General features: G+C 36.6%; 3 protein-coding genes across 3 annotated transcripts; 1 reads left to right on the top strand and 2 right to left on the bottom strand.

The window, feature by feature from the left end:
• Positions 1-5,508: 5,508 nt before the first annotated feature.
• On the bottom strand, positions 5,509-12,971 carry LOC145680207 (protein YIPF3-like). Its single transcript, XM_081750519.1, has one exon. It carries the CDS (start codon positions 12,826-12,828, stop codon positions 12,142-12,144), a length of 687 nt encoding a protein of 228 aa, XP_081606645.1. The 5' UTR covers positions 12,829-12,971; the 3' UTR covers positions 5,509-12,141.
• A 168-nt stretch (positions 12,972-13,139) lies between these two features.
• Positions 13,140-24,413, bottom strand: MED9 (mediator complex subunit 9). The gene is made up of 3 exons (XM_081750520.1): positions 24,132-24,413; positions 19,938-20,043; positions 13,140-13,426 (listed from the first exon to the last, which is right to left on the bottom strand). Exons 1-3 carry the CDS (start codon positions 24,236-24,238, stop codon positions 13,277-13,279), a joined length of 363 nt encoding a protein of 120 aa, XP_081606646.1. The 5' UTR covers positions 24,239-24,413; the 3' UTR covers positions 13,140-13,276.
• Positions 24,414-27,958: 3,545 nt separating this feature from the next.
• Positions 27,959-88,391, top strand: Mrgn1 (Mahogunin ring finger 1). Its single transcript, XM_081750517.1, has 12 exons — positions 27,959-28,363; positions 35,978-36,096; positions 38,687-38,940; positions 40,040-40,227; positions 44,736-44,893; positions 46,186-46,320; positions 54,985-55,098; positions 56,822-56,979; positions 58,887-59,004; positions 61,326-61,496; positions 64,239-64,649; positions 83,070-88,391. The coding sequence occupies exons 1-12, from the start codon at positions 28,276-28,278 to the stop codon at positions 83,298-83,300; spliced, it is 2,145 nt and encodes a 714-aa protein (XP_081606643.1). The 5' UTR covers positions 27,959-28,275; the 3' UTR covers positions 83,301-88,391.
• The last annotated feature ends 33,505 nt before the right edge of the window (positions 88,392-121,896 follow it).

Here is a 121,896-nt window from a genome sequence, read left to right as displayed (position 1 = left end):
ATCAGTAGTTACAGATGGACGTTAAAAGCGTTTGATGTCATTAATATGAGCAGATCAGCAATTGGAATTTCTTTATTTTCTGTTACCTATCGGCTTGTGTTGTACGTATTTTTAGATTGTAGCGACGTGATGTTTCCAGTGAATTCTTGTACGTTGTCTTCACTAGTACTTTTCGAGGAGGTATGCAACCACGTATGGTGATGATTACGTCATCCGCCATCTTTTATCTGCATGTATGAGTATTGACTTGCCACGTAGTATTATTTCCAAACAGTGAGACGTCCTTTACGCGCTCTTGTCCACTCAATTTACGTCATAAAATGTCTGGGAATCCCTAACGTCCTTTAGGGAACCCCTTGCGCCGCCATTGCATAAATCTGAAAACTGCAAATTTGGATCCTTTGACGATATCATGCCGCATCATATCTACGCTCAGTACGTTATGTAATATTTAACTCTGAAGTTCGTTTTCCCACGCTTGCGGCAGCTTTTAACACATTAACGACGCGCTTTTCGCCCTATGTTTCTTCGAACTTTTTGTTTATTTTGCTTTTAGAAATCACCCCTCTGCTTTTGTACAATCCGCGGCAAAAAACCTGCAACATGAGCATATAAGTTTATTGTGAAATGACGAAGTCTTTTGCTCCAAAATAAGTGTGCACGGGAGGAGGACAAGGTTTATCCTGGCGTGATTCGTTCCACTTAGACGTTATGTTCATTCCCTGTGCTGTTAGGCGTAATATCACAATAAACTTACATCCTCATGTTGCAGGTTTTTTGCCGCGGATTGTACAACGAATTTAGCGCCATACTATATATATAGATATATAACATCATGGTAGAGAGAGAACAGAACTTTCGAGTTGAAAAACTCTCCGAAGTGATAGGAAAAAAAAATATAAAAAACGTAACTCACCTTGTACCGCGTTCTTCTTTTAAACTTCGTTTGTTGTCATTTTCAATCTATGCAGACCTAAAAGTCGAACAGTTTAAAAAGTTGATTTTAAGACATCTAACGTGTACATAGTCATAAAAACAATTATAGTAGTGTTCACGCATCCGGAATGTAGTGTATTAATATCCTTATTGGAATGTAGTGTTTATAAGAGTCACAACTGAATTTAAGTGAAAAACAGTTTTATAGTAGAACCAAAATTAAGGGCAAATCGTGGAATTCCACAGATAACTTTTAGTTGGAACACGTATTTCTTTTACATAATAGTGAGTGGACTGGTAAAAAATCGCAGTGACAGTTAATAGGTTATAATGAAAAAAAAAAAAAAAAAAGTTTACGAAATACACTGTTTTTTTATAGGAAAGCTAAAGACCACAATTGGAGATGCAAACCATAGCTGAAGATGATCTCCACGTAGGTCGAAATTACAATTAAACGAAAAACAAGGTTCAAAGTAAGTCACGTTTTGTGTAAGTATGTAATCTGTATCTTCGATTAATAGATAATATAGTTAGATCGAGCTTAGTGCTAAATGATTGTCAGTACATATTACTCGCGATATGCGTCAGTATACATTACTCTCGACACATCAGAATCGCACGTATTCTACGCATTGAATTTATTGTGCATGTATTGTGTTTCATCGTTTAATCATCGAAGATGTGCACTGCAGCACGCTTTATCCTGGACAAAGGCTTTCTCATTACAATTCTAAATCCTGTGTATAAACCTTGGACAGCAATCTATCGCTCCCATCTTCATGTAACGTATCTTATGATATTCGCATCATATTCAGTTTTCTTTTACAAATATAATTTTTCGAAAAACAAAAATGAAAATCTTAATACTAAATTTCCTTCTGAATTTGAAAGTTCGCTTTGCTTTACAACAGCTTAAGACACAATATCAAAACAACTGACTGAATCGAGTATATGAATTCTATGATATTAGACATGTCACGGGAATTTTATCCATGTTATATACCGGGCGTGGAGGAAATACTGAACTCCTACTAGGGGCCGTTCTAAGTAGTGGATCGGGGAACGCCCATCAGATATGGGTACCAGGAATTTCTTGGGACGGACTAAAACCAGCTGCTGCTGCCTTGCAGAATAGTAGTCGCATCTGCAAAGGCTAAAGGAAGAAAGTGAAAGGATATATATCGAAATGAACAAAGTTGACTGTCTACAAAACAATGTACGTACCAACATTAACATAGGATGCGAATCATGGCCACTGACAACCAAACATCACAGTAAAGTACAAGCAAGTTAAATGAAATGTTTAAGAAAAATAGGCGGAAAAAACAAGAAACGGCAAAAAATCAAACCATCAGAAGACCTAAAGAAATGAAGCCTTTTAAAACAATAGGAATGACACAACTAGATGCTTCGGACGTGTTTATTGTATGGGCGAGAAGAAGTTACTGAGAAAAGTGTGTGAGGCCAGAGCAGACTGAAAGAGACCGGAACGAAAACTCAGGCAAACACAAGAAGAAATGGTAGGAAAAACTGGGAAAAGAAGAGAATTTGGAATAAATGAAGCAAAAATCCTGGCCAAGTGGAAAGCTCTATATAAAATCACTACACCTGACGGTAGAAGAGGATCGACTGAGTAAATATGTACCAGGCTGTTCAAAGAAAATGTATACACACTCTAAAAACATGGCGTCGCACTTCTGCGGGTTCAGCTTGTAGTATATTCAGCAACAGATGGCGTTAATTGATGTAATAAAATCAGTTGAAAAAGTGCAACGATGGCTCAAATATTTGTCATTCGAGCAGCAAAAAAGTTCTGAAATGGTATTTACCAGCCCACGTGCCTAACAAGCTTGAAAGGGAAGGACAATTATGGATATGCAAAAGGGCAGATCAGGGTGGTTTCGCACAACCATAAGTGAAGCATCATCTCTTAAGTCTGCATAGAGCAAAGTGGAAAATTTATGTTCCAGCTTGTGACTCCACGTAACGTAGTCGCTAACACACTTACCTTTGGTGGGAGCGGTCCGGGTTCGATTCCCGGTGGGACAGTTGGTCGGCAGGATGTAATAGCTTTTTCAGGCCAGCCTTCCTGAGTGGTTTTTCTTGGTTTTATTCATTCACACTAGGCAAATGCTAGGATGGTACCTAACACAAGTCGCAGGCCGCTTCCTTCCTTTCCACTTCCCGGGACAGTGTGATCAGCAAGGGACGTCATCCTTCATACGTGGCGGAGCTAACATCGCCATACATGCCGAAGAGCCTAATCCAACATTCCACATCTGTTACACGCATTTAGTGAAGACGACTCAGAATTCAGTTTAGTGGAATGTTCCATGCGCATGTGGAAGATGATACTAATTTTGCTCGCTAAAAGGCGTGGTGTGATGAGGTACAGTCCGCAGCAAAAAAAAAACTGCAACATGAGCATGTAAGTTTATTGTGAAACTACGCCTAACAGCGCAGGGAATCAACATAACGACTAAGTGGCACGAATCACGCCAGGAGAAACCTCGCGTACTCCCATGCACACTTTACTTTGGAGCAAAAAACTTCGTCGTTTTACAATAAACTAACATGCTCATGTTGCAGTTTTTTTTACTGCGGACTGTACAAGGTTGACCGGGATTTTAGTATGTAAATAATCGACGAATAGCCGGATCATGATGAAACTTGCGGGTGACGTAATGTATTCCTTCTCGAGTAACTAGCACCCGGCATGACGTATTTGGCGCATGCGTAGAAGTTGCAGCGAACATGGCGGCAAGCAGTGTGTCTGTGGAGCAGCGGTGTGTAATTAAATTTCTTGTTAAGGAGAAAGTTAAACCAGCTGAGATTTTCAGAATATTGCAAGCACAGTATGTCACGGACAAGAGAGTACGAATGGTGTGAACATGGCAAGATCATGGCGTCTTCTGGGGCATGAAGGGTGTTATCCATGTGGATTTTCTGGACAAAGTGAGCACAATTAATGCCCAGTATTACTCCACATTTTTGTACGAAAGTCCATTCGCAAGAAAAGACCTGGGATGTTGTCTGGAAATGTCATTCTTCTCCATGACAATGCCCGCCCTCATACGGCCAATGTGACAACTCTGGCCGAAATGCGCTGGGAACTTCTGTTCCATCCTCCCTACAGTTCAGATTTAGCCCCCAGTGAATATCATTTGTTTGCACCCCTTAAAGACTATTTGGGAGGGAAGAAATTCACGACAGATGAAGCACTGCGGAACGATGTCCTCCAGTGGCTACAACTACCATGTTCTTTCTACGCCAAAGGAATCAGGGAGCTGCCACAACGATGGCAACGGTGCCTCGACGCGCACCGAGAATACTTTGAAAAGCTGACAGTATGGTGCTTCTTGTGCTGTTCCCTCTTAAGAAATAAAAGTCCCGGTTAACCTTGAACGACTCTTGTAGTTTAAATTAATGACATGATTAACCGGCATTACTGTGTGTACGCCTCCTTCCCCTCAGTTTACATATTATCATCGAGCAAGCGGTCAACTCTCCAGGTCTGATGTGTATCAACAAGGAGACTAAGTGAACCGTTCTTTTCAAAGATATGATTACTGCCCAAGCTTACTTGGGGATGCTGGACACATTAATGTTACCAACCGTTAGCGCATGTCCGGTGACGATCCATTTTTTTTTAACAAGATGGCGCATGTCCGCACTTAAATGCAGATGCGAATCTACCTGGATAATACTATCCCGGAACGGAGGAGGCCGATCGAGTTCGCCTAATTTAACTCCCTAGACTTTTATTTACAATAAGAAGCCACAGGCACCATGAAATTGCAAAGCTTGTACTATATATATATTGAACAGCCCAGTATAGACACGTTCTGCCTTCTATAGGTTCAATTGCACGCAATTCGATATTGAAAAGTCATGAGATCGTAACGTTTACCCATTAATCCTTTTAAATTTTAGCTTTTTTAAAGGATAAATTATGGACTTTCAGTCAAGCAGCTACATCATCATCCCTATTTATCCTAAGATCATGGTTTGTATATCATTCTCTTCAGAATAGAACAGCCTTTCAAACGGTACCATTCACATCATGTATTTGAGGTGAGAAATTCGCGAAAAGAGATTTTTTTGTTTAAAAATGTCCCATTATTTTACCTTTTTTCTCCTGTGGACCCCCCTTGTGTCAACACAAAGATCTGAAAAATACTAAGAGGTACACTGAACATGTGTGCAAAATTTCAATCTTCTAGGTACGAAAGCCCGGCAAAAAATAATATCCCCACAATACTCCAGATTCCCGTATAAAACAGGACCTCATGTAAAAATTCCCTGTCACCCTATTTATCCTAGGATCATGGTTCGTACATCATTCTCTTCAGAACAGAACAGCCTTTCAAACGATACCATTGGCATATCTCCTTCATGTATCTGAGGCGGGAAAATTGCGAAAGAAAAAAGGGTACTATAACTTAAAATGGTTAAATATTGAACCCGTCCGACTTGCTTTTAAATTCCGCCTGCTGATTGCCTGAACTTGGAACTATAGATTAGTAAACACCGTAAATTCCGGTATTAGTGAATAAAGTATAATTTAAAAAGTAAATTGAATTCAATTTATTCAACAAAGCTTTTTTTTCCCTTAACATACAAGTTTGTAATTGAAGCATCACAGTATAAATATAAATGTTACAACGATCAACTACGAATTATCAAATTATTAACATTCCATAGTATACAAATAATGCTTGATTGACTAGATTTTTAATGCCTAGCATCCAGTGCATTCCTATACAAGATGAACTGCCAAATATCATGTAAGCTTCCAAAAAAAAAACATTACTTTGAACAATGCGTGAGAACATATTGAAGCTATTTATCTGATTCCACTAAGACAAACAGACAACTTACAGGGGATGGACAAAAATATAGAAACACCTGAAAAATTGCGCATTACTTTATTAATAGCGAGTAGGACCATTTTTGGCAAGCAGAACGGACTACAGTCGACAGGAATAGACAAATACAAGTCGCGTATGGTTGTTATACCATTCTTGCGCCAAAGCAGCTGCAAGTTGTAGAGACGACGGTGGTGGGTAGCCAGCTCACACCTTGGTCTCCAAAACTGACTACAGGGACTCAATGATATTGAGGTCTGGCGATTGTGGAGGTCATGACAGATGTGACACTTCATCTTCGTGCTCATCAAACCAGTCCTGGACGATGTGATCTGCATGAACATGGGCTCTGTCATCTTGAAACACGGCATTACCATGTGCGAACAAAGTTTGCAACATGGGATGCAACTGGTCATTCAAAATGTTTACGTAGTCCTTGGCAGTGGCATGTCCATGCAAGAAGATGATCGGTCCGACAGAATTCTAGAATATGGCTGCTCAAATCATCACTGAAACAACGCCATGATTCATTCTTGGTAACAGACAGTCTGTATCCTACGATTGTGCTGGCGTTCTCTACACGTAATCGGCCAGCAGTTGGAAACAATGTAAAGGAAGACTCATTCGATCAGTGACAGTCTTCCATCGTCCAGTTTTTATGGGCGTTGCACCACTTTTTCCGTATAGCAGCATGGCCAACAGTCACGAATAGTTTGGGAATTGCAGATCCGACATAAATATCCTGCTTGTGGAATTCTCTTCAGACTGTTTTGACGCTAACAGGGTTTGGAAGCATTGTATTCAGCTTAACTTTGACTCGTGGTGATCTCCTGCTTGGTCACAATCCTACGAAATGCGCGTCTGTCTCTGATGCGGTTTTTCCGGAACACCTCTAGGCAGTCATGATCTTCGAGACTCTGCCTCTTGATACACCAAACATTTCCGCTACTTTCGTCACGGAAGCTTCCACTATACGCGCACCCACAATTTGCCTTCTGAAACTCTCCCATCATACACGCATCCACAACTTGCTCTCTTTGAAACTCTGTCAGCTCAGGCATGATTTACGATAACTTGCACGAACTGGCCGCTGATCTGTAATGCCCATCTGATCGATTGGCCAGGTTGTATACCTCACAGGATGTGCCGGTGACTACAGCAACACCTACCATTCAGACGCAAATCGTGTTTGAAATGGTTACCTCTTTTATAACAGGTGTTTCCATCTTTTTGTCCATCCCCTGTATATAATAAAATTTTAGAACGTAATAAAAGATATTCACAACTAAATATTGCATCCTTTCTTCTTGCCACATGTATGTAACATTAGAAATTTAAAATGCTACTCCGGGAATATAACTTGATTACTCATAATACTTGTTCTAGTAGATTTAGTAATTTTCTCTAGTAGATTTTCATCGTCTTTTTCGTATTAATTTTGATCAGCATGTGAAGCCGTCATATACTTTACTGTGATCTGGGCTAGAGGAATAAATATTTTCCTTCAAGATTTCATAAAATATCTTCAAAGACGATCGAAATAAAGTATCAGTCAATTGTATAGTAATAGACATAAAGTAAAATTTTTCGTACATAATCCGTATATAACGCACCTTTTCTTGTTGATTGTACATTCGCTTAAAAAAAAAATACTTCATGAAATCGTATTTGGGTATAATATACAGTAGAACGTAATTCTTTTTCGTACGTACGAGGAGATATCAAGAAGTAATGTTGCATCAGATAATTTTTTGTAATGTGTAGTGCATTGTTGGTGTGTTATTACTATGTTATATATTAGTTTGACTAACACTGTATACTCTATGTCAGATGGACTAAAAGAAGCCATGGATTTCAAGGATAACAAAAAGCCGTGATTGAATTCCTACCTGACAAAAGAAAATTGTACTGTATCCCTGTAGAAATCCATTGGTGGCTAGCAAATGTCCATCGGGACACTGTAGTGGACAACGTAGTGATCAACGTCAGACGCTAGGTGAAGAAATTCAAGGAGATTATATTGTAGATGAACTGCGCAACGGACGTTCATCATCACTGATGAATGACAATGCTAAGCGAATCGATTGATACGTGCGGATCGGTGTATCAAAATCAAGGAGTTGGCAGCCGTACTTAACGTCATCTTATGGATCTGTTCAGGAGTTAATTTGAGACAATGCACGATCATACACGTCATTAGCAACAACAACAGGCAATTGCCAACATAGGTTACCCTGTGGTGCCACATCCACCATACAGCGTGGATTTGGCATCTTTTATCTCTTTAGTCCTCTGAAGGATCACCTCCATGGAACAAGTTTCGATTATGTGGATGGAGTGATATCAGCTGTCAAGACATCATAAAGACAACAAAAGATGGTTAGATGAACTGAAAAGTGATTATGTAGAAGAGTTCACATATGTAAAATGAAAATAAAATCTTCCAGTTTAGCGTCCCATGATTATGCCCGTAAGGCCAAGGGAGACGGATGACTAAGGTAAGTGAATGATGAAAGAATCAGTAGAATGAGAATGTGGGAGGAATACATTGCATATGCATTATTAAGTCGCATTAAATCCGGAAACCCGCCGAACCAGAGAGACAGAAAGGGATCTGTAGAGTTTAGTTTCACTTTTGTCAACTGCTATTATGATTGGCTGAGTCCGTTCTAACCAGTCAATCTGCGTTCAGAACTAGTTTCTAGGATCCTTTTTATATTTATTCGCAACACTCTCTTGTTTGTGTTCAGTTAGTTAGCGAAACTATTACACATTTATTATTTTTAAATAAATGTTTCTTTGTTCAGCGATTTGTATATCTAGTTTAAGTTACTTAAGAAAGCAAAGATAGTATAAACCAGTTAGTTATTGAAAAAATGAAAACGAAAGGAAATCTTTCAGTTTAACCTCCCAGAATTATGTCTTTTAGGCTAAGGGAGACGTGTTATTAAGGCAAGTGAATGATGACGGAAAAATTGGTGGAATGAGAATGTGGAAAAACGGAAGTAAACCGAGAAAACCCATGGACACGATGCTGTCCACTACACACTAACTTGTCCGGGGATCGAACCAGAGACTCTTTAAGCACCAGAGATCAGCGCTCTACCACTGAGCCACCGTGCCCACAAGTTTTTTTAATCGACTTAGCGCTCTAAGAATAGGTTTAATCTTCTCTCTTAACCCTTCCATTCAAACTATAAGTGGCAGAAATCCACCACTTCCGATTTTAACGTTTATCGCTGTAGAAATGAAATGAAATCTTTGAGTTTTACGTCCCACGGTTATGCCGGTTAGGCTAAAGGAGACGGTGATGATGAGTAATGAATGAAATGGTGGAATGAAGAAAGTGGGAGGAAACGGGAGAACCCCGAGAAAACTCACGCACACGGTGTTTGTCCACCACAAAGTACACTTGGCGGGGGCTGGGATCGAACCCGGGACCCCAAGCACCAGAGGTGAACGCTCTACCACTGAGCCACCGCGGCCCCGTTTATCACTGTAGAGGAAAAAATGTAACAGGAAGCGAAACGTAGTTTTCTGAATTAGCTGAGCGTCACGAGAACTATTCCATTTCGTCTACTAAAACCAGAAGAAGTAGAAATTATTACCGCTTCCGGTCTTAATATTATTTGAGAAAATCACAACTCCTTTACTTGGTGTACACATAACACTTCTAGTTATTTCATTCTTTCCTGCTTGCATAAAAGCGTTACTAGTTGCAGTTCAGGGAAAAAACGTGTGATATCTTCTTCCATAGAGCAAGAAATATCAAGTGATGTGCCGCGACATTTTGAGAGGGTAATACGGGAGATCGCGAAAATTCTAACAAGAGTGCATCCAAGATTATAACCACTTTGTAAAAACACGTAATACTATAAAGTTGATGAATCAGTCATGTACGGAAACGACATTTTGTTACACTGTCATTTATAATCTAATATAAGAAACTAGCGGATGAAATTCCAAATGGAGTGTCCTTATACAATTGGTTAACACTACGTGAACTCTCTTCTTGGTGCTCAAAAGGAAGCAACCAAAAGGTCAAATTTAGTAATCATTGTGCCCAGGAATGATAAAAATATTGTAGAAAGTACTAGATATCTCAACCAACCCGTTGGCTTTAAAGAAGAACGCAACTGCTTTGAAATATCGCTACTGTTCACACATCACAGTGCACTCTAACAAAGTAAATCTGAAGATTTGTTTACAATTGTCCGTTCACTGGCTACAATTTCAAATGATTTATTCATTATTTGTTGTACATAATAAAGTCTCCATTAGGCATATTTTTGGAATCGTTGATTTCTTTCATTTGATATTGCACCTAAAATAACAGACAAACATTTGATTTTTGCGATTTAAAACATTTCCGGTATCGAATAAAATGGAATGAGTAGGGGGTTAATGGGGATGTCCGATTTCCCGTACTGAATTTTCAGTGACGTCACATATACTTAGTTATGTGCACTTCTGAAACTGTGATGACTCTATTGACACTTTACTTGTCCAAATTTCATCAAGCTGTCTAGGGTCTACGTACACATAAAATACCCATCTTTTAGCTTCGCCGCAATCGGTTAATAACTGAACCTTACTCAAATTCGAGATAGTTCAGAGTCGCTGTTTTTGCCGTGGCAGGACGTCCGTCCATGTGTTACTTTGTCTATTGTAAAATATAATTGTCATTTTATCCTCGGCAAATTAGGAGACCAAGAAAAGAATGGGGGCATCAGAGCACCTATTATCCTTCTGATAATTAATGTTTTGTAAAGATAATAATTATGATATAAATGGGGTATGATAACATCTGCCATAAAGACCTTACTTCAATCAACATCACGAAAGAAATGCTGCATCATGCCTTCCATGCAAGGCAACGCTATATGGCAGAGCTGAAGAAAATAGGAACTGTTGAAAGAGAAAGCCATTTCAAAGCAAGAGGAAAGAGATGTGAAAATATACAGCAACTGCAGAGAAAGAGAAGGAAATTGATAGAAACAAGTGAAGTTTTGGAGGCCTGAAGCAAACCAGCTTGCACATTGAAGCAGAGCAGAGCTTGTACTTTATTGACAAAGTCAAATGCTATCCGTAGAATAGCTTTGCTAAAGAAGAAAGAGATTATGTCTATAGATGAGGAAATCACACAACGCCATACTCAGTTGAAAAACTTTTAACTAACAGTCTATACTAAAATCGCACAACAATTAATGCGCTGCTCATTTCATCCCAATGAATATGTCGTTTGTTAAGTTACTACTCCTACGAAAGGTAATATATAAAAATTATATTATAGGTGCCTAATTACTTCACTTGAAACGCATTTTAAGGTATGTAAATCTAAAAAGAGGTAGAGCACATTTTATGCCTGATAGAAAAGTATGGAAAAATTACAAAAATACTGAGTTTTAGTACAAAAATATTAACTTTTTTTCTCCGGGGAAGAAAAGAAATAGTTATAAAATTTTAGTAAATTTGAGTTGGAAGTAGAAAAGTTTCAAATTCGCCAATTGATTTTTCTCTTTCTTTTAAAAGTTATTTGAAAGTTCGATGCAAAGTTTAATTTATTCATTGTACGAGGTAAATCTTATTTTCTTTATATTTACTTACAAAATTGTCTTATCGCGTGTTAAAATTAAAATTACATTTTAAATTTTATAAAACTACTGGTTATATTTATTCATGCAACATCCTTTTTTGCCGCCTACAACGAAAATTAGCTATAGAATGTCAACAAAAGTTTATTTATCTACCCTATAATGTACTTGATTGATACGTTAGAAACAAAAGGAGCCAATTCATTAATACGCGAGAGCATTTTAAGAATGAAAACTATTCATCTCACTGCCTTGTTTTCAAACGACAGTACTCCCGGTGCCTCGTCGAATAAGAAGAAAATGATGGTAAGGATAGAGTTAAATTGATTTTAAATTTAACGTCCTTTCAGCATAGGCTATATGAGACGGGATCTACTGATTAACACTGTATCCGAACCACACGAGCTCCCGCATGGAATTGAACTCGGGTCTCTCATGCCAAAGGCGCGTACGCTAACAGTTTAGTCACGAAGGAGCTCCATGGTAAGGACAGATACGAGCAGTACGCTAAAAAAAAAAGTGCTTTGTCTCTAGTCATTTTTTTCTTTTGTCGGGGAAAAAAATCAATTCTTTGTTTCTAAGTTACTGACACAAAGAACGTATGGAACTAGATGTATACTTTCGATGGTAACTGTATCCAAATTTAAACATGAGGCTACTTTATTGTACTGTCATTCTTTTTGAGTTTGACAATTCCCATGCTATACACACGTACAATGTTTGTATTAGCGTAATACTCCAAGTTACTCATTTTGACCAACCCCATACACAAAGGTCTTATGCACATATACGAAATGGACAAAGATCAGAAATAGCAAATTGGATATACCTACAACACTACAAACAATTAATTGAGCTGCAGGTATTGGTATCGAACTCAGAAGTACCAACACCAATCTTCCTGTTCCAAGGCCACTAAAAACGGCCAAAGAACAAAAGAAAACAGCCATGCTATTTTCATTGTAGAAAATAAAGGACACTAACAGGGTTAGAACGTGTCCAAATAAACTGTACCCGAACAGGGAAACCGCTTCCAGAAATTCTAACCGCGAACGACCAACTTTAGCCAGCAAATAAATAATAACCGGCATTACTACAATATACAACATGAGACATGCTAATGGCGAGATAATCCCCGCCTGCAACTCTTTCCCAGACGTAATGTAGCCGTAATATAAGACACAGGTTAGCATAAAAATTGTTATTATTGGACCCACAAGGTCGACGTACACTTGTTGAAATTTTGATCCCAAAAATGGTGGCATCATTGAAACAAACAAATGATTAGGCAAATCCTCAGGCGAGACTATAAAATATCCCTGCATTTTCCGCCACACCGAAACATTTCGCGGTTTTAACATTGGCGTTTCATCTGAATCCTCTTTGATATCCGAGTCCACATGAACATTACATGAACTCCTGCTTGACATGTTCTATATTTTATTTTCTTTCAATTTTAGAGACACTACAAAAAATCAATACAATTGAAAAAAAAAAAAAAAGTCTCAGGACTATCTAATGTTACTGTTGATTTCTCTTCTTCAGTTCTTCTTGCATTTCCCGGTAACCTTTTCGTAACTCCTCGCTAAAACGTGACCGAAACGATTGCAATTTTTCTCCAGAAGCAGAAATATTTTCCCCCAATTTCTGACCAGTTTCCGACTTGATTGCCCTATTAATTCCTTGAGAACTAATAATTTTTCCTTTCGTAAACACAAATACTGCCATCTGAGCTGCTCGTCTGATTGGATAAGAATTTGCTAATCTTTCTATCAAATGTTCATTGTTAGCAAGATAACGAAGTATAAATCGAAGCACCATAGTAGTTCCTTCAGAAACAGATATATCTTTTTAAAAAAAAAAAAAGTTTTACACAAATTAGAATTCCTCAGTTTTTGGAAGCTCGAATGTGCACATATTTCTGTACTTCAAAAGTAGTTCTCTCTTCAACTTCAGTTGTTTTCTCAAAGTATCCAGTCTTCGCAACTGTTCCTCCTTGCTATATTCAATACCAGGCAACTTCTGGATCTAGAAAACAATTTAATAGGTTTATATCACTATATTATGTCCAACACTATAAATTATTATATTACATAAACTACTATGTTATGCGAGGTTGCTCAAAAAGTAATCCTCCATATTTTCCTCCCTCCTTACACGTTCAATGCATTGAAATGTGGTTTTCCCTCAGTCCGACTGGGATTTACTTTAGTTTGTGTGGGGTTTCACAATCGACTGACTAGTGGTAACAGTGAGTAAAACTGAAGAGTCTGTCCTGTGTGATGGTCGTTAGAAAAATTGATAAAGTGAATTTTTGATGGCCGAGAACGAAATTGTGGCGAATAATCACAAGACAGTTGTGTGCTGTTTATGAAACATCTGTTTTGGATAGGAATACCACTGAAAGATAGCTGAAGATGATTAAAATTTTCAAAAAGGGATAAAGTTGAATTATGTCATCCTCGTGTTGGGTGGCCCTCCAGATCAACCAATCAGAACGTACTGATGGAATTATTCATGCTGATTGCACTGGGAGTATAATAGACATCCATAAACTATTTTTCAAAACTAAATGCAAAGTGGATTCCTTGAAGCTTCACACGTAAATATTATCAAAATAGTGATAATAATAATAATATTTTTTTAAAAATAAAAAAAAAAACATATTTATAAATATTTTATTTAATATAAATTTTCATTTGCTTTCGAATGGTGTATTTCAATTTTTTGTTATTATTATTATTACAAAAGATGAAAATAAAAATTTTTAATTTTTTTTTTTACATAAATTTACATTTTTTATTTTAATTATGAAATAAATAAAAATCTTTAAAAAAATAAAAAAGAAAAAAAAAACATTTTTCTAAATTTAATTTCTTTCTTTCTTTCTATTTTAAAGTTTATTTCTTTTTCTTTCTTTTAAAAAACGAAAAAGTATTTTTTCATTTGAAATAAAGAAGAAAATAAAATGTAAAACAAATAATTTTATTTAAAAAATTCAAAAGAAAGATAAATCTTTTTCCAAAAAAAAAAAAATTAAAATAACAGTTGTTAAACAGTTTTGAAAAGGACAGAGTATTTCATTTCTACCCAGACTAGGGATGAAGTAGGTCAATGAAGGAGCAATACATAATAATAAATCTGGGGATACTAAGTGTGGTTATTGCTGTGAAAACATGATTGAAGAAACAGATCGCAAGCTGATATAGGAACGGCATAACACCGTAGCAGTGAAGGGAGATTAAGTACAAAAATACCAAGTGTAGAGGACGTACAATATTCTGTAGCAATATCATTAGGTTCCTTTAAATATTAGCTGAGAAAATGATGTCGGAAATTACTTTTTGAGCATCCTTTGCATTTAACATTATTTATTCAACTAACTTCCAGATACAGTTTGTAAGATAAATTTACACTGGAATCAACCACAATTAACTAATAATAACGTAAATGAATGTCGCCACGACCTATATTTAAGATACCGGTAACCATTCCGTCATTCGTCTGATACTCTAACGAAACGAAAAGCACGCGATGGCTGACCACAGAAGCAAAAACGCTAACAATGAGCCCAAGCCGTTCGGTATAATACAGTGTGTTAAAAATGTTACTCAACTTTATATTTCGAAGCATTTCATTCAGATGAAGATAGAAAAAAAAAGTGCGGAGATTAATTTTACAAACATAATTATTAAATTCTGGCATGTTAGAAAATCGAATTCTGGCATCTTTTTAATAAATCATCATTAAATATGCAGTAACTCATTGAAAAGTGCCAGAATCAACGTGATAGATTTAAGGCTGTATAAGCCAAGAATCAACATGACAGTTTAATGCTGCATAAGCCTAGAATCAACGTAATAACAACAGATAACTATCAAATATATTGTACTTGAAGCGAAGTAGCTCAAGTGGTAGAGCGTTGGCTTCGCATTCGGGAGGTCGTGGGTTCGAATCTCGCTGCCGACCATCCTGACTGAGGTTTTCCAGGGTTTCCCTCAGTCCTACCAGGCAAATGCCGGGATGGTACCTACTAAACAGGCCCTGGCCGATACCTTCCCAAATCCTTTCCATTGTTGTTGTTGGATATCCAGTGTAAAATGGCCTCTGAGCTGTATCTGGTGATTGTTAAATAAATAAATAAATACTTAACCCTCAGTCAATTCTATTGCAACACTCATGTACAATAATAATAATAATTAAAAAAATGAAATGAAATCTTTGAGTTTTACGTCCCACAGTTATGCCGGTTAAGCTAAAGGAGACGGTGATGATGAGTAATGAATGAAATAGTGGAATGAAGAAAGTGGGAGGAAACGGGAGAACCCCGAGAAAACCCACGCACACGGTGTTTGTCCACCACAAAGTTCACTTGGCGGGGGCTGGGATCAAACACGGGACCCCAAGCACCAGAGGTGAACGCTCTACCACTGAGCCACCGCGGCTCAAATAATAATAATAATAATAATAATAATAATAACAACATATAGTGTACAATAAAACGTAGACACTATTGAATTAATACATGCCGTCGACACTTCACTTATTAATCAATTGACATTAACAATATTACTCGTGACAGATATACTTCAATTAGTTGAGAGGATCAAGAAATTACATATTTGTGTACAGCCAATAAACCAGAGACTATGTATCATAAAAAGGATAACCGGATTAAAATCTGGCATCACATAAAATTTGCAATATCTCTACGTCAAAACTAGTTAAAAGCACTTAATTTGCAGCTTTAGTTGGATTTTGTGACAAAATTAATTTCAAATTATCAAGTTTCGGCGTTATGGTTCATTTATACATAAAAGTTGCACATCAGTCTATTATTATTATATTGCTAGTATATCTAAATGAAAAACAACCGGCGAAAGATAATTTAAAACAGTACTTAAGAATCTACAAAAATAAACAGTACTTAAGAATCTACAAAAATAAACAGTACTTAAGAATCTACAAAAATAACAGCATTGATATAAATGAAGAAATGAAATGAAATGAAGTAAGAGTACATGAAAAATGGAGCATGAAATATCAAACTAATAAATTCAGAATACAGCATTCAACAATATAAAAGAAACACTGAAAATGTAAACTAATATGTAAATTAATTGTAAGCTGAAACAAACCAGGATCCAGAAATAAATTATGTTGTGACGTTACGAGAACAGACCGTTATAGGCCTATAATGGTAACGGAACCGAAATAAGCTTCTTTTTTTTTTTTTTTTTTTTTTTTTTTTTTAATTCGGCGTGCTTCGGTAAGAGAACTAAAATACATCTCAACATATCGGTTCTGCTATAAAAACTGAAAACTGTCCACCACTATGCCCTTCCACTGGTCTAGGAGTTAACGCGTTTGCGCTTTTGGTGCACGTGGTCTCGGGTTCGATTCCCTGCAAGAGTAAAAAAAAAAATAATTTCATAATCATTCACTTTCACCAATCAACCGTGACCACTCGCACCAAAAACGAAAGCGTTCGCGACTAAACTATGCGGGGCCACGAAATAACTCGAGGGAACCACCTACAGCGGTTTTGTTACAAAAACTATTTGTCTTTTTTGTTGGAAGATTATGATCAAGTAACTATGGTGCTGGTTAAATGTGATATGTGAATGTGTCACACTCTGATCCAACTATTTGAAATGACGGTCAGATGTTTTGTGTTTAGGATTTAGATTAACTTAGGGATATTTATAGATAAATATTAACGAAAACTTGAATATGAAATAGGAAAGAGAACTGTGCTAGATGTAATAAGTATAATAGTGGTATTTCTAGAGTGAGCTAGAATAAATGACGAAAATAATTTATGTTATGACTGATAGTCTTACTCACTACGGTCAAGTTGATAGCTTCATACTTAATATTTTGGTACAAAAACGTAATTTCCAACCCAGCTTCACGTTTGTTATATTAAGAGTCAGTACTAGCTGTTGGTATTTCTCAAGAGTGCAACAATGTTACAGTCATTTCCTTGTAATTTCGCTTCCATTCCAATATCGGTTCCAGAATCAGGAGCGATTTTCTCATGATATCAATTTCGGTTCTGGGACGGAATCTATTTCCTCTGAAAACTTCTTTATCCCAAAAAAATCTCTTTAGGTTCCGCGTCCAGAACCGAACAACAGTTTCCTCGAAAAGATCGGTTTGGGGAACCGATACACAGAAGAACTAATTAACGAATATGGTTCCATTAAAAAAAAAAAAAAAAAAAAAAAACTTGGCGTAACAGCGCAATTTGTGAGTCTTAAGCCTGCTCCAGCGCCATCTGCCAGCGACCGACTGAACTTCGTCCAGCGAACGGCGAACACGTGGTCAGAGCGCAGCGACGCTCTGTCCTTAACAGGTGCATCAGGAGCTTTCTAGACCTCTAACAGGTACATCAGGAGCTTTCTAGACCTCTAACAGGTACATCAGGAGCTTTCTAGACCTCTAACAGATGCATCAGGAGCTTTCTAGACCTCTAACAGGTGCATCAGGAGCTTTCTAGACCTCTACCAGGTGCATCAGGAGCTTTCTAGACCTCTAACAGGTGCATCAGGAGCTTTCTAGACCTCTTAACAGGTGCATCAGGAGCTTTCTAGACCTCTACCAGGTGCATCAGGAGCTTTCTAGACCTCTAACAGGTGCATCAGGAGCTTTCTAGACCTCTTAACAGGTGCATCAGGAGCTTTCTAGACCTCTAACAGGTGCATCAGGAGCTTTCTAGACCTCTAACAGGTGCATCAGGAGCTTTCTAGACCTCTAACAGGTACATCAGGAGCTTTCTAGACCTCTAACAGATGCATCAGGAGCTTTCTAGACCTCTAACAGATGCATCAGGAGCTTTCTAGACTTCTAACAGGTGCATCAGGAGCTTTCTAGACCTCTAACAGGTGCATCAGGAGCTTTCTAGACCTCTAACAGATGCATCAGGAGCTTTCTAGACCTCTAACAGATGCATCAGGAGCTTTCTAGACCTCTAACAGGTGCATCAGGAGCTTTCTAGACCTCTAACAGGTGCATCAGGAGCTTTCTAGACCTCTAACAGGTGCATCAGGAGCTTTCTAGACCTAGTAGCCGTCACGTCTTGTTTTCACGTGACTCCCCAGTTTGCCTCACGACACTCGGTGAATACCGAAAGTTGGGGAATCGAACCAGGGACCACGCGGACATGAGTCCAACGCTCCAAACCAATAGAATACGGTGTCACCATCCTACGGTTCCATTACCTTTGGCAACTCTGATTACCAGCTACCACCAACTTCTTGTGTACCAATTTAGAGCTAAATCTAAGAATTTTTTATAGTTTATCTTGAGTTCGTCTTTTCCAACATACATATACACATCTACATAATAAGATGAAAATAAAAACCAGGACATAGTACCTTAACGGTATAGACCTCACTTTTGGTTCGATTCCAGGAGGACATCTCTTCTCGAAATTCTAACATTTCCTACCAGGGTCGGCTGGTTAAAACGAAAAATGCTTTAAATCGTGTGAACTTCATGATGGCGTCTCCACATATCAACCCATCTGCATTACGTTTATCTACTTTTCACCTTTTAATCAAGGGGTCCCGTGTTCAATTCTCGGTCGAACCACAACCCATCTTTCAAGTAAACCAAGTAACGATTCGAGGTGTCCCTTTAAGAGAAGTCTTCTCCGTGATAACCTTGGTATTTCATAAGGATGTTAACCCTAAACATACGAAACGAAACCAAATTATATATTTCTACTTGCCTGAATGCCTGTTATTTTATAAAAAAAGCCAAGGTTGCTTAAATATATTGATAGAAATTAGCAAAATTTATCAACTATCTACGTAGCTTCCAACATCAGATTGGATTCGACTTTGTTTTAATTTTATTGAATGATACCTACATACCAAATTTGTAATTTAATACCTCAGTTTTAGCGTAGTGATTATGATACGTTGACCTTAAAATTTTACATACAAATACATTTAAAGTAATAACAGGATTTTCCTAATGGCTAAAGCGGGAGTTTCCCGATTTATATGTAATTCTGTATGTTTTTACTTGTATAACTCTTTATCTTTTTGTCCTTCTGAAATGAGTCTTGACAACGTATTTTTATCAGGAGTCCTTCGTGAGTGAGTCGGCAATCGCATTTGTGACCAATTAGTCCCAGTTTCGTGTCGAAATGGACAATTTCTCTTCGATGTAAGCCGTAAGCGGTTCGGATTCCGCTTTAAGCTTATGTGACCCCTTCCAGCATAACCTTGTTGTTGCATAATAATACCAAGGTGAAACAAATAAATTTCTGTCCATATCTAATATAAATACACAGAGTAAATGATTTAAACCAAAAAAAAAAAAAAAAAAAAATCTGGTTTAAACCAAAAAACCTGTTTTTTTTTTGGTTTTTTCAATAAAAACCATGGTTTTTGCCAACCCTCTTTCCTACTCCTATCTATGTTCGATTAATACTCTCATCACCATTCACCGCATTTATTACTCATCTCTTTTATCTTAGAGGACGTTAAACAAAGATAACACTTGATATATATAAGTAAAGGAATACCTGTTCTCGCGCCTGATCAAGTTTCTTCTGAAGTTCTAACACTTTCTGACTAATGTCTTGAGATTCTCTAGCTTTCTGAGAAGAATCATGGGAGTCTTTCTCAATGCTGGAAAACAAAATAATATGTTTAGAAACTAATTCCAGTAGTCATGTAACAAAATAAAAATAATTAAAAAAAAGTATTCGGAACACAAAAACAAAAATAAACATCATAAAAAAAACATTATTCCAGAAACTATTTGCCCGAATTGAAATTTGATTTGTATTTATTACAATGGGACAACAAACTAGATATTAAGAATTCAACATATTATCAAAATGCGAAGCTGATGAGCCTCTCCTACAGACCCATACGTAAGAGCAGGCGCATAGGTGCTAAACGCAAGAACAGTCAGGTGCTATAGCCACGCTTTCTACAATGCAAGGTACTTTAGCTTTTTAATTGCACCATAATGAACCACATTTTCTAAAGTTTTGTGGTGGACAACATCGTGTCCGTGGGTTTTCTCGGGGTTCTCTTGTTTCTTCCTACTTTCCCATTCCAGCAATTCTTCCATCATCATTCACTTGCATTAATCACCATAATTTCTGTCTTAAAAAAAGCATAAACGAGTGACGTTAAACTCAAAGATTACAAAGATTTACTTTCCCAAGTTGTTAACATATTCAAATATGACATAGCCCTATATTTATCGCCCACTTAAATAAGTTCCTTACACTTTATTCTTTCTTGGTGACTTAAGACTTTTAACGGTATATAGGGGCAGAATCTGGAACCATAAATGAATTTACGTCATATGTATTTCTTTCATCACAAAATCGACTTGCTAGTACCTTGAAGGTATGTTTCTTACATGGCGAGTGGCAATCCTGGGTACAAACTCACTTATGCGTTATGAGGATAGATACAGTGTGCGGACATATTATAAAAATAAGGACGGAAACGCAATCCAACCTGTCCTAGGCGGCTACCACCAGCAAGACGCAAGTATGAGAGCGCAAAGGTGGCGGTTCGCCCAGTAGCAGGCGCGTTAGCGATACTGAGTATATGCGTAATGGAAAATACCGCAGAAAATATCATACAGTTCTATATTATCACCGACCCCAAGCCCATTTATCAAATTTAAAAGAGATTGGAAAAGACAGTGTTAATTTTGAACTTTATTAACCAAGCCTCGTATATGCATGAACAATCTTGAAGCTTCTCTCATCGGTTTGGTATGTTATGCGTCTGTGTTCGCCTAGCTCCGATATTACGGCCATACATGGTTATACGACAGAGGAACTGATCACGTGAGTGCTGCATTTCTGATGACTGTTTCTTTGTGTCTGATTTTCGAGATTCTCACCCGTCACCCACGCAATGTTGTAGTTGAGAGTTAATTGAACGATAATTCTGGTCCCGATGCTACGAGTGAACATCGGGATTTTCCCGGCTGACCACATATGTTAGCACCCTAACATTCGTTTGCATTCTCAGTTTTGTGTGGTAAACTCTGGCTCCAAATCGTTAAACAGGAAGGAATAATTGCACCAGCTTGGACGATCGCTTATTACTACCAGCAGAGGACTATAGGGGACCCTTGGGATTATCCAACATGGAACGTCTGAGATTCTTATAACTGCAACTACCCTGAAGGAGTTGACCGGTCGAAGATTATTGTGAGTAAAGGAAAATTTGTTAACCGCGTTGCCACCTTGATTACGTAAAAGCCACCGAGAATACAGGGAGTAAACGTATACTTGCCTATTTGTAATCTTTTGATGTTATTTTTAATGTAGTATAAATTATACTGTTTCATTATATTCTTTACACATTTTAGTTAGGCTTCGTGATTTGCTCCCCAAGTTAATTTTAATTTATTGTTATTTGTGCCTAGTTCAGTCATTTGCACATATATTCATTTTATACTTTTGTCTGCCGTTCTCCCAGCTTGTAGGTATTGGAAGAAATAGTCCTTCGCCGCGGCAGAGCTGGGATAAATACGCGAGAGCGAGCGAGAGAGAGAGAGAGAGAGAGAGGTGTAAACTCTGTAGTGAAGAAAACAAACGTAAATGATATGGTTACATTAACAGAATTCTAACCACGACGGAAACCACGGTTATAATAATTCTAAAAATGGATGGTGCCCCATTAACATTGTTCTGCATCATGAGTTACACTGCCTTCACATACCACTACAGTTCAACATGGCTTCCATATGCAATATTACATCGTTAGAAGATACACTATGTATTCCACCTTATTACACATGTCTCAAGAAAGATCCTCATGTATATATATATAATTTCCTCCTTTTAAATCACAATAGATATTTCTTCCGTAAATTATACAAATCTACGGTCACTGATACACAACATATACAGAAAATAACAAAAGGTGCAAATTTACTTTACGGATCCACATATTTGTAAAATTTACATTATAAATTTGTAATAATATTTTAACAGATAGTGGGTAAATAATCAAAATGTGTTGCTTCTTACCTGTGAGATGCGTATCTATGTAGAAATACATTAATAAATCTCTAACATTCGCCCATAACGATGCCATTAATCACAGTATGCAAAGTGAAGTAAAGTAAATGAAGTCAGCGTGGTTACCACTCATGATACACAACCATAATAGTGTCCGAGAGTTAATGGATCCACATATTTCAGAAATTTACGTTAGTAATGTGCCATGTTACTTTGAAAAACGAATGCGAAGGCAATGAAAGATATCGGGATCCTACATATAAAGTTCTAAGTAACGTACGAACAAATACCGGTAATTCAATACATAAGGTATATTGTGTTTTGCGCTACCCTCATGTTATGATTACATCCATCGTCGCTGACGCGCCTGCTCCCTATGGGCGCACCCGTGTACTGTCGCTACAGCTCCGCTACTAACTCGGTTATAAAGCATTGCATTTTAGTGCCCACCTAGCACAAGTTGATGAGTGTTTTTGCACAATATATCTTATTATATATATACACTAAAGCCATTCTAAAGTGAATCTACAGAGCGGAATACAAGTCCACAAAAATGATTGTTTAAGGTACAGAGCGTGGATATACTGGAAAAGAAGGGTATAGATTTATCGTACAGATCCATAAAATAATTGCATATATACTTTTTCAGTAAATTGATTCTCTGTATCTAAAAAAATCATTTTTGTGATATACACCTGCATGAGATGGTTCTAGAACACAGGTCCCCCCATATAGATTACTAACTACGTAGGTTCCTTTCTGTACAAAAGTTTAATATACAGTTCACATAATATTGCCGAGCGAGCGTTAGCGAGTGATGTAGGGTTAGAGCCCCACAGGGCACGTTGTTTTCTGTCTTTATTACAGCTGAATGGGAAGGGGGACCTGTGTTCTAGAACCTTGCCCACTTGCATTTCACTATACAGAATTCCTTTAGGACGGCATCAGTGAATGTACACAATAACTACTGTGCACATGACACTAACCAATTTTGCAAGGTGACCACGAAAAACCACGAATGTTTCCTAACCGAGTACAGGAAGATGCGAAGCAGGACATCCCGAGTGACTGCGAGGGGATGCGTCCATAGGGAGAAGGGGAGCCAGCAAAGGTAGGTATATACATCAACAAGGATAGCCCAAATCACCGCACATGGCATAAAAATATTTAATTTTACAACTTGGATTATGTATTTGTAAGTTACTAAGTACGTTATATGTGATATTCCAATATCTGTTTTCATTGCTTGCACATTTGTTCTGAACATAACACATTAATAACAAATTTCACAATTACGTGGATCCTGTAACTCTCGGACACTTCTGTAATCGCGCGTCATGAGTTAGCATACTAACTTTAGATCCTTTATTTTACTTTGTTTACTACGTGAGCGAATCCGTGCTTCGCAGGCTGATTTTCATTAATGTAGCTACTTCTACGTAAATATAAATCTCGCAGGTAAGAACACACTGGTATATTATAAAATATTACAAATTTGTTCTGTAAACTTTACAACCTGTGGACCCGTACAGTAAATCTGAACCAAGAATAAGCAGTAATAAATAAAATATTCTGAAATTCTCTCTCTTTCGACAGAGAACAGCTGCTTTCATTTTTTTCATCACTTCTGTTGATTGATTAAAAGCTACTATATATTAAACTACGTAATTAACATACATTATAACATCTAAGCCATGGAATAAACTATATGAATACCTTCGAATTATTTCGTAAATGATTGGTAAAAATTCAACGTCTACATCGTCTACAGTAATGGGTCCTGATGGTTGCGGAGCGGTCACATGCTGTTCAGCTGTATCCATTCGCTCCGCACCTTCGCTTTGTTTCTCCAGTTTGATGGTTGTAAGTCCCTTTCACGTGAGAATATAATTTCATTACTTTACAACTATTAATTTGTTAACATTATTTTTATTTTTAGCATTGGGACAATGAACTATCGCACAATCAATGCCACTACAGTGTTGCCGCCAATCATATTGAAATTTGTATTCCTTATAAGGAAAAATTAAAATTCCAGTAGGGGCCTCATTGCGAAACAGACTTCGCTAAATTTATTATTATAACATGTGATGAGCTGGTTACAATTATGAGGATCAGATTACTAGTCAAAAACATAGTTAGTCACTAATTATTATTTTCATAATACGGAATTATGGCATTGCCTTATGCTTGTTGTTTGTTCTTTAATATTAAAAGTAACGCAAAATATGCGTTAAGATAATTTTATGAGGAGACTGAAAAACTTTCAAAACATATCATCACCTTAGTAATTTCACCGATATTGGCAGATCATTTGCCATAACTGAAAAAGCTTCTATCCTCGATGCACTTTCGATAACCACTTCCGCTACACGTACGATTTTTCTGTTTGAATATCATTCATCAATTGCATCCTCCTTTCAATCTCGCTATCTTACCTGCGCCATACCAACACCCTCTATAATATATTATAGAGGGTGTTGGCCATACCCTCTAGCCATGGCCGGCGTTAGTTAAAGCAGGCCATGCTCTACAAGGATGTTATAAAATAGGAGGATCTGCCTATACTTAATCGTGAAGCCATACGTCACAGTTTCGCCACACCCAATCTCCCTGCATTTCGCCACTAATTAGAGGTGATTCCAAACATATATATCATCTGAAAGTTCTTGCCAAGAGAAGTACGAGACCGTTTTCAAATCACGGGCAAACCCACAACCTGACCCTATAAGGAGTAAGTTTTTTGGTGGTTGTGACCCTATGGATTGCATATTCGACGGAAGTAAAAATGAATATTACGATGTAGGCCTATCATGCGGAAACGCCTGAGCCTATCATGTTCCTTTTTGGCTCATTGCTAGAACGTAACTGACCAAGGGTTTATAATATCGCTTTGCACCAAGACATACCTATTTAATCAGTCTTGCCAACTAATTGTAAATACAGTGTGGCAAATGGTTTCTCTACCACTGGATATATATCCATGAGACGGCTTGAAACATTAACGGGACACATTAAGATATTGAAAAAAAAAAAAAAATCGTTCTTATAAATTTATTAACGCTATAGTGACACATATCGTAAGGACATACGTTTGAAAGTGCTTTATCCTAATCCGGGAATAGAGCTGTTAGAGAACGACGGCCAACGTGCATTGGATATTATTAAAAGGACACACCTTAAACGTCAAAGGGTTTGAACCAGACTGTAGATAATATTAGTGATGCGATACACATAGTAGAATATTAAGACCGGCGCAAGAATTAAAGAATGCTAATAAGTAAGAATCTAGGAAGAAAAATAACATTATATCGCTTATTCCAACCAGATAGTTATGGTTTGCGTTAACGTTATCATAAATTTGTGATTTTGTTTGCGACAATGGCTTCGCAGTTATAATGCATTTTTTATTTTTGCGTTCCAGAAAGTACGTAGAATTTTGCCCAGACTGGTTGGGAATGGCTTTCAGAAGCCATATATCAATATTAAAAATCCCTTTAACAAAGAGGACGAATGGATGAAACCTTCAAGTTATTCTAGAACTGCACACACTTCATAGACTGTAAATATTAGAGCTTTGAAATTCAATTTGATTCAAATGGAATCAATAATAAAATAACAATTCATTTAAATAACGGAATCAATAATAAAATAACTAATTTGTTTATTTTAAGCAACACATCTCGATTCAGGGATGGGCAGCTCTCGAATCGAGATATCTACTCATAGTGTGGTCCAGTCGATTCTTTTGTGAAAGCTTGCAGACAGCTGATTTGTTAAGCCTGTCTCAGACGGGACTGAAGTAAGGCTGCGATTCACGATCCAAAACTCACGACATTACTTAACGGTCGTGTGAGAAGTAACTTGCCCTTACTTCAGGTTAAAATTTTCTGCTGTCTTTATTTGGATCCTGACTTGGAAGAAATAGAAGCAGTTTCTATTTTCTTCTGGACTTCAATACGACTACCAATCAGAAAAGAGTAGCGCCTGACGACATTCAACTATTTCTCGCTGTAATTTCAAAACAATGCTGCCTGGACAAGAGAAGCATTATAGATATTAAGAGTCATATGAAAAATATGATTTTTTTTTTTTTGTATAACGTGAGGCACGATTTATATTATTTAAAAAAAATGCAAAAAAGACCTTAGAGAAGGTATGCAGTGAAGTAGGTAGTGTCCGCCCGAACATTACAGGTGTGAACAAATGTAATTATACCTTTTAAAAAAATAAAAATAGGTTATTTAAACATATTGTGCAATTTGTATACAAAAAATGTAACATGTTTAAAAAGGCGTGCAGATTTACTTTTGGCGCACCACTCGAAATAATCGTTCAAAAATCAGAATTCCTTCACTAATTTCCTTCTTATTGTTTTCTAAATGATTTGTGCTGAGCGACATGAAAGTATCCACATGGCATAGTTAAAATTTAAGGGGGTATCATAAGCAATAGTTGAAAAATTATAATTCTTTTACTATTTGCATATAAATATAGTGTTCTGATGCATGCATAAAAAGTACAGCCCAAAAAATACAAAACAACCAGCGCTAGGTCGCCACTAAAAAGCATGAATACTATCTAACCGAAGCTGGATGGTCCGAGTGTTAGCGCGCGGGTGCATCAGCGAAGGTGGATATCCACATAAGCGAGGGTAGTGAAAACAAATGGGTTTTAGCAATGATACGAGTTTCAATATCATTTGTCATGGTTTCTTACTAGTAGCGTTGCACTTGTAAACAAAATTCAACTTCTGTAAAGCACTTGTAATAATTTTACACTAGTAATCCTACACTTATAAACATAAAATTCAGATGTGGTGCGCCAAAAGAAAACCAGAAACAGAAACAATAGGAGTTGTCATCAGTATTGTGTGACCTATGTGCAATTTTAGGGAACAGTTCTACAATGCTGGCACAATACCAAAAGACCGGATGTAGTGCATAAGAGGAGCCCCCGGAGCGGTATAAGTTTACTTTATGGGCTATTTGGGTATTTTCTGTGGGTAGTGAGCCGAGCGGATACACACAGTACCTATACTAGTAAATTGCTCTTTCCTCTTTATTTTAGCTTTCAGCGCCTGATAACTGCCCTCATTTACAGATTTGGACAAGTCATTTGATTTTCAGTTGTACAATCTGGTGGATACAAGGATCTACAGACCTTTTTTCAGCTGATACAGACTCCCTCATGTTCGTATCTCGCTGCCGAATTTTCGGAGTTACTAATTTCAATAGCGTATGGAATTAGTCCATTCTCCCTGGTCCATTTACTCTTTCTCCCTGTCTCTCGTTTTTCTTTGGGGGGAGGGGAGGGCGGATTTTGTGTCGACAACAGAGCAGATATCGCTGCTACGGCTATTTCATCCTCTTCGGATGAACTCATATTTTGAAATAGAAAAACAATAATATTTACAATTACGACAGTTGATTGTCCTGCGCGTAATACATTCTTCAAGTGTTTTTCGTCTGTTTAATACAGCGACCACGAGAGGCTCTGTTGGTAAAACCTACCTAGTTTTAAGGATCGTCTGAGACCCCTACATCACCTCAGGATAAAATAAATTGCATGGAAGTTTGAGTTAAGCAACATTGTCAAGTTGTAACCTGGATTGAGGACTTAGTTCAGATTCGTGTGAGACGGGCTTTATGTATATTTATACTGACATTATTTACTGTTTTGGGATCAGATGTACAATGGCATTGTTAACAATTATAAAATAGTGTGAAGTTTATAACAACTGCAATGCAGCAGTAGAGTTTAGGTCTATAGCAGATGCAAGGAAGCATTGATGGACATCACAATGGTGTATTCAACTTAGTAAATACGTCATATTGTTGCAGTAGTAGAACAATCTAAAATGGGTGCGTTGACAAGTAGACAAAATGCAGGTGTTGAAGAAGTTGACATTGGGTCAAATCATGCCTACAAATACCCACCAAGGTGTGGTAAGTACAAGAACAGACCTTTTGAATTACAGTGATTGTTATGGTATGTTATTTATCATTAAAACAGAGCTCCCTCGTGGGTATATGGTTAGTTTATACGCCTTTGGCATGGCAAATTCAGGTTCGAATCTCGATGGGAGCTCATGTGGTTCATATTTCATATAGCCTAGCCTCAGTGCTGAAAGAGACGCTAAACTCGGACCAAATCATGACATTTGGGCATTACTCGGGCAGACAGTTCTATTAAATTTTGACACATTTACATTTTGAGGTTAGAATAGATCTTTGTGTTTCTTTTAGCAAAGCATGGGTAAATGTTTAGCAGACGAGGTCCAGAAGCACGTAAAAAATACAAAAATTACGGGAGAAATGGAAGATGCAAGTACTTAGACCTAACAAAATCTAACCTAAACAAAACTGAACTAACTTAAACCCTACACTAATATAATCTAACATAAAGTAACCTAACCTAACCGAAACTAGCCTAAAGTTAGGCAAGGTTCTAGAACGCAGGCCCTCTTTCCCATTTAGCTGTAATAAGGACAGAAAACAACGTGCTCTGCGGGGCTTTAACCCGCCTTCACTCGCTCACGCTCGCTCGACAATACAATTTGAATTAAATATTAATCGTTGGTATAGAAATGAACCAATCTATCTAGTAACCTATATTGGGGGAATTGTGTTCTAGAACCTTCCCCTAAACTTACCTGAACTAACATAAACTAACCTAATGTAAACAGAATCTACCAAAATTGTAACGGTTTTAAGAAGAAAATTAGCTGGACCCCATCTGCTAAACATCGTCCATAGCATGCACTAAATGAGGAAATCTATTACTACTTGCAGATTCACTTCATGAGGAGTCAGTATAAATACTGTGAGGACGTACGGCATAAAAACATGATAAAATACGAACCAGCTTATGGTGGCTGGCCACTACAAAGCACGAATGCTATCTAAGAGTCAAGCAGGGGGGCCTGAGTGGTAGCAAGGTGGTGCGTCCGTACGGAGCAATCGCGTCAGCGATGGAGGATATACGCATAAACGAGGATAGTGGAAGAACACATTTGGACAATGTTACTGTTACTCAAAATTCATTTTAATATGTTGTGCACTGGCAGTAATTACTTACATTCACACTCGTATTCCTTCACGAAAAATGTTTCACATCGTATTTTACCTTAAATTTTCTGTTTGGTAGAAACATATGCTCGAGTGAACCAGACCGCGGCAGTTCACCCCCAATCCTGCACATATAGGATCTCTGGTGTTACTTCACAAAATACAGCTGGGCGAGCGACAGCGATCGAACGATGTTAGAAGCCCCACAGTGCTCGTTGTTTTCTATATAACAATTTAGACAAAAACAAGGTATGTGGTTCTGGAGCCATGGAACGAGTTGGAGCAGATACTAAATGCCATCCCCGACCTTTGTGCCGCATAGTAACTCCAGCATGTTATGGCATAGGTTAGCCTAGGGTAAGGCAGATTGGGTTAGTGTAATTTAGTATTGATTAAATTCCATATTCCTGTACATGCTCTGTGACACTTACGCCCAGATCATTAAAGATGAATAAGACGAACATGAAAGCAATATGATTTTTTTTTTTTTTTTTGGAAAAGTAGTTTATTTTAGCTTCGTCAATTGGTGTTTTTGTACTACAGAAAGCAACCAACTTGTGCTATTTGGTCGTTACCCGTTAGTTTTGAACCTATTCAGGGCAGGGCGTAGCCGGAAGGAACCACAGTTGGTTTGCGCGTAAATAAATAGGGTAGGAGGGGTAATTGGGTGGAAATTTTTTTAAATATTTATATTTTTTCTTTCAGTACATTTTTGTGGAATGTAATTAGGCAATTGTTTAGCTTTGGGTGGCCAGATTTGTCATCTACTTTTATGCAATATTATATTGCGATTCGGTTGTTTTATGGTTTCATACGTTCAGTTAGGATCCATAATATAAGTACGAGTAGTAGAAGTAGTAGGAACGGGTTAGAAGCCCCGCAAGGGTTCGTTGAGATCTGTTCTCCATATAAAATGGGCAATCACTTCCACCTACATTTACCTACTGCCTTTAAGAAATTGTGTACTATGTTTCCTCAACGCTATCAACTCATTTCTCCTGTTGTAAATCATCCTGTTTTTCACTAATTTTGCCCCCCTCCTTTCTAAACAATTACCTTTAATTACACCAGAATTTTGGACAGGTAGATGTTGATCGTAAAAAATTAAAAAAAAAAAGCTTAGATAACTGCCGCAGATGGCGGCCCCGGATAAAACCCACCTGAATCTGTTTTCAGCCTTGTATTATTATAACTTACTTGTTATTACTTTCATGTATCTTACCTACAGTTACGCCTGTTACATTTCCGGCCTTCACTATTCACTATTAATCACAAATATTTCTTATTATCATTCTTCTCTTGCTTCTTCCTACATCCGTATACATCAGTATGGTATTATTGCGCAAAATTAGTACCTTGGAACTGTTAAGTGTTGAACCACCCGATCGTGACGTAATTAGTGGTATTTAGTACACTTTGCACACACAACTTGATTGTGAAAAAGAGTGATTTACTTACGTTACGTTGTTCGTATCGTAAGTATGACTTTATTAATTTTTTTTTTGTTACTCTCGTACTGACATTTCGTCTGATTTTGTTCGTTTCTCCGTAAATTTTGTATTTCGAGGCTGCCATCAGCAGCAGGTAACCAAGTTTACTTTAATCCAGTGGCATTCGCAGAATTTCATTGTGTTGGTATTAGCATTTCACCATCTAATTTTCTTTATACGTTAATAATCAATCACTTTGTTTATTTTCCACAAATTCGGTTATGTCCACCATACAATATTTTATTCAGTGATAATTGCTTAAATTTGTGTTGATATCCTTGTACACCCTTCGGTTTATTGTACGTGTCAAGTGTGCTATTTATACATTACAGTTGTAAGTGTGGCGAACAGAATTGTTTCTGAGAAAAGTATTGTTGAAGAAAAAGGAATTCGCCGTGAGTGGTCAGAGTGGCTCCGAGAAGTGGCACATTTAACCCTTAAGAACTCGCGCAGGGTGGTCACAGGCCCCCCAAGCAGGTAACTTTTGTGTTGCTAGCCACAAGTTCTGATGAAAAAATGTTTAAAAAATGTCTCAAAACGAGTTCAAAAAATCTAATTGCAGCAAATACTTTTAAAAACATGTCTAGAGCTATGCTACGTTGTCTTAATTATTTTAAAAAAAATTATTGTAAAAAAACTAATGTCAATTTGGGGGGCTATTGGACCCCTGCGCAAGTACTGCTGTCACAAAACGCGAGTACTTACGGGTTAAGCTTAGTTGCGTTTTGTAAAATGAAATTAAATTTTTGAGTTTTACGTCCCACGATTATATTGGCTAGGATACAGGAGAGGTGACGATAATAAATTAATGAAATGGTGAATTAAGAAAGTGGGAGGAAACGGGAGAATCCCGAAGAAACCCACGCACACGGTGTTCACCACGAGTTCACTTGGCGCAAGCTGTGATGAACGACGGACCACATGCACCAAAGGTGAACGCTCTGCCACTGAGTCACCGCGGCCCCCGTTGTGCATTTTCTGTATCCCAAGGTTGCTTTTTAGTAATATGTGGCAAAATAAATTTCCTCACACGAAAACGGAAAGAAAGCATTATTCGTTATGTGATGTAATAATAATAATAATAATAATAATAATAATAATAATAATAATAATAATAATAATAAACGTGTCGATCTCAGCGTATGCATCAACATGTTCGGAAATCAGAAAGAACTTAAATCCAAGAATTCTGTTGCAAGCTCCTTACATACAAATACTGCTTCTCAGAAGACCTTCATAGGAAAATCTTTTCAGAATAATAATAACTATAGAACTATGCGTAAGTTTAAGCGTGGAAATTTTGTAATATTTGCATACAGTTATAAGAAACCAGCAGCCTAGAAACACCAATTATTGCATTACTTGGGTCATATATGATTTAAAATAAAATCGCTGCTGGTATGAAACTTCATATGGAAAAACATGAACATATTGTTAAAATTACCTTGATAAGCAATTTAGCACACTTTCTCACACAACCTTTTATTGTAAAAATCTTGTTATATACTAATATAATACACAGTCACTATAATTGTGTTCCGAAGACCAATACAAATGTTCTCTGTATAGTTTGTCTGGGTAAAGTAGATGTTCCAAGACTCAGACAACCAAAGGACGGATACCACAGAGCTCCAGGCAAGGTAATTGGTTGTGGTTTAGGAACTCTCAGTGCTCTAGACAAGCGAAGAGAGGTTGGAAGTCCCGCAGAACTCCCGACAAGCTAAGCGGGAGGGGAAACCACAGAGCTCCAGGCAAGCTAAGAGAGGGGATGACCAGCTGAAATTAACATTGATGAAAGCCTTACAGTGTGTTTTATGCCCTCTTGTTGATAGTGGTGACGCTAGTGTTCCTCTTCTGTCACAATGACTTAGATGATGTCTGTCGTCTGCTTGTAGTAGTTATAGTAAAAGAGAACGTGGTTTTGTTTACAAATATAGTGCACGATATAAGAATGTATAGTTGCTTTTGGATTAAGACATTTCTTGTATCATTTCAAAAGCAAAGAGAACAAAGAACTGGCTACGGGCTCCCAGGTTAGGCTTCAGCCCTTTCCACCATTCCCACCTGTCCAGTAGATTTCATATGGCTGCACGATGCTCTCTTAGTGCACAGTCTCTAACAACTGCTTGCAGGCCATCGTTGTCCGGAAATCTGACACCAAATAGTCACTGGGTTCGAAGTCTGGTGAGTGCGGAGGCTGTGTGAACAAAGTGAACTCCAGTTACCTCAGTTGGCAGGTATGTGGACGGACATTATCCTGAAGGAACAGGACGTTCTTGACACACTTTTCCCTGCTATACTGCTGTACCCGGCGACACAACTTCCATAAAGAAGCATAGTGAACGTCACTGCTGATGGTGGTGTTCAGCGTGAGCCAATCCACCATCAAGATTCCATTTTTGTCCCAAGAAAGAAAGTTATGATTTGCTTTCCACTGGAACAAGTGGCGCGAAACTTCTTTGGTATAAGACTACATTTGTGCTTCCAGTACTTCAGCTGCTGCTTCATTCCGGCTCGTAATGATGAAACCAATATTCATCATAAGTAACTAACAGCGCGAATAACATTGTCTGTCCGGATAAGCTCACGACTCAATATTATTGTTTGTTTTTGTTCGAATGTGTACAATTTTTTTTTTTTAAATTAATTTCCAGGTCGTTATGGATGATTTGGTGCAACATGTTGCGATTGAGACGGGGTTTAATACTCCACTCATCAAATGTGATGCTCGTTTTTTTTTCTTTTTTTTTTTAGAAATAAGCTCAGATACACGTGCAGTGTTCACTGAAGATCCCCTACTCGATCTTGATAAAGAGAACGTGGATCATAGTTAACTTGACAAAAAGAAAAGGCGTACTTTTGTAACTTTATTTTTTTTAAAATTGTATATAAGATTCTTTGTACATATTAACGTTTCAATTGAGTAATTTTTAATATAATAAAAAAGTATAAGATCCTACATACCTTTGTGTAGTTTTGTTTATTTGGGTTTTAATAATATGCTCACTTTTGCTTCTGTAAGCATCTGAGGATTTCACCTATTGAAACTTAAATCGAGTGGGAATTCGCATGTTGCTTATTTAATATTTTTGTCACAAATACTCCTCTGGAAACAGCTCAACGTCTCTGGAAACACTCCTTAGAACTTCAACACTCACTACAAATGCATTTATAGACTAATCACGAAAAAGAATGATTTTTGTAGGAGAAGTTATTCATTAAAGTTATTATGCCACTTTCTCCATATAAACTTAATAAATAGATCCAAGATGAAAAGGTAAGTTAATAAGTATGTGCAATTTTTATTATGTATTGCCACAGTGTTTTTATTCATATCATTTTTCAACATAATCGCCCTGCTTTTCAATATACATGGTCTAGCGTTGCACAAGCTTTCTTTTTTTAAAAAAAAAAGTTTTGGTTGCGTAGCAAGCCACGACTGCATCGATTCCTTCACCTCCTGTTGATCGGAGGTGAGTCGATCGTCACTGAGATCATTTTTAAGTAGACCAAACAGATTGTAATCCGACGGGGAGATGGGGACTGTATGCAGGATGCTCCACCACCTCGAAACACAGCATCTAAACGGTTTGAAAGGTATGGGTGGCGGTATGTGGACGCACATTGTCATGCAACACTAGGACGCCTTCCGACAATCGAGTTCTGCATTTATTAGGAATTGCAGACTTCAGCTTACTTACCAGCATATTACTGTTTATTGTTGATCCTTTTCCAGGTAATGTTCCAGGATTGGCCCTTGTGAGTCCCACAACACTGTGAGAATCACTTTCCCTGCAGGAAGTTGACTCTTGAATTTCTTTTTGATGGGAGATCCGGGGTGCTTCATTCAATGCTCTGGTGTTCGCTCTCAGGTTTAAAGTGATGAATCCACGTTTCATCTTCAGTGATGATTCGCCTGAGAAACGCTTCACCTTCCTTAGCATAACGGTCCACTGGTGCTGACAAATTCTCACAAGGTTTCGCTTGTGCTCTTCATCGAGTTATTTTGAAACCCATCTCGCACAGACTTTGTGAAAGTTGAGCCTTTGTGCATGATCCCATATGCAGAACCATGACTAATATGCATATGGGTTGCTACTTCATCAATGTCATCAGTTTTTTTCTGTAGCTGGATGCCCATCATCTTTCGCGCTTGTTCGGGCACTTGTGAACTGTTCAATCCACTGGTAAACTCTTCGCTGTGGCAACACCTTGCTCCAGTATTGTTTCTGAAAGTAGTCAATGAATTTCCGCTCCGGGTACGCCTTTAGACTACAAAAAGCGGATGAGAGAACACTGTTCTTCTTTGGTGCACACAGAGACTGACGCGGCCATGTTTACTTTACAACAGTGCAAAGCGGATTCATGTGATAACGCTGCAGCCTAACACAGGCGAAGCTAACTGTGACACCTAGCGGCTGGTGAGCACACAATGCCGTAGAACCAACCTGAAAACAAATAGAAAATTACTGTAGTTACTTATTGACTTACCCTCGTATATATAATGAAAAGTGCACATGGCCCATTTAAATTGAAGCTCAATATGTACTAGGCACATCCACTTCTGATCCCACTTAATAACATCTTGATGTGCGGAGTTCGAATTCGATTTGTAATGAGAATAGAATTTTGTCGTCTCACCATTGTGATGTAATTAGGAAAAAGCCTGCATTAAGGGATTGCGAGTAGGAATCCTTATATAATTATACTGTAATTGATACGCTGAACACGCATCTTCCGGTTGAATTTGCGGCCTTTAACAGACTCCTGTAAAGTTAGGAGATTTAAGAGGGTATGCATTTTTGCTATTATTTGTTATTGAATTTGGTTCCCAGTTTTGTTATTTTCTTGACAAGCTATGTTAGTTTTGAAGATAACAATTAAATTTGGAAGACTTGTCTTATGTAGCATAAATAAATTAATTTTGTTTGTGATTTTTTTCTTAATATTCCTAATTGCGTTACTTCGTTGAGTATATAGTTAATTGCTTTTTCATTTACAGGAAATTATTTTGGAAGCCATTTTATCATGGGGGGAGAGAGATTTGACACACCTCAGCCCGAGGCCTATCTATTTGGAGAAAATGCAGACTTGAATTTCTTAGGGAGTAAACCGACGCCAGTAAGTTCTTTTTCTTTTCTTCGTCTTTTTCACTTTACGTTAGCAGTTAAATTATAAATATATGAAATTATAGATTAAGTTGAAATTTCGTGTACTTAGGTCTTTGGACTGAGATTTCTAATAAGATAAAGCTCTCTTGAGCTCTCTCGAAGGCGAAATGGTGTCTTGAGAAATTGTTTGTACTGTAAGATCCTTCAATTGCACCGGATTTAAGTCCCGTTCGAGGTTTGGAGCCCACGTTGATAATAAAACCCGTCTTTGGTAAATTCGGTGTTGCATATGGACGCAACGCATGGATACTCAGAAAAGTAGGTTTGTTTTGTCCTTATGTAAAATAAATACGAAATCAGCAGACAGTTGAAAGTGTACATATACTTCACATTTGCAAAACTCAAACAGAAAAATGTATTTTTTGAATCATTCTATAATAAAAATAATGAGTTTAGTCCAGGGGAGTGTTAACTGATATTAAGGGAATAACAGGGTTTTCACAAAAGTATATCAGGACAAAATTGGAACTGTTAAACACTACGCTAAAAACGTGTTAGTAAAGAAGTATAGTGCATGAAAGTTTGTTGGTTCGTAGCAAGTGACCTGCCCGTAACGGTAGGATATTTACTAAGTCAGAGAACGCAACTGACACATGCTGTTAATTACGCAAATAACTTTAAAGTACTTACGTTAGAATAGTGACGTATCAAAGTATTACCTTATTGATATTATTGTCATTTCTCTCTCTTATCTGTGAAGTAGGGACCACGTCATCTCAACTGTTTCCTCTGCCCTTTAATATCATTTGGCCAGTAGGCCTTCATTCGTAGTCGGTGTTATTCGTTTCTCCTTTAAGGTTGGTTTAAAGGGACAAGTTTTGCTAATAGATGGCACTACAGTTTTCGTATCTCTCCCATGTATTTTTTATCTTTCACGAAAATTCACGATTTCTCTTACAAATTTCAACCTACAGACTTCAAATTTTTTAGAAAAGGAACTTCATAATCTATCGAAGGCAATAATCCGTGCCGATTTTTATTTAGAATTTTCTTCATTGTTGAAAAGGCTTGATTGTTGAAATGGATATCCAAACCTTTAACAATGGAACTGTTTCAACAATGAAGAAAATTCTAAATAAAAAATCGGCACGGACTGTTCCCTTTAATAGATTATGAAGTTCCTTCTCTAAAAATTTGAAGTCTCTAGGTTGAAATTTATAAAAAAAAATTGTAAATTTTCGTGAAAGGTAAAAAGTACATGGGAGAGATACGAAAGCTGTAGTGACACCCATCGGCAAAACTTGTCTCTTTACATTAACCTTAAGCCTATGCCTTTCTTGTTTTTAGCTTTTGCTTCGATTAGAACCTTTGATGTTCTTGGAGTTTTTTTCTTCAGTAGTTCCCGTTGTGTATTTTCCTACTTCGTTGAGCCAGACTCCTTTAATATTTTTTTCTTGGAAGAAAGAAAAATTCGGAATTGTGATCTTTGTTGGACCTTCGAGACAGTGCCCATTAATAATAATAATAATAATAATAATAATAATAATAATAATAATAATAATAATAATAATAATAATAAAACATCCTTTTCCTCATCACTCAGTTATGTTTTACACATGTATGTGTAACTTCTGATTGTACCGTCTTCCAAGTTCACCGCTGTGGTTGATTAACCCAAAGCTTTTTTACAATTCTCCCCCTTCTCCTTTTTTTTTTCTTTCTTCAGTTACTCGGATCATATAAACTAGGTTTCAGAACAAGAAAGCCTCGAATCCTCGAAATCCACGCTTCTGTCCCTAGTTAACAAGCCATAAATCTAAGAAAACAACAAGAGACCCTCGATTAGAAAGAGGAAAAGAAGTAGCCAAACATCCCCTTTTCCCCAGATTTCTTTTGTTTAATTTATCACAAAAAGTATGTCTTTATTTCTCACTTGTTTTCCTTTCATTTTCCTTTTTTGTTTCATCTTGTACCTTATGACATCAGCTATCTGGGAACATCCTCCAAACACATTCCAACAAGGATTGGGTTGCCTTTTTGGTATTGGTGTGAGACAAGGCTCATGTTTTAAAACGGGTAATATTTCTTGTTCACTGTAAGGCGTTCCGATATGCACAGGATCTCTGACCGGATTGTTATTACTACAATAACGCAACACCACTTTGTTATTCAATACTTGAAAGACTCATACAGTCATTAGTTTGTGATGATTTTTGCAGATACGTTTCTCACGACTTAGAATAACATTGACTATTGAATTATCCAAAATATCCAATCTGTTCAACAATAAAATGATTGTAACACTTCTCATTTTACAATTTCTTTTTCTTTGAAATCTTCCTCAAATTAATTGTGGTTACATAATAACCGTTGTTTGTTCTCTACAAACTCTCTCCGTACCTTTAATACTACCCTGAAATGAAGATGATCGGCACCATTTAAGTGCATTCGAATTTATTCAGATATTTACTTGTAAAGTGCTTGATAATTCTTGATTGTAGAAATGAAACAGTTCTAAACATTGAAATAAAGAATTTAATTTTTAAAAATGTTTTTTTCCCCCCTGTTCTTTGAGTAACTGATTGTGTTTATATTTTCAGTTCCCATATCCACCACCGCAGGCCAATGAACCGACGAAAACTTTAAAAGCGTTGGTGAATATTCGGAAGGAATCACTTCGCTTTGTTCGAACTCCTGATAAGCAACCAGCAGCAGATAGAGAGAACCAATCAGAAGGCATGGAAGAAGAACGATCATCGGAGTTTAACATAGAATTCACCTTCGACTGTGACTGCAGATGTGCTATAACTATTTATTATTTCTGCACGGAAGAAGTTACAGCAAATGGAGTAGTGTAAGTAGCTTAATTGCATTTATTTTACATTCCTTAGCCTATTATTTATTGACTTCTTTTCCCACAGAACGTTAACCATTCGTGGATATGTTTACTAAAGAAACAAGAATTTTAGGAAACTAAAAATGGATCAAAACATTGCGATCTTAGCCAATAATTAGTAATGTGGGCCACAAGATTTTTGAACAGCCCCTAAATCGAGTTTCCATGTTTTCTACGGAATAAGCACATTATACTGAGTTAACTAATAGTTTGGATTTGGCTACATTGTCTAGTTTTCTAGATATAAGGTCTAGAAGAAAATTTTTGAATGAAAGATAGTGCATATTTTGATCCAAAAACTGTTTAAAATACTCAGTACGTAGCTGATGTCTTTTCTGGCTTTCTTGAAATAAATATGAGAAAACTCAAGATGTCCCACTAGACTTTCAGAGCGTTTTGACGTTATGGTTGTCAGAAAATTCTCTGATTTTTAATTTTTATTTATTTATTTATTTTATTTTTTGTCTACATTATTCCTAGATAAACTGTTAAGATCATTCTTGCATTCCTGCTGAGATGAATGTTTCAATAAATAAAAATATCCTGCGTTTAGAAAATGGTTTACATCTTGCATCAAACTAATTATAATGGTTGAGAACTACAGGTTGTTTGTTGACTTGAATGTGCTTAGTTTAATTTTCCTGATTATATTTCGGTTAACCAAAATATAGTTTCGAAAACTTAAACTAGTCACATTTAGGTAAACCATTTATAAATTATTAATCAAAATTCGCACTGTACTTAAACGTCAGGGAAAATAAAATTAATTAGGAATCAGGGAAATGCTTCAAAAATGGCTGATAGTCATGGAAATCTAGTATATTTTATAGATGAGTCAGAGAATTTTGTCATCTGCACACAGAAGATACAAAAAGTCTCAAACATTTAAGACAGATTCAGAAAGATGATGATAAGAATGACGATGTATCTCGTGCGCAAAAAAACTCAATACTTTACGAAGCTCGCGTGCTCGCCATCTTATGATCTGATATATAAATTGTACGAAATCGTAAGATTCATATATTTTTTTCTCTTCTTTCTTTTTTTTTTCCGACAGTTACACTCCTCGTGACTCGTCTATGAATTCGGAGACATACCACTACAAACGAGGTGCGAATCAACAGTTTTCGCAAGTGTCTCATGTATTTGACCCTAGCCAATACTCGGAAGAGGAACTGACATACAATTCAGAACGGGAGGTCATTCCAATCGCCATTCACTGTGTTGCAGAAGATGGTACAGATGGTAAGTAAACAATAACTCTTTTTACGCTCTCCTCACTTAGTAGTCAAATTGGAAATGCAAGTGAAATTTTTTCATGTATAAATCAAATTAGTTAACATTACGTTCACTTAAATTTAGGATGTGTCAAATAGTGACATAAGGATGTTGGAAATCGGTACACTGAATTTGGAGACTGTGCGTTAGATTCTTCACAGGTTGCAGCGCTACAGTTCATTATTATTACGAGGGTGATTCAGAAAGTAATGCCTCTAAGGTGATACCTTTATTTGTATTTGACGGATAGCACCGATACAAATATCATTGGAAAGCGTGTAATGTCAGCTACAAATAGTGGCGTCATTTTTCAGTATAGTCTCCATTACGGGCAACACACTTGCGCCAACGCGAAACAAGCTTTTTCATGCCGTGAGCGAAGAATTGTGCTCGCTGCTGGCAACACAATTGCCGAACTGCTGCTTTCACCTCCGTATCATAACTGTAGCGTTGGTCCTTAAGGTGGGTCATTAAGGTGATACGTAAGTTTGGGGAAGAGCCAAAACTCGCAGGGCGCAAGATCCGGACTATAGGTAGGATGAGGCAGAATGTCAACAACACTTTGCCATCAGATGGGACAAGTTTGAATTTTTTTGACGAAGAGGACATTTGACGGAACTCCATCGACTAACGTTTCGTTTCCGGGTTGTAAAAGGTGTGTCCACGACTCGTAGCCGCCGATAAATGTTTCTGGGTGCACAACCTTCCGCAGTCAGAAATTCAATGACAGCCCGCTTTTGAAACTGGAGGTCACCATTGGATGCCATGGATTGCTCCATTACTCTGGAACGAGAAGAGATAGGGAGGTGAAACAAATGACATTCTGAAGCTTAAACATCAGTGGATGGATGATAAACAGTTCAAAATGTTCGCAGTACTATTGGCTAAGTAGAGGGCTTGAGGGTTGTATTTTCTGAATCACCTTCTTATTACAGTGGACTCTTTTTAATTCGAAGTCTAAGGAGACACGAAAAAACTTCGAATTATCCAACAACATTCATTTTCACATATATAACAACAAACAAACCAAAGTACTGTGCATCAAAAACATATTCATATGGTGTAGACGTTACCTTTAAAGCAGCTTATTATTTGCGTGATCGAATACCGCAAACTAACAAACGACATTGACTCCACATAATTCAAACTACGTGTACAATGGAAAATATATTTACGTACAACACTACAACATACATTGAATAGCCCCAAACATTTAAACACCAGTAACAATTTGAATATTCTGTTCTCACTTTTAAGAAGTCGTAAATCTGATCTTAGTATTAAAAAACTGAACATGCATTATTGCTGGAAAATTCGTTCTGCTATTGCTAATAAGTGAAGCAAAAAGATATAATGTGGAAATCGGTGAAGCCCTTTTAAATCGTGCAAAGAGAAAACGATAATTTCTTGTTAAACATTATACCAGGTAATGAGACTTGGTTCTGTGGTTATGACATTGAAACAAAGGTACGGTTATCCCTGTGAGTGGGAAAATCTTCGCCATGATGCCCTCTCCCCTTAAAAAAAAAAAAAAAAAAAAAAAGTGCTTATTGTTTTCGTTGAGTTTTGTGGTGGAGTTCATAATGAATGCATCCCGCGTGATCAAACCATTAACAGAGATTATTATTTAGAACTGATGAGGCGTTTGAGGTAGTCTGTGAGGAAGAAGAGGCCAAGAGCTAGAAAAAATGCAACATGGATGTTGCGCCATGATAGCCATTCGGCGTTCCTCATTAGGGATGTTTCGGTGAAGAAGAATACAGCTGTTGTACTCCAACCACCATACTCTTCTGATTTCGCACTTGTAGACTTCTGTCTATTACTCAAACTGAAGTCACCCTGACCGATCGCCATTTCCAATTCGTAGAAGAGGTAACAAAAAGTTCGCTACAAAGCCTCCAGGCTATTCCAAACTGCGTTCCAGCAATAGAAGGCGCGTTGAGAACGATGTATTAATAGTGGAGGGATCTATTTTGAAGGAGATAAATCTGAGTAACTTCCATAAACGGTAACTACCATTATGTTGAGAAAGTTCGGTTTCTTTCTAAACAGACCTCGTAAACACTTACGTTAAATGTAACTTCTAACTAGACATTAACATTCATAAGACTAACAACAGCCTTTATTGTTTGCCGTGGACTTACTATTCTAATATTACGAGGGGAAGTCAGAAAGTAAAGGAATTTTTGAGAAAAGGTACATTTATTCTAATGATAGAAAACTGAAACATACATTATTTTCAGTTCCTTTCTGCACTTCAATGCACTTTTCCTAACGTTTCACAAGTTTTATTCCGTTGAAAAAAAAAATGTTTTTCGGTTGTTTCTGTAACCAATTTTGCACCGCATCAATAACTTCTGAATCGTTGCAAAGCTTCTTTCCCTGATCGCTTCCTTCAGTGATTCAAACATATGAAAATCGCTTGGAACCAGATCTGGACTGTATGGCCAGTGTTCCAGCAATTCTTTTGGAACCCACCTTGTACACACTTTCTGAAAATTTAGCCTGTCGTGTAAGATGGAATACGGAGAACCGTGACTGATATGTAAAGTATTGGCGATTTCGCCCACTGTTATTCGTCTGTTTTCCATCACCATACCCTCAGCGACTTTCAAATTTTCCTCAGTCGTTGACCTCGATGGGCTGCCCGATCTTTCCTCGTCACATGAAGTTCTTTCCTGTTTGAAACGCTCTATCCATTCGTAGATCTCTGTTTCGCGATAAACAGCTGTCACTATACTGCGCTTGCATTGGACGAATAATTTCCCCAGGTTTAACACCTTCCGCAAACAAAAACCGAATCACTGCCCTCATTTCCTCCTTGGCGCAGATCAACAATGGTGCTGCCATGCTTAACGGTCTACTACACTCCAACGACTAACGTGGGAATAAGAGTGACACTGCATAGAAGTGTTGCAGACGACACTAATTCAGCGCTGGATACTAATGAGTGTTACCAAACCCTAGTGCGAGAAATTTAAGAAGTCCCTTTAGTTTTTGACTTTCCCTCGTAGTTTCTTGGTATTACTTGAGCAACCAACTTCGTGTTGGTATCATGTAACAGACACTAATTAAAAAACGGTGGGTTTTCAAGATTTTTTTTTTTAACAATTTATTCATGTTAGTCCTTCCAAGAAAACACTAAAATCAAATTCAGTTGCTAATCACCACTCACTAACTCAAAACTTGAAGATGGCATTACGTAAGTGATGCAGTATGAGATGCAACTTGTTACACACGTTCTGTTTTTCAAATCCTCCTTGTATGTATAAAGGGTTTCATCTCATACCCTTTTTCATATCTACTATAGACTCTATTCTCATATAGCCTAAGTGCTGAATAGTGATTATACTGCAAATGAATCAGTCAACTAATTTCTCTCATTTAATCCTCTGAAATGGTATGGTTGGGGCCATAGCTTTCCCCAGTATCACATTTTATCCTCTCTGAAAGTTTCTTTTCTATCATGCATATGGTTTCATGTAAATTATATTGCAAACAATAGAAGAATGTTATTCATGTAGCTGCAGTTTAATGGTGCCGCTCTTCCGGTTCGCACTGGTTCGGTAGAACCGGTTGTTAAAAAATATTTCGAGTTGCAGAACCGTTTGTTATTCCCAGTCATAAACTTATACACACACACACACACGACCGCAGCTGGAAGGAAGAGCTTTTTGAATACAAACTTTTCACAACCAAAAACAATGGACCTATTGAAAGAACCTTACTATATTCTGTACATACCAGAAGATTAATGGAGAGCGGGGGAGGGAACGATAAATTTTATTGTGAATATCTTTGTGTGTAGAAATTCTTATAACTACAGGTTTAAACATATGTCTCAGAACAAGGTATAAGCGTTTATTCCTTAATCTGAAATACTCAGACATCAAGAATGGGAACTGGGATCATATGAGTGAAGTGCTTAGGGTTATTCATATTTGAAACACACAAATACGGTACTTATAAACAATTGTCGATCCAATGCTGGATGAAGATCTTTCGAATACTTTTTGACAACCATCTATCTTGGACAATTCGTTTCCAGTATATTCGCAATTCTACATAATTTCGTCACATGATCTTGTATTAGGATGCTGTGTAGATTTCTGTTTGTCACTTATGGTATCCAGTAAAAAAATTGATTTTGTCTACCTTGTATGATTTGTTTCCTAAGATAATTATATTTATGTATTTACCTATTCTCCCACTATCTTGTATATATATATATATATATATATATATATATATATCAATCTATATACACAGAACCATTTGTTAAAAAATCAGAATAGCACCACTAATTATAAGCCATTAGATTTGCCAAGATGGTTCAAAGCAGCACAACTCCTGGACCTATATCATTCGTTACACATTCAAGACCAAAACTGCGTCTATCCATGTTGAGTGGAAGTTCAAAATAAATTGTTCGTTAATTACAATTAAGATAATTAATTCTTTTCTTCTTGTTGCAGAGCCCCATCAGTCTCACACGACAATTGCTGTAGTGGATTGTCATTCGGACGGGACTTACGTTTTGAAAGCTTTGAAGCAGAAATTGTACGTTGACGGCCTTTGTTATTTGCTGCAAGAAATCTACGGCATAGAGAACAAGAATGCTGAGAATGCAAAGGTAAAGGTCGTTTAGTTCTGAGCAAGCGATGTTTTCAAGTTGCAGAAATTCAGCTAATGTTTCGAAATCATTAGCATTTTTTATTATTTATTTGTTTGTTTATTATTTGGGAACATCAGGTAAAACAGGGTGTCTATCGGTCACGAAAGTCACGAATGTCACGAAATCAGAAAACGGTCATGAAAGTCACGAAAAAGTCATGAAATTTAGCTTTTGGGTCATTATTTTATTTTTTTTTAACTATGCAAATGTAAGTACAGATTGGAAAATTTCGTTCTATAAAACATCAAAATTCAAACACCAAAAATGTCTATGGTCGGCTTTAGACCTACCAAATCGCAAGCAAAGTACGTTTGTATTGCATGGATGAAAATTCGGTCCAATTCGCACCCAAATTCGCTCTTGAAAATGTTAGGAAATTTTATGATTTGGTAAAGAAAAGGTCACGACAAAGTCACGAAATTTCATTGTGGAATTTTAATAGACACCCTGTAAAAGTTCATATAAGTTTTTTTTTTTTTTTTTAATATGTCTTTAGCTATTAAGACATGAAGGAGATAATGTAACAGAAAGCATCGGAAAAGAAATAAAGAAGAATGTTGTAAAGCACTGTAATTCAACCGTCTACAGTAACACTTTGTAAAATAAATCAAGTCGTAGAGATGTAACAAGTTATATATCAATATCAGCTGTTTTTAAACAAGGAATGCAAATGATCACTTTAACCACTGATGAATACGAAAGATCTGGTACATGTCTCTAGAAAGTTCAAAAGAAAGTCAGTAATCTTAGGAACAAATAAAAACAATAATATTAGAGTTCATTGGAAAATGAAAATGCGACAGCTTGATACCCAACATAGGTATGAATTAATATCTTGTAGCTCCTCTAGGATACATATTTAGCTATGGAAAGAACTCACCTTGCATCCGATGTTATTATATTCCTGTTAAAAGCTGGTACGCTTCTATGTTTCGTCTCGCGCTGAGGCCATGGACGCAAACATTCCAATCGCAGACTGGAAGAAATTACGACATTATAGTTTTATAGTTTTTGGTCCTGTAATAAAGGAAACACCTCGAGTATATTCGAAAAGCAGTAAAAATACTTAACGCTATAAGGTTGAGCTCTAAAAGCAGTATAAATATTTAACACTTTAAGGTTGAACTATATCCATTCATTTTAGGTGTGGAAATAATATTTGTAGGAAGATTAGTGTTGTTATGAAATACTTTCACATCTTTATACCGGTAAAATTCTCCACGTAATTTGTATTCACTTTCATTTTATAGGCTACAAGCGATGAAGATACAGAGGACAATGGTTCAGAGTGTGTGATCTGCATGTGTGATGTCCGTGATACTCTAATTCTTCCATGCAGACATTTGTGTTTGTGTAATTCGTGTGCTGATTCTTTGCGCTACCAGGTAAGTTGCTTTTATTTATGTTCAGTTGCTCATAGATTAATCCAACTGTTTATATCAGTGTAAACACTTTATTTAAAGCCCTTCCCGCTGGTCTAGTGGCTAGCGCGCGCGCGCCCTTATTCCCGGTGGGAAAGCATTCGCATTACGGTAGTTTGGGTTCCACTCTAAACTTGGGCTTATGCCCCATATGGTCTCTCTCTGGGGCCGCGGTGGCTCAGTGGTAGAGCGTTCACCTCTGGTGCTTGGTGCCCCGGGTTCGATCCCAGCTCCCGCCAAGTGAACTTTGTGGTGGACGAACACAGTGTGCGTGGGTTTTCTCGGGGTTCTCCCGTATCCTCCCACTTTCTTCATTCCACCATTTCATTCATTACTCATCATCACCGTCTCCTTTAGCCTAACCGGCATAAGCGTGGGGCGTAAAACTCAAAGATTTCATTTCATTTTCCCATATGGTCCCAGTGTTGAAGAAGGCCGCTAAACATTAGCAAACAACAATTTTTGTTTAAAGCAAGTTGAGTGGCGTTAACAAAGGATTACAAACATAGTTGAAGACAGGGGCGGATCCAGGACGGACTTCTGAAGGGGGGGCGGTGGGTTGTAATACTGCTACTTAGAGCTACTTTTAAGAGCTCTAAACTCTGGGATAGGTTTTATTTATCTATATAAAATAAGAAAGTTTCCTCTTTTTTTTTTGGGAGGGGGGGTTGATTGCCCCCCCTGGATTGGCCACTGGTTGAAGAATTTTCCATCGCCAAAACTGTTGCTACCAGGGAAGAAGCTTTCTACTACATATGTTGTGAGTTGGTGGAGGAAGTGTACGGAAACAACTCGTCAGATGTTTTTGGTGGAATGTTGTACTATGCGGGACAGAAATGTGGATATGAGGAAGAGTGTAGAAAATGATCATTGTGGGGTGAAATAGAAGGGTTGTTGCAAAAGTTCAAAGCCTACCTATGAACGGAGCAACAGAGAGTTTATGGATGGTGTTACTTTTCAATAGTGCCGTGACAAGTCAACACATCTTGCCCAGCGATGTTTATCTGCGTAATGCCGCTGGTAAAAAAAATATTTGTTGAGGGCGTGTAAAATTTTATCTGCGGCATGCATGACGTTATCATCAGGGTCAAAATGAGTTTCTTCCAACTTCTCTTTGAGCTTTGGAAAGAGATGAAAGTCAGAAGGTGCCAAATCAGGCGAATAAAGTGGGTGGGGGAACGAATCCGTAGCCGCCTGAGTTGGTGCTTCCACGGGGATTTCTGATCGAATGTCATTTTCAATGGAGGACCGGTGCATTCCCTCTTAAATTCGGCTGCCCATTTCTTCACTGTGGCATATAAAGGAGCACTGTCACCTAAAGTAGCAACCATGTCGGCGTGGATCTCCTAAGGCTTGAACCCTTTCTTGTGGAGATATTCAATAACAACTCCCGCCTTCAATTTCTCCATTTGGTCACACTTTGCTCACTCTTCTGTCTTTCTGAACCTGTAACAACAGAATAAAAGTCCTTATTAAAACTAAATTTGGTGTGACGTCATAGGAAGGTTCAATAAATACGGCTCCTAAAAGTATTACATGTCTAGTTCTAATGTTTTTTAGTTAGGCTTAGAATTTATGTAGCAACCCTCGTATTAATGGGAAAGAAAGGAAATTTTCAATTATGCTGTTTAGTTGAGAGAGCACACGGGTAATTAATCGAAGTGATCGGTGAAATAAGAGAATGGGGGAGAAAACGGGCGAATCTTGAATCTTTAAGTTTTACGTCTCACGGTTATGCCGGTTAAGCTAAAGGAGACGGTGATTATGAGAAATAAATGAAATGGTGGAATGAAGATAGTAAAAGGAACCCCGAGAAAACCCACGAGCACGGTGCTTGTCTACCACAAAGTCCACACGGCGCGAGCTCGGATCGAACCATTAACCCAAAGCACCGGAGGTGAACGCTCTACCACTGAGCCACCGCGCCCTCAAAGGGCGAATCTTGAGAAAATCCATGGACACGATATTGTCCACCACAAACTGAATTAATCGTTCTAGCTTTGGAACTACGTCGCCTCAAATAAAAGTAAAATCTGGCCGAAGAAAATCTCTGTGAACAAATAATAGTTAAGTTAACAGTTTGGACACTGTCGTATCATCCATTAATCGAGGTAGTTTTGTGTATCGAAACTCTAGAAGATTTTACAATTTCGGTTGCAAAATGATTGAGCATACATTTAAACACTGCGCGAAGGGGAAGAAAAAAATTTTAAAAAAAGAAAGTCGTAACGTTTCTCCTCTGTATTCTGTTACAGATTCTCTCTAAAGTCATTAAGTTGTCGATTTTTCACTGACTATGGTGTCAGCATTGTCAAAACATACATAAGAAAAGAAGGGTTTGATAGAGGTAAGACCGATTAGAGTTCACTACATATAGGTAATAACCATAGAGGCTTTCCGCGCAGGTTTTCACACCATCTGACGTGTCGATCATGTTATTCCTATTCCCCCCCCCCCATTCCTCAGAATACCCATGTCAGAGTTTGATACTAAAAATATCTCGTATACCTGTCTTTCTATGAACGATGAATATTTTATTTGATCATTCCTACTTTGTTAATGCTGGATGATGGCATAGTCCAGCAACCCAACTATCTTGGAGGAAAAGTAATGTGGTGGAGAATGACCTTGGTCTGTATACCAACCAACTGCACTGGATTCAACCCCTGTCCTGATATAGAGCCTACGTTAATAATAGGTTCTGCCCTTCATAGGCTGTGTTGCATAAGGATATAAACTCAAGCCCCACTTTATCAAAGTTCTGTTCTGTTTTGAAATCGTGATTTTAGTACAGTATTTGTGTCCACAAAGAACATAGAGAAAAACACAATAGGATACAACGGTTTTTCCACTAATCTTCTGGATTCCACATATGTCTGTTAAGACACATGCACGTGCCGGGATACTAATATATGCATGATAAAAAGAAACATACGCACTAAACAGAAATTATATATTCATGATGCCAAATATAACGATGTTTCAACGTCAATTTCAAAAGTACGAGAGCAGTTTGGAAAGTAACCTCCGATTGGTTAAAAAAGAAACAACAAATTAAATAAGAAGAACTTATTATATACATCTGAAAACTACGTCTTTGCCGTATGTTTCAACATAGTTTTCATAAACATTCAAGCACTTATCATATCCCTGTTCTAGCATAGAAATTCCATCAGCATAAACATCTCCCGCCTGTGCCTTGAGTCAGCCTGTGACTACATCTTTTAGCTCCTCATCATCACCAAAGCGCTGAGATCTAAGCCACTTCTTCATACGTATAAAGAGATGATAATCGCTGGGTGCCAAATCTGGACTGTAAGGTGGATGACTGAAAAACTGATGGTGTGCCACTCCTCTCTTCGTCATGAATGTTTGTCCGTCCATTTTTAAATAAACGAACCCACTCACGAATAACTCCTTCACTCATCACACTCGGTCCATACGTGGCACAAAGTTCCCGATGAATAGCTACTGCCGAATACTGTTTTGCCGTTTAAAAAAAAAAAAAAAAAAAAGCACCTTGCACTTGGCGGGATTTTCTATTACAGCACACATTTTGAGATGCTACAAAGTAGAACTATTTTGATCAGACAACCTTCGCTCTTCAACGGCTGGATGCAGACTGAGCTACCGCACACATCTTCGCAAAGATGGTAGTGTGCCCCCAACTACTTCACGCACAGTGATCAATCAGAGGTTACTTTTCGAATGCACCTTGTACAGAACACAATATTGATGAAGTGGAAGCAATTATAAAATGCTTATCATTCATAGAAACACAAGCATACGAGACTTGTTTGATTCGAACCAAAGAATGAAAGTTAAACTCAGACATGAAAACTCTGGATGAAAATTGGAGTGAATATCCTTTGTGCAAGTTCGATTATATATTTTATTTCGCTCAGTTTAAGGAATCAAAGTTGAAGATTTTTGTCCATACTGTATCAAGGATTCATCCATTCCAGTTGTATAAATTTTTCCATCATCTCTTAGTTGAAAGCAACTATGCATTGCAACAAATTAATTGCGTTAGTTTTTCATGCACACTGAGGAAATTAACAGTGATTCGACGAAACCGTTTGTAGCTATCTTCAAATTTTTAGGGCGTAACGTCGTTGACATATTCACTATCATCACTAACCAGAAGAGTAGAACAAGATTTGTATATTGTGAAAACCCATGTCGGAAGTCTCAAGATATTTGTGTTTTTAAGTATTATTACTGATTTCTTTATTCATCAGGAAATAACAGACATAAATCCAATAACAGTTTCCTGTATAAGAAAAACATTACATTAAAACATTAGTAATAAAATAATAATAATAATAATCATCTTCTTTGTCACCTCAACCATAGGTTGGTGGAGAATATGGAAATTTTAAAACTTTTCTTTCCTTTGGAAGAGCTATTTTATACTTTGATAAGGTCTCTTCTTCGTAACACCATTTAGATATTCTATCCTTGGTATTCTTCTTCCTGGTTTTCCTTCTGCCTTTCCCTCCATCAGCACGGGGATCCAATCGGAGTGCCGAATAAGGTGGCAAAGCATGCTGTTTCTTCTTTTTCCTATTATCTTCGTCATCTTTCGTCCTTCATTAGTTTCCTTTAGTACGTCTTCATTCCTTTTCCTTTCGGTCCATGATATGAGCAGCATTCTGCGCCAACACCACATTTCAAATGCTTCTAGCTTAGATATTTCAGTTTTTTTTAATGTTCACGTCTCTGATCCGTAAAGCGCCTCGCTCCATACCAGATTCTTAATAAATCGTTTTCGAACGCCCAACGACACATTTCTTGATGTTAGCAGTCCTCTTTTCCTATTGAATGCTTGTTTAGCCTGCGCTATTCTGAAACTTACGTCTTTTAAACTTCTTCCATCCGAGGATATTAAACTTCCTAAATAGCGGAACGTCTTAACGTCTTTGGTTTTCTCTCTATCTAGTCAACCATACGTTTGCCCTTTCCTGTCCTGCTCTTGTGCACTTTATCACTTTGGTTTTCTTCTTATTTTTCTTCATGTTGTTTCCAGTTGGTCGTTCAAGTTTGAAGGTGCTTCCTACAAGTCCTTTTAATAATAATAATAATAATAAAAATAGATCAGTCATGCAAATACACAAACAAATAAGTGTGCATAGAGATATAAAAACAATAATCACATTTATTATGGAGAGTGACATCTGATAAATTGTTTTTAATAATACCAATATCTCTAATAAATATATCCATCTGATGAGAGTAGTTATTGGCAGTAGACGAACACTTACAGACTGGTACTACAATGAAATTAGGTACACACTTAAAAGTTTTATAATTCCTAGTGGTTGTGTAAGGAACATGTAAGTTAACAATATTAATTAACTTGTAGTTTATCAGTTAGAATTTTATGCAATAATTTAAGATCTTATAACATTTTTCTTTGTGATAGTTCCAAGAATCCAAGTACGTAAGTGCCTAATTTCATCATTAGTTTTTATGTGTAAAAAGTCTTAGTATATATCTAAGTAATTAATTCTTATCCACTCCTGTTAAACCTTTTTTTTTTGAGACAAAATTGACAACGTATTCTTCCAAAAATTCGACAGATAAATAAATTTTTGAAAGAAACATTAACGAAATATGTAAAGAGCAAGTTGAGTGAGTACGTTTTGTGTTTATTATAATGTAGCACTTCAAGCGGCATATATTATGAGAGTATTAGGGTTCGTTCCTAGCATGTCCCTGTTCGGGAATAGCCATATATGAGAGGATCAGGGTTCGATTCTGTGGGCTAACCGTTTGAGTAAACAGATTTAATGGTATCGGGTTTGATCCCTGAACGTCCTTATACTGATTCATGAAAGAAAACAGACTTTTCGACTACAAAATACTAACCCACAAGTAAACATTAACCAACTGAAAATTGAACTGGTGAAACTTAGGATTCGAACCATGGACATTTAATGTATTCCGTGTTCGTGATTATCCAGTATACGGTCAGTGTTCGGGGAACGTTGGGTGCAATGTATATTTCTTTCCCCTGTATTTTACGAAGGCAATACCAAACTGTTGCACTGCTGAAACTGCAAACATAATAAATAAAATACATGCACAATACTTATGTTGTAGCACAAGATATTATTATATAGCATGCACACTATTATGGCACTAGTATATTAATTAATTCACACAAAATATGATTAATATATGTATTTTAAACTTTTCACATATTGTGGCACTTTACATTTTATTAGCACTAAGATACTTTTTCAAATCGTAATGATTTGGCCCCATGTTACGGGACGATCGAATATTAATATTTCCGCAGGCGTACTCAAGGTTACGAAAGTCGAGAAATTGGTGACGTAGGCAAGAACACTGTTCACTGATGACGAGAGTGTTTAGCACTGTTTAATAGGATGTTTACTCCTTTTACATGATGATTGCCAATTACTTGCATGTAGATTCATGTAAAATATTTTTCTAAAACACTTTTCATTTGGAACAGTGCTGATAAAGCACACATAATGATAACGTTGAAGATTTTGACATTTTTACTGCACACAGATGTTGGAATGGGTTGTTATATGTTCTAATTACTATCGTAGCCATGAATCCACTCACCATCCTCTCTTTGCTGCTTTCTTCGCTTACACAAAGGAGCCTCACTGATGCATTATTAGCCCAAAAAAAAAAAAAATAGTTCGCACAAAATGTCGAGTTTTTATATAATTGCTTTGATAATAAAGAGTAATTAATTAATTATTACTTGATTGGGAACACATTAATTATATTAGCAACAAAATAGTACAAATAACTAGTAATTATTCACAAAAATTCGCATTATGACGCATAATCCAGTGCTGTTGCTTTACAATCAACTCTGCGTGGGTGTGGGTGAGGGAACGAACGAATGCCTTCCTAAATAAGGACCGACAAGAGGTCCTGAAATGTCTTGAAGAATGAGGCACCTTTTGGGCTGAAAAATTCCACTGATTCGCTCTTCTGCGAATTCCGACTGGTTGCACATTGGTTCCAAGAATTGGCATCAAAAATACGAGGGTTGATCAAAGAATACACAACTTTACTGTTACAATATTACTACGAATAATGGAGATGATGAATAAATCATTTTATTAGAGGCATGATAAAAATTATGGAGGAAGGAAAAAAGAAGTGTTTTGAGTTTTTTTGTTGTGCTTCCTTAGAGAAGACTCAAGATTATGAAGGACGGATCCTACTATTAATGTAGGTTATGAACTACGACTAGGGCTGAAATCGGATGTAGTTGCCGGATGTACAGACTGTCATGTAAAATCATCCCAATCAGTATAGGTCTTTCCTCACCGTACTATCTCGCCTCCAAGAGAGCACCATCTCCGGCAGAAAGAGTGAAAAGCTAAACCCTGTTCGGCCTAAGCTCTAAACTGCGATAAACAAAGCCACGTGGAACTAAATCTCGCTGATTTGCTGTTGGCCTACCGAAGCTTGTACTCCTCCGCAAAATAGGCCTAGTTCATATGATTTGATTATTACTTTCACTATGAAGCTCCATATAGAACTGCTACATTATTATAAATGACAAAAATATAATACGGATTATCTAATAATACTGCAATCGAGTGTGGTTAACGAAACAATAGAAATAAACACAAAGCATGCGCGGTAATTATGGCGCCAATTCAACTGTTGACTCGTGTTCTGCTTTCAAGCCCGGCTGGCATGAATCCCGGTTCCGCGAGTGTTGTGGTGAAACACGAACAAGGTAAACCTTTACTCACTAAGCAACAATTGTTTACCAGCGTCATTCAATTTTTTTTTAATCTTTCGAGTTTTTTCCTTGTTTTCTGCTACTGCTGTATCTGGACAACACGAGACAGTATTGTCAAAATGCACTTGTATAACTTGCTCCTCCCCGTGGAGAGTGGGAGTGATACATCACAAGCCAATCGTACTTGAGACAAGCGGAAGGATACAAATATTTTGTTTATCGGAGTTTAGAGCTTACGCTGAACAGGGAATAGTTGATGGGCGATTTTAGAGATGGCAAGTTTTTACGTCAAAACGAAAAGATAGGTAGAGGACCGTGCTGTAAGTAATCTGCCATTGTTGGCAGAATTGGCTGCCAACTCAGTTTGGCTTTACATCTATGGAATTACGTGGATATAGTTATGCGCTATTATCTTGCCGTAAGTATTGCAAACTTAACTCCGTGGATACAAACTCGAATAGCGGTTTGATTCGGATACTACTACAGTCGTAGTTCCATTTTTCCTCACTTGAGTGCGTAGAGCGCTTACCTCTGGTGCGTGGGGTTCGTGATTCGATACCCGGACAAGTAAACTTGTGATGGACAGCATCGTATCCGTGGGTTTTCTCGGGGTTTTTCCCGTTTCCTTCCACATTCTTATTCCATCAATTCTTTCATCATCATTCACTTGCTTTATTCATCGTCTCTCTCATCCTAACGGGCATAATCATGGGACGGTAAACTGAAAGATTTCATTTCATTTTTCATTTCCTAACTTGAGTGCTACATAAATGCTTTAAAGCGCAATACATAAGCAACTCGGGCGGAATTTTACTATATACATGTACTGAATGTAATAACGTAAATTAAATTGTTTATTGTAATTATTATTTATTTTTCAGGCTAATAATTGTCCAATATGTAGAGCTCCATTTCGAGCTTTGCTACAAATCCGCGCTCTTCAGAAGTCTTCCGGTGCCCTGGGGATTCCAAATGCTGCTGTGTTACCATCTGAGGTAAGTTAAATTAATTAGTGTTGTCCTTTCGTTCTGTTTGGAACACAGAAGGGGTAGTTCTTTCTATTAAGTCTAATATGTCTTTTCACGTCCGATGGCGAATTAAAGTTGCTACATCCCCAGTCAAGTAAGTTGGTGGTGGATAACATGGTGTCCGTAGGTTTTCTCCGGATACTCCCGTTTCCTCCCACTTTCTCATTCCACCATTTCTTCCATAATCATTCCCTTGCTTTAATCATTGTCTCCCTTAGCTTAAAGGATATAATCGTAGCACGTTAAACGGAAATATTTCAATTTTTAAAAGTTGATTTTTTTTAAAAATCGTCCTTGAATTGTCTTCCAACATTGATAAAGCACAATGCATGCCATCTTTTGTATTTAGAAATCTTTTAACACAAGCTCCAAAAATATATACGAAACTCACACCATTAACCAAGACGAGTTATGTACACATTAAAATTGAGAGGCACATGCATGATTCTGGACGTGAAAGTAGCACTGGTGTACAAGGGCGCCCATGTTTTGGTTTCCAGGGGGAGGGGCAAGTATAAGAGACGTTTCAAATATAATTTCAAATTTTGTTGTAACTAATGTAAAAATTCTATTGGGTTTTCGATATTCTCAAGTACAATTTCCTCTTAGAGGGGGCGAGCGCCCCACCTTGTCTCCCCTGAGGGGCGCCCTTGCTGGTGTATTGTTCATCCATGGGGTAGTAATGAGTACAAAAGTTTAGAGAACCTTGTAAAACAAATCATTTATTGATTCCACTCGTAAAAATGTGTATATGAAAAGATATATTTGAAAGGAAAATACAGCTGCCTTTCTTGTCTTTTTATTAATATTTCTAATTGAATTTTCTATTACGTCTTTCCATGGCTTATTAAATTATTCTGTTTTGTTTGAATGAGGAATTGAAAAACCCAATATTTCATCTACTTGCGCTGTAGGTGCTATCGAGGAAGAACAAGGAGCATAGGATAGAAAAGAAGACAAGAATCATTTAAAACTTGAACCACTAGCACCGTGCGTAGTAGAAGAGAACAAAACCTGTTGATTTAAACTTTGGTCGATCGAGCTGGAAAATCGTGAAAACCTGAAATAGTCAGAGAATTTAAAGTTCGGATCTTTACTTCTCAGATCCCATTTCTCTCTTTGCCTTACCCAGCTGTTTGTCTTACCCAGCTGTTTGTCTTGTACTATACTATATAAAACCGTATGCATGTATGTGCTTGCCTAGTAGATGAAGAACGCCGCGATTGGGAAAATATAGTTGCTTTTTCACATTATATATAGAGCTATAGACCTGGAAATTTGTAGATTGTGATCTGGAAAACCTGGAGAAGTCAGGGAATTCGTGGTAACCAAGTAAGTGGAAACACTGTAAAAAAATCGTTGGTAAGCCACAAATGTAATTCACCGTATATTATCAAAGTTGCTTGTAATGTTTATGAAAGTTGACGTGGAATACGCAATCTTCCAAATGTATTTTTGTTCTACATGTCTAATGGTGAAATCTTTTGCTTCGTTTGTTTCAGGATTTCAAGTGCAACACATTAACTTATATTTTTTTCCTCTTAGATGTTCATTTCAAATACACTCTCTAACATTAGTTGTAAGTGAAAGGCTTAAAATAAGGATGAGATTTTTATGAATATGACTGTAAGTATTGTTAATTACTACAATTATTCAATTCAGTTTATTTGGTACGTATCTTTATCTTTAGGGTTGCTGTGAGAATATTCCAGCTGGTTACGAGGCAGTTTCGCTGATAGAAGCACTGAACGGACCATATCAGGTGCGAAATATAAATGCGACACCTATGGATTTAATAGACCCACCAGAAACAGATGGCGCTGTAAGAGCAGCAGAAGTACTTAATAGGTAAATAAATATCGTTACGGATATTAAAAGATAATAATTGTATTAATTTAGAATTGGAAAAGAAGTGAAAGTAAATGTGACAGATAATGGTATACGTTGAATCAAGGACCAGATTGTCATTTCGCTGTCCTGTTCCTTGTTTGGGAACCCGTATTATTAAAATGTTGAATTACCATTACTCATTGTCGCACATGCTTGACTAAAAAGCTTAATGTTTTTGAAATGAAGATTGTTATTCAATAACACACAATGAGTGAAAAAGTGAATTACTGGACCGAGAATCGAACCTGGGATCTCCAGCATACCGTGCCGAAGCATTAACCACTACGTCACCCACTGTCACTCCTGAAGTCGGTGTTCTCCACTCAGACCACATGGCTTGTACCACAACCTAGCTGCTGTGCTTGGACAATCCAATGTCCATATATTGAGAACACCTTTTGACGATTGTGATTTCAGATATATTAATGAACGGAGGAAACAGTCGACTTCAGGAGTAAGAGAGAGTGTGTGACTGTTTTGGGAAGCGGACTGGGTGGCGTTGTGGTTAACACATCGACCCGCTATGACGGAGATCCCGAGTTCGAGTCTCGATCCAGCCATTTACTTTTTTACTTTCTGTGTGTTATTGAATTCGCACTTAGAGAGGATCTGTTGTGTAAAAGAAAGTCGGTTGTTTCTTTCTTTCATTAATATATTGGTGTTCAGTTTTTATAAATTGCCTGTTAAATACCATTGGTAACGGCACTTTCCACCAGTAGTGCTGATAGAGCCTCCAGACCTCTTTTGCAGAATTTAAAATGGGCTTCCATTTAACAAAGCAATATTGTTAGTACATTTATATAATATATAGGCTATTCTGTAGGCATCGAATTTGCACCCTTCTGCACCGAGATTCAGTGCACCGCTACTGTTTCTTACCAGACTTGAATCTGTACTTTAACCTGTAGCAGTTACTCTAAATGAGGTATAAACACCGTGTGCGTGGATTTTCTCGGGCTTCTCCCGTTTCCTCCACTTTCTTCATTCTACCATTTCATTCATTACTCATCATCACCCGTCTCCTTTAGCCTAACCGGCATAACCGTCGGACGTAAAACTCAGATTTCATTTCATTTTTCTAAATGAGGTATAATTTTTTAACCTATAATTTAACTTGTAATTAGTTACTCTAAATGGAATATAATTTTAACCTATAATTTAACCTGTAATTGGTAACACTAAATGGAGTATAATTTTTTAATCTTATAATTTAACCTGTAATTGATTACTCTAAATGGGGTATAAGTTTTCAGCCTATATTTTAACCTGTAGTTGGTTACTCTAAATAGAGTATAATTTTTTAACTATAATTTAACCTGTAGTTGGTTACTTTAAATAGGATATAATTTTTTAACTTGTAGTTGTTACTCTAAATGGGGTATAATTTTTTAACTTATAGTTGGTTACTCTAAATGGGGTATAATATTTTAACCTATATTTTAACCTGTAGTTGGTTACTCTAAATGGGGTATAATTTTTTAACCTATAGTTGGTTACTCTAAATGGGGTATAATATTTTACCTATATTTTAACCTGTAGTTGGTTACTCTAAATGGGGTATAATTTTTTAACCTATAGTTGGTTACTCTAAATGGGGTATAATATTTTAACCTATATTTTAACCTGTAGTTGGCTACTCTAAATGGAGTATAATTTTTTAACCTATAGTTGGTTACTCTAAATGGGGTATAATATTTTAACCTATATTTTAACCTGTAGTTGGTTACTCTAAATGGGGTATATTATTTTAACCTATATTTTAACCTGTAATTGGTTACTGTAAATGAGGTATAATTTTGTTGTAGTCTGAAACCGTGTGGGTAGCGTTTGCTTTGAATAACACCGTTTATGTTCTCACTTTATAGATCCACTCTTGAGAGATCCCAGAGTCAGTTGGTGAGAAGTGGGACGAATCCAGAAGAAAATGAACGTCCGATTAGCCCGGAAGACAGGAAGGGAGGAGAGACTTGCACGACACCAGAAGTAAGTAGTGAATCTTTTCAATGAAGGTAGAAATTTTGTATAAGTTTTCATTGTTGATGTTAAATATCCAGTATAAAATGGCTTCTGAGCTGTATCTGGTGATTGTTAAATAAATAAATAAAGTGTTACGTAGAAAAATCCTCTTATTGCCAATTATTTAGTTCGGCTTTTAAAGTAGATTCAACGAATTAACTCTTTTAATGCATAGTCCCAAACTAGCTCTGTCATTGGTTGTTATTCATTAATTTGTATTAAATTATTGCTATGTTTTCGTATGTTTTTGTCGATTTATTTTTATCCTGGAGTTCAGTATTAGTATCCTTCATCGACTAGACTATCTTTGTCTTTCTAACATTTATTTTCATCCCATATTCCTCGCGTGCTTGGGGTCCTGGGTTCGATCCCAGCCCCCGCCAAGTGAACTTTGTGGAGGACAAACACCGTGTGCGTGGGTTTTCTCGGGGTTCTCCCGTTTCCTCCCACTTTCTTCATTCCACCATTTCATTCATTTCTCATAATCACAGTCTCCTTTAGCCTAACCGGCATAATCGTGGGACGTAAAACTCAAAGATTTCATTTTCATTTTCTTCCTGTATAGTATAAATTTAAATAGTACTTTCAGCCCTTTCAATTAATCATTTCCCTACAACAAAAATAAGCCTCTTAAGAAAATTTCAAGTTTTGGAGTGCAGTATTTAGAAAACTTTTAGATATCGTATGAGAGGTTTAGATATATTTTTACCAAAACAGATACTGATGTGCAAACCGAAGTAGATACAACAGATATACATTCCTTAATTGAGAATTATACGGAAAGTCTGAAAGGAGAAGAGGAGGTGGAGGAGGAAGAGAAATAAGACATTGAGTTGGAAAAAGAGTGTAGGCCAAAGACTTACCAAGATTCTGTCAAAAGTTTAAAGAAACTGTAACATTTGCCTTACGTCGAAAGTACGCTAGTATGCTTACCGTGGTTTCTCAGGCTAAAATCTTATATCTAAAGTATCAGGCTAAAATATATATCTTTTGCATCTGAATGCCCACCCCCAAATTTACAGAGAAATCGACACCCTTGTCTTTGACTATTGGAAAAAAGTTAACGTGTGGACAGTATTTTTTCCGTTCATTGTAAGTTTTGCATGTGTTAATTCGTAGTAGAAATGAATATTGTAAATTGACTAAGATGTGTACAGTATCTTATTTTATCTCAGTATGTCCATTATATCCATGGACTATTTTTTTTTTTTTATACGTCTACCTTCGTTAACCAGAAACCTATCTTTAACGAAATTTTTGCGAGTCCCGTTCGTTTCCCCTAAAGATAGGCTTTACTGTATATCATTGGTGTACCTGTATAACCTACCTGTGGTTATTTTTTCCCCGTTAAACTTTAACAACAAGGTGGGGAAAAATCATGATTTTTTTTAAAAAAAAATCATTTTGTTGATTTTTTTTATTTAAATCGATTTTTATTTTATTTAAATCAAACCTTTCTCCTCTTATAATACAAGTCGTGAACTCAAGAAGAAACATTAGGAATTAGTATTAAATATTAATTATGCCATTTAAGTGTAAATATTTTTGGAGTTCAATTTTGAATTAATCCCCAATCGTTAACCTATTTCAATCCCAAACAAACGTTTCTTAAGCATTAAGAAAAAAGTACAGCAACATTTATGAACTTTTTTTTTTTTTTTTAAACAAAAGTTACTGATATTTGACAGGGGCATATTTTTAAAAAATCGGAACTAACTTGCGGCACGAAATACATATAAAATACATAAATTTCGCCTAGAGTTATAAAGTCTAATTTTTTTTTAAGTTTCGGAAATCGGACCTCTCTCTAAATACGACCTTATTATCTGGGAACAAATAGACGCGAACACACAAGAATTTTCGTCCTAAATGTCGATGCTGATTTCCCCAGTGAAATAGTTAATGATTTAAATACTCTGAGCTACGAAAAGAAGAAAGTGGGATTACTCCGTCACCCGTTCAAAACGGGATTTTCCCTAGTCATCGTCTCCATCACACTCGTTTTTATACTGTTCTGTACATACATTTGAGTCTCATTGTATTATGATTATTATCTTCCATAATCGAAATAACAGAACAAAAACGGGATTTGACTTATTTTGACTTTAAATTTATTTATTTCGGAATTCGATTTAAATCAGCGATTTGTATTTAAAAAAATCAAATGATTTAAATCTTGATTAAAATCGTGATTTAAATCAGACTGATTTAAATCAATCCACCCTGGTTAACAATATTGTAGAATTATATCTGTTGATGATTTGTCTTCGTATATCATTTTGTTTTAGTTTCGAATGTCCGTATTGTTGGCACGGGAGGAGGAAAACCAGAAGGAGCAAGCAGAAGTTCCAGTCATTGGAAGACGTCAAATGCGACCTCAGACGAGAGACAAAAGCGCTCTTTTACCCAGGGATACTGTACATGTCATTAACGAAAAGAAAACCTCAAATCCTGACGATGTAAGTATTTATACTTTATTTTTCTGTTCGTGTTATTAGAGGGCAATCCAAGTGAAATCGACCCATTTTCAGGTGAAAGGTTGCTCACAAAATTTATTTATTTTCTTAATTTTTTTTTTAACCTAAGATTGTACCACATTCAGGGACGGGTATTCATTTATGTTTTAGCCGCGCAGGTTTGTTTGTAGTGGTCATTTTGTTTAGGCGCCTGAGCGTATTTTGAACTTCTCAGAGCATTCCGTTAAGCGCTGTAACCTTTTAGCTTTTAAAGATAAGGAGTTCAAATCAAAACCATTTGAAAGAAACTGAAATGGACAACATTCTATGTTCTATGGACATTGAGACGTATTTTAGAACGTTTAAATAAAAAGCTCTGAACATTGAGGTTGGAAACCTAGAAATGGCAATTTTGGAATGTACATTTTGAAACGAAATAAATAAGACTCACCTTCAGTTTTTGTCTACATAGAGACTAGATAATAGACAACGTCCCAAACAAGTTTCAGATCTGAGAACCAATACTTGTTTTTTTGGAAATTTTTAAACAATGCGAATTTTCGAAAATCGAGTATTTTCACCATCAGATATCTCAGGAAGGATGCAAGTGAAAAATCCCAAATTTGCACAAAATAGACGATAGTTATGCAGTAACAAGTGAGTTAAATTGTGTCACTGAGACTTGAGTAGTTTCTGAGTTATAAGTTGTTCCAATGATGTGAAATTAACGATTTTAACTGTTGAACAGAGGTACAGTTTTGTGTTGATAGTATCTCAGTCATACAATTTATCTATGTTTTATCAGAAGAAGTGCAGTCAAACAGCAAGATATTCGAGATTTGCTACTTGTAAAAGAATTATCAATATCAAATCATATCATAGATTCGTACCTCTGACGCAAACACAAATCAGATGTTACGAATACTCACCATTAGATGAATTTACTGATTGTAGTACTTCAGTACTTCCAGAGCATAGCATATTGTCATTTATATCTAATGATGCCGTAGCCTGCATTTACGACGAGAAATGGTGGATTGGGAGAATTGAAGACATCAGTCAGGAAAATATGGACCTTTTTGTTCACTTTTTCCATCTCCATGCCTCAAGAACCTCTTTTAAACTATCTGCGAATGACAAAGTGTGGGTGCCAATCACTAAGGTTCTCCGGAAATACACATCCACAGAGTCCACAACTCCTACAGGTCGTACTTTCAATATCAGTGCCAGACTCTACACAAATTAATCAACTGCTTACCATACTGATGTCTCAACAGCAGTTCTATAGGCAGGAAAGAAATAACAACCGTTTCGTTTTTTGTACAAGATATGATTCATAAGTTATGCACACTTTATCCATTGAACATTACTGTCGTGTTATTTTAACTTTTGCTACAAAGTTTATATCCACACCTCTTGGCGCTTCATGATAGTAAGTCCCAGTGAAGAAAAAACTTATATCTCAGAAACTAGTCAAGTCTCAGTGATTTACACTACAATTTACCCACTTGTTATTGCGTAAGTATCATCTATTTTGTGCAAATATGAGATTTTTCACTTATGTCCTCCTTGAGATATTTGATGGTGAAAATACTTGATTTTCGAAAATTCGTAATATCTAAAAATTTCCAAAAAGTCAAGTATAGGGTTCTCAGATCTGAAACTTGTTTGGGACGTTGTCTATTATCTAGTCTCTACATAGACAAAAAAACTGAAGGTGAGTCTCATTTATTTAGTTTCAAAATGTACATTCCAAAATCGTCATTTCTAGGTTTCCAACCTCAATGTTCAGAGCTTTTTATTTAAACGTTCTAAAATACGTCTCAATGTGCATAGAACATAGAATGTTGTCCATTCCATTTTCTTTCATATTGTTTTGGTTTAAACTCAATTTTTAAAAAACCTAAAAAGTTACAGCGCTTAACGGAATGCTCTGAAAAGTTCAAAATAACGCTCAGGCGCCTATACAAAATAGCCGCTACGACAAAATCTGCGCAACTATAAAGAAATGAATACCCGTTTTGAACTCCCTGAATGTGGTACAAACTTAGGTAAATAATAATAATAATAATAATAATAATAATAATAATAATAATAATAATAATAATAATAATAATAATAATAATAATAATAATAATAATAATAATCTAATAATAATAATAATAATAATAATAATAATAATAATAATAATAATAATAATAATAATAATAATAAACTAAATTTTGTCAGCAACCTTTCACCTGGAAATGGGTCGATTTCACTTGGATTGCCCCATTAGCAAGTTGTTATAATGGTCGTTAAAATCTGTAACATCAAATGATAATAATAGTAATTTTAAAAAAATCAATTGTTAATATGCTGTAACTAGTTTGGAGAGCTCTATTATGAAAAAATAGCGAAATAAATTTCTATTCCTATTCTTTGTACTCAAATACTGGATTTACTAAAATATTCAAATTTTTGCCGACTTCACTACGTAAGGAAGATAAACTTACGTAAGGAAAAATATACAGCAATGTACAACAACGAGTAACAAATTTTAAACAAAAAGATTAAAAAAAAAAAAAAAGTTATTACCGAACATGAACAATTTCTCGGACTTGTTAATCGAGACAGAAACCTTTAAAATATTGTCATCAATTATTGATGTTGTGGTACTTCATGAGATGAGTTGAGTTTTTGATTTAAACCATTTCCTCTCTACGTTCAGATATTAATAGCAATGGATTTGTTTATTTTCTGTAGACTCCAGAACAGTCTGAGCCTGAACAAGACAGCGAGGCTGAGAAAATGTCTCCTTTGTTAGATGCAGCAACCAGCACAGACCCTAGTCCTCTCACAGAGCATATGGCAGGGCTGGTCATTCCAGATCCTTTACTCGCTATTCCTGATATGGATGATGATGATATTGATGAAGATGAAGATGATGACCTTGATCTGAAATGTGATTCTCAGCTGGATGGGAAAGACGGAGCAGGTAGCTGTGAAAGTGGGCGTCGAAGCAGTAACAAATCTCATACAGGGAGCACTCTTCAGAGGAATTGTGAAGGAGACAGTTTGACCAAAGATGTTATATCACCTCCTGGGGACGACTCAGATTACTATACCCCTGAGGATCCAGGAACTACTATATTAAGCCCTTTGAAGGATCAGAAGGTAGGTTCACGTATTTCGCAAAAGATCTTATACTATAACATTTCTTATTTATTATTAGATATGAAAACAAATATGCTTGAGTTGAGAATGAGACTTAATTTCTAGTGTTCTTCAGAATAGTAACTAATAATTCGATTGGGTTGGTTATTCCAATGTGAGAGCGATTTAAGCCAGTGCAATATTAAATTGAATTGAAACTAACTCGCGACCAACAACATTGAAATAATATATAAAAACTCAATAACTGATACTGATACACAGAACTTCACCTGGTAAGTCTGTTGTGCGCGGATCAGCGACATTAAAATAATGTTTAAAAACTCAGGAACTGGTACTTTTACACAGAACTTCACGTAATAAGTCTGCTAAAGATGAAAAGTGATTTTTCACTTGTTAAAAATTGCCTGTTTTCTTCTTTGGTTAGGCATACAACTTGAAAGAATTAGAGATCCAAAAAGTTCAGTTAAGTGGCCGTAATTGTAACAAATTAATTCTCAGATATGTTTATCATGGAGTGCATACCAAATTACAGTTACAGTTACAATAATAATTCTCGAATGATTATCTTTCTCAGTAATATGGAGTGTTGGAAGGTGTTGTGAAATAACAAAAACGTTGATTTGTAATTATTGGGAGGAGCCGCGGTGGCTCAGTGGTAGAGCGTTCACCTCTGGTGCGTGGAGTCCCTGGTTCGATCCCAGCTCGTGCCAAGTGATACAAACACCGTGTGCGTGGTTTTTCTCGTGGTTCTGTTTCCTCCCACCTTTTCATTCCACCATTTCATTCATTTCTCATCATCACCGTCTTCTTTAGCCTAGCCAGAATAGCTGTGGGGCATAAAAGTGAAAGATTTCATTTCATTTGTTTTTTGTATTTATTGGGAGTTTAATATCCCTTTCAGCACTGATTCTATGTGAGATGTAGACATAGAGCAGTAATGTGGAAGCCGAACCACATGAGCTACCACCGAAAATCAAACCCATGTCTTCCGCGCCTAAAGCACGTATGCCAACCATATAGCTACGAGAATATTTTAATGTTAATTGATGAATTGTCGTGGAATGAAACTTCCTACCAGAATAGCGACTCGATTCCAAACCATCCGCTGAATGATCAGTATTCATATGTTTCTTAAACGCTTTGAAAATGTAGTAAACGAAATGTGTAGGTAATTTATTACTTTTCTGTATTATCCACAGGCAAAATAGAAAATGAGTTACTTATCAGGAAATAGTTAAAATATGATCAGAACATTATAAGGGTAGTACACTGTGGGGGAGTACTTCTTGCAGAGCTGCCCATATATTTCTTGGGTCTCCAGACAATTTTTATGTGAGGGCCTGCAAACTTCCTCAGCTGACCTCCCCAAGCATTATGTGAAACTTCTTCCCCAGCTGTTGTCAACACTGTTGCCAGCTCTATTTTTATGAAAATAACCAAGTAACAATGAGTTCTAGGATTAAAATCTCTTCGTGTCTTAGATTTATTTCCCATTGTTTTAAATTTGGAAACTTACAGTTTCTGTGGAAAAGTGTCGTGGGCAAAGTTGACCGTATGCATGATTGCGCACTTCGGCGGGAATTTCAAATTTGAAAATATCACATTTTAAAGAAGAAAACTTAAAAAAAAAAAAAAAAAAAGTTAGTTTACTAGACCGCTTGACATTTGTCGGGGCTGCTCCTCCTCTTTATTGGCTGCCCTGCTTCATGATGTCTACGATTAGAATACGCGTCCTCGGCAGAAAGAACCCGGGCTCGATTCCCGGTTTCAGCTCATATGGTTCGGATCCCACGTTAAGCTGTGTCTCCTATAGCCTGGATGTTGTACGGGATGCTAAGTTTCAAATCAACCAACGAAGTGCACTATGAGGACTTGCGCTAAAACACTTCATCAGGTAGAGCGTGAGAGAGAGGTAGGTGGAAATGAAATGGAAAAAAAAAAATCAGAAAGAGAAAAAACTTACAAGCGTTCTGGTAAAAGCCACTTTGGAATGTGGAGGCACAATTTATTTTTGTTAAATTCTTCATTAATTTTCATGTTCGAATCATTTTCCCCTAAATCCACACAATTGGTAATTATTCTTCAGTTATCATTATTTTGCTATCCTGCACTCCTACTCTCCTCTCCACCCTATTAGTCTTATTATTAAGGAATTTGCTTTACCAAAACATTTTACCCACTTACTTTGTCTGTCCGTGTGTCCGTTGTCCGAGAGACAAAAAATCTGAAGAATTACTTGATGGATCACCATCATTTGTGGCCAGGATGTAATGGATCAAAAGTTAGGAAGGAAGTATCCAAACCGGAAGTGGTAGAAGTAAACCATTTTCGTGTTTTACATTGATCACAGTAGACGGTAATAGGTAACGAGAAGCTGCTTTCTGCAATCGATTTAGCGTTCCAAGAGTACTTTTCATTTCCATCCTTTAAGTTGCTACTAAAACCGGAAGTGATATAAATCTAGTGCAACTTCCGGTTTTAATATTAATCTATACAAAGCAAAAATGATAAGTAATGAGAATCGCTTGCTTGGGAAACGATTTAGCGTTCTAAGAATAGGTACCATCTCTCTCTTAACTCTCTATTCAAACCGGAAGTGGCAGAAATCAATCACTTCCAGTTTTAACGTTTATCGCTGTAGGATAATACGAAGGAGGATCACAAACTAAGGTTACAAAGGCGATATTTCTGAAGTTTCGTCTGTTATAGAGGAACGAGGAGTGTGTGATAATTTTAATACATGGAGTTGGCAACTGTGCAGTTTCAGCCTCCGGCCACCTGTGGCGCTAGTTGTACATAAACACAAATGGCGATTCGTTTGGAAAACTGGTCTCAGCAATAAGTCCGCTCATCGATTTCTGTTGGCGAAACATGTAACCGCTGCTGAAATTCCCCTATACTGTGAGACCTTGACGATTGCAGGAAGCAATCAGGAGGAGACGGCCAGGACTTGTCATCGAGGTCGTCATCTTCCATCACGACAATGCACGGCCACATACAGGCCAGAAGACCACCACGCCGTTGTAGCAGTTTCGCTGGGACATCATCGACCACGTTACCTCGCTCCAAGCGACTTTCACCTGTTTCAGCATTTGAAGAAGCACCTAGGAGGCCGTCACTTCGCTTCAGACAAGGAGGTGAAATACTTCGTGACAACATGGCTGAACACGCAAGGACAGGATTTTTACCAGAAGGGAATCTTCAAACTCATCCCACGATGCAACAGCTGACTCAACTGATATGAAGACTATGTTGAAAAATAACCTAATGTATGTCCTGTCTATTGGCTGTACTGGTTGTATGACATAGTATATACACGTTTCACTGCAGGTTTTGTAACCTTACTTTCTGATCACCCTTCGTAACAAAACTGTGCACTTTACTGATTAATCTTAATCTTATTGCACTTCACAATTACTGTTACTTACAAAATTTTACGTTAATTGTTTATGTGATCTTTTTCAGTAATTAATATTATTCTTCTGGAAAAATATTGCAAGGTGAAAATTTTAAATTGATAAAGAATTTGAAGAACTTATAGCATTTTAACAGTCTGACGAATTAATACCAGTTACAATGTTGTAAACAAAATTTATTAACAAGCGAGTCAGATTATTTTTTTTTAAAAAAAAATCTAGGTATTAAAATATTCTTAAAAGATAATTTTTAATGTACAAGGTGTTTCAAAACAACATCGACATCATTTGGGAGGTGATTCCTGATACCGAGATAAAACAAAAAATATAAACCAACCTGGGTGCCTAAGTGCTTCCTTTCGGAGTTATAGGCTATCGAAAACGTGAAAAAATGAAATTTAAAGCTCCATAGCTCTAAAATTATGGAAGCTACCGTAGTCGCGTAGAGGTAGTTGGTGAGTATTTCAAATTATAAACCCTAGATAAACTTCCTCTATAAAAATTGTTGCATGAATATCTTAGGACTCCGAAACATGTATTTTTGGATAGCGCACATATTAGTTCCTAAGTGAAGTCTTGACCCGACTACGGTAGATCCCATACTATTGAAGTTATGGACCTTTAAAGTTCATTTTTTCATGTTTTCGGGAACCTATAACTCCGAAAGCAAGCATTTGTGTACCCAGGTTGGTCTGTAGTTTTTGTCTTATCTTGGAGTCAGGAATCACCTCCCAAACGTTGTCGGTATTGTTTTAAAACTCCCTGTAGAAGTATGTGTATTTTCTTATAGCTAAGCGTATTTCCTCAATTGTACTGTTTCTAACACTAGTTTAATTTGAGTTTATATTTGTTTTACTTATGCTGCAGATATTGAATTTGTTAGCATATATTCTAATTTTAGAAATAAGAAGCTTTTCTTATTTATTTTGAAATCAGCTTTCATGGATTGAATATTCTTGTTTTCCTTTTATTTTCTTTGCTAAATGTAGGAAGATCCTTGCAGCACTGCATTGTTGTTTTAAAACGGTCAAGAAAGGTAAAAATTATGATTTTCTTTTGTTCAAAAAGAAACTCTTTTCTGCAAGGGTGAAAGGATCTCACATACACACACATACTAGAAGAAAATAGTAAAATTTGCATACATTCTACTCTACTTCTATTTTTTTGTATATCTTGTGTGTCGTTTTTTCAACCATTCTGATTCTAGGCAGACCTCTTGCAAGCAATGCTAGCACAAGTACATACTACCAATAATGATGCCGACGTTTTGCCCAATGTCAGTTGCTGACAACGAGCGGTGAGCAGGCTTTGCAGCTACGTGCAACTTCTTCTTGTGTGTTCAATTGTTCTTTTTTTTCTCTTCTTTTGTCATACACCAGAGATGCTGACTTTTTTCTTTATTATTTCAGTTTTTTTATTTTGCATTGATCACATCAGTATGTTTTTCGGGTCAAATACTTGAGGTTTTTTTTTTTTTCCGGACACATTAAAAGATGTCTAGATTAAGATTCAAAGTTACGGGAATAATTAACTCGAAAGTTGTAATTACGGTTTCATTGTTTTATTTATTTATTTTTTATTATTCGGAATTGAGAAGTGTGTCGGTGAAAGACTTGTAGCATGTTACAAATATTCGAATTCTGATTTGACAATTACTAGATCACTAAGATTTGAGAACTTGTGACTAAGTGTGCATTGATTACATATTTTATATATATATATAATAAATAATACCCATTCCTGGCAGTTTGATATGCTTCTAGCTGTGTGATGCTTTTATACATATTTTATTAATATGAAATTTGGTTTGCGCTAATTGCGGTCGATGCTCGCCTGATATAAAATTCCACCTGCTGTGCTCCATTGCCTGATGTGTAGTTTTGTACCTGAAGATACTTAATTAAGTTCCATAGGACTGCGTATTGACTCCAATTGCATGTTTTACAAAAAGTCTTATGATTTCAGCATTAGAACAACTATAATTTCGCTTTTCATTTTCGAATCATGGAGAATTGAAAATAATTTTAATACAATACGAACGCCAGTTATTACCTGAAAAAATCTTAAAAACACTAGAAAGATATTCTAGGTTCGTTTCCCGCAGAGAGTTCAGAATTTCAACCTCAATGCCTCATCATGATGCAGTTGGGAACGTACTTGATTGAGAGCTAGCGAACTCTGGTCTTGAGAGCTAAAATTAATGTTTTTGAGAATCGATTCGTTGACAGAACATCATCCTGTTGAATGTACGTCATTTGGCTACCTGTAGCTCTTCATGGGCTTTGTAACTGCAGGAAATATGTTTGATGTGTTTTGTGGGTCTTAGTTCTGCTCGGTGAGTTTGATTGCAATCTTAATGAGGGTGTAGTGTGCGGCCGCATACTTTTTTTTCACTGCTTTGGAAGTCCGCTCCCATAACAGCCATACGCTCTGATTAATTGAAGATGTTCAGGCTTAATTACTAGAAAGAATCTATTTGATTTATTATAAACAAATTTAATTAAATGGTTGTCTTACATACGGTCTAGTAATGAATTTTAGAACTGAGGTAATAAAAGTATTTTTTTTTTTCTTTTTTTAAAATTTTTAACACAAGATAGGATTAATTTAATGCAGGAAAAGTCATGTATAGGGATTTTATTCAATTGATTGGTCCGGAATTTTGGATCTTTTAAGACAAACCTGACAAATAGAGGCTGGCGTAATATTGCAAATAAGATCTCTGTACATGACTGTTGCCGCAATTATGTCAGACAAGTCGGAGTATTGAGCAATAGGAAAAGGCCACAAGTAGTTGATTGATTGATTGAAATTTAATGGGGACATCAGTATCGAAACTGTTTGTCCTTTGTTGAGGTTTAATGAGAACATCAGTATCGAGAGTATTTGTCTTGGTTGAGGTTTAATGGGGATATCAGTATCGGGACTTTGTCCTTGGTTGAGGTTTAATGGGGACATCAGTATCGAGACTTTGTCCTTGGTTGAGGTTTAATAAAAACATCAGTATCGAAACTATTTGTCCTTGGTTGAGGTTTAATAGAAACATCAGTATCGAGACTTTTTGTCCTTGGTTGAGGTTTAATGGGGACATCAGTATCGAGACTTTTGTCCTTGGTTGAGGTTTAATGGGGACATCAGTATCGAGACTTTTTGTCCTTGGTTGAGGTTTAATGGGGACATCAATAGCGAGACTGTTTGTCCTTGATTGAGGTTTAATGGGGACATCAGTATCGAGACTTTTTGTTCTTGTTTGAGCTTTAATGGGGACATTAGCATCGAGACTGTTTGTCCTTGATTGAGGTTTAATGGAAACATCAGTATTGAGATTATTTGTCCTTGATTGAGGTTTAATGGGAACATCAGTATCGAGACTATTTGTTCTTGATTGAGATTTAATGGGGACGTCAGTATCAAGATTATTTGTCCCTACATGTGCACAGGTAATAAACAGGGATGAATTGACATATCGAGTGTGTTTGCAAGCGTAATATTTTGTTGCGATACCATGTTATTTTTTCAGACACTCACCTGAAGTATATCAACTCATATTTTGCCGCGAAGTAAGAAATACACACTTGCGAAACCGCCGTGCTTCTTAACGATTGATCTCGTACTAACACTGTTTACGTATTCAAGAGTATCTACTATGTAATTCCACTGCATTTCGGTAAACGGACTAGTAGGAACTTGGCAAACAATTAAGGTGTATACAAACATACACGGGCTGTGTATATATACTAACTACACACCAAGAGTCGCGAAAGTGATGTTCTCTGGAATTTTAAACTTACAACGAAGAAAATTTATTTCCTTTTGCATGGTGAGACGGAAAAATGTTTATCCGTTGTCTCTTGATAGTAGGGATGTAGAAAATAATGTTGTTGCTGTTTTTTTAAAGGAATATTTGTAGAATGGAGAACCCTTCTTGGTGAACAGAAAAGGGTGAAAGTTAAAGCACATTTGTATACACTTAATAGGGCTTTTTCGCCCACGGATATTTCATTAGGGTTTATTTTTTAAATTGACAAATACGTTAATATACTGTCATTTGGGCTTCATTTTGGTTTGTGCTTAATAGGAACTATAAAACAAATTGATCTCGGATTTTGATACTCTGTATCTACCGCGTGTTGTATCTACCAACTTCAAATGATACCAGAAACATGGCGAATGCAAGTAGTAATTTAATACAATTATGAAATACAAGTACATAAACTGGCAATTACTACAGTAATGCAACACATATCGACAGACCTCATTATACGTTGAAAGTAACGTCTTCCAAATGTCCTCATTTGCCAGGATGCACTGCTCAAGGTGATGCCTGAAGGCTTTCATAACACGCCTTAACATATCCTGCAGAATGGCGCTTATTTCACGGCGAATGGCAATCTTTGAGTTCATGAATTGCCTCCAAATGATTGGCAAAGACCCTTTTCTTCGCATAACTCTAAAGAAAGTAATCCGAAGCTGTTATATCTGCGGAACGGGATGGCCATGTCACATCGCCAAAGCGGGATATCACACGGTTTGGAAACATTTGTCGGAGTACTGCCATGCTTGGGCATGCCGCATCACTATCCTATTGCTGAAACCAAATGGTATTCAGCAACCTGCTTGCAATTCTGGAAGAGAACATTCTACATTTTGCAGTAGTGATCGTCATTCGCAGTTCGTACACATTCGGTGCCACCTTAAAAAAAAAAAATACTTTTAGAATTGCATGAGGCTTTTCATGTAAACGTCGTGGATTTTCCTGAAACCAATACCGGAAATTTTGCTAACTAACGTATCTAGTCATGAGAATGTTCTTCATTGGACATCAACAATCGTTGGAGTGGCGAGTCTGTTTTGCCTATCAGTCTCTCTCAACTTTTGAACCACATGCAGTTTATATGGATACAACGTCAAATCATCCAAAAGCTCCCCAATGAACGTCACGACAGTTGTAATATTTGTGCATGTCGCCGTGCTGAACGTCAATTAATACGTGCACTGAATTCAAGTAATAGGTGCACTCGTTCCAGGTTCTCACACGTCCGAACACTTCTTTCCGGGCCTCCTGACTGCCAGTTCAAAACATTGCCAGTGGCCCTCTACTGTCTCATCTGCCTAAGAAAATTGTACCTCTCGGGTACAGCCACATGGCCATCATCACTGTTTGGTCGCTGAGCCTCTGTGAGAGAACCAGTTCGGATAAAACCTTCCACCGCTGCAATTCGCGTCTGAACAGATCATCGCTCCATGCATACTAATCGCCTAATTCCCTGCTTTTCAGCGATGTCTACATGCGCAGCATTCGTACACGCATTTGGTCAGTGTTGCCAACTACAATTTGTAGACATAATACGCGCCATCCTCTAGTAAGGCTAAAACATCCAATATAAACAAATTATGCTGTTTGCGTAAAGTGAGTCGAGTTCTACTTGGAAATCTGATCTTCTTTGGGTAGACTTCAGGAGGTCAGTGAATAATCTAACAGAGAAAACTCTCCGGGAGGTGAGTGACAATAATCGTAACTGAGCTGTCTTAGCACAGGATTGTATCCAATGATGACTGTTGTCTTTGCGGCGATAAAGCTTGTAATTTAAAATAATAATAATAATAATTAAATAAAAGTAGTAGTTACCGGAATGGTATAAATAGACCTTCAAATGAAATTAAAATGAAAAGTATCTTCTGATTCTGGTTATGTTGGCAGCTCTGGTTATTATTTTCAGTATTCATTTTGTTGCATGTTCTTGTTGCAGTTGGTGATGTATGCTTTGTTACTGGAAGCATGATGAAATGAAATAGCAGGCATGCTTGGCTATGAAAAAAATAAATCCTACAATGGTGTTGAACAGACTATTTTGAAGGTGACGGTGATGCACTAAGGCAGTTTTTCTTTTAATTCTTTGCACATAAGTGTGTCACCAGCTACATGGGAAGTCACATATTTACAATAAAATAAAAGCACGTTTTCCAGTATGTGGAATTGAATCACTTAATAAATTAAGCCTTATACATGTATATGTATATATTCAAAGCCCTATTTTTATTGTAAAACATGTACAGTCGATAGCAAAAGTGTGTATCCGCCTATGCAATTTTTGTCAGTGACTTTGAAATGAAGAGAATTCTTTTAAGTTTCTTTGTCACAGTACACTGTGCTCAAATCTTCTCATACGTGTGAAGTTTTTGAGAGAAAAGAAATTAGTTTGGTGGATACGCACTTTATTAGGACTGTACAGCATATTAGTCATGTTAAAATTAAGAAAATCCATGTGTGTACAATGTGAGAATAATTGTAAAGTTATATGACTTACTTTGGAACCTATAGAGGTTACTTTTCATAGGGAAGACTTGCTGTCCTTGGTTCTTGAGAAACGCTGTAACAATGTGAATATCCTGTTCAATTCCCTTTTCTTTTCTAAAAGAAAAGAGAAGCCTTTTTTATATTGGTCCAGACAAGGGTACCGATCCTTGGGGGAAAAGCGAGGGGGCCCGGGGCCCTCAAAGCTCATGTGGGCTCCCATGTATTTTTATAGATATGTATTTTTTTATTTTTATATGTATTGTTACATGTATTTTTTTTATGAATGGGCCCCTCAAAGTTACAGGGAAATCGGCTCCCTTGGGTCCAGACGTCTTTTGTTTTCATTTATATAAATCATTGTATTCATTATTTTATGTTGTTATGGCGGGAGATAAGGTGCTTTTTTAAGCAATTGTTTTATTTTTTATTTTGTAGTGTGAATATACTTCATAATCTATACTAATATATCATAGCTATCATTTGCATGGGGCACGGTAGCTCAATGGTAGAACTCTTATTTCTGGTGTTAGGGTCCCTGATTCGATCCTCGGGCAAGTAAGTTTGTGGTGGACAGTGGCGTATTTACGATTTTGTTTCGGGGAGGGCTTTGCTAACTTTCGGGGGGGGGGGCTTTGCCTGAAAATGTGAAAATTCTGCAAGATATTTCATATACTTTACTATAGTAAGTAAGATTTCGGGGGGGGGAGCTTAAGCCCGGAAGCCCCCCTCTAAATACGCCACTGGTGGTGGACAATATCGTGTCTGTATGTTTTCTCGGGTACTCCCGTTTCCTCCCTTATTATCATTCCACCAATTCTTCCCTCATCATTCATTTGCCTTAATCATCCTTCATTTGCCTTCCTTAGTATCAAGGGCATAATCATGGGACGTTAAACTGAAAAATTTTATTTAATTTTTTTATAGCCACCATTTGCAATTTAATGTGAATATCATGACGGTGAATAATTAATTTCAAATTTCTTGGTAACAGCAGTTGATATTTAATGACCGGAGACAAATAGAATAGTCTGTGTAGTCTAAATTGTTTATAGATGATCCCAGAACTTGAAAGCACGAAAAAAATACTGTGAATTTTAGAAGAGAATTCTCGTTCACATTGTTCTGATTTATATGAGTGAGGTTTTTATGGTAACTAAGTTAGAGGGAAGGATAATAGTTTATACAACCTGAATGCAGCGAGCAATTTGTGCACATTCAACAGGATTGTGACCAGAATTTGTAACTAATATTCAGATATTGACATGTATTAGGAATGTGAATACACTAACTGATGAAGGTAATATCGTCCACCGAAACAGTTAAGAAAAATACAAAAGAAGTAAAGTAAGCACCGAATTTACTTAAGAAACACTATTTACTATTACTTACATGAAATACTACAAGATTGAAAAGTTTTCAGTTTAACTTGGAAAGGGGCGGTAGATTAGTACAATTGTGGTATGTGATGAAAGATAAGTATTTCCTACTTCCTTGTCTTCATGTCTAAGAACACTAGTGTCTCTTCATTTTCCACTTCCAACTCCAGTTCTATGCCTTTTTCTTTATCTTCAGTCTCTTTCACAAATTTCTCCAGCTGTTTTCGTGTCCCAATCCATATTCCTATACAATCGGCAACATATTGACTAAAAATTATTAATTTTTCACCTCCTTTTGACCTTAACTTTCGTCTGCCAACCATTCATGGCAATCTCTGCCAACACTGGACTCAATCTTGATCCTATGTTCAACTCCTTAACTTTAACCAACCTATCACCTATTACTAGAGGCACGAGTTTTTCGCAATGCGCGATAAAACGAAATGCGTCAGAATTAAGTAATTCAATTTCTTGACGTTTTATGATGTTCTATATGTATTTTCATTGGTTTCCGTTGCGCGATAAAACGCGAAATTGGCAGTTTTGCACGAAACTTCTAACGATACGCGAAATAACGCGAAATTTTAAAAATACGTAAACGTCTGTTTTCCGCTGACGGAATGGTAGAATGTGGCATGAACGGTGCATTTTGGGTGCATATATAGTATTTTCGATAAGTGGAATTTACAATGTCAAATGAAATATTCATTTTAGGTAATTAATGGTTTATTTCTGTAGTGATCTATGAATAAAAGGAACAGTTGTAAAAATGTCAGAGAATACCTTTTCCACAAAAGCTACAAGATGCGAAACTTTATTTGGAAAATGCGACAAAACGCGAAATATGAAAAATGAAACGCGAAATGTTTAAATTCTTAGTGCGAAAAACTCGTGCCCCTACCTATTAAAAAGTAACTGTTCGACATGAGGCTTAATGGCTCTTTCAGACCTTCACTCCAGCCATTAATCCTACTATCTTTCATCTGTTCTATAATCACCCTCATTATTTCTTCTTAAACTAGGAAACATGGCTTTCACATCAACGCTAAACATGGTATTTTTACCTCTAATCTGTCCTATTTCTCCAACCTTCTCTTCAGTTCCACCGAGTTCTTCACGCTACTATTTTCTTGTTTCCCCCTTATACCAATCGAAAAAAGAGGTAAAGAAAGTGGAAGAGATAATTGGAGTGAAATGAAAGTATTGGGCCAAGAAGACAGATCGTTAGTCAGGAAATAGAAGGATGCAAGATTTATTGAAATAGAAGGCGATAAAGTCGTAAACGGGAATTCAGGACTTAAAATTGCTGAGCAGTGGGGTAAATTGTTAAGGAGCCTTAAAGATTAAATAAGTTAATTGTACAGATTTATTTTTGTAAATTTAGTATTTATTTATTTACTATTACTTGTAGTATTTTATTTATTTATTTATTTATGACTAACTAATTCTATGGCCTATGGAACCCGGAGGTTCAATGCCGCGTACAAAAAGCTCTCCACTGACTTTTATCCTTAGCCAATTGGATCCAGTTTCCACTTTCTAGTCCTATTTCTGCGAGAGCCATCTTAATGTTGTCCTCCCATCTGCGCCTAAGTTTTCCTAATGGTCGTTTTCCGATTGGTTTTCCAGTTAAGACTATGAAAGCGTTCCTATTTTCTTCCATCCTGGCTACATGGTCTGCCCACCTGAGCCTCCTAGATTTGATGATGATCCTAACAATGTTTGGTAAACTGTATAAATTATATAGTTTCTCGTTATGAAGTTTATATTATTCCCCATTCCCGTTCCTCTTAAGTCCGAATATTCGTCTCAGGATCTTGTTCTCAAATACTTTCAGTCTACGTTCTTCTTTCAGAGTAAGCGACCATGTTTCGCAACCAACAGGCAGTTTATTATTTTATATATTTTAAGTTTCAAATTCCACGACAGAATTCGCGACGACAGGAGATGTTAAACTGAATAATAACACGAATTCCGTGCTTTCAGTCGACATTTAATTTCTTCGTGAATATGGTTTTCGTCTGTTAATATTGATCCTAGATATTTGAAAGTATCCACTTTATCAAAAGTATTATTTGATATTTTAACGCATCCATAATTTGCAGTATTATGATCTCGGTGAACTTCCATATATTTAGTTTTCTCTGCATTTACTTCCAAAGCCATTTCCCTGCAAACATTTAATAAGACCTTTGCATTTTTATTATTCTCCTATCATCTCCTATTAAATTTACGTCATCAGCATACTCCATAACCTGGTGAATACCATTCAACTGTAGGCCGTTTTTGCTGTCTTTGATGTTCTTATAGCGTACTCCAGAACAAAGTTGAATAATAATGGCGACAACGCATTTCCTTGTTTCAGGCTTGAAGGCTCATAGACAAAAATTTTTACTTTACTTTGGGATTCATTTAAACATATCTTAATCTAATTAGCTTTTTCGGTATTCCAAATTCTGTATTATTTATATTATTTATTTATATAGTATTCATATTTAAGAGTTATTTGTAAGATTATTTTGTAAATGAGATTAGACCTAGTTGTAAAATATGAATGCATATAGTATAAACAGGGAGGGGAAAGGGAATTAACGATTTTGGTTTCTATTTTGTATTTTGGTTTCTGGTAAAATAGGATTAGTTGTAACAGCCTGCAGTAGCCAATCAGGAATCAGGGAACGTTTCCACTGTGTCTTACATTAAATCTGTCACTAGCTGTGTGTTCATAGTGTGTGATGAAGCCAACGTGGATAATTGGCGAAACTGTTACACATTGATATTTTTTTTTACAATAAACGTATCGTTTTGCTTAGCGAGTAATTTAATTCAGATTTAAGTTTGTTAAAAGCTAAGTTTGTACTGAAAAATGTCATTGTTCTTTTTGTTAGTCCTCTTCAATGGTCGGTGATCTCTGTCTCGTGAGGTCGTTGTGACAATCCTCTTGAATGCTGGACGATCTCTATAACTGAGGGTTCTCTTCTGTCCTCTATTCCTCTTCGCCGCTGTCGTTTTGCCCTGAGTTGTGTATAGGCTGCCATCATCTTGAAAACTGTTCCTCGCGACACATTCCTCACTTTAGATACCCTCCGGCCAGCTGACTGCGCACTTATAATTTGGCCTCTTTGCAACTCAGACAGGTCTTCGATTTTTCATCACTACTCTTCAACACACACCTCCGTTCTACCCTGTCTGTCATACTACGTTCTACCTAACATATGACTAACAACGGCCACGCGCTGCACTTATATCTTCAGTATTAACATCTTTCGTTTTGCAAACTATAGGTGTTTCCATTATTTTGATAAGAGGTTCGTTCTGCTGTAGTGGAGCACTGTGGCTCAGTGGTAGAACACTTAGCTCTGGTGCATGGGGTCCATTGTTCGATCCCCAGTCAAGTAAGTTTATTTTGGACATCATGACTGGGGTACTCCCGTTTCCTCACACATTATCATTCCACCAATTTTTCCATCATCATTCACTTGCCTTATTCATTGTCTGCCTTAGCTTAAAGGGCATAACGTGGGACGTTAAAGGTTTTGTTCGTTCTGTTGTAGTAATTATGTGGGTTAACACTAAGAGCACGAACAAAGCAAATAATATTGTGAAAAAGAATAAGATTTAAATTTCTTCCTTATAGTTGTTCTAGTACATATAAAATACTGTATTAAGAGTAAAATTATTATTATCAGTATTTAGAAAATGTTTACTGGTGACTGCTTGTTGCTGAAGCATATAAAGTCATCCAGATAATATGAAACATCTCATAACAGCAACTGTATTCCACTAGGTAGCATCAGCGCCGAGACTATATGAGACGTGGGATTACAGCTTAAAACACGGGATCCAAATCACATGAGAGCTTCCATTAGGAGTCGAACCCGGTTCTATCGCGCTGCAGGCTCGTACGCTGACCATAAATAGTATTTTTGTAGGTATCTGAAGTAGAAAAGCTACCCAGAAGAAAATTTGATAACTGAAAAAAAAAATGAAAGGGAAACTAGCTTACCCTTATAAGAGATTTGTTTCTTATATTAATAATATGACCATGAAACAGTGGTTCCGCCTGCAAATTTCCTTATTTCTGTTCGTGTATATGTAGTTGGAATCGAAATTGGTTTCTAAAAAGTCTGATTGTATTTAGTCGAATTCTATGGCCTTCAATTGCAGTATTCTAGGAAGTATAAGGAATATTCAAGAATTAAATTAAATAATTGGTAATATTCCTAAGCGAGTTATCACTATTTGTGTTGAAGAACATTATTTAATACGAATGAAGTACATTCAGTACATTGGGAAAACATACTTGCAAATAAACGTGTAAACTCTTCGCTTTTTTGGAATTGGTCGCAGGTCAAAATAAATACAATTGTAACGCTTGACACCGAACCATTTGTAATTAAGCAATCATTATTTATTTTCTCTGTAAAGAAAAAGTCAGCAGACGGTCATATAGAAGGAGTAGATTCCTGCTTAATGAGCATTTCACGGCTCTGCCTGTGTATGATCTTCACAATGTAGGTGTTCTCTACTTTTTCAAATAAAAAACAGATCAATAGGCTTAAAGAATACACCCACTTAAAAATCATGCTTGATACCTTTCCTACCGTAGTTCTCTTAAACTTTGACTAAGTAACAAGAATCACAAAAGTGCGAAAATCTCTGTTAAATCGACACTGGACAGTAATGCATTGCATGTAGATGCATGATTGAGTAGTTCTGAAGGAAGTTCAGCTTCATAGTAGCACTTAACAAGAGTCAGTTTTTGGAACCATATACAGGGTGTTTCAAAGCAACATCGACAACGTTTGAGAGGTGATTCTTTACACCAAGATAAGACAAAAAGTAAGGCCAACCTGGGTGCACAGATCTTTCCTTTTGGAGTTATAGGCTGCCGAAAACATGAAAAAAAATGAACTTTAAAGGTTCATAGCTCCAAAACTATGGGACCTACCGTAGTCAGGTCAAGACTTCACTTAGGAACTAGTATGTGCCTTATCCAAATATCCAAGTTTCAGAATCCTGCGGTATTTCTGCAACAATTTTTATAGAGGTAGTTGATGAGTACTTCAAATTATATGCCCGTAGCCAAACTCCCTCTATAAAAATTGTTTCGTCAGTACTGCAGGGTTCTGTAACATGTATTTTTGGATAGCGCACGTATTAGTTCCTATGTAAAGTCTTGACCCGACTACGGTAGGTCCCATACTATTGGAGTTATAAACCTTTAAAGTTCATGTTTTCAGCAGCCCATAACTCCGAAAGGATGTGCACCCAGGTTGGTCTATACTTTTTGCCTTATCTTGGTGTCAGAAATCACCTCCCAAACGTTGTCGGTTTGGTTTTGAAACACCCTGTATATTGTAGAGTAATTAATACCAGATTACATCTTAATCAAGACACGGTGGCTCAGTGGTAGGTTAGAGCTCTCACTTTTGGAGCGAAGAAGTCGTGGTACGATTTCGGACTGTAAATCTGTGATAGCTATCTATTTAAAAATGCTGTAGGATACATATTGAATAAATGAAAAGATTTATCTTAAGTATCCAATTGATACCGGAAGTGGTTGAAATAAACGATTTTTGGTTTCATCCTGTATCGCCATAGAACATAAACAATAAGTGACAGCGACTAATGGCTTTTTGATATGAATTCAGCGTCCGAGTAACAGGTTCTATCTTTGATCTTATTACTCTGTTGCAACAAGTACTTATAGATGCACTACTTCATGTTTGAGTATTGAATTCACATAGTTTGGAAGTCTTGGTTTCACACTGTGAAACGATACTCACTTGTTTATAAATTTTCTCGACTCTTTTTTTTTTCATTCCCTCCAATTATTCTTTTTCATCATCGACGTACTGGTTTCCATTATCATAAGGGAGACAATTATAAGACTAGAATGTAGCAAATGTGTGAACAGTCTACCTTAAAGCTATCTGAAAGAAAACATGGCAAGTAGTACAGTTATTTTAACTACAGCGTGTTGAAGGATTTTCCGGCAAGTGATTGTTTTTTTTTTTTTTTTTTTTTTTTTTTTTTTTTTTTTTTAAGTAGCATTATGTATTGTAGTTGAAGGAATAATTGCTTATATGCATGGGCAGCAGAACCACTTCCTAAAATAAGTAGTAACCGTGCTTCCTTCGGATACACCAGATGTGGTGAAAAAGAATTTTTGTTTTTATAGTACAATAAAGTGTTACATTAAAATGAAATATGATGGATTCACTTTTGTTATCACTTGTATTAAGTAAATGCACTAGACTTATATACTTCTGGCATCATTGGAATTACGCTTTAATACAGGGTGTTTCAAAAATTCTTTACCACCCCTTTTAAAATCCGTACGGATGTATTTATATTGAACTTGATGTAGGAAATATGCAATAGGGCTAGAGGCAAACCTTTTGGACATTGGTTCGCGTACGGCCGCCATCTTGAATTTCAGTTTTTTTGTTTTATTTCAAACTATAAGTGAGTCACATGATACATGACTTTAGGCTAGAATTTTCTCAGGATGTCAAATCTGAAATCAGATTTCATGTATCTTTATTTGATAAGAAGTTATGGACAACGACAGTTGATGTTTACTTGTTACACAATGTGCTCCACATGTGACATAGGATGGCGGTGATTGAAATCGGCTGTTACTGCACGGCCACTTCTCCCACCCCACAGTTTGACGATCTGGATACGTTCCTCAGTTGTTAACGGCATGGTTCACCACCTTCAAAAAGAGCGATAATCACCAAATAGCGAGGAATAACTTTGCACCAAATAAAGATACATGAAAACTGATTTCAGATTTGACATCCTGTGCATATTGAGTTGATTTTGAGTTTAACGTCCCGTTGAGCAGCGAGGCTATATGAGACGTGGATCTACTGATTAACGTGGAATCCGAACCACATGAGCTCCCGCCGGGAATCGAACCCGGGTCTCCCACGCCGTAGGCGCGTACGCTAACCGTTTAGCCAAGAAGGAGCTCCCTGTGCATATTCTATCCTACGGTCATGTATCACATGACCCACCTACCGGTTGAAATTTTAAAAAATGAAATTCAAGATGGCAGCCATCTGCGAACCATCATCCAAAACATGTATCCATAGCCCTATTGTATATTTCCTACATCAAGTTCAATATAAATACAACAATCCGTACGGATGTTGAAAGAGGTAGTATGGGACTTTTGAAACACCCTGTATTTTGCAAAAATGAGTCTTATTACTCAGAGGAGATTGATACGAAAATACACATAAATTGCACTGTTGTGTTTGACCTGCTTTTTAAATAAATGAATAAATTTTAATTTATTTTTTGTATTCTGTTTCAGGATGCGACATCGGCAAATGTGTCGGTGGAGAGCACTCCTGGAAAATCCTCAATGCGATGTGTAATGGATGGTATCATGGGCGGAGTTATCTCTTTACCGGGAACTCCTTTAAGCAATGCGAGTCATCTAAGTAATCGTTCTAGCGGTGATAGTTTCAGTTCCAGCAGCTCAACGAGGCAATTGTTGCCTGTGAACCATGAACCGCTGAGTCAGGACAAAGCTGTGCCGTAAAAAATTGGTTAGAAAAAGGAAAGAAAATACACAAATAATGGTTTACGAAGACGTATGTTAATAGACTTGAAGTATGACGTATATACAGCGTGTATCATAATTATCCCGGAGTTTGCGGACTCGATAAGAAACAACCACGGCAGAAGCAGCAGAAAGAATCATATCATTAGATGCAAAACCGCCAAGTTGTGGAATACTAGGCGAACCGGAAATTCATAGGTTACAAATCTGGACAAGAGTGTTTGGTTTGACAGTTAAGACATAAGTTGTCGATTGTTTTAAGATTTTAATTAAAAGTAAATGTGGACATTAGAAATTGAATGTACACTTGAGATTATACAACGTGCTTTTTATAAATCTCTTTCGGGTTTCAGAGTCTATTGACGATATTTACATACTTCTGTACACGCTTCCTTGTAGACGTTGTAGATACAACTAATTATTCTTGGAGCCGCGGTGGCTCAGTGGTAGAGCGTTCACCTCTGGTGCATGGGATCCTTGGTTCGATTCCAGCTCGCACCAAGTTGAGTTTTGTGGTGAACGAACAGCATGTGTGGTTTACGTTTTCTTGGAGTTCTGCCGTTTCCTCCCACTTTCTTCATTCCATCATTTCATTTATTTCTCATCATCACCGTCTCCTTTAGCCTAACCGGCATAATCCTGGGACGTAAAACTTAAAAATCCCATTCCATATAACTAATTCTTATATATATATTTGCGAATAGCAGCAAGTGCAGACGTGATCCTTTCTTGATTCTCTGGTACGTTACGTGATATTGGAGAGTTTGTTCATAAGATCTTTTGTGTAATTAAGGTGAATCATTTCAAGTTCTCAGAGGAAAAATATATATATATATATCTTGCTGGTCAAGGTAGATCACAATAATTTTCACCGAAGCTAATTCATTTGTGTAAATGCGACACTGATATTTCTAATGTTCGTAGTGTAGAAGAGATCTAATTACGCCACGGTGAGTTGCGCTCCTATTCTACAAAAAACTAGATTTAAAAAAAAAATCTAATGATATGCTTTCTTCTGCCGTATCTGTCTGTGCAATTTTTTGATGAGTCAATATTTCCCGAAAGGTATTATAATATTCTCTGTAATAATAATTTGTTTCATAGAGAGGACGTCGCAAAACGGTTGTGTGGACACGTTCTGAAGACAAGCATCCAAATGAATGGTAATTTTTTTTTTATACGGTTTCCTATAAATTAGGAAGAAAATCATTATAACAAGAGGTAGTTTCACTTTCTCATAGGTCAGTGCATTCAGAATTTATTGATAGAAGCAATATCATAAAAGAGCATGTCCTTTTATGAATAATGTAACTTCTTTTCAAAATAATATATTTCGCTTCAGCATCAGGACGTAACCAAAATTTTGGGTGAGAGGATTGGTATTTCTTTTAAGAACTCAATAAGGAGTTTGTGAACTGTTATTTTTAGTAATGTTGCAGTCATATAATAACGAGTTGGGTCTCGGAGATGAGGATCTTCCCTTCCGTGCGCCACTCAGCTTTTCAGTGCTGTGTTGACTTGTCAGAGGCGTCCTAAGAATCATTCTGTGGAAGCATCTTTGCCATATATTATCTTTTGAGACATTTTTCGACTGGAGAGATAGTCAGAAGATGCTAGAGGGACATAGGAGTTGTATTGATTTTATGCTGTAGGATAATAATGATGCATTAGTTGCAAAAACATCAGGAAACATACTTACATTTGACGTTCTATATACTGTCTGACGTCATGGCTCAGAATTCAGTTTATATTTTCTATCTTCAGCACCATTAGTTAATATATAAAATCAAGGATAGTTTTAGGAATTAAAATTGTTTTCGTCTCAATTACATTTATTCCAAGCCGTGCACAAAATTTAATTTTACATGCCAGTTGGTTTCTCAATTCAGAATTTACCATTTCTGTGCAACAGAAGATTATGTATAGTGAAGTGCAAATAGCTTCATATGAACAATACAACACATAAGTAAGCAACTAAACCAGTCATTATGGGCCGCGGTGGCTCAGTGGTAGAGCGTTCACCTCTGGTTCATGGGAGTCCCTGGTTCGATTCCAGCTCGCGCCAAGTGGACTGTGTGGTGGACAAACACAGTGTGCGTGGGTTTTCTCGGGGTTCTCCCGTTTTTCCTCCACTTTATTCATTCCACTATTGCGTTCATTGCTCATCATCACTGTCTCCTTTAGCCTAGAGTGAGACATAAAACTGAAAGATTTCATTTCATTTCATGATTCATTCATTAACTCTGTGGTGTGAAGAAATCCAATGGTTCATCATCACAGAAACAAAAGCTTTTCATTAGATTGTATTCTGTCCAAGGTACAGCTTCCTACCGTACCAAAGATCGTATCGTGGTCAATCTTACTATTAGTCGATTTGTGATGCGGAAAACTGAAAGGGACCATTTGACGGGAATTTGCAAAATGGAGTTATTACGATCATTGAATACACCTTAAAATTCTGAACAAAAAGATACCTCTATAGAAAAAATATCTTAAAAAATAGGATTTTTTATAAAATGACTAATCTTAACTAACGTAAAAGGATTGTTGTGAGAAAAACAAGGTTAGTTTTCCAAAATACAAAATCACTATTTATTGACTTAATCTTTAACTTACCGCGTGACACGATTGTACCAAAAGAGTATATTCGTTGGTCACTTATATTGGTTGGTTGGACAAATATGACACACGCGATGGGATCTTGTGTTTCATGGTACATTGCGTTATAACTCTCCTATTTCAGCTTTTTCGTCTGGGTTTTTTTGTTTTTCAAGTCCAGAGGCATTGTAGAAGACGTTACGTATGGTTTCACATCTTCCTGCGTCGAGACATAGGAGGTGATGACATCATAATTTTAAACAATATATTTTCTTTTATTAAGCCTATGTTCATTATTTTTGGCGGGATTATTTTTGCACGTAGAAGATTGAAATTTTGCACAAACATTCAGTCCACCAAGTAGTATTCAGCAGCTTTTTTTTTTTTTCAGATTTCTACGTTAGCAGAAGGGGGATCCAGGGGGGCAAAAACGTAAAAAAAAAAGCATTTTTTTTATTACCAAAAAATCCCTTTTTCACTACTTTTACGGCTCAGATACATGATGGAGACACGTAAATAACACCGTCTGAAAGGCAGTTCTATTCTGAAGAGAATGATGTGCAAACCATGATCTAGGGTAATTAGGGATGTCTCAGGGAATTTTAACAAAATATCCTTCTGTATACGGGAATATGGGGCATTGTCGGTATATATATATATATATATTGGCGGGCTTACTTTTGCACCTAGAAGATTGAAATTGTGCACAAACATTCAGTCCACCAAGTAGTATTTAACAGATTTTTCTCAGATCTTTTCGTTAAAACAGGGGGGTCCAGAGGGGCAAAAAGTTGTAAAAAGGAATATTTTTACCAAAAAATCCCTTTCTTCGAGATTTTTCCGCCTTAGATACAGGATGGAGACATGTGAATGGTACCGCCTCAGAGGCAGTTCTATTCTGAAGAGAATTATTGGCGGATTATAATCCTAGGGTAAATAGAGATGTCTCAGGAAATTTTTTACTTGATTGTGAGATCAGAGTCTTTTGCGGTAATTTGGGGCATTGTAGGGATTCTTGATAAAATTTCTCCCGGCCTTACTATTCAAGATAGAAACCTGAAATTTGGCACACACATTCAGTCTACCGACTAGTATTTATCAGATTTTTTTTTAGATCTCTATGTTTACACAGGGCCGTTCCAGAGGGGCCCAAAATGTGGAAAAAATGTTTCTTCCCCGAAATTGTCCCTTTGACATCACTTTTTCCCTCTCCTGGTATATGGTAAGGGCATGCAAGTGACACCATTTGAAAGCCTGCTCTATTCTGAAGAGAATGAGGTATGAACTATGATCCTATGGTAAATAGTGACGATGCAGTAGCTGCTTGACTGAAAGTCTAAAAATACCCCAAAAACCCAAGATCCTAAAAGGGTATGACCCGTGGTATAGGGAAGATTACAGCCTGCTGGCCGGCGGTAAGTTAAAGGTTAAACTACTTAAAAGATGAAACTTGTTTCAAAATATTTTTTTAAAATGTCCTCTACAAAATCCATTAACTTTGGAAAAAAAAAAATAGACGCATTGATGTCAAAAATTGACTTCCTTCACGTTATTTGGCTCTCCTGTAAAATTAATTTTTCCGACAAATGGTCCCTTTTAGTTTCCCGCATCACATTTAATAATTCATTCTTAAAATCGGCAAAGGTGGCATTCTCTGTCATAATCAATCTGTGCCATTTCAGTAATTCTTGCTTTAAATGGGTAGTGTTAACACATCCTCTGCCATAGTGGAGCGTAGTTAATGTAGTAGTGCAGTCTTAAAATTGGCACATTCCTTCCCATAATCGACTTTACTCGATTTAATAGTTCAGACTTTTAAGAAATTTAGCTTAAACCCGCTACTTTTTTTAACGCTATTATGAAAGAATGGTTTAAGGGTCAATAATGGCCGTGGTTTATAAATTTCCATGGTTATTTAGATAGCTGGCTGTGAATGTGATGTTATTCTTCCACTTTCTTCCTGATCTCCTCAAATAATTTTTCTCGCAAGGTTCTTGAGAGAACCCATGTACGCATTTCACATACGAGCAACATACCTGTTCCATATGAGAGCTCGATTTTATTATCGGTGCAATATTCGATGACGAGAAGTCGAACTCTTCATGTAATTGTTCACGTCTTTTTGATCGAAATATATTCTCAGAATTTTTTGTGGGTTTTTTGAGCAGATCTTAAAAGAGTCCATTTCAGCAGCGAGGTTATATCAGACGTGGACTTACAGCTAACGTGGTATACGACCCACATGAACTTCCACCGGGAATCAAACCAGCGTTAAAGACTCTCAACTTTGTGTTGGAAACTCCCTCAATCTACGTTCGTCCATGTAAGTTAACGTTCAACTTTTATGACGTACAATAGACAAAATTCTGCACATTTTTACTTCTAACTTATTCGATGTCTCTCGCAGTTACAGTAGGGTTGCCAATTCTGAAAAAAAAAAAAAAAAAAAAAAAAAAAAAAAAAAAAAAAGAACCCCTAAAAATTCTCAATAATATTTGCGTAAGTGTGAAGTATCTCTGTTCGGACCCATTCACTTGAAGGAAATGCATTCTCATGAACAAAAGTGCATTAGCACCTGTATTCTGCATATCCTTACTACATCCACTAATAAGCTTAGTAGACACATTGTGCTATAAGTGAGAAAATGAAAATCGACATTCATCATTTTATTACATTTGCCAGTAACTGCCACTTCTTTAAAATTATCGAAAGAGATGATCAAAAGTATATTAATTCTTACCTGGCAATTTTGGATTTACAAAATGAAATTTATTCTTTAAACTTACATTTCAACTACAAACTTAATCATTGAAGGATTTTTGATGTTCGATGTTTTATTCTGGATCACAGATTTCAAAATACCGGTCATAAAGGGACTAGTAAGAAGTTTGTACCGGTCACCGGCCTTAATCAAAATAACAGTAATATTTCCGACTAGGTGGATGAAATACTGGCCAGTTGGCAAACCCTAAGTAACAGCAGATTTTGTGTAGAATAGCAGGGATTTTCTGCCATTAACGGACTTTACGTACTGTTAAGTATAGCTCAACATTACTAAACAACAGTTTGCGTGAAGTATTGGTGTTTGAGGAATGTTTAAAGAGTACATCATTAAATTGATGTCAGATTATTTTGAGACGCCCTTTGTATATAATAACTGATTTCTTACAATTCTCTCTAATGTTACTTTATGAAGGAATATGTAGTTAATATCTCTGAAAACAATAATTTATAAAGAACAGAGGATTTTAATTCTCAAATACATACAGTAAAATTTGAGCTCTTGTTTATTAAATTTTAAAAATTTCGATATTTATCTCTACTTGTACGATTCTATCTCTGTAGTATACGTAGATGAGAGCACGTATTGCTAAATTGTATTTTTTGTGTTTTTAAATGCTTGTAGGGTGATATCTGTACTTCACTTTTGTACATTGTTTATCTGATAAACACTTTAAGATCTAAGTGTTCTAATACGCTTATCAAGAGAACAACACAATGTCTTGTTGTCTTAAGAACAATAACTTCTCATGGCCATTGTCACTGTCATTTGCAGCTTTCGTCAGTTTAGTAACAGAGAAAATCCATATATATATATAGGGTGTTACAAAAAATTGTCAATAGTTTTCTCGCATTAAAATAAGAAAAGAAAAATGTTCATACGGACCTGAGATGGGAAGTGCGTAATTTCGTAGTTATATAGAGTGTCGAAAACGTGAAAAAATGAACTTTAAAAATGAATAGTTCCACTACTATAGGACCGATCGTAGTCGGGTCAAGATATCACTGAGGAACTATACATTGTTCAGCGTAAGCTCTAAACTCCGATAAACAAAATATTTGTATCCTTCCGCTTGTCACAAATACGATTGGCTAGTGATGTATGACTCCCACTCCCCGCGGGGAGGAGCAAATTATACACGTGCATTTTGACAATACTGTCTCGTGTTGTCCAGATACTTACACCAGCAGCAGAAAAGAAAGAAAAGAAACTCGAAAGATTAAAAAAAAAAAGTGTTTGAATTTCGCTGGTAAACAATTGTTGCTTAGTGAGTAAAGGTTTATCTTGTTGGTGTTTCACCACAACATTCGCGGAACCGGGATTCATGCCAGTTATCTTTCAGACTTTAAAAGCAGAACACCCGTCCACAGTTGAGTTGGCGCCATAATTACTGCGCATGCTTAGTGTTTATTTCTATTGTTTCATTAGTCACACTCGTTTGCAGTATTAGATAATTAGATAATCTGTATTATATTTTTGTCATTTATAATAATATAGCAGTTTTATATGAAGCTTCATAGTAAAAGTAATAATGCAATCACATGAACTATTTTGCGGAGGAGTACAAGCGTCGGTAGGATAACAGCAAATCAGCGAGATTTAGTTTCACGTGGCTTTGTTTATCGCAGTTTAAAGCTTACGCCGAACAATGTATAGTATGTGAACTATCCAAACATCGATCTTTCAGAACCTTATGTACTTGCACAATCATTTTTAGAGAGGCTGTTTTGGAGTACTTGATCACTCTCCACCTATCTCTCTAAAAATTGGTGTATAAGTACTGGAGCATTCTTAAACATGGATATTTGTATAGTCCACATACCAGTTCCTCAGTGGTGTCTTGACCCGACTACGATAGCCCTCATAGTAGTGGAACTATGAACTTTTAAAGTTCACTGGTTTCACGTGTTCGGCACTCTGTATCTCCGAAACTAACCATTTTTGAGCACAGGTCCATATGAACTTTTTTTTTTCTCATTTTGATGTGAGGAATCTGTTCTCAAAATATTGAAATATATTTTTGTATCACCCTGTATATATATCGCGTAATTCCTACTTCTAATCTTGTATTTCGTTCTTCGTATTTTGTCTTCTATGCATAAGAGTGTATATGTATGTATGTAATAAGAAGCATAGTTATGTGAGGAAAATACTTCAATTGGCAACTTTTCGAGGAAGAAATATCACATAGCTGACTAGTTTATTTATTTACTGAAACAGTTATAGTATATGAAGGAAACTTAGACATTCAGCAGTGTTGGAGCGATAGACTAAGGAATTTAGTGTAAAAATGACTGTTTTAAAAGTATTATTATTATTAAATATCCTGCCTGTCGGGACCAATAGGACTCCCCTTCCCTTTAGATTTGGCTCTGGGAAGTTTTTCTACGTTCCTCGATATTCAGCTTCTTTCAATTTCCAATATTTCCTATTTTTCGAATCATCGATCAATTGTGTTCCCCGCTTTCCTCCTTCATCTTTACTTCTATGGCGTTACAAAAATGGCAGTTTTTTCGGAAGATGTGTCCAATCCAAATGCCTTCCTACGAAGGATATTGGATAAAAGCGTTCTGTTCTCTCCTACCTGCTTTTAAAACATATTCGTTTTGTTACCCTTTTTGACCATTTTATCTTCCTCGAAACACACTAAATATTTCTTCAGCTTTCGTAATGTCTAAGGAGTCGAACCATCCAGTTTAATACTCCAGACATAGCATTTGACGAGCTTCTTCCACGCAAGCAATTTTTTTTCCCCCTAAAGTGGATTAGAGCCTATCTATTTCAGCAGTGCCCTCGGAAAATATGCGAAACATACTTCGGCCCCACTCCCGCCAACCGTCTGACGGAGAAAACCCTCTCTTTGCTGAAGGAAAAAAAAGTAAATGACCTTTAGCTGTGTTTGCCAATTTGTCATTCAGTCGTTTGGTCTTGACAAGTGAAGATCGTAGGCTACTTAAAATGGGTAACAAGACAGAGCAGAGCGAAGTCGGTGAAATAATTCATTATGGCAACGTTTCCGCATCCAACAATTGAAAGATCTCGGCCGCAGTAGCTTGTCCCTCATCTTTCGAGGAAGATACGGGAAAACACACATCGACAGCAGCGCCAGAAAGGGCACAGTTGAAATAGAAAGGGTCTAGTAGGTTGTATTTTGATTTAGCTTCTCTTTTATCACCAAAGCTATATGAAACGTAAGCCTATAACTTAACAGAATCCGAAACATATGAGCACCCACTGGGAATCGTACGCCAGCCACATAGCCACAAGAGTGCTCAGAATGGTTTTAGAGAAATATTCTGAAGTATACTACTTATTGTGGAACCCAAAATTTGGAAATGTGAATTAGCTCAAGCTTAAGATTTTGTTTCGGAAGGTCGTAATGTTGATCCTCTGCTGGAGTCATTTTTGAAGGAAAATTCTCTTGTTATACTACGGAAATGCATAATTTTGTGTCTCATGAGTGGGCATATCAATTCTAGACGTGAGTGAGTGTAAATTTCAGTTGTTGCACAAATATCAAAATAAATAAATAAAATTGACTTATATCTGATTTATTGTTCTTATTAAATTACAAAGTAATTGAATAGTTTGCGACAATTCACGAAAGTCGGAAAAGCATATTTGTTTTTTTACATAAGTGAGTGTAAAGTAAGTTTGTTTACAACAAGCATTATAATTGACTATTACCATGTATTCTGTTCATTTGTTTTTAAAGTGACGATAGATTTAATGTACAGCCAATTTAGGTAATGCGTAGAAAAATCTCTATTGTCAGTGTATTTGACCACATTTTACTGTTTATATTTGTAAAGTACATATCCTGATGAAATACTGAAATTGAATAGAACTTCCATATAAAGAAATTGCACAGATGAATAAAAATATATACACAGGTGTTAAAAGAAAGGACTATCCAAAAGTAAAGCTCTCAGTTTTCTGTGTGAGTAAAGGCACCAAACTTCACGAGCCGCTTTATAAAGTATCAGAATTTCAGTTTTACATGCTAAGAGAATACGACATTCTCAAGGTCAACCAGTAAATGGCGCCTTGCACTTTAGAGCAACGGATTTTGATCGTCCAGCAGTACTACAAATGCAACAACAGTCCGAAAACAGTTCGCTGAGCATTCTGAAAGTAGTATGGGATGAAACAGGATCAACGCTGCCCACGGCCAATAGCATGAGCTGGATGAACAGGATGATGTTGCATTTGAAGTACTATTGGACGATGAAACTCCATTGTTCCAGTGTATGGTGCCATCTTGTGGTTGATCTTAAGAATGGCGGATTATTATTCTCTTGGCATTAAGAGTGGTAATAACAAAATTTACCACTTTTCTTTTCCTTGTTTTTCATAAGTGAAAGGAGATAATGAAATGCAACTTACCAGAATCATAGATAACGTTATTTTACAACAGAAAATATAAACCTGAATAATTTTCATTCTTGCCATCCATAGAAATTAAGTGTTGCCAGTGTAACAATTCCCCCAAAATCGCAAGTTAAGGCAGCGACTAATGGAACGAACTCAGCTGCATTTGATTACGTATCGTGTTGTTTTGGAATGCTGTGAACTACTTTTTAAATAACATAATTATTTAATTTTAATAACCGTATGTTAAAATTATTTTGTTTATTACAAACTAAATACAACTATAATTAAAAAAAAAAAATGTAGTTCACAAGATTCCAAGACAGCATAATACGTATCAAATGCAGTAGAATTCTTTCCTCTAGTCATTGCCTTAACTTAGTCTTTGGGGGAAATGTTATTCTGGCAACATTGAATTCTATGGATGGCAACATTGAAAATTCTTCAGGTTCATATTTTCTGTTGTAGGATAACATTATCTATGATTGTGGTAAGTTGCATTTCATTATCTCCTTTCACTTATGAAAAACAAACAAAAGAAAAATGGTAAATTTTGTATTATTTTTAGTGTGTCAGGCTCTTAAGGGCTAAAATTGGACCAACTCGGCACACTTCGTAGAGATGCCTGTGAAGTTTGGTGCTTTTACTTGCAAAGAGAAGGAAATTAGGCTACACGTGTGGATAGTCCCTTTTCTTAATATCCTGTATAAGAAAAATGTACCTTTAACAATGCAGTTGTAAATATGTCAATTTCAATTGTTGATTTATATACACTATGTTATGTTTACGTATTTAACTAACTATTTATGTTGTTAAACGTCTGATATAATGGAGTCTGGAGTTTAGGTTTTTGTATTTTATGTATGATGTACATATAAAAATTACTATTAAAGAAAATTATCTATGATACCATCTTTGATGTATCATTTCCATTTATCAATTGCTTGACATTTTGTTCTTGACCAGAGATTATTTCATCAATGTTCCCCATGACATTTTTCAATACAGTCATTCCCTGACTTACGTAAGTGATGCGTTCCATAAGTTTTTACGTAACTGGAATTTAACGTAAGTCGAATTTGTAATTTGGTTAAGTATAACTTCGTAAAAACTGTAATATTTTACTATATCTACAATTCTGTATGTATACAAGGTCCACACAGAAGATATCTGGAGTTTCATGCACTCATGATATAATTCATGTGAGAAACATTAGATTATGTAGTTAATGCGATGAAAGGAGGTACAGGGTGTTCCAAACAACACCGACAGTGGTTTGGAGGTGATTTCTGACAAAGAAAGACGGAAAGTATAAACCAACGTGAGTGCACAAATGCTTCCTTTCGTTGTTTTAGGCTGCCGAAAACTTGAAAATAATGAACTTCACGGGTCCATAGCTCCAATACTCTATGGGACCTACCGTAGTCAACACTTTAGGAACTAATATGTGCACTCAATTTTTATAGAGGTAGTTGATGAGTACTTCATATTATATGGCCGTAGCCAAACACCCTCTATAACAATTGTTGCGTGAGTACCTTAAGATTCTGAAACATGTATTGTTGGATAGCGCACATACTAGTTGCAAAGTGAAGTCTTGACCCGACTACGGTAGGTCCCATAGTTTTGGATCTATGAACCTTTAAATTTTTTTTTTTCATGTTTTCGGCAGAATATAACTCCGAAAGGAATCATTTGTGCACTCAGGTTGGCCTATACTTTTCGTCTTATCCTGGTGTCAGTAATCACCTTCCAAACATTGTCGGTATTGTTTTGAAACACCCTGTATATCTGAAACTTTTTTCATCTAGTAGATTTTGATCTGAGTATTTTAGGGGTCCTGCATGTGCCCAACTATAGTCTATCTCCTGTCATGTTCGTGCCAATACGATGGCCACTATTTATATTTTGAGCCTTCGCAACTCTGATTGTAATTATTCCCTATTTTTTGTTTGCATAGAAACGTTTGACATTGTTGACCATAACGTACTTCAAATGTTTTGTCAATAGCTTTATTTGTGTTGTTTACGTTGACTTTAGGATTGCGTGACAACAGAATAATGGAATTAACTCGTGAAAATTATCGTGCGACGATTTATTACGATTTTCGACGTGGATTATCAAGACAAGAGTGCATCGATCAACTTATTTCCACCTTTGGCGATGAAGCCGCATCCTTTGCCACTGTGAAACGCTGGTATAACGATTTTACTCGTGGCCGACATTCGCTCACTAACGAAATTCGCGAAGGTCGTCCAAAATCAGTTGTTATTCAAGAAAACATTGATGCTGTGCAAAACCTAATACTACAAGATCGTCATGTGACATACTGTGAGATTGAGGCAACCCTAGGCATCAGTTCCACCAGCGTATATAAAATATTACATGATCATTTAGCTATGAGAAAGGTTTGTTCTTGTTGGATATCTCATAATTTAACAAAAAATCAAAAAGAAGCTCGCGTCGATTGGTGCTCACAAATTCTCAATAAATACAATGGGGGTGCTTCAAAAGACGTATATAAGATTGTAACAGGTGGCGAATCATGGGTATATATGTATATGAGCCGAAACGTAAACAACAGTCGACTATATGGGTATTTCAAAATGAACCAAATCCATTAAAAGTTGATCGCGCACGAAGCACATCGAAAAAAATGGTCGCCTGTTTCTTCGGAAAAACTGGTCATGTGGCAACTGTGTCTTTAGAGGATCTGAATGGTAACATCAATTTGTTTTCCGGAGGTCTTCGGTCAAATAAGGAAAACAAACAAGCGCCGTCCGATCATTCTTCATCAAGACAAAGCGAGCTCTCACACATCTCGTCTAACAACCGACTATTTGAACACTCAAAAAATCGAATTGATGGGTCATCCGCCTTACAGCCCTGATTTGGCACCCAATGACTTCTTGTTCCCGAATGTCAAGAATAAATTTTCGTCGGCAGAAGAAACCATTGATGCGTTAAAAAAAAACCCGTATTATGGAGATGTCTCAAGAAGATTAAAAAAAAATGCTTTGACAAATGGTTCGAACGAATGCAAAATTGATCATAAAGAAGAATATTTCGAAAAATAATCAATCAATTTTCAATGAGAAATTACTTTTCTTTCATTGTTAGACTCAAAATATAAATAGTGGCCCTCGTATGTCTGGTGGGATGGATACGATTATGTTAGTTATTCGCTGTTTAAGGCGACTTAGATCTTAAGTATTCTGAGCATAACGAGGCGTGTTCAAAAAATATCGGAACTTTGGTTGGCAAAAATTCATTTATTGATTTGGAAATCCGAAACACTAGTTCCGTTCAAAGTAGTCTCTTTGGTAATTCATATACTTTTCCCAGCGCTTCTGCTGTTGTTGGTAACACGTCTGGAACGCAGTTTGTGGAATGGTGAGCAACCGTGCTGTCGCATTCCGTTTGATGTTTTCTCTTGACTCAAATCTGATCCCTTTTAGTGACATTTTCAGCTTGGAAAATAACCAAAAGTCACTTGGAGCCATGTCGGATGAGTAGGGAGCTTGACGACACACACAGGCATTGTGTTTGGCGATGAAAGCCTGAATCAAATTTCGCGGGCACCCTCCTCATGCCTAAATTCTCGTTCAAAAATTGAATGTACCGACCCGATTGAATGGTTTCCGCTTGGGTATCGCCAAGCCTTTGGCAAAATTTGATGCAATATCGCTGTTCAAGTTTTTCTGCCATTTTAGTACCCGGCTATTTGAGGCAATCGCAAAGCGTATTTATTGCTCATGCGTACTCTTGGAATACGCTGACCATGTATTTAAATGTAGATGGCTAATCATAAACGCGAAAGCAATAAAATCGCTGAGAAAACGTCAGCTCGAGCGTATTTGGTGCGGGTCGGAACAATAGACCGCCTGTTGTTTAAAAGATTTCAAAAGGAAGGAAAAAAAAGGAAAGACGTGTTGCCAGACAAAGGGATTGTAGCAAGAAACAGCTGCTTGGAAGATGGTTTGTGCAGAGTATTGGAACTCTGCTATTACACACCTTGACCTGGCATAAAGACCTGGAAACCCTGACTGGCTCACAGTATGATTTACACATCTGGTGAAAGTAAAATTACTGAATAGCCACTTTGGCGCGTTCGCTACAGGGGTAACGCTTTCTCGACTAGCCTAGGACTTACAAAAAAAAAAATGAAATTCGACGACCGCTCACTACACGTCTTCACTCGTTGGCTTACTGCTAGCGATTGACGCTTTCTGGGGCGGGAAAAAATTCACGAGTGCGCATGAGTATCTCCTCTGCATCTACACTGAAGAAGGTCTCCTGGCCTTCATGGGTTTACGCGGGAAAAAATAAGGTTCTATACTTTTTGAACACACCTTGTATACTAGATCTTTTATATGCCTTTAACAGGAAAAATCCAAAGCTTTCAGGCTACTAGGTGGAGGGGGGAAGGAGGGCTTAGCAATTTTTTATTCTCTTCTGCCGATTCATCTGCCAGGAAACCGTCTGTCCATAACTACATGAATGCGATATCTGAAATGGAACGGTGAATTGCATTAGTAGTGGTCTCCCATACTCACGACGAAAGTTACGTTATACAGTGATCATTCATATATATTTTCAATTAATCAAATAGCACATTGCTTTCTCGACTGGATTTGCCATCGCACTGCCCGGCCGACGCCACAAGTTTAGTTCAAGTCAAGTGCAGGTGAAATCTGGTCACATTTCATGGGAACAAATTTCATGAGTTTCTGCACAGCTTGCAAAAGGAAAAATGTCTTGTGGCATTAGTTTAACACAAGACAACTGTATACAACTGTAGGTTATTAATGACAATTGTATAGAATTTCGTAATTCTTTCATAAATGCCCTGCATAATTTGTACACTATTATTTTAGGAGCGAAGCATCACGCAATAGTATTTACTCGGATATATGAAAAAAAAATATGAAAAATTGATAATATTAACGTAATATTGGGTTGAGGCATAATTCCGTATTCCGTAGCGGTTTGATGTAACCTGGCAACACTGAATTGCTGTTCATTTGTTTACCGTTTTTACTTTGGAATGTTTTCATTGTCACTGTTTACTTTGGAATGTTGTCTTGTGGAATACGAGTTAGCGAGATTGTAACAAACGATTGTTAATTCTTTGCTCTTAAAGATGGAGTCTTAGGTCGAGGAAAAGAACATTTCCGACATATTCTGCTGTACGAGTTTAACCGAGGTTCAAGCACAGCAAATGTGTCTAGGAACATCTGTGAAGTGTACGGAACTAATGCCGTCGGTGAAAGCACAGCAAGGAAATGGTTTTCCCGTTTTAAAGCGAATCAGCTTGATTTGCATGATGGAATACCATCCGATTTTGATTAGGAACGTTTAAACAATTTGATACGCGAAAATCCACGTCAGACAACCAGAGAATTGGCTAGTGTGATGAAATATGACCAAACAACCATCGTTCCATTTCCAATCACATTGAAGGACACAACTTCGAAGATGAAACTGCTCTTAGATTGAAGACTTTCTAAACTCAAAACCAACAGCTTTCTACAGACAGGGGATCCAAAAACTACCTCAACGTTGGGAGGAAGTTACTGACAATGATGGAGATTACATTGTTGAATAGCAGCTTGTTTGACTTGGTCAAGTTTTTAACTGAATTTTAATTTAATTTTACTGGATTTTAATGAGTTTCAACTGAATTTCATAAATGAAACACTAAACTAACAAACTTAACAAACCTACATTTAAAACGCTATGGAATTATGCATCAACCTAATATTTGACATACAGGTATATGTGATTTTTCGAGATTTATTGCTTAACTGCAAATTGACGTGAGTCACATATATCACATACACTAGCGATCTAAAGTTTTCAGGCACCCCGAATTTTTATCAGTGCCTACTGTGAACCATTATTTCAGCACGAAAAGTTTGCTGCCGTGTGTCAAAGGTGTTCCTGTCTAGAGCATAAAATTTGGCGACAGTTGAAGAGATCCGCATGATACTTCAGATGTGTAATTATAGTTCTTAAAATGGAAACCAAAAACGACTATTTGATATAGATATTGGATAGTGTGAACAAATTGTGGAAGGTAAGGCAACGCATTTATTTTCTAGAAACATAGAAATAAGGGGTCAATGCAGTGACAAATTTGGAAGAGAAAATATACTTTCAGTATGCGTTACCCTTTCAGTCTTTCTCTTGTTTTTAGAGGCCTCCAGAATTCGGTAGTTTTTTGATATCTGTGAACTACAGTGTCCTTAGCTTGTAATATTGAGTAATGAATGTGGTATCGAAAGTTAATGTTTTAACATGTAGATTTGAAATATGTACTAACCTGAAGTAGTGCCATTAAAAAAATAACTTTTATGTTGAGTTGGTAACACTTAACCGGGTGCAAAGTATATCAAACATTCTTCCCCTGTAGATATTTGCACGTTACAAAATTTCATCGAATTATGTGTGTTAGTTTAAAAAATACAGGATAATTGGTCTACGCTACATATGTAGGGTGCGGCAGGTATTTGAGAACAAAGTCACGTCTGCAGTCAATAAGAAACAGGACACTGAAAAGAGAGCATTTATTATTTTTTCACGTGCTGTACAGGTGATTACATCCACAATGGACAATATGATTCAATGAAACCGCCATCAGCTGTAAAAGCTTCTACACGCCGTCGAAACTACCGTGATGAGTCTTGAAATGTTTGTTATTGTATCCACAACAGCTGCCCTGAGAGCTGCATCGGTGTTGTGTTGCTTTTTGGAGTCCCTCTCAACTACCGCATACGTAATAGACAATTAGGTTAACATCTGGAGGGCTGGGGCGGCACATATTTGGAATGATTGTCATGAAAATTGTCGACCAGCTATTCTTGGGTGGTATAAGATGTAACGGAGTCCTGGTAAAAAAAAAAAAAAAAAAAAAAAATCTCGCGCGTTGCAGCAATAATCCAGCACTTCACAACCATGTTCAACACCTGGGTTAAGCAACGGCGTTTACTCTGGCACCCTCGCGAAATAAATATAAAGGTATCATGTCGCCTTCACTGCTCACGACCCTCAGAACCATCACTGAGGGTGGAAATTTGGTGTGACGGGTGAAAACTCCTCATCCACTGATCATTTGTGCTGGTCACCTTCTGATTCTAAACGAAGTTTTCCTCATTGGAGAAAACCAGAACATTTCGGGCTTCTCTTGATGTTTCAGCTTGTTCTGAGGCGTTGGACAAGATCTGTTCTCTCTGCATTACGTACGAAGTATGATAAAGATGCTCATGAACCACATGTCGGATGGTAGCTTCGTCAACCTGCAACCTTCTAACGTCTACAGTCCGCAGCAAAAAACCTGCAACAGGATCATGTAAGTTTATTGTGAAACGACGAAGTCTTTTGCTCCAAAATAAGTGTGCAGTTAAGGACGCCGAGGTTTCTCCTGGCGTGATTCGTGCCACTTAGGGTTATGTTGATTCCTTGCGCTGTTAGGCGTAGTTTCACAAATAAACTTACATGCTCATGTTGCAGGTTTTTTTTGCTGCGGACTGTACCAGCATGAACTTTCCAGAATCCTTACCGATGGCAGCTTGGATAGAACAGACAACGAGTCCCGGCTCCTGATAATGTTCAACCTCCGACAATGTTGTTTACTGCGGGAAAAGATTGTCACATCACCCCTGACAGCCTCCAGTTCCCTTCGAACTTTGAAGACGAATGATCGGGCGAAATTCAAAGATGGAGCGATTTCTGAATCGGAGTGGCGGCCTGCATTCAATGAGGCGATGGTAATATGTCTCTCCATTACCTGGGTTAGCCTAAAGTCTTCCATATTTATCTCCAAAAGAAAGGATTTGTAAATATGACATGCAGGATATCGTCACTTAGTAACATGTTTCTCAAATATTTGCTGCACCCTTGTATATACACTGAAGTACCATTGAATTATAGATAGCGTTATGTATATACCGTGTCGTTGCTGTTTCATTTCCTTGTATGTGTGGAGTTACAGTAGAACATATATAGCTGAAAGTGCAGTCTCCTTGAAGCAATAAGTAAAAGTGACAGAATGTGTAAACGCTTTCGATTGAAAACAAATAAGTATTCGACGCGTGTGAAATTCAATTTCACAAATTGTCTGAGAAATGATGTTTTGTCGTTCCACAATATCAAAAGTATGGCGAGAGTACATGTGCAGCGGTAAAAGACGAGTCATCGGTTAAAGTGCAACGTACAAATAGCTGTGAAAGATCTTAATCTTTGAATACTCAACTATATCGTGAGAAGCAAGTGTCACTAAATCTTAAACCCAGGCGACCAGACGGATGGTCAGTACACGAAATGTGCAGCGCTCGCTTTATCGTGAGTGGGCTTCAGAAGCTGAGAATCCACAAGAGTTCTACCACCACTGACTACATTGCTCACTGCCTGCCAGCCCGTCCAGCGTCTTGCATGGGACAGAGAACACCATAACGACAATCGACGAATGAAAGCGAGTAAGGTGGAGCGATGAGTGTCGACTCCGGCTGCATCAAGGATGTTATAAAATAGAGGATCTGCCCATATGTATCTTCATCATATGAACTCAATGAAGCGAAAAAAACAACCGAGCATAGCCTGAGCCGGCACGTCTGATGGGCTACTCTCATGTCCGCCATGATGGTTGACTCAAAACATTGCAATCTTAGTGGCACGGAGTGGGCAGAGTAGGTGTTACGAAGCTGTGACGTATGACTTCACGATTTTGTTGTATGGGCAAATCCTCTATTTTATAACATCCTTGGGCTGCATAACACTGATGATAGGCTACGAAGCCACTCATCCAGCGTATCAAGGTTGGAACTATACAAGACTTATTTCGTGATGATCTAGAGTCTTTTCTCTTGGTAATATTTGGGACTTTCGTACATGCACTACGCACTCTTATTGCATTGAAGTACATAGATTCGCTGGGCGATCAGTTATCTCCTCATGCTTTTCTGCAATGCAAAGGTAAATAAATTGTACCAGCAGGACAATTGCTCCTATCGCAGATCAAGGTTGGCTACCATCTGTACGGTACGAAGGATCATCTTACTGATTTCTTACAGCTGAGATGACCACTGAGAAGTTCGAAATTAAGTCCCATTGAACACTTTCGTAGGATTGCCAATTTGGCCGGTTTTTGACCGGCCTGGCCAGAAATATTGCTGTTATTTTGATTAAAGCCGGTGGCCGGAAAAACTTCTTACTACTCCCTGTATTACCGTTTTTTTTTTTTTTTTTTTTTCAAATTTGTGTCTAGTTCGAAGCAATTTCATCTACACGTAGTTCGAAGTATAGATTTAAGAAGTAACTTTCATTCGTAAATCCAAACTGCCATCTTTCACCTGTCATCTGTTTAGATAATTTTAAAGAGAGGACAGGGATTGTATCAGGGAAAATTTGAAATTTATTGTAAGGAATTTTACACACTTATTGAGAGTGAAAAAGAGTTTCTTAAAGCATTTTCTGTAGTTGAAGTACAAGTTTAAAGAATAAATTTCATTTTCCAAATCCAAATTATCACGTAAAAATTAATATACTTTTGTTCATCTGTTTCGATAATTTTAAAGAAGTGGCAGATACTGGTAAATACAATAAAAGGATCAACGCCGGTATCAGTTTCTCATTTATAACACAATGTATCTATTAAGCTTATTAGTGATTGTACTAAAGATATGCAGAATACAGGTGCTAATACTTTTGTTCACGATAGTACATTATCTTCTTATGGATGGGTCCGAACAGAGATACTTCACACTTAACCTATATCATAGGGAATTTTGAGTTGGTGACGTTTTTTTTCAGAGTTGGCAACCCTACACCTTCGGGGTAGTCTAGAAAAAGGTTTGCAAACGTGTCATCAACCATTGATGTCCTTATTTGATTTATGGGGAATTCTGGAAAACGTTAAGCAGGCCGTATCTCCGGGTCACTTTCGTAAACTAGTGGGATGCATGTCTCGTCATGTGACAGTAGATTTCAAGGCCAAAGGAATAGCAACTCGTTACTAACTAGGTATCTCTAATTCAGTGGCACTTCAGTGTATACTCTTGTATGTACACTCATGTCCAAAATGATTGTCGTATATCTATAACTGTCTTTTTGTAAGAATATAATTTGATATTGATTTTGCAGGGTACTTTTAATACTGATACTATGTGTATAATAGGGAAATGTATATTTATGGTAAATTTCATAGGAAAAGAATTATAAATACGAAAATTAGAATGAGTAAAACAAAATGTTGCTAAATGGACAAGAAAATTTTATTTTCGTTTTATTGTTCTTATTTACTGCTCTTTTGACATGATTTGCCACATACATGTCTTTGCCAATTATACACATACTAACATTATAAGAAATACCGGGCGAATCGTTATCAAATTATATTCCTACAACAACATATTTATAGACATACGACAATAATTTTGGACATGAGTGTACGTATTCTTCCGTTCCCTCTCACCTCATCCTAACAGTTCTTTTACAATCGTTCATTTTCATAAATCATATGACTTCTTTATCTTAAGGGTATAATAGAAATTAAAGTTTTCTTTATCTTATGTACTTTTCTGTTAACTCCGATAACTTCCATTCACAAAAGTGACGACTAAAATATTATTCCTGTTGTCACTTTTTATGAATGGAGGTTATCAAATGCAATACAGAAAAGTTTTTTTAAGATAAATTTTTGTTTTCTTTTTCCTTTTTTTTTAAAAGTCTTTCATTTTGAGCTCTCAAGTGATAATAGATTATATCTATGTTTGCCATTAAAAAAATAACTGATATTAGTTCACCTCAAGATTAGTTGTTTGATGGATCTTTTCTTCTTAATCACTCTTAGATTTGTCTCTTAGACAAGTGTTTACGAAAATATTCCACAGTAAACAGACATATTTTTCTGTAGTCCTTAACAAGGAAAGAGTGAATGTTGGTGGGGTGAGTAATGAATGCTTGCGCTGTCCGACATAGACTATTTAGGGCTCCGAGATTTTTTAGAATTAAAAAGTGGGACACCAGAGCCGGCTCTATCATATGTGCAACACATGCATTTGCACGGGGTAGAAAAATCTGTCATAACTATATTATATATTTCAAATAAACATTTCTTGTTGGAAACAGACTTCATGATGATGGTAGTTAAATTTACTAACCTCTTCTATTTAAATACTACGTTCATAAATCAAGTTTCTGTCGCATTAGTTTAAAAGATCACATGGACTGTGCTACAACAATGGTTAAAGAAATTCTAGCATGAATTGCCTGATTGTCAAATACAAGAACTCAATTCTCGAACAGTAGAGAGCGTCTATTCCATTTATAGTGCTGCCAAAATGTCTTGAGCCGTGACAAAAATGCGAACTAAAGCTCACACCCTCACACACCCACGCGTTGAGCCAATAAGGGTTCAGCTGTTGCTAAGTGAGAGAAAGTGAGTGGAATTCCTTCAGCCGATAGCAGCGCTTGAAACGGAAGACTAGGGATCAAGTCAGTGTGGTATATCTTTAGTTAATTTTCACAGTTTTGATATGAAAATTTGTTAGTCACAAACAAGATCCTTATCATTGAAGATGGAAACAAGATATTTTAATTTTTTTAACAGATGTAGAAGGAAAATTAAGAATTAAAGATAAAAACAGCTAGTTACACTGGAATTGCAAACTGATATATTGAGATTAAAGCTCGATATTGAATTGTATAAAAAAAAATTACCAACTTCTTTCTGCAGGTGTGTTTGCTTTATCTTTCACTAACATAATAGATTATTATTTAAAGAAATGAAATTGTATCTGTAGTATTTAGATCTTTCTGAGTGCGAGTGTACTTTCCCTCTCCTTCGTTATTCATGATTGAGTAGCATACTTAAAATCGTGGCTTTTAAGATTTGTTCTTTGTGGAGGAAAGAGGGGGCGGCAAATTGCCTAGAGCCGGCCCTGTGGAAATTTTAGAGTCGTAGCTATAGATTTCGATGCCCGGGGCGAAGTAGATACGGCGCTCGGTGTCGCCTAAATACTCACCTCATCCAGCTTTTCTCTCTCTCTTAAAAATAAATAATAAAAAAAACCAAGAGTAGCAACTTTTGTTGTTATGCTGCTATGAATTTTTATAGGGATGCGCACGAGACAAGATTTGTGGCTGTCTCGTCTCGAAAGTATACTGTAAAAGTGATGTCCCGACTCGAAAAATGTATATTTTTCTATTGGAAGAGCCGTGTCTCGACTCGAATTTTGTCAGGAAAACCCTGTCTCGACTCGTCTCGTGCGCATCCCTAAATTTTTATCAAGCTGCTTGGACAAACCATTGCAACAGCCTAAAGCGATCATTATGTGTTCTTCTACAAATAAGAGCTGTTTTCAAGAAGCTTATTTTGGACTTTTCTTTAAACTTGACAAAACTTCCTTTGGTTGAATACAAATCCGCTTGGAGAACAGTTATTAAAATTTACAATACAACTATTTACAACGTTTCATATTATCGATAAGAAATGAAATTTTAATACATTAGAAGCTATGTGCTTTTAAAATGTTCGAAATGAGTGACAACATTAACTTCCAGTAATAATTGTGAATTTTTGAAATTTTATTCTGTATATGACCGCACAAATAGTATTTTAATTTCTATTCTTTTACGGTAAAAAAATATTGTGAAATGTAACGAAACTTCTTTGAGAATTTCCTAATATTGATCAATGGAGATGAAGAATATGCTTAAAGTTTGTATTTAAAATCCAAAATATAGTTTGGTTACTACATATCTTTGAAATTACAGTAATTAAATATCCTGGCGATACAAGTAAACTTAGTTGATGGAGAAAAGATGCCAATAAATTCCTTCGTTGTCTTCCTGTTTCGCCTATTCCTGTTCCGCCTACTAGCCTCCAGCAATATTTATCAATATTTCTATGTTATCGGGATTGTAGGCGAAACAGGAATTCCTGTTTTGCCTATTCCTGTTTCACCTACTGTTGAGACGAAGGGATATTTTTGTGTTCGGGATTTTTGTTGGGAATGTTATTTTTAATGTGAATTCAATTATTTCGTAAACTATTTTAATTTAATATTAACGAAAATGCATCAGTAGTCGCGATTTAAACAACTAGAATACGAGCAACAAAGGGGTGAAGTAGATGTACGTACTTTCATTTTTTACCAAAAATCATCCTAACTAGTCGAAACAAATACTCTGCTCTGATTGGTATTTCATTGGGGAAAGAACAAATCAGAATAGCAGAATATGCCTACCTTTGAATCGAAACTTTTAATGAGTCTCCGAGAATATAACGTGTGTGCTAGTCTTGTGTTGAACTTTGTATATATGTCATATAATAAGAATAGAATATTGTCATTAAACAACGAATGATGTAATAGACAGCGTCAATAATATACAAAAATCGGATTGCTATAATTTACACTTTTCTTCAAATTCATTAATTCCATAAATAACATTATTCACAGTGCAAGAAATGCTTTACATTGGTTTTCGAAATCGACATTACACATTCTTCGAATATACAGTATATTGGTAATACATTATATAATTTCATGCCGGTATATTTATAGATTCTTAGGGCTGTATTCAGCCTAACATGCGGGGTATTTAAATCATCTTTACATACTGTATTATACATTGCGATAACCAATACCATCTGATTTTCTCTAATGTGCATAAGGCATCTAATAAGGTATACACAAAGAAGGAACTGTTAAGATCTGCATTTCCTTAGAGAATGGTCTACATGATACAGTATCTGGCAAACCTTTTAATGCTGTTATAGCTTTCTTCTGCCATTAGAAGACAATTTGACCACAATAATAGGTCGTAGTGTAAATGATGATGAAAGAAAGCATAATATGCTGTAAGAAGCACGGTTTCAGTAACTGTTGCTCTTAGTTTTCGAATTAAAAACAATGTTCTAAATAGTCTTTTACATAAACTTTCAATATTACACTCAAGTTTAGCTTTTGATCTAGATAGATTCCCAGAAGTTTTACAGAGCAGCATGCATCTACACGTGATTACTAAGATAAAAATGAATGATTTCTGTCTTATATTCATTGAGATAAAGTTTGTTATACTTCAAACATGTTCATGACATTTCTAAAATTTCATTATTTTTAATTTTAACTCCCATTAAGGTCTTATATGTACTTAGAAGTGTTGTATCATCAGCATATAAAACATATTTACAAAGTAGAAAACTTGGGAAGTCATTTACACAGAAAAAGCACAGGTCCTAGCACACTCCCCTGAGGCACCCCTGATGTTAAATTCAAAAACAAACCTTGACCATTCATTTGCAAATTTGCGATACGGACAGCCTATGGTCTATTACTAAGATAGGACTTCATTAATGACAACTCAATTCCCCTGATACAATGATAATATAACTTTGCAACCAATAAATTGCGTGACATTGTATCGAAAGCTTTACTCAGAACTAACAGTGTTTTACACGTATATAAATTATTTTCACAATTTCAAAATTGTCTAATATGTGTGTTACTATATTTTACACAGCCTTAGTCATGGAAAACCTCGATCTGAATCCAAATTATGAGAAATGTGGATCATTTAATTCGTTTCTAGATAGTTTAATAATTGATTTTAATACATTATTCAAAAACTTTGGATGAAATTGCCACTAAGGATATAGGACGATTGTTATTGGGTTTACTTTTATCGCTGTTCTTATGTATGGCTGCAGTGGTTGTCAATTTAAAGAAGTTAGGGTAGATTCCCTGTAAAAGTATCCAGTAAAATAGGTAAACCACAAGTTCAATTATAACATCAATTAATTAAAAAAAACAAGTTGTTAGAAAATCCATAAAAATCCTCAGTTTGAAGGTTTCAGTTTACTAACGACCAATAAAACTGTTCTGGTATTAATTTCAGTCTATGAAAAAATTGACTCAATGTTACATTTTGCTGTGCTAATAAACTTCTAAAGTCAAAATTTTGATTTTCGAACTTTTTTTTTAATCTTTTGATTTATCATTTAATTCTGTTACACTATTCACAAAATATTTGTTGAACTCTTTTACGGATATCGGTTTCGGTATGGGGTCTCAAACAAAGCGTTTTCCAATTTCCTTGTTAATTATAGACCTAGCTGTTGCACGTTTATTCTTTGAATTATTTATCAAGTTTTCATTTGTAGTATTTTTTGTTGCTTATCTCTCTTTCCTGTGTCTTTTTAGCAGTTTTATCTTTTCCTTTATCAGTCGGTAATCCTGTAGTGTTGTCAATATTATGCAACATAATTAGTCTATCCCGTTGTGATTTAAGATGTGGCGTATACCAATTAAAAACTGTTTCAAAACATTTACTTCCTTATGATAGTTATCTTAACTTTTTCCGGACAGCATTTATTTAGGTATGTAACCAAGATACGCATAAAAGCTCAGAATTCTGGAGGCTCAGATATTTCCTGGGCTCGTGCAGCATATCTTTTAAAATTTTAGATAAAAATTATCTTCTGAGTATTTTGTGAGAATATTTTTTGTAATAAGTGTCGTTATCCTCACAGATATATCGAACTTTGTTAACAATAAGCGTGGAGGCAAACTGTTTGAATATAAAGATTATTTATACCGGATTAGTAGTCGTAATGGTGAGAAGATTTACATGAAATGTACACTCGGATGCAAAACCACGTTTGTTCCTCTTGGAGATGATCCCATAAAATCGTTAGGTATACATTTGCACGAACCACAAAGAACGCCAATTGAAGCAGACATTTAGTGGGTAAAATGGCGAACAAAGTAATCGAGGATCCAATTCTACTACTTCCAAAAATTTACATATACGTCCATTTCTTGGTTGAAAGGCACAACACAGTGGCATTTAGTTTTTTTTTATTATTTCGGAAAGGGGGTGGGTGTTATTGCTATCGTAGTGCAAGCCACAGATTTTCGTAGTATAATAAGCACAGAGTTGGTTTGTCAGATTTCACAATGAACAGTGGAATAGCTAAGTGGAAAAATGAAGAAAATTTCATAGTCACCCTACATACACATTTATTTTCATTGTATTGTATGAAATATTAATAAATGTGACAAATGGGCAAGAATGACTAACAGTGTTGAGGGATGACATTCAAAACTGAATAGAGAATTGTCTCATGATTATCCCAATATATTAACATTGTTAGAGTTATTGATGCAAGAACATCAGGAGAATGAAAGTCTGATGTTGTTGCTGGAGGTGGGGAACCGGCCAAAACTTCAGAAATTGAGGTATATATACAAACGATTAGATCAGCGAATTAATACTTTGAAGGAGAGATTACAATCTAGAGCTATAGGTTTCACGGATTACATTAATACTGTATCCTACATGGGCGCCCGCAAGATATTTTCCAAGAAGGGGGAAGCACACACACACAATTGCTAGAATGAAACCCAACAAAACAAAACTTCATTGGTATTAGCACCACGTCAGCAAAGGAAACAACAAAGACCAAATTATATTTTCAACTCAACTGACGGATACCATCATTCAAAATACTTAGCATTGCATGCAGCATCAGGCTGAATATAATTATTACTGAAAAAATATGAAACATCGCATGGGGGAGAGAAGTAGATTAAAATCTTAGGGATGTATTTGACTAAATTTTGATACTCTAACTCATTAAATGAATGTTGATTTTAAAAGTATACTATTGCCACCGAAGAGCCTATAAATGTGAACCTTTTTCGAAAATCCAGGGAGGGGCTATTGCCCCCTCTTGCCCCTCTCTGTGGGCGTCCATGGTATTCTATTGCATACATTTAGAAAACTGAGTGTGAGTGTACGACAGAAAAAAGTACAAATAATTTTTATTTCATTTTCATTTCTTTTTATCTTGATCACTTAGTTTTATTTCACCTATAACGTTTTTACTTCCTTTTGGTGACTTGCATTAAATCAATATCCTGAATTCATATAAAGCTAAAATCTCCAAGAAAAATCCCGAACTAAAAAAAATCCCTTTGTCTTAACAGTAGGCGAAATAGGAATAGGCAGAACAGGAATTCCTGTTTCGCCTACAATCTTGATAACTTAGAAATATTGATAAATATTGCTGGGAGGCTAGTAGGCAAAACAGGAAGAAATCATTCCTTCAGATTTGAAGTCAATAAATTCCTTCAGATTGGATAATTTCATATATCAATGGAATAATAATAATAAAAATATATCAGTGGTAGTCATCAGACTTTTAAAAAGTCGATATTCATTAAGTTCTGACCCCTTAAGCTCCTATTCTACAATTGCTTCAAGTTCGAAAATATTATTCCCCTTGTTTACCTTCATTTTTAATATTCGATTTCGAACATTTGAAAGCACATAGTTTGTAATGTATTGAAATTTAATTTCGTATCGATAGTATGAAACGTTGTAAATAGTTGTAAATTTCCATAACTGATCTCCAAGTGGATTTGTATACAACCAAAGATAGTTTTGTCAAGTTTAACAAGAAGTCCAAAACAAACCTCTTGAAAACAGGTCTTATTTGTAAAAGAATGCATAATGATCGGTTTTGGCTGTTGCAACGGTCTGTCCAAGCAGCTTGATAAAAATTCGGAGTAGGACAAAAAAAGCTGTTTCTCTGATATGTGAAAAAAAGAAAAAAGAAGGAAAAGATAAGTGTAAGGGGTGCCAAATTCTACTTCACCCAGGGCGCCGAAATCTGTAGCTACTTCTCTGGTGGTAACACATTTTTCCCGTATTGTTAGTGAAAGTCTGTGAATTTCCGCTCCGGGTACATCTTCAGACCACAAAAAAGGATGACAGTCTGTTCTTCTTGGTGCACACAGAGCGACGCGGCCATCTTTATTTCGCAAGAGCACAAAGTGAACCGATGTGATAATGCTGCAAGCTGGAACCTACCACAGGCGAAGCCAACGGTGACATCTAGCGTCTAGTGAGCACACAATGCCGTAGAGCCAACCTGAAAAATAGAAAAATATTGCAGTTGTTTATTGACATGCTCGTATGTTGCTAAGGAAATAAAAGGGATTCAAATATTTTGCCCGGAATAGAGAGCCACATAAATCTCTGAAGTTAGGGAAATGAAACTCTCGGCATATAAACTTCTCAGTGAAGATACGTGGACTGTCGGGTTTTTTTTTTTTTTTTTTTTTTTTTAGAAATTCCTATTGAAAGAGGAATTTTCTATTATTTTTCACGGTATTGAAAACGGTGTTATCTGTTATTTGTGATCGCAACACGGAAAAATGATTGAAAACTTTGAAATGAATTTTGGAACATACGTAATATCCACTTCGAATTATGTTTCAATGGCCACTTCGATTAAAAGGTGTACCCTAAAGAGTATAGGGATCAAAATTAATGCAGGACACAGAGTATGTTATGAGCCCCTCAAGTTAGGAAGCTGAAAATTTGTGCATAAACTGTTCATTAGAAGTGAGCGGACACGTGACCCAGCATTTTCCAAGATTCCGGTTTTAAGGGGGTAAAAGACTTTCAGGGCCTTATGCAGAGTCATTTTGACGCGTGATTAGTGTAATATTAAAGCGTTCGACTAACATATGTTGCCTGCAATAGTCAGGCATTTAGTATGACGCTAATTATACGTCAAAATGACTCTGCATAAGGCCCTCAATTTCTATATTTTTTCGCCGTATTGAATAACATTACAGTTTGTGATCACATAACCGAAAACGGCTTATCCGTTTTAAATGAACCTTGTGTCTCAAACCCCCCAGGAAGAAAGAAGAAAAAAGTTAGTTGTTAAAGTAATTAAAAAACAATTTTTCTGTTAACAGACGACTCTAAGAATTAAAGTAAGTTTATGAGTTTACAGCGCACAGAAAATATTATATGGTAATAAGCGAAGGCTGGAGCTAAGCTAAATTGAACCAAAAATGGCGAGCACCCAATCTTCGGTAATTGACCATTAAAATAAAATTTGAAACTGTAAATAAATTTAAGTAAAAGAAAACTTGCAAAATAATAAAAAAAAAGTGGGTGGAAGCAGCTGGGTTTATTCATTCATTCATTCATTCATTCATTCATCCAGTCATCAACCTAAACATCTTGCCGAACTTCTCGCTGCAACAGCTCTCCAGGAAGAAGCGGATCCAGGACGGACTTCTGTTGGGGGTCGGTAGTAATACTGCTACTTAGAGCTACTTTTAACAGCTCCAAACTTTTTATGGGGGTTTATTTATATATAAAATAAGGAAGTTTCCTCTTTTGGGGGGAGAGGCGATCGCCGCAATCGCCCCCCTAGATCCAAGGAAGAAGAATGATCTTAGGACCGGATGTGGCGTATGCTTTCTAAGTCTTCCCCAATAGAGTTTTTTCCCGGTATTCACTGACCTGTGGATTTGGTAGCATAATCACTTTAATCAGTATCCCGTGAAGGGATAATTTTTGTACCACTATACGTCTTGATTTTGTAATCTGTAGCTGTTAATAAATCTTTTAGTAGACCTTTTTATTCTATGGATTATGGAAAACAATAGAATGCAAAAAATCGCACTGAACACTTTTGGCGATTAGGACTACTCTTGACAAACTTAAGATACGTTAGATGTCTGCACGGACCCGGGTCTATAAAGCATATATCACTCCGGGCCCGAGCCGAGTTCGGGACGTAAAGTTTTAAATATACAACCATATTTCTCGAGCCTTTTCGAGCCTAACTTCGCAAATATACTGTACAATGATATTTACCAGATCGTTCTTCTGGAGAACTTTTAAAGCACAACTGCAAAATAAAACATCTAATTGCTGTAAATAAAAATACAATTTTGTGTTAATTATTAAGTTTCTGTAATTCGAGCTTACTTGATTATTACACGAGTTCGGGCTGGGTCTAAAGGCTAAAACATATTTCGGACTTGGGTTGGGCCTCACATTATAAACCTACAGGCCGGGCTGGGCCCGGGCTAAAGATTCCGGCCCGCGCAGACCTCTAAGATAAACAGAAAAATATTTCAAAACATTGACTATAGTCGACATTCGCTGGTTAGGGAAATTTTCTTTCAGTCGAAAAAAGTCGACTTATGCAGTGAAAGGATTAAGTCTGAGATCAGAAGTACTGAGAAATAAAATAGTATTGCATTTCTCATACGTAACTATCTTGTTTTCTGTGTCCATTCAGGCATTCTTTTGCAGCAAGTAATAACCAATGGTAAACCGCAAAAGAATCTGATGGGAAATGTAAATGAATGAAAGTGAGGAAACGTAGGAACGATAAAGCATTAACAACACCAAAGTGAAGGCGAATATTGTTACCGGATTTTACATACCGATAACAGTACACTTGGCAAGGTGGCACTTGGTCTATAATCATGAATTGGTCTTTGCACAAGACGAAAATAATTATTGACAATAAAAAGGAACGATGAACGTACGAACTACAGAGATTATAATACTAGTGTCAGTACGATGTAGCCTACTTACTGAGTAAACGGATAATAATCTTTCTTCTATCTTATGCTATAATGCCTGCACAACAACTAACACCTGCTATATATCTCTCGCATTTATTTTACTTGCAAATATACAGTAGTTCTGGCGCTATATGAATCTGTTCTCCAATCGCGTAGCACTACCGTCTCAAGCAGAAGACAGCAACAGAGTGATTGACATTGGCTGCCGATGATTTCATGTCCTTGAAAGCACTCGGCTGTTGCCACGTCACACCACTAAGGAGAAGCCGTACAGTCGTAACTGATCAGGGGAATTCAGGGCGTGTGCGTTAAATTGCAACATAGTATTTAACTACACGTACTTCCAGATCACCAAGGCTAATCAAGCGGCAGGCTTGCCAACCATACGATAATTTATCGCGATATACGATAATTTAAGTCTTAATGCTATATACAATTATACCCTTGCAATAATAGGTGAATAACTTATACGATAATTTTAGAACACATACTCTATTGCAGTTTTTGAAAGTGCAAAGAAATTGTAGGTGTGCATTAAGTAATAATAAAACTATACGCACGGAGCTTTTTAACAGCCATTCCCGCTAAAATAGATCAATAACGATTTGAGAATTGCCAAATGGTAACCCTACATCCATTCTTTAAATTCAATTACTTTTACGAGGGAGTGGAAACACTGTTGTTCAGAGTGGTGTTAATAAGGATTTTAAAAAAATGGCGAGGACAGTGACGCCGATTTGGAGTTCGAAACTGAAGATTAATAGATAAGTTTATTTTATATTATTAGTGCTATTTTACTTGTTTTTACAATTATCACGTGCATAACGAATATACGATATTTTTTTGTAACATAGGATATAATTTTAACCACGAAAGTTGATAATTTTGTTCTCTGAGGTTGGCAATTCTGACAAGCGGGTTCAGCCAGGCCGGGAAAATGAAATGAAATCTTTGAGTTTTACGTTCCACGATTACGCCGGTGAGGTGAGGCCAAAGGAGACGGTGATGATGAGTAATGAATGAAATGGTGAAATGAAGAAAGTGAGAGGAAACGGGAGAACCCCGAGGAAACCCACGCACACGGTGTTTGTCCACCGGGACTGGGATCGAAGCCGGGACCCCAAGTACCAGAGATGAACGCTCTACCACTGAGCCATCGCGGCCTCAACCAGGCCGGGAGTAACAACAGCATAAATTATAGCAGCGCAATGTTTAGGCTTGCAATGCAAGTGAGCTTAATGTACCTTTAGAAAACATGTGTAGTTATTGAATATTTTCTCATTACTTTCTCTAGTACGATGTTCAAGAACAATAAATTAATTATCCTGCATGCGCAATCTGTCCTGTTATTGCGTTCAGTAAACGTCTGGGCTATCTCCCGTACTTCATGATTGCGCAAACTGTCCTATTTAGGTAGAAGATAGCGCACACCTATAACTTGGGTGCAATTTTTCACCCTGATTGTAAAGTATGTACAAAGTTAGTTTTGGTAAAGTACTAACGTAAATATGTATCACTTATTGATCATTTCATAGCACAACCATCCTATGAATTTACCAGTATGCAAAACGTTTGGGAAAATGTACGCACTTACATTCACGTGGACACTATTCACGTAAAATGTCGAACATATTTCTCATTGAACAATTTCTATCAACACATGACTTTAACTAACGACTCTATTTGCAAAGATGTTAGTTCTCCTTTCGTTATAAGTCACTAACCCTATCCTTTTCCCCAACTGATCCCCGCGCGAACTAATCTACGGCGTTATCTTTCCTGACTTTACCTGAACTACCATAAAGAATTAAAGATTTCACAAGGATCTTCTCCTCAATAGAGAAGAGATAAAATTTTAGTTCTTATCAATGCGACTTCCCTCTTGTGGAACTTAAGAGCCACCACTACTTGAGAAATTGTTTTTTAAAAATATTTTCGTCTCTGATGAGCAACATTGAGTAATATTGAGTTGGCAACATTACCTGTGTTAAAATTACTTTTTGCTGGTTCTTCATGGTAACGTACCCTAACATTCCCTTAAAACTAAATTCATTCTCATTTCACTCTTGACAATAACGATTGTGTAAATACCATCGAATGGTGAGAGAAAACATTTCTTCATTCAACAGAACTATAACAGTACTATCCCTTTGATCTTACGTACACTATTTTATTTTATGATTTTTCAAACAGTTCACGTGTTTTGAATAGTCCTGTTGAGATAACACATGATCTGGTATGATCAATTCATTGTCACAAAACAGTAATATTTTTAATATTTGCGTTGATGTCCTCGTTTTTGATTTCAAGTTTAATTCCAAGATAAATTGTTTGATCGATTGGAAATATTAGTCAGTCTGATAAAAAAAAAAAAGCCATTGTGCTTTGTTTTCTCCACTACTTCAGCTATTATTTGGTGATAAGTTTTTTGTGTTGCAATCTCCTTATCCGAAATGCAAGTCAGGAATTATGACATGTCTTAGATACGAGATACTTGAAGATAAATCTACAGTATAACAAATGACAATATTCGTTATTACTCGTTTTCAATTTAAACCGGACTACTTCTTTCAAAAGTATTTTTTAATATTTTTTTTTTTTTTTTTTTTTGTTTAATGTTCCTTCCGGGTTAATATTTTGGGTTGTTGACTTTTCTTTTTAGTTTTGAGGAAAAGTGCGTACTCATAAATTAACAAAAGGTGAGGTGATAATAGGAATGCTAACAGGGAAACAATTTGTTGTTTTTATTGATTAAGAAACTACCAGTATATGTGTAAAATTAAAAAAAAATAAAAAAACAAACAAACGGCAAGAAATCTTCCTTCTAGGAAAAGTAAATGAACTTAAAATAAAAACGAAAAATGATTTAACATTAAATAAACAATGATACTTTTTACTGCATTGAATTTTGAAATAAAATGTTCCAAAGTTTGAAATAGAATGTTTTATTATGTATCCAAATACACATATCTTCACAATATTAATAATAATAATTTACATTGACGATAGTTGTTTGCGTTATTATTTTTAGAAAAGGATATAAATTCATTTTTATTGTAGGCCCTATTTATATTCTGGCAGAAGTCCTAGTTCTTCGAATGCAAAGGATAAAATTAATGGAATTCGATTTCACTAGAGTTAAGTAAATGTTTATTCCTCTCCCTCCCTTTACTGATCGCGCATCGCAAAATCCCGTCTTATTTGCATGCTAGGGCAAAGGAAATCGGGGTTAGAGTTGCCAATTCTTAAAAATAAAAAAAAAAAAAATAAAAAACTCCTCAAAATTCCCTATGATATGAGCCTAAGTGTGAAGTATCTCTGTTCCGACCCAGCCATGGGAAGTAAATGTACTACAGTGAACAAAAGTGCTTTAGCACCTGTATTCTTCATATCCTTAGTACATTCACTAATAAGCTTAATAGATACATTGTGTTACAAATGAGAAACTGAAACTGACATTGATCATTTTATTGTATTTTTCGATAACTGCCACTTCCTTAAAATTGTCGAAACAGATGAACAAAAGTATATTAATCTTTACGTGACAATTTTGGATTTGAAAAATGAAATTTATTCTTTAAACTTATATTTCAACTACAGGAAATTGCTTTAAGAAGCCCTTTTTCACTCTCAAAAAATCCTTACAAGTAAATTTCAAAGTTTCCCTGATACAGTTCCTGTCATCTTTTTAAAATTATCTAAACAGATGAATAAAATATATTCATCGTTGATAGATGATGAAAGGTAATAGTTTTAGATTTACAGAATGAAAGTTAGTTTTTAAATCTATACTTCAAACCAGACGAAATTGCTTGGAACTAGATACAAATTTGAAAAAAAAAAAATGGTCATAAGGCGGCTGCTAAGAAGTTTGTACCGGTCAGCGTCTTTAATCAAAATAACAGCAATATTTTCAGCCAGGCCGGGGAAAATCTGGCCAGTTGGCAACCGTATGATGGGCGGATGCAAGTGTCCGTTGCTTGCGATTTCTATATTTGTGCAGCCAACAGAAAGTTTTGTCACATGTAGAACCGTACTTAAACAACTTTCTCAATTGGCTATTCAGGTACATCGCAAGCAAAGAACTGACGCTTGCGTGAAAATCCGCCTTATTTATATGCAAAATTTCAAAATTCTGTCTAATAGTTTCGGGGGCGTGGGGAAAAGAAAAAAAAATGATTTCAAGTGTACTTTTTTCTCCTTAGGGGTCATATTTGGCAAAATGATATCTTATAGGCTATACGACCAAGTGCGCCCATGTTGTGGTTTCCAAGGGGGGCAAATATAAGCGACATTTCAAATGTAGTCTCAAATTTTGCGGTAACTATTCTTAAAAATGTTTTGGGTTTTCGATCTTCCGAAGTACAATTTCTTCTAGAGGGTCGAGCGCCCCACCTTGCCCCCCCTGATGGGCGCCCTTGTATACGACATAAGTTACAAGGAGATTAGTTTAACAAAATTTCCAGGTTGTACGCATAATAGATTAACAGATCTGGTGAAGGAAAAAAAATCAAATCTCCTTCCGCTCATTTAGCGGTCAAACTTCGCAAAATTCCATCTTAAATTGCTTTTGCAAAGCTTAAACACTCAATTTCACATTCTTTCAGGACAAACGTGATTTTTATGTATATATGCATATGAATGAATGTTTATTTTTCCATAATGTATTGCTTAAGCTATGAACTTCCCCTTGCGTACGCCACTGTTATCTACTGACCTGTTCATAATAATTGTGTACTTATTTGGATTGTTTTCACTAAGGTGATATGGTAAACAAAGTGAGTGTTGACAAAAAAAAAAAAAAATATTTAGAAACATAATACAACATAAAGTAATATATTATTAAATAAAGCTAATTATTTTTTTCATAATCAAAAACAAATTTATTAATTTAACAAGTTAATTTTGTTTCACAATTTGAAACTACTGTAAATTTACAAACTATGGGAATTCAGAAAAATAAACACACTGCTGAGCAAGACTGCACTTATTTAATAAAAACACATTTACACGTGACGTTTCGATCTTCTAGCCAAGATCCTCATCAGACGTACACTCAGAATCTTGGTGCTACGACCATCGACACTCAGAGTGTACGTCTTATGAGGATCTTGGCTTAAAAAGATCGAAACGTCACGTCTAAATGTGTTTTTATATTAAATAAGTGCAGTCTTGTTCAGCAGTGTGTTTATTTTTCTGTTTTTATTTGCAAGACGTATGACTATGATTCTGTGTCAATGGGAATTGAATATCAAACTTCCAAGTAGAACATCTATAGCTACTGGTTGCAATAGATTAATAAGATCAAAGATAGAACCTGTTCCTCGGACGCTGAATCCACATCAGAAGCCATCACTCGCTATGCCTTACTGTGATGTGTCCTATGGTAATTAAGATTGAAACCGGAAATGATTTATTTCAACCACTTCTGGCTTGAATAGAGGCTTAACGGGATACATAGAACCTATTCTTGGGACACCGAATCATTTGCAAAAAGCTGCATATCGATGTCTCTTACCATTTTTGCTCTATGCAAGTCAGTTTTGAAACCAAAAGTACTTGTACTAGTAAATTTCAACCAATTCCGGTTTTGTTAGAGTGTTCGGGACAGTCATACCACGTTGCTTTGAGACGCTGAATCGTTCGAAAAAAAAAAAGAAAGAAAGAAAGAAAAGCTTCTCGCCACCTGTTACCATTTTCGTTTTATGGACCGGAAATGACTAACTTAAATTATTTCCGCTTTGAATAGAGAGTTAGCGAAGGAGATGAAACCTATCCTTCGGTCACTGAAACGATTGCAAAAAGCCACATCTCCATACATCTTTCCGTTTTTGCTCTGATACCTGTTGACAGACGGACAAAGACATTCTATAATGCTTCCCGACACTTAAGCATAGCATAGTTTCGAAATCTAACAAGAAATAAATCCCAAGTTTATTGGATCGACAAATCAGAACGGATGTAACGATACCTACAAACAGACTCGACATTATTATCATCAATTCTTGTGTAGTGGACCAAGAAGCCATTCCCATAGATGTGACAATGCCACTTGTACAAAATTTAGTGCGAAAATTACTAATATAAAAACTTTACAGAAGAATTAAAAAAAAATATGTGGAAATTTCCGAAAGTTGCAGTAAGATCCATAATTATCTCTCATGTTACAGCTATTGTCCCTAGAAGCACTGTGATGCAATTGAAACTGATAAATGTAAAACATATGAGAACTCTTCCAATAATCTGCATTTGCCATTTGCTAACTCAATTTTTTAAAGTTACAACCGATTTAAACCGATATAATAATAATAATAATAATAATAATAATAATAATAATAATAATAATAATAATAATAATAATAATAATAATAATAATAATACTCTTTGCGAATCACAACGTTATGTCCGCAATAAATTATATCAAGATTGGTATTCGGAACAAATGAACCTTTGGAGATGACTAGAAACTGGCCCCCTTTTTTCTTATTTCAAAATAAGATTTTATTTATGTTAGTTCGACACAAAATTTGTTTCCATCGTATAATTCAATGTGTTTTATTTACGTTTGAAATGTGATAATGGAAGTTTGGGCTACATCTATAAGTAATATCCAATTTTTCTTTCGAACGTTTGTAACTTTCCATTGTGATACAGTTTGGAATTTTAATGGTTCCGTGCATGTAGCGCCCGTAGACTTAGCGCCCAGTGTTTCTGGCTCACAGAAGGAATTTTACATTGATTTTATCTCACAATCAGGGATGTCCAGTTCATTTTACCACTCTTTCCACAGGTCGTTAATTCCTGTTATTTTCTTACATCCATGTTCCGTGTACTTAGCGTCCACTAAGTAAAACTGTTATGAAGAGGGAGAGAGAGACAGAGAGACCAGCCAATAGCACTGATTATGACGCTTCAATGAATCATAACCTCCGGAGGAAAGGGTGAAACGCAGAAACGTAGTTATATATATATATATATATGCATGTATGTAACTGTACTCCGTGGTATGCAATGCTCTACAATATTTAAATGTACTATAAACTAAGGTTACATATTTAGCTTTTAATGTGAAAACTATGTAAAATAGACGTAATCTAGAATACCGCAATGAGGATAAAGCATACAAAAAACAGTGAACATATTCTCACGACTGAGAACCGGGACAAAATGTAAACTGGCGAAACACCGGGATAAGAGTCTTCATGGAAGTCACGGTGGTTCAGTGGTAGAAACACTCACATCTGGTTCATGTGATCCCTGGTTTTATCCCATCTTGCGTCAAATGGGCTTTGTGGTAGTCAGACATTGCGTGCATGGATAAACTCGGAGTTCTCTCGTTTTCTCTCACTTTCTTCATTCCACCATTTCATTCATACAATCACCGTCTTCTCTATCCTACTCAAGGTTTCATTTCATTTCAAGAGCTTTCAAACCGGGACTGTCCCGGTAAAAACCTGACATATGGTAACTCTGACTATAAAACAACATCGGTTTCGATACCAAAAAAGAACAAGTCAAATTATCATATGGTATTACACAGTTTCAGAAAAAAAATCTAACAAGCTAGCTGCATTAAGTCTGATACATATTTCACAACTTTATGCGTAATATAAATCTATATAGTTAAGCAATTGATATCATACACTACAAGCACTGAAAAACAACGTAACGTTCTATAATAAAAAGAACGTTGCTTTACGAACCAATAAGTTAATCGCTCTACGAACCGGATAACATTATACCCTAAAGTTACAGCCTTATGCAGTAATCAATTCCAATCAGATATTGAACGAGTATGGTGTTTCTTTGAGAATAATCCATCACTAAGTTGAACAAGCGCCTTTGAAGGCTAGTCGTCTTCCATTTTATCCTCTTCTTCGGTAATTCATCTCGCTGCTCTTGTTCGATGCAGTTGAAACCATGGCCTCATCCTTTTGTAATGTCCATCCACAAGGAAGGATGGACAGGTTCAACCTTTTGGAATTTCAAATTCGAAGCTTCTATCAATTTACTCGTTCGTGTCTCTTTCTGTAATTTTGCTATATGAACGGGTAGGTTGCGAGGAAACAAAAGAAGCTAGCAAAGAAATTGAATCGTAAGATCACCGTAAGATGAAAGTCGCATACTCCAGAGACTACCTGATGCGTAATGTTGATCAAAATAAATTAGGAATTCTTCAGTTTCTTCTGGTACGATTTGTTGTAAGTAATCCATCACTTCTGACCCTTGTCAGAGAGAAGGAAAACAAATCCGTCCACCAGTCTATAGAAATCGGACTTTCTCATTCTCCCTGTAAAAATTCGCCAATCCCAAGTGCTGCAGTATGTACTTCGTGTTCGTGTGACTTGTCTGGAACGCTTTGGCTTACGACTTCCCTTACTAGCCACGTCGAATACGCGACAAAACGTACTAG

This window comes from Thermobia domestica, chromosome 3, assembly GCF_964235325.1.
Source record: "Thermobia domestica chromosome 3, izTheDome1.hap1.1, whole genome shotgun sequence".
NCBI classification, from domain to species: domain Eukaryota; kingdom Metazoa; phylum Arthropoda; class Insecta; order Zygentoma; family Lepismatidae; genus Thermobia; species Thermobia domestica.
The sequence above is the reverse complement of the archived record's forward strand: the minus strand, read 5'-3'. Positions and strand labels throughout refer to the sequence as shown.

Coding starts and splice junctions, on each gene's coding strand:
- LOC145680207 (XM_081750519.1), bottom strand. CDS start 12,828: ATGTCAAGCAGGAGTTCATGTAATGTTCATGTGGACTCGGATATCAAA.
- MED9 (XM_081750520.1), bottom strand. CDS start 24,238: ATGGATACAGCTGAACAGCATGTGACCGCTCCGCAACCATCAGGACCC. Junction 20,044..24,131: donor ATTTACGAAATAATTCGAAG/GTATTCATATAG, acceptor TTTGTTTTCCAG/CATTGAGAAAGACTCCCATG. Junction 13,427..19,937: donor TTGATCAGGCGCGAGAACAG/GTATTCCTTTAC, acceptor ATTGTTTTCTAG/ATCCAGAAGTTGCCTGGTAT.
- Mrgn1 (XM_081750517.1), top strand. CDS start 28,276: ATGGGTGCGTTGACAAGTAGACAAAATGCAGGTGTTGAAGAAGTTGAC. Junction 36,097..38,686: donor TAGGGAGTAAACCGACGCCA/GTAAGTTCTTTT, acceptor TTATATTTTCAG/TTCCCATATCCACCACCGCA. Junction 56,980..58,886: donor GCAGCAGAAGTACTTAATAG/GTAAATAAATAT, acceptor CTCACTTTATAG/ATCCACTCTTGAGAGATCCC.